The 123166-nt window shown below is 41.9% G+C and overlaps 2 protein-coding genes across 6 annotated transcripts in view; both read left to right on the top strand.

Moving 5' to 3' along the window:
• Positions 1–27040: 27040 nt before the first annotated feature.
• KDM7A (lysine demethylase 7A) lies at positions 27041–93976 on the top strand. 5 transcript variants are annotated; one of them, XM_080638731.1, is made up of 20 exons: positions 27041–27356; positions 52952–53037; positions 57060–57177; positions 58078–58238; positions 60077–60218; positions 60484–60670; positions 61323–61485; positions 64897–64984; positions 65803–65909; positions 68982–69073; positions 72780–72869; positions 73322–73531; positions 74846–74970; positions 75476–75633; positions 79188–79285; positions 81535–81683; positions 81815–82027; positions 84710–84791; positions 87924–88197; positions 88892–93976. In XM_080638731.1, exons 1-20 carry the CDS (start codon positions 27241–27243, stop codon positions 88984–88986), a joined length of 2754 nt encoding a protein of 917 aa, XP_080494857.1. In that variant the 5' UTR covers positions 27041–27240; the 3' UTR covers positions 88987–93976. The 5 variants fall into 5 exon arrangements, with proteins under 5 accessions (XP_080494857.1, XP_080494856.1, XP_080494855.1 ...); XM_080638730.1 differs by having other exon boundaries at positions 73322–73543; positions 81538–81683; XM_080638729.1 differs by having other exon boundaries at positions 73322–73543.
• A 25960-nt stretch (positions 93977–119936) lies between these two features.
• LOC308230690 (cystine/glutamate transporter-like) overlaps positions 119937–123166 on the top strand; it is a gene marked incomplete at both ends in the record, with an annotated part of 14661 nt that continues 11431 nt past the window's right edge. The window contains 2 exons of the mRNA XM_080635551.1: positions 119937–120132; positions 122901–123027. Coding sequence (XP_080491677.1) covers positions 119937–120132; positions 122901–123027 — 323 coding nt within the window. The remainder of the gene's footprint in view (positions 120133–122900; positions 123028–123166) is intronic.

Raw genomic sequence — 123166 nt, 5'->3', positions numbered from 1 at the left:
TTCTCTTTAAAGTTCTTTTCTAACTGAAAGTGCCTACAGGGATGTTTTGGGTTCTTGTATTGCAACAGTTTTCTAAGGCACAGCATGCCCACCTTACTCCATCTTTGTCAAGCCTTATCTAATCCTTTAGTAAACAGCCTACCGTTCTCCAAAGGCTGTAAATACAAGCTTTTAGACCATTTTATGTGGCTGGATTGGGGGTGTGTGTGTTTTGTACAGTCCTAGGAAAGACATCTTGGTTCTATTAAAGCCTTTCCTGAATGAGAGTCATTTAGATGAATATGCATGGTAGCGCAAAGAAGAATTCAGGTGATTGCTGTGGATGTTCCCTTTGTTTCTCCTGTGCTTTTGATGATGTCTGCATACATCTTGATCCCAGGAGGTTCTCCTGGAATGTCTCCTTTGACCACCTCTGCAACAGTGTGCGGGGATCTGTGGAAACAAATGCAGTGGGCAAATCAGAACGTACTCCTGGAGCACAGGAGCAGGTAGCAACCTTTGTGGCCCTCTTGTTAGATTTAAGGTTACTGATAGGAGAAGGAAGACTTCTGCTGAGATCACAGAAGCCCAGGTGAACTATTTGAGGACAACCTATCATCTTGTTTTGGAATAGCTGTTAAAGCAGCAGATGGCAATCAATGGACCATTAGGTGAATTGGTGAGGTCTTTGTCCACTGGTGTTTCTGCTCAGTTGTGAAGGACAAGAAATCCCTCCTCCACCATCTCTCGTCCTTGTGGGCTGCATAAGTAAAGATATAATCCACAGTGTGCCAGCGGAATGACATCAGATAAGGATGAGATTACCTAGATGCGCTATTTAAATCCTCTGTCCTTGTAACATGGTAAGTAAAGTATTGGGGATTCAGGATGGGTTGATTTCTCTGGGCTCCTGGATTCCGGCACCAGCTCAGAGAACCTGGGGACCGACATCCTCGCTCTTCCTCCCATTTGTCAGGTTGGGACCAGTTTCTCGAAACTCACTCCCCTGCTCTGGAGCGTGTGGCAGAGAAAATCATTGTTGGGCTGACAAAAGCTGGCACTTGCCTGCAGCGAGTGCCAAAGATGACGAAGCAATTGAGTAATAGCTGACTGTGCCATTCAGCTGGAAGGGTGGGAGTATCCAAGAGGCAGTTTCACTGGGACTGGCTCAGCTACCCATTCACCTCTTCCTCAGCATCCTTGCCCTCTGCTGTAACTCTTGCATCCTTCTGGGAATATTAATGTTTCATTTCTTCCAGTTAGAAGCAGGTTCATCCCAGGACTGTTTATCAAGGCATGGCAACAAGTAAGACAAATGGCAAAAGGCGGCTGCTGTGCCTCCTATTGAATGCAGAGGAGCTGTTACGTGAGGAGAGACACAAAGATGGGAGCCCCGTTGCAATAGCAGGTGTGCCTTGGCCTTGTGCCAGCACAAGTGACTTCTGAATTAGCGCACACCTCTGAAACACCAAGTGAGCATGTGTGCAGGGCTTGGAGAGTCTCTGCTGGAGGTGGCTTTTTGCTGCTTAGCTTCGTTTCTGTGCACATCTGCAATGCTGTTTGGAGCTACTGGAGCTCCCAGGCCTGTTTTAAGCACTGTCTTGGCCCTGTGTGCTCAGGCAGTGTCAGGGCTGTTTTGCCTGAGGGAGTCATAGAATGGTTTGGGTTGGAAGGGACATTAAAGACCACCTAGTTCCAAACCCCCACCAAAGCAGGGCCACCCAGAGCAGGTTACACAGGAACGTGTGCAGGTGGGTTTTGAATGTCTCCAGAGAAGGAGACTGCACAACCACCCTGGGCAGCCTGTTCCAGTGCTCTGCCACCCTCAACGTAAAGAAGTCCTTCCTCATGTTGAGGTGAAACTTCTTGTGTTTTAGTTTATGGCCATTGCTCCTTGTTCTGTCGCTGGGCACCACTGAAAATAGTTTGGCACCACCTTCCTGGCATCCGCCTTTGAGATACTGATATTCATTAATGAGATCCCCTCTCAGTCTCCTCTTCTCTAGACTAAGCAGGCCCAGCTCCTTCAGTCTCTCCTGATGAGAGAAATGCTCCAGACCCTTGATCATCCCTGTGGCCTCCAGTGGACTCTCTCCAGCAGCTCCTTGTCTTTCCTGTACGGAGGAGCCCAGAACTGGAAGCAGTACTCCAGGCATGGCCTCATCAGGGTCGAACAGAGGGGGAAGATAACCTCCCTCAACCTGCTGCCCACACTCCCCACTCTTCTGTCCCCAGTCCATTTTCTTTGCTGCAGCCTTTGTGGTAGCTTGTCTCCAGGACCAGAAAAGGAGCCAGTATTTTCCGTGCTGACAAAGTGAGCATTGTAATGCAGTTGCAGAGTGGGTGGATATGATTGCCGACAGACGTACTCCTTCTGCTAGGGTGTGGATTTAAAGCTCAAGGTGACTTTGTTCCTGCATAAATTCACTTACTTTCCCTGGGGAACTGGAGGGGCAGGGTTGGCAGGGGAGAAGTATGATAAATGGAAGTGTCGGAAGGAAACGCATTCACATAGCGCGCAATACCAAAGCACAAACGTGTGCTCTGTGATGAACTTCCAGTGTAGCGTAAGGTAGCATTCCATGGAGTAAAAAAACCCTGGGTGATGTTTAGCTGAGAAGTTGAGCGTGGCTCTCTGCGGGCTGCTATCCCAGTGTAATTGCCTGGGTAAGTGGATTAGTGAGCAGCAGCGTGACTTGTTCAGGGTTAGGCAGGCTCAGAGGGGAGCGAGAAGCACACTGTTCCTCCCAGGAGGATGAGGTGCAGGCAGTGTTTGCTATGGGAAACGCGTTGCTCTCTACCAGTCAGACCTGTTTGACACCAAAAGCTGTGGCTGACTGTTGGGCTGTCATCGTGTGGGCTAACTGGGAAGGGTCCCATGGAAACAGTTCCTTTCAGAGCTATTGATTGTCCGTATTTGACATGAGGTAGGTATGGTGACAGCAAATCACATCTTGGGACACTTCTTCGCTGCCTTTGTTGCCATGGGAATTGGTGTCTTCCGCAGCTTTGTCTTCTGTGAAAAGAGAGAAGTATTGTTACCTCCCCGGCTCACCCACCGAAAGGGGACAAGGGAGAGGGGGGGCTGTGGTCAGCCTGGAGCCAACCTTTGTTCGTGTCACAGACAGAGCCACGAGGTTGCTTGTCTTAAAATCTCATCTGGCCACACATGTCCCTCTGTGGTGGTTACAACATCCAGACGACAATGCAGCGCACAGAGCAGTGAGGCACACTGGCCTCGGTAGCCCTGCTCCCTTCACCCTGGGTGCCAGGTGCGGAGCTGTCTGACCTTTCCAGAGTAACAGTGCAGGGACCTGCCCTTGCATCCGCTTCACAGCTAGGTAGAAGAATCTGGGTCATGCAGACATCTGACATGTCAAAACATGTCATCGTTTCAAAAGGCTGGTATGGCCCAAGGGTTCAAATGCCCGTCCAGAGGTCCCCTGCCCTTGGGGGCTGCAGAAAGGCAGAGGTGCACCAGATCGCTGGGGAGACATGCCTTGTTTCATCTCCTCCCCAGGTGACTTCATCATCCCTGGCAGGGATATAGGAGCTGATCTTTCACAGCCAGGAGGCACAGGCACTGTGGAGCCTCCAAAGGGAGCCCAGCTGGGATCCTGACCCAGGATCTGCATCTCTCCTGTGCTTCAGCTCATGGCAAACCCTTTTGAACATGGTAAGGAAAGAAGGAAAACTGCGTTGAAAAAGAGAGCCGTAACTCTTAGGGGAAACAGGACAGTACCTGAATTTTCTGTGCTGTACGAGGAGCCAGAGCTTTCGCTCTGAATGTATCCTGAGGTGATACGAGAAATCAGCTTGATTCGGAGAGTTCCCCACGTTTGTACCTCACTCGTGTTTGTTCCTTCCTCCCAGCCCTCAATTGTCTCATTTCCTCTGATCGTAACTGATCTCTCTTTTAGTTACACTTCTCAAGTGGATTCCGATACCGAATGCAAAGATACCTATCTGCCCAAACCTCCTACGAAATAAAGAAGTCGTGTTATTTCCACGGTACCAATGAGGAACTGAGTCAGAGGGAGGCAAAATTACACATTCGAGGTTACCCAAGAGGGCCGGGCGCTGCTGGGAACCAAATCTGGCAGTTCCTCCCCCCGCTGCCGGAGCCCTCACCCTCCACAGCACGGGATGTGGGGCATTGCCCTGCTCTGCCCCTGGCTTTTCACCTTGGCGTGGGCCCTTGGACTCTGAAGCAAGAGATAAATGCAGTCAGCCTTTTTCAATGGGAAAGAATGATTCATCTGAGCCTTAAACTTCTGGCACTGGAATTGAAAGCAGAATTTGAACCGGTCTGTGTAAATAACCCCGCAATTACAACCCAGCGCTTTTGCTTGGACTGTGGTGTTTGTGGTGCCACCTTCTCCTGGGGAAGGGATGCCTCCAGTTGACTAAAGGTTTATATTTGTACCAAAGCTGACAAAGCTTTTGTAGCTAAAACTGCGACATGCTTTCAAACTGTGCTGCTTCGTGCCATAGAGTCCTCTTGATGTTCAGCCATTCAAACTAGATGGGTTAAATGCAGAAATATGAGAAACATGGAAGTCTGGAGCAGCAGGAAAACATGTGCCATAGCAGTCTAACCTAGGATAGAAATAAAACACACCATTCTGTCTCAAAAATGTGGGCAAGTGCTGTATTTTTAAATATATATATATATATATAAAAAGTAATAAGTTGTTTTAAATGAGTCATTAAAAACTGCAGGAAGTTTCACTTTCTCATCTGAGACGTGTGTTTCTGTGTTTACCCTTTTGCATATGTATGAGTGTATACACACGTATAAATACATGGAATGCTCATATTGTTGTAGCTCAAACAGTTTTTCCATATTCTCCTTCTTCAAGTGGTGGTGTTCAGTCTTCAAGGAGATTCATCACAAAATCCCCTTTAACTCATGCACTGCTCATTTAACAGGAAAGGGGTCAATGACAGCTTGAAGCTGTTTTCATTGACCTTTGTCTGTGAAAGGGCTGCCTTGGAAATTGTCAGGAATGTTGAAATAAAATGATGGGATAAAACCAATGAATAACGGAGGGTGGGCAACTAATGAGTCACCACGAAATGCCATCAATGGGATATGCTGAGCTCCAGCTCCACTCAGCCTGGCTGCCTATGCATCATTGCTGAGTTCTTCGAAATGTGGCACTGCACCCGTGTGCTGCAGTCAGCTAACCACAGAGAAATGGTTCAACTTCAAAGCTCTGGGAATAATAAGAGCCATGTCTGCCACTGTCTGCTTACTCACCCTCGGCACAAGCCAGTTTGAAAGCAGCAGAGAGCGATTTAGGCTCACAAACAAAATGACTCGCAGGCTGTGATGTGTTAGAAATTAGTCATGTTTCAGTCTGGGCTTCTGATTTTGATCAGCAGCCTCCTGCGGCGCCTCGGCTTCTGCTGGCTGCCCTGGAAGCTTGGCGAGACTGGAGAAGCAGGGAGTGATGGGGGTACAGATGCTCCTCCAGAAAGTAAAACTGAGCTCTCCGAGCTGCCCCACCACACGCAGGGAGCACACGGTTCAGTGCTGGCAGGGAGCCCACCGTACCAGCATGGCTGTGCCATAGCCTCTGGTCAGGGATTTGCATGATGACCTGATGCTGAGGGCTGAGATTCTCCAGCAGGCAGGAGGATGGAGGCTGGGAAGCCCATCAGACATGGTGTTTGAAGGCACAAAGGGATGCTTTATTGGCCTGAGGGGGGGGGTTCTCATTCAGTGGCTTCCCCGTCATGGACACCTCCACAGGGTCGTCTGTCCTTTGCCAGCAGAAAGAAGAAAAAAGTAGCCTCATTGTTCTCTGACTTCAAACCAGCTTCCTCTCCCCAAAACTGTGGGGCTGGGGGGGGGCTGCTTTGGTGGTGTGTTTCTTTCATGAGTCTGGGATGGGTTAGCCTGGTTTTCAGACACCTTCCTCCAGCCTTTGCCTTATTGTACAGCCATATACTTCAGCCGGCAGCAGTAAACCAGCAGTTAAAACCCAGTCCCTTTCTGGCGGGCTCTGTGAGCCCCCTGTCCTCCTCCTCACTGCTGTGGGGCTCAGCCCTGCCTCACTGCTTTTGGGAATGGGCGTACAGAGGTGCATCCACAACAGCAGCAGGGGTTGCTAGAGGTGGGAGCTTGCTGGGTGCCATGCCTGGAGCCCTGCCCCATGCAGCTTCCTTACCCCAAGGAGCTGCAGACACCATGGGCTAAAGCTAGGTCTTCTCTTCTGCTTGTTCTGTCCTGGGGGTCCACAGCGGTTGCTGGCATTTCCACTTGCTGCCCATGAGAGGGGAGCCCCCAGGCAGTGGCATGGCAGAACGCAGTGGGTGCCCACCTGCCTGGTGTGTCCCCTTGGCACATCCACCAACAGCTCTCTGCTGTTGTGGGAAGAAAACCCGTATTGGCTCCTACCTTACAAATAAGAGGTGATGCTGATAAGAGAAGTCATACGCAGAGGAGCTGTGGCTGCCCCATCCCTGGCAGTGTTCAAGGCCAGGCTTGACGGGACTTTGAGCAACCTGGTCTAGTGGAAGGTGTCCCTGCCCATGGCAGGGGGTTGGAACCAGATGAGCTTTAAGATCCCTTCCAAGCCAAACCATTTGGTGATTGTATGATAAATCTGAGCAGAAGGGCAATCACGGTGCAATGGCTGCTTTTAATCCATGAGAGGACATTTAAAAGGTGGGGCCAGCTCTCCACTATAGAGGCCTCCACAGGGACCCCTTTAAGGGGGTTGCCCATGCTGCTGGCATCGCCCCAGAGACCTGAGTTGAGTTTGGACTGCTTTAATGTTTAACAGGGGCAGGTGCACAGGCAGGAGTCAAAAGAGAAGGGGTTTTACAGCATGTGCTGCAGGCACTTTTTGAAATGTTGATATCACATCATCTTGCTTCTACTTTTGTGAAGTAACAAAGCCCAACTGGAGCAAAAATCTTCCATTGGAGCTACTGAGAATGGGACATATCAGTCTTTTCAGCAGCTAGGAATTAATACAGAATATTTTATCCTTTGAAAACGCTGGGCAAACATTAACTAATCCTCTCAACACCCTTCTGGGGTAGGTAAATATTACTCTAGCCCAGGTGCAGCAACTAAAGAGGAAAAGTTATGTGATTTGCTTAAAGCCACAGAGGGAATCAGGTGGGGGTAGAGTTGATGGGGATTGGGGGTTGGAGGGAGGATTTTATAGCTTGTGCCTGTGCTTGGGCTCACTGCAGGTGCTGCTTGTCAGCCAGTGTTGGTTTATGAACTCAGTCCTGGTGGTGGGGGAACATGCTGGTGTCTCCTTAGTGCTATAAGGAGCAGAGCATGGCTGCTGCTGTACAAACCAGCGATGCTCTAGGGGCTGTCCACAGCATGGACCAAATGAGTTAGCTTCTGGGGACAGGGTTTTCAGGGAGCACATGGCCCTGCAAAAGCCCTCTTTCTTTGAAGTCAGTAAAGTCTGAGCTGGTCAGCTTCAAGGCAGGACTTAATGCCATGAAAAGCTTGTTGCTTCCGGGCTGAGCTTGCTGAGGGTGGGGGGTGCCTCTCAGGGGGCTTAGCCCCAAGCTGCCTGCCTTTAAAGCGTGTGATAAATGTTGTCTGCAGAGCTGGACTTGTTTATCTTTGGGATTTACATTGCAGATACAGTGGCAGGATAGCCCTGTGTTTGCAGACCTGGAGGGAAAGCTTACCTCCTGCCAGCCCAGACTGAGGAGGGGGCTGCTGATACCTGGGCTCAGCCTTCCCCCTTGACCTCCTTTGGGTGGCTCTTGGGAAGCAAGCACCTTGTGCCAACTCTCGTCCTCAGGTTGGACAGGCTTTGAGCAGCCTGGTCTAGTGGCAGGTGTCCCTGCCCATGGCAGGGGGCTGGAACTCGATGAGTTTAAGGTCCCTCCAACCAAAACCAGTCTGTGATTATTCTTCATGGGTGTGATTTGCACCACACTAACCTCTCCCTGCTCCCGTTCCCATGGAGTGTTGGCTCATCTCCTTGCTTGTTTTCTCATCTCTGGCCTGGCCAGGGCTTCAGTTCACAGGCAATTAGATAAAATTCAATGGAAGTGCTCTCACCTGCAAAGGTAAGGTCACCCGCTTATGTACCTCCAAGGTAGTGCTGGGGTTTACCAAGTGTTCACCCAGCAGCTTATGTCTCTGGCTACCTCAGGGCAGTTGCCATCCATTGGAAAGCCCTTGTTTGCCATCCCCTGATCCTGTTTTGGATCAGGTCCAAGGCAGGGCCATATAGTTGGGGGCTTTTCCCACATAATGGGCTGCCGAGGAAGACTCCTGTCTCTGCTGTGTGGTGCCTGGGCTCTTTTAATTAGAGACACATGGTTTATTATTTAGAAGAATATGTTTTCCCATTCATTTGTTAGGATCTGGTGTATGAGAGTACTGCAGCTTGTGAGCCTTAAATTAAGCTGTAGGAAGGACATGGAGCATCCTGTGAAGGGGGTGCTGCAGTACCCAAGCCTATTGTTCTCGCCCTGAATTGCGGGGAATCTCTTTCCCCATGCCAGCTTTTTTACTTGTTAGCCAACTAATACACACGGCGGTTTGTTTCTGTCTCCATCTGTTCCAACTTCAGTTTATTCACGGCTCTGTAGGTATTGTACACTCTGCTGCCTGGGTTTTGTTGTTTTGTTTCTTTTTTGATGGGAGAGCCTCCCCTTTTCATGGTTCACTTATTCATTTTGTAGGTCTCCAGCTTCCTAGTCAAGTTTTCTCTTTTGTTGTACTAATTGGCCTTAAGTCTATAGTCAGGTGCTGCACGCGTGCTTCCCATGTACACCTTAGCCATCTGCTGTGTTTCATCTCCATGGCACCCAGGCCAAATTCCAGCTCTGGTAATGACATCCTGCCTCCCTGCATTTTCCTTGTGCTTTTAATTGGATTTAGTTCACTTTCCCCCCACCCCATCCTAATGTGCCCCTCCACTCAGTGGCAGGGAGAGGTGGTTTTGGGTGGTGAGGGCTCTGAGACGTCCAGCAGCAAGCAGCTCTCCTGCTGTGAGGAGCAGCCACAGCCCAGCCTGATGACTGGAGAGCAAAACAGGGAAAACTTTGCACTGGAAACAAGATGCACGTTTTCAGCACTGAAAGCGGTTGCATGACCTCAGGGAGCATGCAGTGAATTTTGCATTTCTCTGAAGCCTTTTGCAGGAGGGAGTAGGTGGCTTTCTGAAATGGTGTCATCGTTTCCTGCCTGTCCTCCTGCCCAAGCGGATCAGCTGTAGTTCCTCCTTGATATCTTCAGAGCAACACCTGACATGTCCAAGTGATCTCAGAGTGTATTGAGGCTCTGGGAGTCTCTCTGGCACTTTTGCCTGGTTTATGTGACACTTTAATAGTGCAACAGTTGTTAGCTTTACAACTGGGTTTCGGGAGGATGAGACTGGTGTCTGTGTTCGGGAATTGCCCTCTGCAGCACACATTTTCCTAGGGGAGACAGTGGGTTCTTCCAACTCTTTTTTTCCCCATCTTTTGGTTTTAAATAATGGGTTATTATTATTGTTGAAGAGATTCTCTCATGCACAAAACTCACTTAAAAGCATGGCCTGAACTTCTTACACACTTTGTCTGTTCCTTGCCAGCCCGGAAGCTTACTCTTTTCTCTGCTAATCCTGTTACTTCCAGTGACAGCCCCAGCCATGGGGTGAGCCGCTCCAGTTGTCGTGCTGAGTCCTGTACCAATGACTATGGATCGATGGACGGACGGACAGACGGATGGATGGATGGATGTACTCCTGCTGTTACTGCTTGCTGCTTATCATCTAATCTCAGTTTTACAGGAACAACTTGCGCAGTTTAATGTCAACAGACAGACCTCTGCTATCTCAGTGTGGTTAGCTGCTTGTTTATATTGTTTCATGTGGGGCAACCTGTTGCGGGGTTTCCCTCACTGGCTATCACCAGGGTGGGAGTTCAAGGCAGGGACCTGGCCCAGGGGCCTCACTGCTGCTTGTGGAGGGGTCTAGGCATTGGGCTTCCCAAAGGCATCTGTGTGTCCTGCTTTCAAGCATTGCCAAACAACAGGAGACCATGTCCTTCCTGAGGATGCTGGCCTGGAGCCCCAGGAAGGAGCTGTGCTCTTTGGGATCCCCCCTGATCCTGCCTCCCCTCCTACCCTTTCTTAGTTGCTCTGCAGGTAACTGTGTGGACTGTTGAAAGGAACTGAAATCACTGGTGTCCCCATCCTCCCCAAGTCCAGCATGCTCTTCATGTGGATTAGAGGTTCCCTGGCACTTTCTGAGGCCATGGGGGTTGTGCTTTGAATGACGTTCCCCTCCATTTCCTCAGCATCAAGTGGAAGCCAGACTGTTTCCCCCACTGCAGAGTGGGATTAAACTGGACAGCAGGATCAGGTGTTCAACGGCAGGCTGGGGCACAAGCCTCAGAGTCTGGCCAAGGCCACCACCAGACTTTGGCCAGCTCCATTATTAGATGAATTTATCCATGCTCAATTTACTTCTTTTACCTTTCATACACTCCTGTGTGCAGATTACAGGATGCGCTGGGACTCTCGTTTATTTAAATGTTGGTAAAACGTGTATAAAATGGAGTCCCCCCCTGCCTTTGCACTTGCCGGCATAGGCTACCCAACCAGTAGCACTCTTACAGCTTCCACATCAGTCTGGGTGCACAGCCCAGAGCTGTCAGTACCCACTGAGAAGGTGGGTGACTGCTGAGGATGGCAACACCACCTACCTTTTAATAAGCCTTTTGTCGCAGGTAGAATCTTCCTGGTTGAGTGCAGGACCAGTGGTGGAGGCTGGGCTGTAGACAGCTGCTCTAAAGTAGGGCAATGGTTGGCATCCCTTTTTGCCTCAGTAGGTGTCTGCAGGGCATCAAATCCCTGGTGGTGGTTTCAGGTGCTTTGGAAATGCCAAATGAAGAATTGGGATTATGAAGATATTCAAGGGAGGGTTGCCACATGGAATTATGTCACCTCCTGGACTTAAATGAACCAGTGGAAGGCATGTCAGGTCTTGTCCTTGAAGAAATCCTCTCACCCTGTTCTGCACAGACCTTCCCTTGAAGCAGCAGTAAGTTGCCTGTGCTCCTGTCATCCTAGCAGTGGAGGAAAAAGTACTTGTGCCAGTGTCTCTCCTAGCAAATCAGCCTTGAACACATAGGGAGAAAGACCAGTTCTTATCACTGAGCAGCTAGCAATAAAACCACCATCAGTGAATAACCCTGCAAGCCCCAACCCAACTAAGTCCTTGCAATATTATATACTATATGTCTTTTGAGCTTTAAGAGCTTTGCGAAGATGGTGGCCTGCTTGGCAAGGTGTTAAGCATGCACATATGTGCATGTAGGAAAGCATCTATCCTGAAGTAGGGTCCAAATGCACAAGATAGGTGGCAAGGGGCAGGAAAGATGAATCCCATTTCCCTGACAGGGAGTAGGCTGACTACAGGATAGATTTTTTTTAGTAGTATTTAGAGGCATGGAGATGTGGAGAAGAGGTTTCCCTAACAAGTTGCCTGCTGGGATGCTTCATAGCATGGCCTTTGGTGCATCTCTGAGTGATTAAGTATTTACTTCAGAGTCAGAAATTTGTTTCTGAATTCCCAAGTCTTGGAAATCAAAGACTAAATGTTCAAGGATATTTAATCACATGGTTTAACCACAGCAGTATCCTTCATTTGCTACAAGGCAAGACTTCTAGACCAGTAATGTATTGGGTCAGATTTGATTGTTTTAAATGTGTGGTTTGGTTTACTGGTGTAGTGGGTCAGTACTTTGCTTGTGTCTATGCCCCCTGCAGCTGATTTCTGCACCAATGGAGCAGTTCGTGAATGTTAATGGATTTATCACTGCTCTCTCTCCTGTGAGAAGTGGTTTTTCGCATTATGCAAGTAGATGGTGTGGCATAAAAAAAAAAAAAAAATAAGTTTTTAACTCAGAGTCAGAGAGGAAAGCATTGGCATAGCCTTAGCATTGCCTGGGGTGGGCAGCATTCTGCCTCCCCCTTGGGGATGCTTACAGCGGGGAGCAGAGGTCCTCCAGTTAACGACTCAGTGCTCCCTTCTCTTGCCTCTTTCCTCATTCCCACAGATCAGATCAGCCCCCTGTGCCACAGCCTGTCATCTGATTTATGGGAGCCATAAACTGCAAAGCAGAAAGAAATAAAAATACTAAACACTTAGTTTTTTAAAAGGCCAACAACTCATTGAAGTCTCGGTGATAATTTGCTCATAAAGAAATATTATGCTTCAGATCATAATCCCAGGCTGCAGATGGAGGCTGAGATCTGGCCTGAGTCTGTCCCACTTAAGCTGTAAAAGGAAGGGAATGGGATGAAAAAAACCTCAATGCATAGCATGTGGGGATTAGGCTTGGCTATTTTGCTGCCCATCCCCTCTGGTGCCTGGGAGGTCTTGTGGAGAAGTGCTGATCTGCTACTGAAAAAACCCTTGTTCTCTGCTGAAAGGACAGTGGGTTCAGGGAGGGATGGGAGGCAAGAAGAGAGGGAAAGATAAAAATCCACGAGCAGCAGTCACAAACTGAGATTTATAGGCTGTGTGGAAGTGCCCAAATTGTTGAGTTGAGGGCTGTTCCTCTTGGACTAAGTAGGGTTCTTGCCCACTTTAACTGTATTAATAATAATATTGTCAGTCTGGCCAGGCCAAACACTTGTTGGTGCTGCTTGTGCAGCAGCTGCCTCTAAGAACTGTTGCTGAACATTGTTTTTTTGATCAAGGCAGATGGGTGTCTCTGTTTCCACCAGTGAAAACCAGCCCCCAGCTATCGCAGCACCTGTAAGAGCAATGAAGGAGTAGGAACATGACCAGGTTAGACTTTAAGTGGTGTTGGTGTTTGATTGCTAGAGAGGTCTCTTGGCTGCCCCAGCCAGGTGCCTGCTCTAGGAGGATAAAATCCCCTTCTGGTTAAGCTTCCTGCTGCAAACACTGCCAGGGCCTATTTACATCCTGGGCTTGCACTGCTGACTGGCACCTGGCGGCGAAAAGCAATGCATTTCTCCAAAGAAGATCAAGGATTTCATGCTGGTTCCATGCAGCCGTATATTCTCCTATCTGATCTTTTCCACCTTACCCTGTCAAAAGCATATGTTAGTCCACTGCCATCTCAAACATATCTTGATATGACACTCTAGGGTTGCAGAAGGGCAGGGAGGTTGGCAGCAATTTGATTTTATTTCCCTTTCCTTACATCCTCGGACAGTGAGGCTGCCAGCAGCTCTGCCTTGTGCCCTGAACAGCACAGAGCTTGGTTCCCTTTTTCAAGTCCCCTTCCTACAAGAAACTTCTCTTTCAAAGAGCACCTTGCTTTCTCAAATGCACATCCTAAATGTGGTGATGTAGGGTCATTTATAAAGACACGGGAACTGGAGGGAAATTGTAATTTCTGTGGTTTTTTCCTTTTTTTTTTTTTTTCTCTCCCACAATAATTGAAATGACCAGATTTTGCAGGAAAACCTAAGTTTGCTCTGGGACTCATAATATTCATGAAGTCCACCGTTCCAGCTCTGTTCCAGGTGCAGCCTTAGCAGTGTCGAATTATCTCCTGCCCTTGGCCTGCTGGTCACACTGCCCCTGACGTTGCCCACTGTGCAGTTCGTGGTGTTTACAATGAAAGCATGCCACTAACTCATACACAGCTTGGCATGCCTATAACTCCCAGGTCCTTTTCAGCCAGGTGACTACTCAGGTAGTCTGTTCCCAGCCTCTGCTGATGCCTGCTATTATTCCTCCCCAGGGCAGAGCTTTACACTTCCCTCCCTGTGTGTCATGAGCTTGCTGTTGGCCCAAAAATTGAATTTCCCAGGGTTGTTTTGGATCCTCAGTTTGCTGAAAGTATGACCTTTTTCCCATGCTACATTTAAAGGGGTGTCATCGCTCCTTGATAACTACTGAGTTCAGCCTTGTTCCGTCTTGAAGGCTTGGTGGTGATCTCAGCAGACACACGTTAATGGCAACCGAAGGGGCAGGGTACTGCATTTCAACAAGGACTTTCTTAATTAAAATAAGAAGGCTTTAACAAAAACAGATCCAAAGCTTAAGTAGCTGGATGAAGAGAGAATCTGAAGTATTTAACTCCTCCCACAAAGACACCACTTGGGCAATTCCCCAGTTGCTGGGGTGGTCCCGGGCATGGCAGCTCCTGTGCTTCTGGGCAGGAGCATCTCCTCATGCAAGGAGAAGAGTTTCAAATGCTTTTCATCAACCCCAGAGAAGCAAGCGCATGAGTCTAGCTTAATTCCTTCTGGGGAAAAAGATAACTTTAACCTTGTAAATTAATCCAGCCAAGAGCATTCCCTCCTCTACAGCCCTTTAAAGGAGGCTTTAAAGTAGAAACCTCTTTGGGAGAGAGGGCTTGGGGACTATTTCTCCTCTAGTTAGAACAGGCAGTTCATTATCTCAGAGAAATCAAAAGTTTCAAAGCTTCTGACTGCCCCCATCTTTCCCTTAATGTTTCCTGAAATGTTTAACAGCATCCTCTCTGCCTGTTTCCCAGAGACTGGGTTCCTCTTTGCGGTCAAGGTTTCTCTTTCCCTCCTCCTCAGTCACTGAGAAGCAAAGACCTTGTTAGAGTGTCTTTGCAGGGACAACAAACAATTGTGATGGCCAAAATGCATCATTCTTCTGATAGTGGCTGTAAAGGTGGAACTTTTTTCCTTTCTGCAATTTTATTTGCTTCTGCAAACATGAGGGAGAAGGGATGCTTTCTCCCACCAGCGTGTGGTGAATTTTTAGTGATGACTTTTACAGAAAGGACAGAAAGAAATCAGCTCTGAACTTCATTCCCCACAGACCAGACCTTTGATTAAAAGGCTGTAGGTGATGTGTCCTTGCAGGTCTGGCAATAGACACTGGTACTATTTGAATAGCAATGAACATCTCGCCTCTAATAGGGCAAAAATAGTGGCCCTGTGTGGATCAGAGTAAGCCGTAGTTGCAGCTGGTGCCAGAAGTGGTTGATAAATCACTGATCACTCCAATAAAACGCTCAAAAATGAGGAGCTCTTCCAGTAACTTTATTTGGAAGTAACTTTACTCTCCTGACCTTCAGGGAGTGCAGATACAAAGAATAACACACAGATACTGTTCATTATAAAGTATGTAAATAAAAACACTTTAAATAGCAGAACTGTATGTTCTCCGCACATCCGCAGGCAAGCAAGCAGGCACGCTTGTGCATTGTCCTTTAAGCCAGTGAGGCTTGTCTCCTAGGTATCAGGTCCAATGCTGTTACCTATGCTGGTTTGGGCAGTAGTGGCAGAGTGAATGAAATTTGTTTGGCTCTTTCGCTTGTGAGCCTGCAGGGAAGCTGTGTGCAGCAGAGGATGCTTGGATCGTCTACTGGTAGAGAGGCAGCTATAATTGCTGTGTAACCCCTTCTCACTGGGTAACTTGATCGCTGCAGCAGGCGTATGGCCTGGGTTTGGCACTGATTGTAGTGCTGATCCCAGGCCAGCCTGGATTCAAAGCATGCCACCTGCTCAGGGGCTCCTCTGCTTTGATTTTCTTTCTGCTGTTGTCCTGCTCAGCGATACCTTTGAAAGACTGCATTCACAGCTTCATCCATCAGCCCTTCACTGCCAGGTTTGATCAGTAATGGCTCTTGCATTCCTCTCTGCTTTAGTTCTTAAGAACCTGCATTCCTCTGTGCGTTTCTTGCAGCTCCTCTGTGTGTATCCTTGCTGCCTTCAGTCGGGTAGGTTTTCTGCCCACCAGTGGGGTAACCACGCTGCAGGTCTGCCAGGGCTGCTCTCCCTTCCTCGGTGTCTGAAGGAACGGCTCCTAGGGAGCAGCAGTAAGCACACCAGTCAGTGGACAGAGTCATCCCTGGGATCTCTAAGTTTCTTTTGGAGGTGACCTGGCTTGTGTGAGCTTAGTGGCCTGACAAGAGACCGGCTGGAGGAACTGGAGCAGTCCCCTTGCACACAACTCCTGCTCCTGGGAGAAGCAGCCCCCCCCATTCCTACTTGTCCAGTGGTGAACATAGTCTATTGAACACTTCTTTAAATTAGGGCACTGGAGGCATAATTTAGATTAGGGTTAAATTCCAGCTGTAGGGGAGACACTTAAAACATACAGCATGTGTGCTGACAGACCCACTCATCTCACCAGAAAGTGAATAAATTTGTCTCCTTAGTGGAGAATTTCCTCCTAAACCCAGGGACCCTTTCAGGCTTCACTGGGGTGCAAAGCTGTTTTGTTGTGAGAGGATGAGGGAGCCATGGCCTGATGGAGATGAGTGCAGTGGCTGAGCAGAGTTGGCTCCTCAGGCACAGGCTAGTGAGTGAACATCGTCTCACAACTCAAATGCCCAGCAGTGCAGTGGAGGTCTGTGGGCAGAAAGGGCAGGGGATGCTTTCTCTAGATGTCTCTTTTATTCCTAGGAAACCTGCAATAAGTGCTTTTCAAGTCCACTGTTCCAGAACAGCAACTAAACGTGCTGAACTTTGATCGTGAGAGTGTTGGTGTTAATAAGTTACAAACTGACTCCAGCGCTCTGCTGGAGCTGAAGGCAGCCTGGGGGAAGTTCCCTGCTTTCCAGTAAGAGGCACCTTGTTACACCCTATCCCCTTCCCATCAGCTTCATTAACTCAGGCAGCCTCTCCAGCTTGGATGCCAAAAGGGCTAACATAAATGAACATAATGTAGTCACGTTAGTTCACGTTAGTTCAGCTCTGGGCTGATGCAGCTTGCCTTCCAGCTACTGAAATCTGGCTGTGCAGGAACACTGGCTCAGTGAAGGAGGAGGAGAGCTGCCATGTCCCCATTTGCCTAGGAGTTGTCAGGGAAGGGGCATGGAGGAGAGAGGCTAGGTGCTCTGCCACCAACCTGATGCCCAGCCCCAGTCCTTCCCTTTTCTCTGACTGTTTAGTCCAAGATAAAGGCTTTTTACTTTACCCTCACAAAATCTCCTCTTAGCTGGTAGCTTTGGGAACAACTCCCTTGCTTCTGCGTCTGAGGTATAACTGGGAATCTCCTATCCTCTGAGCTCAGTATGATTCCTGCTTATAAAGCATGAGTGTAACTTACAAGAGCTGAAGCTTCACTGTGAAGTGCAAAACTCAAAGAAAATGATGCTGTTTAGATATTGGGGCTTCTACTTCTCCCCCTTTTTTTAAGTAGGAATTTTACAGTTTTCTTCAGCAAAAGTTATTTCTCAACAAAGCTTGTTTGGAGACCTTCTTGTTGATGGCCATAAGAGGGTTTTTTTCAGCAACTATGTAGAATTTATTTTAAATACACCCAATATAATAAGAAATAAGAAGAGAAACCGAAGTTTGGATAGAGCCTGCCTCATCAATGTACCAGAAAGTGTCAGAAACCCTTTTCCCAGCACAAAACGGAGAAACAGGCTTTTTAGTTTTATGTATACAGCTGCCTCCTTACTGTCCCTGTCCTTTATAATAGACCCCCTTCAGGCTCCATCAGCAGCCTCTGTACAGTAAGTCTCCCGGTGCTCATTCCCAAACCCTGTTGTTCTCTGCACCTGGCAGCAGGCACATGCTGGTGTGCCTTTGTGGTCCCAGATGCCATCCCTCAAGAGCAAGCTTTTCCCTTGGGTTTGGACCTTGTAAGTCTTTGCTTAAGTCCTGTTGGCTATATTGTCTGAATGTGACCCACGCTGCGGCTGTTTCTGTGCGTGACTAAGACTGCTTGTGGAGCAGTGCCAGTGGGGAGGCACCAGGCAGCAGACAGCTGAGGGTGGCCAGGGCAGAGACTGCATGAGCCCATGTGCTGTGTCCAGATGAGTGGTATCTCTCTGTGGGTTGCTCGCCAGAGCTGGCCCACATGCTGCGTCCGCTGTGGGAAGTGACACCAGTCCCTTGAGTTCCCTGTAGTCCCTTGAGCAGTGGCACAAGCACTGTGGGGTAACTCTGCTTCCTGCAGTAGCAGGACCCGGCTTTCCCCTTCTTCTCTGCATTCTGGTCCCTGCAATGCCAGTGTGTCATGACAGTGGGAGGAGAGCTGAGCAGTGTGCTGCAGCTGGGGACTGACCCCTTGGGAGGGCTTGGCAATTATGGCTCTGCCCTGAGACGAGAGAATCTGGGTCCTGCCACCAGCTCTGCAGGACTTGGGGGGTTATAATGCTGCAGCCGCAGATGTGGCTCACACAAGGGGGGCCATGGCCCCCGCTTGACAAAGCAGCAGAGGTTTGGTAGAGGCGTCTGTGCTACTCTTGGGGCTGGGAGGGATGTGGGGGCATGGTGGGTGCTCAGTATACACCGAAGCCCGTGCTGCCAGGTCTGCTCCCTAATGCTGCCTAGCAGGGCTTGCTGACCCTGCATAAGCAGTATGAGTAGGGGACAGCCCTCCTGCTCCCCTTCAGAGCTCTTCCCAGACCATTCCCACCTCCCAAAGGTGTTGCAGAGCCAAATCCCTGGAGGGAGTAGGAGGCGTGCAGAAAAATAGCCCCCCCCGGTCCATCCATCTGCATTGCTCTGCAGCCCCCTGCTCCCTACCTGCCCTGTGGGGCAAAAGGAGCGTGGGCCTGTGTGCCAGACGGGCACGTATGGCAGGGTGAGGATAGGAGGCTTTCTGCAGGCAAATGCTTCCTTCAACAAAGCCGTTTCTGTCCTGCTCCCAATATTTCTGCCTGTGCAGTTGGGGACCCGGGGGGGTGGTGGAGCACAAAGGACCTCAGACAATAGGGCGAGTGGGAGCATTCCTCACACCCATGGCGGCCAGCGAATGAGCTTTGTCTCCAGCCGCTGCCTCCCTCCGTTTCGGGGGCAGTCGCTGCCGTCCATCCTCCCCTGCTCCTTTGTTCCCGCGCTGCCTGCCAGGGGTGAGACAGGCAGGTGAGCGGCGCTCGAGGCAGGGGGCTGGCGACGTGCTGCGGCGGGTGCATATTAATAGATTTCTCCAGCCTGTCGCTGGGTGTTTGACTTGATTCATGAGAATCCTCCGTCTTGGGGACGATGGATGCGGGCGGGAGGGAGAGCAGGGAGAGAGCTATTGTCTGCCAGGCCTGGGGCCTTGCCGGTGGCTGCGCCTGCGGCTGCCACCACCGCCCTGAACCACAAAAGCACTTTGCACCTTTGCCCCGACGTCCTTCTTATTTTGTCTATCCAGGGCGATGCGAGGTGGGACCGGCTGATATCTGTGCTCTGTTGCATGTCTCTGTGGCATGAAGCTGCAGAGGGGTGAAGGCAGGCAGGCAGCTTCCCAAACACTGCCTCGAAGAGCAATTGCGCTCCAGTCACAATGGACTGCGTCCAGGCAGGGCTGTTCGTGCAAGTGAAAAGACTTCCATTCAATGCCTTAGTGGCATCAGAAATCAAACATAGGAAAGCCTTTTGTTAATTTTTTTTTTTTTCTAATGTCCTCTGTAGATTTTGCACTAGGTTTTATGATGGGCTATAATTTTGAATAAAATAAAGTACACAGCTGGTGGACTGATACTAGCCAGGCAGCAGTGAGCTTCTGCCTGGAAAAGGCCAATTCAGGTACAGTGCTTGATAATATTCATATAGAAAGGGTGTGTATGGTAATACCAGGAAAGGAAAACAAACAGGATGGAGCGTACTCCATCATGCTGACAAAAACCCGGATCGTACATGCTGGGGTGCAAATAGGATTGTTTGCATATTCAGCCGACTCTATCTTCCCTTTTCCCTGTCACCGAGCATCAGTGGTGGCTGAGCTCCTTGGGGAGCTGTTTGAGTCAGGGGGACAAATGTGTATGGGGGAGGGGGGCAAAGGAGCACGTGGAGGAGGGATGATTGCAGAGAGGGTACTGCTGTCAGGGGCTACAATAGAAAGGAGCTAGCTGGTGGGATAAAGCTCTAGGGTAGGGTTTATCAGACTGAATGTAGGAAGCTACAGATGAGCTTGTCTGACAGCTTTCTTTTATATCCCTGACATGCAGCTCATCCTGTCCTGAACTAGACATTGAACAACACATCTAAATCATGCTCCAGAGCAAAGGTCCCAGGTTTTATGTTATTTTTTCTTTCTTCTCTCAGCTGTCAAGGAATAAAGCTAAACTGAGGGGAAAGGAGCATTTATTCCCAGTGGGTAAAGAGAGGAAGGCTGAAATGAAGGATTTTCCTCAGTGACAGCACTCCCCAGGCAGCAAACCCCACCTTGGAGTTTCCAGTGAACCTACTGGGACTACAAACCAAACAAATCAAGAAATGTCAAGGTGTATTAAGCTGCTGCCCTGCACTGGCACGTGTCAGTGGCATACAACGATGAACCCTGATGCTGTGTCCTGGTATCCTGGGATGGGGCATGGCTGCAAGCCTGGCTGGGGTGAGGTGACTGACTTGGCTCCCAGCTCCTGCTCTCTGGCTATCTCAGTGTGGAAAGAGGCTGCTGCAGGGAAACATGGGTTGGTTACAGCAGTGGTTGGGGGCTGTGCCAGCCCTTTGCAATGTCTGCTCTCAGTGAGGCAGAAAATTGGCTGTAAAGAGGAACTGACACACACCTGTTTGCAGCTGAAGCCAGAGCACCTTACGTTAGAGGTTACCTGGACTCTACTGCTGTCAAGTATCAGCTGCAAGAGAGACGGATTTCCTCAATGCCTTCTTTTATGTGGTGACGCATCCAGAAGCTCTGGGAAGAGCTTCTTCAAATAAGCTTGTCCACAAGCTTTTTGCTGGTCTCTTTTTTCTTTCTGTTTTTTTGTTGTTTGTTTTTTTAATCTTCTTCCTTCTTATAAAGAGAATTGGTCAGTCACAGCATCTTGATGAAGTTGCTCTTAGCCTCTTACTTCATAGCACATAGATTTCCTGAAGAATCAAGGAAATGATAATACATTGGGTGTAGGAGACTTGCCTGCTATTCCTTTCCCCATCCAATTTTCCTCCCTGCGCTGTCTCCAGAGCACATCCTGCCCCTAGCTGCTCTGTTAACTTGTCTCTACTTACAACATTCTGTACATAAAACACAACTGGGCTCTTTTTGCTCTGATTGAAATCATGCTGTGTAAAAGAAAATACAAATTAGCTCTGGCCTTTGGGCTCCTGACAAGTTTCCAGCGCTGCTTTCAGCACCACAGAGGTTTTGTAACTCCACTTCTCTGTGCAGTGACGTCTCCCGCTCTGTCATGAGCTGGACTGGCTGCTGCACATCCAGGTTCAGCTGTTAAGAAGCTTTTAGCATTAAAGGAGGAAGAGAGGTTGCCAGCAGCTGGGTGAAATGTGGGAACTTATTTCTTCCCAGGTAAATCCCCAAATCTTGATGTTTGTGCAAATAGCTCCCAGTCTAATGTGTGCTGAGTGACTGGGCAGCCCAGCATGGGGACAGCTAACGTTTCAGTACAGGATTAACCCTCGAAGGAAGAATACAGTGGCAATTTATACAAACTATGGCTTAAGTTTGCCAGATCTTCTATGCAATGAAGCACAGGCACTTTCCTGCCTCCTCCAGGGATTCAAGCCATGTACACTGTTACACCATTTCAGCATTGCAAACAGAATGGCTGAAGCTGCAGCTACCACATTTTCAGCAGAAAACTTCTAAGTCTCAGCGACTTCCTCCAAGGATGCTGAGCCAAATACCATCTCCAGACCGGCGAGTGAATGAGTTGCAAATGATGTCACTGGTTTGAAACGGAGCGTGGGCATGACGTGGGTGAATGTTCCTGGTGCTGGGTGTTTTCTAAAGGTTTCTGAAGCATGAGGCATGACTGAATGACTTGTGTTTTCTTTAAAAGTTGAGTGGGTGAATCTTGAATCGTTGGGCTGCTTTTATTTTTGTTAGATGTGTGTGGGCTGAGGACATGACTCAGTATTTTCTCTGCAGATGCGAAGATCATAATGCCAATTCTGAGTATACTTCGGGCTGTTTCATGCACAGAAACTGGAATGCTTTTTCAGCCCTGAGCTTTGCTATTTGGCAGCCTTAAGCCTTTTGATGTGAAAATAAATAATTAATTTTTAAAATCAGTGCTTTCCCAAAATGTACAAAGATACACTGAAGAAATGGCTGAACATGGGGAAATTACCTCTACCCCTATGTTTTCCCAATAATTTATCTGACTATTTTCATTATTCTGGAGATGTCCATTAATATGTGATTTTTCTTCCTGATTCTCCCTAGTCCAGATTGCTGCTGGGCCATTCCTTTGTCTGCTGAGTGTCATCTCTGGTATTTGTTTAACCAGCCATGCCCTGCTGGGTGAGAGCCACTGTTCTCTGACTGATGGCTGTGAGTTCTACCTCTCTGCTCAAGAGACAAGTAGGCATATTTGTGAGTATATGTATGTGGTTCAGCCAGTACCCAGAAGCGACACAGAAGCTCCAGAAAATTTTCCTCTTTCCCTTTGACAACGTCCCTGTCCTACTCCTCCTACTTTATCCTCCCTTTATGCCTGATACAAGGTATGGCATGTGCTCTGGGAGATGGACAAGGCCAGGCATGGGCTGTGGATGCTTGTATTGTGCAATGAGTGCTCTCTTCTCCCATCTCACTTTCTCTGCTGCTGAGCAGAGTGCTGGTAGTCATGTCCTTGATAAGAATGGGTTGCTTGCTAAGACTCATAGCCCAGTGTCCTGAAACCACTGATAAACATTTCTTCTCTGCTGATACCAACCTTCAGCCTACCATAAACCTTGGTAGGCTTGCTGAAGATCTGGGAAGTGCTAGACAATAACAGACTTGTGGGTGAAGGATGTTGTATGGGAAAGGCAGTCTTTTGGGTGATCAGAAGATGACATGTCTATAGGTGTATTCTGTAGGATGTGTAGGGTGAAAAGAGCTCCATACATCCTGCTTTTTTGATCTCTAACAGAGTTTAACCACAGAAAAATTCACTCTCAACCCCTAACAATGGCCTTAGCTAATGTGACCTGTACTTAGCACCATGACCCTAATCCCACTACTTTCCTGACTCTATACTGGACCATACAACAGTGAGAACACCAATATAGCTAATTATAAGTCATATGCTCAAGCATGTATTGTATTGCTGGGAGGCTGTATTATCTTCCAATCATTCTAGTTCCTCAGTCCTAAGCTCTACTCCCTATTCTTGACATATTTCCTAGCCTCCACTGCCCACCCATGGCAATAATTCACTCCAAACTTAGGGCTGAGTATATCCATTATCCCTCCAGACCTCAGAGGAAGCCACTTGATTTGGTTAGCTCAAGTGTCTTTGCAGCCCTGTCCCAAAATGACATGGACTGGGTACCAGGCCTTATCATATCATCTCTCAATCCTCACATAATTCAGGAATAATCCTACACTTTCAACCCTTTTTACCCCAAAGCCTCATTCCAGCCTTAACCATAAAGTACCAGCCAATACTCCTCTAAACATAAACTGAAAGCCTCCTGCATTGCTGAGTATCAGCACTCAGGATTACCCTGAGGATCAAAGAAGGAGAAGGTGCTCTTTAGTCCTTGATATCCCTATCCCTAACCCTGACTTCAGTGTCTACAGACTCAATGCTCTTTATGTACAGGCCCATACTTCCGAGTGCCCAAGCTGTTCATTCCTGCTAGGCACAGTTCCCATGTCTGTGTTTCTAATAATGTCTTTGCTGGAGCACGGGCATGGGGCTGGAGCAGCCAATGGGGCTTGCTGGGTATAGAGGCTGGAAGTTTTGTTTGTTTTGAAGTGTAGCATGGGAAGATTTTGTTTGGGCATGGCTTGAAGGATCAACTGTTTTGCTCTGGCTGCTGAGACGATGGTAGGCTGGGTGCAGCCTAAAGCGTGGGGCAACGGGGAGCATGATAGTGTCTGTATGTCAGTGAGAAAGCAGGGAGGCACACAATCACAGAGAAGCAGTGGGATAGTGGTAACTAGAAAGGCCTGAGAATGTCTGATGAGTTCCATTGACTCCTCTCCTTTCTTGAAACAAGCCTCATTGCTCCTGCCTGCTTACTTCTCGCTGCCCTTCCACAGTTTCTTCATCACTGCCCCCATCCCTTGTTCTCCTGCCTCTGGACCTCTAGAACTACTTGCTCCTCTAGAGCTAGTCCTTCAGCCCTCCCCAGCTCTGTGGCACTGCTGCCTTACCTGCTTTTGGTAGTAAGAGCTTATGCAGGGGCCAAGCACAGGAACCTTATTACAAGGTACTCTAACCATATTTAATGTTAGCTTGGTGGCTGGGAGCCAAGGACAGAGAGTGCTATGGCTGCAGGTCTCTTCAGGTGACAGGGTGCTGCTGTGAATAGTCAGCTTGCTTCTGAAGTTTTGGAGGGATTAAGCTTTACACTTTCTTCCTTTAGTTATTTACATTCAAGGTTGGTATTACATTTTTTGATTTATAAACTGCATTTAATAAGATTGTCACATAAAAGCTCTCCAAGTTTCTGGGAAGAATACTTATTATAAAGGGTTTTGTAATTCTTACAGTGTGTGGTCTTTGGCTTTTCTGAACTTTTGCTGTATTACTTTCAAGTATAGTTCAGCATAGCTGGAAAGCAAGCTCGGAAAGAGAAAAGCTGACAGAGAGCAGATCAGACTGAGAGGGAGATGGTTAATGTTTGAGTTTGGTTTTGTTTTCAACAGAGAAAGCCAGTATTTCCCACCTGCCTAAGGAGTGCCCACAGCAGACTGAATCACTTCAGACCTTGTTCTGAAATAAATCACAACACCAAAAGGCTGTTATCTGTGGCAGTAGACAAAGTGCTTATTAAAAGGTGAGCTTTGCTGTGCACGCTTCAGGTCACAACTTCTTTCTTTTCCAGAAAACCCAAGGCTGTTGCAGTAATCAAGGCTGGTGAAGGGAAGGTCCACACAGAGTGCTGAGACCAGCCTGCTTCCTCATTCTTTGCACACTCATTGTTGGGCAACTTTTTCAATGTCAAGTGAAAACTTCCTTCTCCAGTCCAGTAACACTGTACTCAACTTGAGCAGAACAAGGTCTCCTCCCCACGTAACACACGTTAGATCCCTTGTGGGAATGCCCAGCAGTGTGCTTTACTGAGGTGATTAAGGGTTTTGCTGTTTGCAGACACCTCCTGAAATACAGCATGTGTGTACTTTTATGGCCACTTTGGATAAAGTTACCGCTGCAGCTGGTAACTGCAACGTTGAGATAAAATTCACCACGTGACAACCTAAGGAACAGCAAGCTAAGGAGCAAGGAATTGTTCACTTTCAGACTCCAGTGTGGCTACATATGCTGCTGTTTTGTTGCACAAACACAGAATGACACCTTTAACTTGAACAGTTGTCTCTTAATAGTTGTGGAATTACCTGTAATTGTTTCTGCAAGAGCTTGCAGGCCCTACCTAGCTATGCTTCTGAATCAAGATTAAAAAACCCTACCAGTGTTTTTTACCCCTATTAAGCTTAACATCAGGGTTTTTTTAGAAGACTGATGTGTCTATGGTCATATCCTGAGCTGCTGAAATAGCAAGATGTGTTCAAAAACAGAAGAGGACCGAAACACCCACTTACAACATCCTGCAGGTCAGAATCGTGTGCGCTTTCTAAACAGGTCCAGATTTGGTCTGAGAAGCTGGGATTTCTTGAGGATATCCTTCACATTTGCTGTATTTCTCCATTTCATTCTCAATTCAGTTACACAGCCTGCATGCTGGATTTGTTTTACATTTCTTTGCTGTCCACTTTGCTGCCAAATCACCATCTCGTGTTGCCATCTTATATAAATGTTAACATTAGCATTAGCTAGCTTCACAATATCAGCCTACAAAGGAAACATCTACTTCTGAGCTTTCCTCTGCCAAAGAAACCTACAGCATATGGGATTTTTTGGGTGGCTACTGGTAATTAAGGACATTGGATGTAAAATTATAATGCAGTATGAACTCTTAGTCTGTAACAGTTATGATCATTGTAACACCCCCTTCAACAAGTTTAGCGTTTTGCTTTTAAGTTGGAACATGGAGCATGGAGGACATGACTCCCTGTTCCCTCATACAATATGATCTCCATCTAGAGATCCTGCCTGCCAGCAGGAAGGGAAGTAAAAATCTACTTAAATTCCTTTTTTAACCTTGATGACATATAACAAACGCGTCAGTGTTACTTTTGTGTCCTCAAAGATGGCATGGAATGGAACAGGGATGCAAATGTATGCAGGCAACTGGCCAACAAATAAACCAGCTGCAAACCCCAGATGAAACCCCGGCCTGTCTAGATGTTGTAAAACCCGAAGTACCTCGGCCACGAGGTCTGTTCCTGCAGGAAAAAAGCACCACCACATGCCCGTTGTACTGTTCAATGTATGGAGTTCAGTCTACACACCGATGCGCTGGGGAAAAACGTTCCTCACGCAAAGCAGTGACTGAATGTCATGTGGTTGACTGTCTGTGATCCTTCTTTGGGTCTTCAGCTACTGTTACTGGAATCACGAGAAGAGCTCAGTTAAGACCGAAAGAGGACACCTCCTCGAGCAGGCCCGGCTCAGGTTGGAGCTACCAGCGCCGGCGTTCCACGGCACCTGCTTGGGGTCCCTTCGTCAGGGCTGGCACAGCCTGCAGCAGGTCCTTGCTCACGAGGGGCTTCATAGTAGGGAGGCCGGGGCGGGCCGGGCGGAGCACCTACCCAGCAGACAGCCCCGTCCCACAGGTGCCCCTGACACAGCGCTGGGCGGGGGCAGCGGAGGCAGCGGGGGCCGGCCATGAGGCACGGCCATCGCCTGACGAAGGGCGCGCAGAAGCCCGGGCTCCTTCGCGCTCCTTCCATCGCCTCCGTCGCTGCTCGGGCCGCTTCCGCCACCGTGGTTACATAAGGGGAAGGCGGCGCGCGCGCGCGCGCCGCGACCTGCCCCCTCCTCGCCCGTGTCCTCGCGGCACCCTGCGCCTCCCCCTTCCCCGCGTGACCATCACCCGGGAAGGGAGGGAGGGAGGCGGAGGGCCAGCGCGTGCCTCCCCGCGCCCCGCCCCCTCCCGAGGGGGGCGGCACGTGCGCCCCCGCCCCCCCCCCGCACTGGAAGCCCGAATTCCCCCTCCGCCCCTAGAATTTCTTCCCCTCACCCCCCCCCCCCCCCCCCGCGCACTCTCAGTGAGACCGGGGGGGCGCCGGGCGCAGGCGCTGCGGAGACGGGCACCGTGCGGAGGGAGGGCAGGAGGGGAGGGGGTGGGGCGGTCCCGTTCCTCCCTCCCCCCCCTCTCCTCCCAATCCCTTTCCTCCTCCTCCTCCTCCCGCCTCCGCGGGGGCCGGGTGACGCACGTGCGCGCGCCCCCGCGCGCTGTTGTCCGCTCGCGCCCGCCGGTGCGTGCGTGCGTGCCTTGCCGGCGGCGGCGGGGCGCGCGCGGCGTGTGGGGCTGGCACGCGCGCTGTTGTTATTGGTGCCGCCGGCCGCGGCGCAGGGAGGAGGAGGAGGAGGAGGGGGAGCGGGCGGGCGCCTCAGTCAGTGAGTTCTTTAAAGATGGCCGGAGCGGCGGCGGCCGCCGCGACCCCCGTGTACTGCGTGTGCAGGGAGCCCTACGATGTGAATCGCTTCATGATCGAGTGCGACATCTGCAAGGACTGGTTCCACGGCAGGTAGGCGCCGGGAGCCGGGTGGCGCCGGGTGGGGGGACGAGCGAGCCGCCGAGTCGGCCACCGGGCACAGGCGGTGGCAGTGTCCCGTTCCCCCGCCGGTAACGGTCGGAGGGACAATGGCAACGCGGCGGCGGCACGGAGGGACCGGGTTTCTGTCCGCTCCGGCTCCCCCCCGCGGTGGTGGCAGCGGCCGGTGCCGGCGAGGACTGTCGTCCCTGGGCACACGCGTCCTCGCTTGCGAGGGGGCGGCCGGGCCGAGCGAGACGGCCGAGGGGGGAGGCGGTTATGAAAGAGCAACAGATGCGGGGCCGGCGCCACCCTGAAGTTGAGCCGGCTTTGGGGAGGCGTCGTGTCCCCCCTCGCCCCGCTCCCACAGTGGGTCTCTCCCGGGACAGGGCGGTCTCTTGACTGAGAAGCGTGGAGCGGGCACCGCGAGAGGTGCCGGGGCTGTCCCGCAGCCGGGCTGGATCTTCCGTTTACCGTGGGTTTTGTCTGGGGCGGGAGATGAAAGGGGGTCGCCGCGCACCTCTCGCCGCTTTGACGTTTCCAGCCCGGTCCCGAGCGGCCGCCGCCGACTCGCGTGTGTTTTGCGAGACGAGCGTGTGGATAATACAGGCCCGGCGGCAGCCTCCCGGCTGCGAGCAGGGAGAGCCGGCAGGGATTCACGGGCAGTTAAACAAAGGAGCAAGTTGGGGGCCCCACGGCCCGAGCGGCTCGGCCGGGCCGGGACTGCGGGGCTCTGAGCTGCCGTCCCCATTATGTGAGGCAGCCCCGGCGTGCTGGCCGGAGAGCTGGCTGCCGTGTAGGAAGTGCCTCGTGATTGACAGCAGGACATTTAAATACCCCCCGTGTAACAAAAACAGGCACCCGGCGAGACAGCCGACTCGCCCTCTGCCGGCGCGGGGCGGCATGGCCCGTCCGAGTCCAGCCGGGCCGAGCGGAGCCTGGTGCTGCTTGAGCCCCCTGTCCGGCGGCCCCCCCGTGCCTCGAAGTTGCCCGTAAAGTCGGGACCGCACTGGGGCTTTGCGGCCGCGGAACAAAGCGGTGCGCCGGAGAGGGGTCCCCGTTGGGAAGAGGTGCCGGTCCGACCGTGTACGCCTTTCATCTCTTGCCCTCAGCGCTTGAAGTAGAGAAACGATGGTTGGGGTGTGTGTGTCTAGTGTTTGTTGTTTTTCCTTTCTTCCCTCTCACTGGCAAAAGAAAAACGCTGTCTAAAAGTAAGTTGCGAATCTAGGTATTACTTAACAGTAATTATTACACATGGGTGTTTTCTTGTCACGTTTCGGATGAAAGGAAGGCTTTCAGTATTTCAGATGTTGACTTGTGCATGCGTTGAGATGATTTGTTCTTTGTACATGGGTTTCCCTTGACTCAAACCACACTATAATAGAACCTTTGAAAAGGGCTTTGTAAACTCGAAAAACTGCCAAAGCACAATAGTTGTACCTTTAAAAAACAATCCCTCATAAATATTTTTTACTAGATTATTATTCCCCTTGCTAGTGCTGTTGTTTTTAGCTAGACACACAACTGCTGCTTTGGATTGTAGTAGCAGGTTTGTCAAAACTTGGTCACTGCCTGTAGTAAAGGTGCAGACATTGTCTTGAAAGTCTTTGTACAGTTACAGGTTCTCTCTCTTGCAAGTAGTTTTCTGCATTTGTGTGTTGCTCTTCCAGTCTGTCTAGGCAATTGCTCAGCTTACATTCAGGCTTATCTTAAATGCCAGTCTTGTGTGCTAATATTATCAGGGTACAAATGAACTAATTTCTGCAATTGTGACAAGGAGTTAAGTGTTAACTGACTGATACAAAGGTGATGTGGACCTCTGTAGCTTTCTTAAATCTGGATCCCCATTGAGGTCCCCAGTGGCTCCTGTGCCCTGTTGTGCAGTTGCTAGAAAAACTGTGCTAGCACTGAACTGCTTTGATAGTCTGAAGCCCTAAGTGTGGGAAGTAAGCAAGCAAGCCCGCCAGCAGAAGCTGGCAACAGCCACATTGCTCTGGGATTTAGTTGCACACTCACCCAGTCTCGTGACCAAGGGACAGGATTGTGGGAGACCTGTTGTCCTCTCCCAGCTGTGGTCTCCTCTGAGAGTGCCTTTCCCCTTGCTCTAAGAGTATCTGAAGACTATTACATAGCTTGTGAATGAAAACATGTGCTCTCAGATCTTGATGTTTTTTGTGAACTTTGTGGTGTCATGCTCTCTTGATTATTATTATTTTTTTGATTTAATTTTATTTTTTTCCAGCCTATGGAGTGGGACTGGTGCGACTTCATATTCAGAAATGTGTAAGCCCATGCTTACTTTTCAGACTGTGGTACACTAGCATGATACCTAGCATGTATTATTGGATTACAGACTCTTGGCTGCCTTCCTGTGTATAGTCCGGAGGGTGCCTTAGCAGTATGCTGAAGGCAGCACGAAGTCTGGTCTGACACATTGATACTAGTCCCTTTAAATTTTATGTGTTTTCCACCCTCCCCCCCCACCCCGGGTGTTCTTGCACTCTGTGTCTTCAAATGGCTGTGTTTTGATTTCCTGTTATCAGTACTTTAATATTATCAAATATGCATTTTATTGCTTCTGCAAATATTAGTGTAAAAGCACACAGTTTTATGTGCCTTAACAAGGTTGTGAGCTTACATTCTGGGTTTTAGTTACTCTACAAGTGGGCCTAACATCCGGCCACAATCTTGTGTAATTAGCCCTTGCTGAACAAAAGAGCCTAATATGTGTCTGTGTGGTGCTGTAGGCTTCATCACTTTCTTGAATTGCTTGCAGGAGTGGAGAGACTGCAGAGACTTAGGTCTGACAAACTCGAATCTTTCAGATGGGCTAATCCATTTATATTTTAGGCAGTGTGTGTATTTTCCTGGTCTTTTTATCTTCTTTAAATGAGAATGTCACATTAAACTGCTTCCCCCTTTCTTGCTTGTCTAGGATATACTCCAGCTAGAACACTCCTTCATGCTGCTCTGAGTGTTCAACTTTTTCTTGAATCTGTTCAGTAACTCTTGACACCCCTTTAAATTCTTGGCTTCATCTTCAAATGACATGTATCACAGCATGATAATTCTCGTTCTGTCTCTGTCTCCCTTTGTTTTTTGATGCTCTCAGTTTCTAGGTTAACTACATACTGTCATCTTTCCTCCTTAGTGTTTTTCACTGTGATATATGTAACCACAGAGTGTCTTTTTTTAAACTGATCTTGCAGTCAGCTTCATTCTTGGAGTATGTTTGTGGAGTCAGCTTTGAAATTTTTGTCCTTTTTTTTATTCTGCCAATGTACTCAACTAGGCTAATGTGCATTGCATAGACGTCACTTATTCTTGTAGACTAGATTTCAAACAGGTCGGAACAAACTTTTAAGTTTAAGCATATAATTCATCTTTTGTCAGCACAACATAAAGTTGCCTGTAATGCTTCAGGAGTAAATGTAGAGTTAGCTTTTTAAGGCTGTTTGCTTTATAAAGCTGCACTGGTGCTGTACTAGCTGTAAAGGACCATATAGAAGTCAGTCAGGCAAACTAAGAATTAAAAATGCAGGTGCCCTTATGAAGTTTTCTGTGTAGCACTTTTGCAAGGGATGTTTTTTGTTTGTCAATGAACATACAGTGAACTTCTAGCATGTCCCAAAGACAAAGAGGTAAGAAGTTATCAAATGGGTGAACGTCAATTACAGTAATAGTTTTTGCCTTTTAAAATGCCTGTAACCTTTTAAATGTATTTTTTTAACATTAAAAAAAAGATTTTTTTTTTAAACAAAGGAAATGCTTTATTCTTCAAAGCCACAGAAGTCAGTAATAGAAGGGGAAACATCCTATTTTGTTCAAAATTAGTAATTTTTACTGAAATTTCATGTCGGTGTCATCTTTGGTGTATCCCCTTCAGGAAGAAGGAAGACAGTCCATCCAGCTTTGCTCAGCTCGCATCTTTGATGTGTTGTGTAAACAAAACTTGAAGCCATAAATCCCTTTTCTTTTATATACTTTGATGTTTACAAAAATCAGCATTTCATTTGAGCAGGTTAGAGGGCAATAAAGGAAATAGAGCATGAATCTGTGTGTAGTGGATGTATTTATGTACTTATGTTGCAAAGCAAAATCAAACTGATTAAATTTATACGGAATTATTTTTAAATTGATAGCTCTTGCTCTCAAGATTAATTCTGTATTCCAAGTAGCTTTCTTAAAAGAATTTGCTTTTTTCTCCCTGTTTTCCTAGACCAGTTCATTGATGGTGTAGAACTTTGCCATGAAGTGTTTGATCTTTTTACAGCTTTGTCATTATTAAAAACCATTTAGTAACATCATTTGAAAAGAAAGGCATTTTGTGTACCTTTTGAAGATGATTATTTAAATTGCGGATGCCTCGAGGCTTTTTTTTTTTTTTTTTTTTTCCAAATGGAAAAAAACCCCCAAACCCCAAACAGTGCCAGAATCACATCTGAGCTAAGTTCATGTAGAACATAGTTTTTCCGATATTGTGTAGATCCGAGCATGTCTTCATTTGGTCTCTGAAGAAACATGAAGTTTCTCAACCACTCCTTAATCTCATCTCAGTTTCATAATCAAGGTTCCCTCTTGTACCTCTGTTAGGTTACACAGCACAGGTCCCTCTTAACGCACTGGTTTGTACTCTGAACGCAGGCTTTCTCCTTGAGAAACGAAGAAAATGCACATGCTATAGTGACTACTTTCCCTGAATTGGTTCTTTGTTTCAGAGTTTTATACATGAGGTTCTGCACGATGGACTTGCCTGCTATTTGCTGCTGAAAGAGACTGTCCCTCTCCTGGCTGCATGCTGCTGTAATTTCTGTTTTGCTGGTCCAGTGCTCCTCTGATTGTTCAGTAAATCAGCTCTGCTCAGGAAACGGACAAAACCCATTCTTTTCCTGGGTTAGGGTTTTGTTGGTTTACTGAGCTAACAGGCTCAACAAGGGCTAGGATGAGTCCCAGACTGTTGCAAAACACTGGTGAGGACTGTGTTGCTGGAGGAGATGATGGTGGGAAAAGACAGAGGAGTTGCCCAGGTTTTTTTCTCACTGGCTGTTTCTGGGATCAGTGGCTCACCCAGTTTTGTGGAACTTTGTTTTTTGTTTCTGAGTCACCATATGTGATTCTGCTTTGAATCTAATGGCCTTGTCCCAAACCTGTCTGCTCATCTGGTGGGGTCCATAGCAAACAAGGCATTTCCAGTGCAGGTGCAGTATTGCAACCCCAGAGCATCACCTGTTTGTAGAGATGGGCAAAGTGCCTGTGTCTGTGTCTGTCTTAAAGGGACTTAGATGACAAGATATGGCGACGTTCATGTCAAGAAACATGGAGACTGCAAAGAGAGACTCTTGGGAATGCCTTCTGGTCCAGACCTGTTTACAGAAAATTAAGGCCTTATAATTGTAAATGTTCAGGGGCCTGACCTGAATCAACAAATCCTTGGCTGCTCACTAGAGCTTTTGGTCTGGCATCAGAGGGTCTTGAGCTGACTTTCTGGCTTTTATAATGTATAAGCCTTAAATTCTTCCTGTAGCAACTGGATGTATGTTAGTAAAGTGTTTTAGACCTCAAGGGAAAGTTACTGTGTTTGTTAACATTACTTTTCTTTGGTTTATACTTGTTTCCTCAGAAGTAAAATGGAAGCCTTGGTTTATAATCCAATGAGCTGTGTGTCTTCTGCCAAAGAATTAAGTGACTTCAGCTTTTCTAACAATACAAAAGCTGAAACTGTTTTGGTTAAACTGAGAAGAAACTAATAGTAATAAGGATGCCAGAGTAGCACTTGTGTAATTGGGTATCTGTTTCCAATCCTCTATATTCTTCACTTGAGCAAACCATTTTTTCCCCTCTCAGCGCCCATCTGTGAAGTGGGAAGACTTATTAATATATATTAAAGTAGATGCATTCTGCCATAATGAGTGCTGTAGAGCATTCAAATTTCTTCAGTGTTTGTGTAATAATGTGTAGAATTATATGTACATGGTTCTTTTTTTCTTCACCGTTTTCTTGAAAAACTGGCTTTGTTTGAAGTATGTGTACTTTGAAAGCTAACACTTGCTTCCCTTAGATGTGTGATTTTGTAATTTTTTTTTCTTTCATTTGATGTTTTGGAATAAAACACAGTAGATGTTTTAGAATATGCATGCTGACATACTAACTAGGGCAAGGAAGAAAATACTGTCCAGTAAAGATCTGTAAGAGAACTGAAGGGTACATAATTTAGCTTTTAAAATTAGAATTGCAACAAGATTCTGGTGAGTTTCGAAACAACTGTTAAACGCTAATAGTTCTAACTTCTAAAGTACAAATCAATTATTGCCTGTTCAGTCAGTTAGTTAAAAGACACAAAAGTGCAGCATTAGTCACTTAAACACTACCTTTAATTTTTTTGTAGTGTTATAGCTTATCTTGATCAATATTTTTGATGGTGGGGTTTTGTTTTTTTTTTTTGTTGGCTGTTCTTGACCATGCAGACAAAGGTGCTGTAAGACTTTGTGTAATTTAAATAGTTAATAGTGGATTTTCTTTTTATTAGCTAGTTCATTTATGGTTATTTTATAGTCCAAAATGTCATTTGTTAACGCTTACATAGCATTAAAATGTTTTCGAAAGTCTCTGGTTTGTGACTTCTGTATCTACAAAGTACAGAGGTAAGAGATGTCAGGGTGGGGGGCTGCTGCTTGGTACACCTAATTTCTGCATATATCTACAAGGTGCTACAGTGCAGAGTGTGAAATATATTCCTTTTATTTTAAACTTATGTTTATCGCTTTATAATGCTGTGTTCTCTATGGCAACACAATGGCAATAAAATGGATTAATAAAATAGATTAAGCCTTACAGTGGAGTATCACTCTATTAACTGCCAGTGGATTAAATCACATTAATTTTCATTCTTCATTTGTGGTTTCTCACTTTCTTTTGTGTATATATGTGTACTGTCCACATACTCATTAGGAGATTTCTTATGCTCAGTGCAGTTTTGTGTGCACTTTGTGTATCATCTTTAGAAAGATTGTCCTATACAGTGTCTCTATTCTGTTTGCATGGCGGTTTTCACAAGTTGAAGATGAACTCATATTCTTCATGTAGGTGTTTTTACTTCCCCTGCAGCATTCTAAAATAAAATACTATTGTCTCAAAGCAACTCTCGAGTAATCAGTAAAGACTTTCATAGGTACAATGTGCATGCTTAAAACCAGAAATGTGCTCGGGTTTTACACTTGTCTCACTACTGAAGTATAAGAATTCAATTAACAACTTTGCTGTTGCTTTGTTAGCAATGTAGGAGAGAGATTTTAGTGAAATATACAGCTTTTAAAATAGCTAAGCTATTTTTCATTTGTCAGTCCTTTCTAATGTATTGTAACATTAGCTCATGAATACACAGAACTAGCAGTCTATGGAGTATGAATAGTCTTGAGATGTCTGCTGTATGGTGGTAATGTGGATTTATGTGGCTAGTTACATCTCCTCAGGTCAATTCTGCTTTTGAATGGAATTAATATTTAATACTGTTTTCTCCATTACTTCAGCATTAACTAAAGTAGACTTTAAAACTGGTCTTTCTTTTTGAAAATATTGAGTTCATTGTTGCTCAGACAAGCATAAATGCTGATGTTTGCCACAAAAGCAAGAAAGCTTTTTTTAAAATCCCTCCCACATCATTCTGTCTTAAAAGCCAACTGGATGAGGATAACTGTTCTAGTTTTTTAATATATTGGGGTATGAAGTCTATTTATTTTCATTTGAAACTGTGAGCTGACATTGCAGCTAGCCTGGGAAACTAATTTCATAAATTTAATTGTGTTTATTCCATTTACATTAATGCTTTATTCACTTAAAAGCTCTTAAAGCAGTAGTTCATGAAAATGAGTGCAAGCAAAGGTGACTTTCTGAGAAATGAAATCTTCGATATTGAGGGTATAGGATTGATCTGATCTGTCATTCTTACCACTTATCAGGCAGTATTTTTTGAACAGACTGACATGCTCCTTTTGGGATATTGATGTTTGAAGGCCCGTAAACAAAGGCCACATTGGGTAAATGAAGAGCAATCAAAGACATTGCAGTGTCTTTATTACCCAATAGTACTTGTAAAACTTGTGGTTGGCTTGCCTGAGATACACATTTTTAGTTTTGTTTCAATAACAAAAATATTTGGACCTTTTCACTAAAGGATTACATTATGCTGTTATGCTGTCTTGCGAAATTCAGTGTCAAGAACCGGTGGAAGTGAAATGAGGCACTGTGACTTAACAAACAGCCTTCATGGGTATGGATGGGCAGATCAGTGAGCTGAGAAGTGCTGTTATGGAGCAATCTAGGAACAGTTCCAAAAAGCAAGATAGCTTTGCTAGTGTGACATTGTGCCCAGGCAAATGTTGCCAGTCTGCCTCTCAGGATACTGTTTTCCCTTTTTATTTCATGATGGTGTGCTGTATGGACACATCACAGCCTCAAGCCCAAACTGCGCTGTTCTAGGTATTTCTTATGTAAGATAAGACCAAAAGCATGTTAACAAAAATGGTGTACACCTGTATTCTCTTACATCTCAAGTTCTGACTGCAGTATTTGTCCAGAGGACACATCAGTGTCATGAAAAGATGAGCAGCAACTTGATGCCTCTGATGCCATACCCTCCTGTATGAAATGCTGAGACCTTTGGGGGCATCAGTTGGATTCTCTTAGCGCTGCAGTAAAATGTGCTGCTCTGATATAAATGAATATAGGAAAAGTAGTTTAGAATGCAGTTCTTACTCTTGCTGACAGTGAATAGGATAGCTAAAGTACTGGGTGGTTAGACTAGCATCCTTGCTGAAAAGTGTTGTCTTTAGCTCAGTGAAAGCAAATGCCTTGGCTGTAGCTTGTGCTTGGAGCATCATGAAACTCCATTCAGAAGCTTTAGCCTTTTAAGTATGATTGGATGATCAGTGAAATGATTTTGAGCAACCACCTTGTTTGTCTGGACTACACTTACATGAAATAGGTACTGGTACATCTACATTATGTAATTAAGAGTGAATTGCTATGTGTTACGTGCTGTTCTTGGTGCATGTGTGGTGAATATGGAAGTGAATGCATTTCTGCTGTATACAATGTCAGTTCCCTATGCAGACTACAAGGAAAGTCCCGAGGAGTTGCTTGTGGACTGTATCACAGCTTGAACCAGGAAACCCTCTGTGCAGTTTTTCACAGTGTTCCAAGGCAACACTAGTAAAATATGCTTTTTATAACACATTAGTAAATGTTCTGAATAGTCTATTTTTCTTTTGTGAGGTAGCAGGTAAATGTGCTTTGTGTACTGGATTCTTGATTAACACAGTGTAGTAAAATTCTTTCTTACAATGCCAATCTGAGGAAGCTGCACAGTTCTCTTTCCAGTGTGAATGTCTGCATTGCTCTGAGCTATTTGAGTAATTAATCAGCTTTCTATGAAGTTTGTGCACCATGATACTATGGAACAAGGTTTTTGTTTGTTAGGAAATGTTCTCTATCCCTTAATAAGCTTGCCAGCCTCCTGTGTACTTTCATATGTGTTTGGAAGAAAACCTGTGAATCTCTGAATGATCATTGTTGGAAATTTATTGACTATATTGGAAACTTCCTGATGATATGCTAATACACTGGGAGCAGACCAGATACTTCCTTTTTAAAACTCTGTACCAGACACAAAGTGACTGAATGGGTCTTCTGGTTTTCAGGTGTCTGAAAAATCAGGACTTAGGTTAGGACAGTTTTCTGTTCTTAGGGGTGTCTACAAAGGGAGTAAGCAGCATAATAAAGAAGAGACTGTTTTCTTGCATTTGCTGAAGGTAAATACACAGTTTGAGGTTGTCTTATGTAGCTCTATGGTTTGAATTGCTAAAAGTAAAAACTGTCTCAAAAAGAAAGCTGACATTGGGTGTATTTAAATTGATGTATTACAAGTTATATTGTAAGGTTGGGGAATTCTCACTTTTCAAGTATATTGATGATTTTTTTCTTAGTGTTTTAGTTTTACTTAGCTTCACAGCCAGTGCTGTGTAATACAAACAAAAAAATAAACTTTTCTACTGTAATTGAATGGTAAGAAAATAGATTAGTATTTCACAATCAGTGAATTACAGAACTCATTAAAGGCTCTTTAGAGACCATTGGCCTTTAAATTGTTATCTAGGAAACACTTGTGGTAAAGGATTGTTCTTATGTGAAGTATTTGCTACTTTTTGGATAATTATTAAAGAAAAATCTCTTTGGAGCTTTCAGATTATGTTGGTAGAGGTTGTAAAGGAAAGCAAAACATTACTATCCTTTTTCAAACCAGAAAAACAGCAACCGTTAATTGTTACTTGTACTCAGAAAAGTCTGGCAGGTATGAAGCAGGTTTTAGTCAGATTTAAAGTTCTCACTAATTCCTGAAATATGTCGAGTAATGGACAGTTCTGCCTTATTCTAAATAAAAACAGGCGCATTCATAGTCAGAGGATAGGTTGTTATGTTCCTGTAGAAAACACTATTAAATCAGAAGGCTATGAAAAAGTATGTATTAAGACCTGCAGAAGGTTGTGAATGTTCACCATATGTATTTATTCACTAGTGTCAAGAGCAGGGACCAGGACTGAGGGATAATCTTGTCAATATCTGAGCGCCCTAACCAGAAGATTATGTTTGGGTCATGTTACATTCTCTTCTGGGCCCATGATTCTCGAATTCTTTCTGCAGAGTAAGAGGCTGTAAGTGGGGGAGATAAAAGGGTATCTTTACATAAAAAGTAACCTGGAGGTGAACATTCCCTTGAGATGTGTGGGCTTGAACTCCCACAACCTGAATAAGCAGTGCTGCTGCCATATCACTTGGAAAAGCAAAATCACTTCTTTCTCCGTAACTATTTTTGTAGCGCCTGATGTTTTGAAAGCCTGGCATCTGTGCTTGCCTTCTGGCTTAGACACCAAGGAACAAGGTGCATGCTGTCAGAGTGTGCAGGGTGAGCAGAATAGATGGTGCTCTTGGAATTTTCAGGTCAAGTGGTGAAGTGCTAGGTGAGTGTGTAGGTACCTTGGTGATTAGCTGTCTGTCTTCTGAATTTAGGTAGGCTTTAGAGGCCAGCATCCTTATTTGGATATTGCCTTAATGCCCTTATGTAGATGTATTTCCACACCACACCCCTCCTTTCTTGCAAATTTGCCTTCATTCTTCTTTACTCAGGATTTGAAAGTAATTATTCCTTACAACTGTTCATTCTAAGTCTGCATCCTAGTGTTCTTAGTATCAGCTGATGTGGAACAGAAGACCTCTGGTAGTCTTAGTTTTGGTTTAAGCTACATATACAACAGTGTAGTGATAGACCCAAAATAACCTAGAAAACTTTTATTTAGTAAATAACTTTCATAGACTCACAGAACTGCTGAGGTTGGAAGGGATCTCTTAAGATCATGTAGTTCACCCTCCCAACCCCGCTCAAGCTGGATCAGGTAGACCAGGCTGCTCAGAGCCGTGTCCAGTTGGATTCTGAATGTCTCCATAGATGGAGACTCTGCAGCCTCTCTGGGAAGCCTCTTCCAATGTTTGCCCACAATAGCAGCTAATAAATAAATATATGTATATTTTCCACATTGATAAAATCCTCCTGCACTTAACCCTTCTCCAGGCTGAAGGGTTGCAGTGCTTTCAGCCTCTCTTCATATGAAGGAGATTTTAGTCCCTAAGTCATCTTCATGGCACTTAGCCGGACTTGTTCCAGTATGTCCATCTTTTACTGGGGATTATGGAGCTGGACTCAGCACTCAAGGTGTGGCCTCAGTAGTGCTGAGTAGAGGGGAAAGATCTCCTCTATCTACCTTTTGGCAGCACTTTTTGTGAGGCAGCCCAGGAGGCGTTTGGCTGCCTTTGCCATTGCTGGGTAATGATCAGCTGCTTGTCCACCAGGACTACAAGGTCCTTCTCTTGCAGAGCTCCATTCCAGCCAGTTGGCCTCCAGTTTGTGATGGTGCAGGTTAGACTTGCAGGCATAGCCCAAGACCTGTAATAATGTGTACTTTCATTCTTGAATTGCAAAGGCATAATTTGCTTAGCTTATATCAAAACATTTTCATATAATCACTTCCTGTAATGTTGACACCCAAACTAAAACACTTGGATGTGCTGCTCTTTGCAGACTTACTGTCTTCTCTGATAGAAACAATTAGGCAGAGTTTGAGTCAGAAATTTTTCACGAAGAATTAATTTTGTGTTTTTCACAGTAAGTGAACCGTAATGTCTCTTACCATTCTCTACAGGAATGGTAAATGTCTGTACTCATTTCCAGGGGACCTTTTGCAGTAGGTCCTCTGCTTCCAGCTTTGTACTTTTCTTGTGCATTTCTTTGGGTATTTTTGTTTGAATGTGGTTAGTGTTCTACCACGGTGAAGAAGGTACCATTATCAGAACTATCTGTGCATACATCAGAGTGATATACGGGCAACTCTTTTTTTCCCCAGTCTGAAAGCTGCGGAGCTGAGTAGCACAGACTGAAGTAAAGTTTACCTCTAAAAGTGTTTGTGTGTAAAATCTAGAATAAAAGATGAGGATTTGTGCTTTGGCAAAATTTCAGTGACTTCTAGAGAGCTTATAATAAAGCAAAATTGGCTTTGGTAACCGGGATGAGTTTGGACTTTTAGATTAAAATCAGTATGTCCGATTGTGTCCAGAGTAAAAATGTGATGCAGGTAAAATTCAGTCTTGGTTCTGATGTAACTCAACCCCCAAAGCTATTTAGCTTTGTTCTGCAGTATGTGAAGTTTCCACGTGGTCTGAAAATGACTATGCTTCATTAATTCCATCTGAAGAGAATTGAACAGTTAAGGTTTCTGTAGGAGGACTAATGTGTAAAAGTAACTTGTTGATATGTTATGGCCTGCATGGATACTGTTTTGGCTACTGTGCCCCTCTGGATCTCTATGAGCAACTGACAATCCAATAAAGATATCTAAATTATGGGCATTATCTATTTGATTGAAGGAGCATATTCTGCTTACTGCTCTGCCAGCCAGCCAATGTAACATCTGATATTTAAACTCATTATCTCTGTATCTGAAACAGTTTGCTTGTATCATAGCTTAAATAGGAGTTAATGTAATCAGCTACTCCATCTGCGTTTGAAATGAGGATAGTGAGCTAGAGAGGATTGAGCCAGTTTGCTCTCAGATTTCTTCAAAAATGAAGCATCTGTCTCTACTTGCTATTGACTGCAAGTCTATTTGCCTTATAAAAGTAAGATATGTCAAAGCTATAGGAGCCATCATGTCTTATTTTATGTCGTAGCTAGAAGATGCAGAAATTACTCAGCTTGCTTAAAAGTTCTTAGCAATGCCTGAAGAATGTTGTAGGCTGGAAGAGGAATTACACAGTTGAGAAACAGACAAGTTTATTTTTCCCCTTAAAGGAGAGCTATTTAGTGAGTTGATTTTGAAGGCAATACAAGGCTCAATTCAGGTACAGCTGCAGAAACTCTGAATGCTATTGTGAGTGTTAAGGCTACTTAGTAGGAGGCTTCAGGAGATCTTTAGCCCCTCTCTGGTTCAGAAATTTTTAAACCAGCCAGGGGATAAACTATTTGGTGTAAGGAGCCAATTAAAAGGTATGTAAAGCAGGCTGAAGCCAAGTTTGCTATTGCTGCAGTCTGTAAAAGCAGCAAATCAGCCATGCAGTAAACCAGGAGTAAGGGATTTGCAGCAATGGAGTCTTAAGGTTGTGCTAATACTGGTTACTGGTGCTAGGATGTGGGAGATGAAAAAGGGTATTGCCTAATGCTGTTAGCAGAAAGTCATATTTTTCAAATCATGCCTGACATAATTTTGCAATGAAGGGGCACAGTTTAAAAACAATCATCAGCTTTCTAAGCAATTTCCTCGGGCTAAGAAGCCATCCTGGGATTGTTACTGTTCACCTCCAAACCTTTTTTTATCACTGTGGTTGAGAACAAGACAGATCTGATGGTGCCTACTGACAGTATTACTCAGGATGTCGAAAGCTTTACAGACTGCATTGCATAAAATAACACAGTACTGATAGTACTTGTCATACTTCATAATCTTTTCAAACAGCTCATCTTTATTAGGCGTCCTGATCTTTCTAAAGAGCTCATCTTTATTAGGCAACCGGAATAACCAGCTAGTACTGTCTCTGTAGGAGGGAGGCTGCAGTCCATGCCCTTTGTTGATGAGGAACAGTCAACACTTCAAGCTGTTGAGAAGGAAATGGAACTGCTGAAGACATACCAAAAAATTTCTAAATGAATTAAAACCTGCTTTTAATATACAGTGCAGATGGCCTAAAAGAGGTGGTTGGCCTAATATCTAATAAAGGAGATTCATGTTACATAAGACTAGTACAACAAATACTTCTTTTGTGAGATTTTGATGTAGGTAATTCTGGAGTTCAGAAACTGCAACAACCACCAGTGAGTTTTTTCTATTCAATCTCTTCACATCCCCAAAATCCCAAAAACATTAAGTCTCCTTCTTTCCCTAAAAGCTGTCAAAAAGTGGCATTTGTTTTATTAAGAGTGGGTAGGTATTTTCACCTTTCAGAATGGTCGTCACATTTCTCTCAAAGTAGAAGGTGGCACTCCAGCTGAAAATTTGTCCTGACCTTGCCCTTTTTTATGGAAAGCTGTTTGTAGTTTAGAAATTTAACTTTCAAACTGTTTGGGTTACTTGTTTGGTTTTCTGATCTGTTGTAGTTACTAATGTACTTCAGTGGATTACTGAAAAGAGTGTTTTGTAGGCAAATAACATTGGTAGTGGCATAAAGTCATACATTTGTCTGGTACTTTCCTCAGCGACTTTTATAGCTGGAGCTACAGATAACTGGTCTCAAGATAAACTAAACACTATATCAAAGAAGAATTGGGATATCAAAAGGCAGCCAGACTAAGACCATCTTAAGTACTCTGGTAACTGAAAAACCTTGGATCACTTACAACATCTAGTGCCAGTATATGCATCTCTTGAACGTAGTAATGTCTTCTTCAATGTTGTGCAGAGTATATGATTAAATTCTAGGAAGTTTTTCAGATGCAGGGAGGGATGTTCCCTGCAATCTAATTGGTAAGCTACTTGGAATTACTTATTAGATTGGAGCAGTACTGAGTATTAGTGAATAATGGAGGTGAAGTTCAACACTGTGCCTGGCTAGGTGTACTGACTTCCATTGCCAAAGGGGCAGTCCTCCTTCTTGTGTCCTCTCTCCAGGTTACACAGTCCCACTCCCTCTCATGGGTTGGCTCTGACAGCTGTTCAACTGTGCCATAAGCTAACTTGGTAAAGGGGAAGAAAACTAGCTAGATTAGTTTCTGTCAGATAAGTGCGTGAAAACTGGTTGTTTTGTAACCAGGCAAGTACCAGGGCTGTTGCAGGGAAGGGAAATGGGAGTGCTTGCTTGGAAAGGAATGAGTAACCTACCTCTTCCATTGGCTGCAAGCTGTTAGATCAATGCAAGCTGTATCATGTCACTGCTTCCTAAGATGTGTTTGTCATTTCGGGTTTCTTTTTATAGGCTATTTGTGTGTTTGTGATTCAGTTATTTCTCTTTTCTTTTCTCCCCTTCCCATACCTCCTCTCTTAGAAACAGGTAACTAGTATGCCTGTTCTGCGTACAAAAGGCCCTTGCTACCTAACAGGAAATTCTGCACTGGAACAGAAGTTCATGTTGATTGTGGTCAAAGGACTTGGCATGACAGTAATTGTTAAACCACATCATGCACAATGCTTCATTAAGATGGTTGGGGACAGAGTGATGATTATCAGGAGTCTGTGTGCAAGTTGGCGCTGAGAAAGATTAAGACAATAAACTAAGAATGTAAGAGTTGAAGCAAGCAAATGTATGTAGACAATACATATATCTAAAAGCTTATTCAAGGTTTATTTTTTTATATTTTCAGTCAGGAAAAGAGGTGGCCTTCATTTGCTGTATTACAGTTGCCATAGTTGCTTTATTCCTGAATGATTGAAGGTTTAATTAACTTGTATACTGACTTCCCTTTCCCATCTTCTTGTTACCTCTGCGGTAGAGCTCAGCCTATTTCTTCTTATTTTTCTGATGGAGAAATAATGGTAGCAATTTTGGGTAGTAGTTTGTTCTCAGAATACAACCACACACAGGCACTCAGTTAAGATATCTCTTTCAAGATAGCTATGGCAGCTCTTTTAAATGAGTTGAAGATTTTGTAGTGGTGGTTGTTTTTCTTTTTGTAGAATCAAGACAGTGTGTTGGTTCTGCCTTTAAAACCTCTCTGGTTTGAAGGTATTATTTTTAAGTACCTTTTTTTGGTTGGTTGTAAGGTGGGGTTTTTTGTTTGTTTATTCCTTAGTTGTAAGCACAATTATAACAGAATGACCCTGGCTGGTAACTGAAATAAGGCAAATCATATAAATAAGATGCAGTTATTTGTCAGGGGCTGGTTCTGGAGTATCTTAGAGAAGAGGTAGGCTTCCTTTGGTTTGGAGTCTTGAGGAGGAGGTAAAAATACATCATGGAAAAATTTTGTCATCAGTGTCTAGGAAGACAGTTAATTTCTATTCTTACTTCTTCCCTATCCAGTACCCTCTCTCTTTGAACCAAATAACTAATATGTGTATTCTGTGCATGTAAGGCCCATGCTACCTAATAGGAAGACAAAGGTGTTACATGCATGATGACCAGATCTAAAATTTGTTGCCTGTGGTCAGCTAAATTGTGACTCTAGTATCCCTAGAATTACTTGAAATCCAATGTTAATACTTTTTTCTGCTTTAGTTGTGGGAAGGGCAGGATGTTCTCATTTATTTCAACATGCTTCTAGCAGTTGCAACTCCTCTAATACGTAGTGCCTGAAGTAAGATTGAGCTATTGTTTCTCCTTTTCTTTGCTGTGTCAGTCTGGCAACACTGGGAAAATGAATGGAGAAAGATAGGAGTCTGAACTGCTACAGAGAATCTTTCTGAATTCCTGAGTAGAATGGGTTACTTCACTGTGAAGGGTTACACTTGTGCTGGTTTTAAAGTGCTAAAAGAAATTTTTTCAGTTCAGATACCTTTCTTTCTTTCCTGTAAATCTTACGTTTTGATTCTCTTGCTGGTATGGTACTAGTTTCTCATCGGTTTCACACTGAAATAAAGCCATCAACAGTCACTGCAGCTTTTAAACTCTTTTTTCTTTGCTCTCACTGACATTCTGTTTAGTTTTGAGGTCTGCTGTAGTTTTCTTTAATTTTTTTTTTTTTTTTTTTTTTTTTTTTTTTTTCCTGGTCTTGAGCCGCTTATTTCGCTAAAATCTACACCAAAAGATCCAGGCTCTTTCAGACCTTCATTTCTGTAAAACAATGATTTTAAAAGGGCAGGGACAAAAATTAATTGTAAATACTCTTTTAAAGCAGCTTGATGCAGTCAGTCTGGTTGGAAAGACTGAATAGAAATCTCAGTTGGCATAGGAAGAGGGGAGAAATTTGGTACGTGCTTAATAGATGATACTAAACAGAAAGAGTACATCAGGAGTACTTTGGTAATGTTAACTTGGCCTTGCCGTGAAATTGTCATTAGGAAAAGTACTTCTCATAAAACTGCTACATGTAATCCATGATGGCCAATGCTATTAAGAATCAAGCTGTCTCTTCCTAGCAGTCTTACACTGTAATGAAAATGTTGGCTTCATTGTGTATTTTTGCATGTAAAGCTCTTTGGATTTCCTGAACATGTACTTCTTCTGACTGTAGTGTGAACAGTTGCTTTACTTTTATTTGCTTAAATTCGATTTTGCTTACATGAAACCATTGTGTAGAAAATCAGCTCTCCACACAATCTTTTCATCGGTGTAGGTGATTAAAAATAAGATTATGCTGATTATACCAAATACTCAGTTGTCAAAGTATTTTGTAAAAGTAATTGCCCTTTTCTCTCAACTTCATTCTAGCAGTTTCAATAAATTGAAATAATTGTACTTAAAAATCCAGATTCTGGAAAAAAGCATGTGTTCAGTTTCAAAACCATATCAACTCATTTTCAGACTGTATTGGAATTACAGAATGGAAGAATCAGTGTACAAATAATATACGTCACTGTTGTTTCCCTGAGATTTTAGATACCATGGTGATTATGTTGATTGAATACATGGCTACGTCCCTAAATGTAGGTAGAAGGCTTTGTTGTACTGTAACTGAACCTATATATTATGTAACTTGATAGCTTTGTTCCATTGATCGTAATTTTCCTATTAGGTTTCTGCTTTTCAGAATCCAGTATGTGGAGTTGAGCTTTCTTTGACAAGATGTCATGTACTGATTATTTTAGCCTCTGTGCTTTGAGAGAATGAAAAGTACTGTTACTTGAGAGGAATTATGTATGCTGATTTTTCATTCTCAATAGAAGAATGTGCATGAGTATTGCCATTGAAAGTGTCTTCTTTAAGAACAGTGCTGGTAGAGCTACTGGAGGTCCAGGAAGCCTGAGCCATTGGAAATCAAAATAGATCTTATACGTATCTGCATGTTTGTTTTACTGCAATACATCATTTCAAATAAATATTACATGATTTAGAAGCAATAGGGTTCAACTACATTAGGGAAGTCTAAACCTATGTAATGCACATTTACATTTTTAGTGTGCAGTGTGATGGCTAATCTAAAGTAGACTAAGATCTCTTAGGACTTTGGAAGTGTCAGAACAGATGCCTCTAAGCGATCGAAGGTCAGAGTTTTATGTGTGTGCATTGCTATGCTGGGGGTTCTAATGTGTGTTGTAGGATGATGCAATATTGAATGTTAGGGTATTTTGAGGTATTTTGAAAGTTGGTCTTGCATGTAATTTTTATGCCCTTTTTCTGTGTGTGAGTAAATATGTATTAAAAACATGTATGCTTTCGGGCCAGCACGCGTATGTTCTACGCAAATTAGTTTTAGTTGGTTTTTTTTTTTTTTTTTTTTTTTTTTTCCCTGAGGAAATTCTGTAGCTCTGAGAGGGCAGATAACCATTAATCTGATTTTCTATTTTTTAAATTGGTTTTAAAAAGTGTATTTATGCATGCTACTGGAGGTGTGTTTATACCAGTTGGTATTTTGTTTTGGAAAGTGAATATGACAAAACCAAAAGCTCTAATATTTTCATGTTGGGTAATTTATCTTAAGGCAGTATGGATCTATATCGGGTGTATAGAATTTTGTCACTTCCTTAAAATTATTTAATTGCCAAAGTAAATCATTGTAAACTTAAAATTACTAGCATTGTTGTTCCAGAATTGTTACCATGCTTACCACAGTAAGACTTACAAGATAGCTGACAGCTCCATGCACTTTCCCAATGGAAACAACTATGTGGTTTTTGATCAGTTTTATTATTTTGGTGTAACTGCATGCATTTTGAAGAGAGGAGAGGAAAAAATTATCAAGCTGGCACTAGAGGGTCAGGATTTTAAAGCTCACTAGATTTATTTTAAGTTTTAGACTCTCCCTCAAATCTCAAATGCAGGTGTTTTTTTTTTTTTTTTTTTTTTTTTTTTTTTTTTTTTTTTTGTTTTTTTTTTTTTTTTTGTGTTTTTTTTTTTGTTTTTTTTTTTTTTTTTTTGTTTTTTTTTTTCAGCTGGTTTAATGCTATGGGGTGGTATGTAGTCTGTTCAACAGTATTGTCACACTGTGACTTTGTCTTTCCATTCTTAATTAAGTACTTTAATATTGTCCCTGAATGAGTGGCAGATGTGGCTATGTGGTTGTGGCAGTGACATCTTTAGTACTTAATTGTTTTCACCTGTAAATGTTGCCTACTTGTCATCCTTTTCCCACTTGGAAACAACAGGCTTGAATTAAATGACTAACCAGAATTCCTTAAAATTTGCCAGACGAACTTCCCACCCCGTGCTTTGCCTGGCATTTTTGAGATCATAGAATCATAGAATAGTTAGGGTTGGAAAGGACCTTAAGATCATCTAGTTCCAACCCCTCTGCCATGGGCAGGGACACCCCACACTAAACCATGTCACCCAAGGCCTCATCCAACCTGGCCTTGAACACCGCCAAGGATGAAGCATTCACAACCTCCCTGGGCAACCCATTCCAGTGCCTCACCACCCTCTCAGTAAAGAATTTCTTCCTTAGATCCAATCTAAACTTCCCCTGTTTAAGTTTGAACCCGTTACCCCTTGTCCTGTCACTACAGTCCCTGATGAATAGTCCATCCCCAGTATCCTTGTAGGCCCCCTTCAGATACTGGAAGGCTGCTATGAGGTCTCCACGCAGCCTTCTGTTCTCCAGGCTGAACAGCCCCAACTTTCTCAGCCTGTCTCCATACGGAAGGTGCTCCAGAGAGTTCTTTGTATAACTTGCAAGCTTGCTAATTTATTTATTTATTTTTCCAATAAATGCAGTAGTATTTTGGGGTTTGGTACCCTCAAACAGATTAGAACTGAAAGTAGCAACTGTAGACCTTGTTAAAGGTAAACTGAAAAGTTTGCTGTGATAAGTTTGCCTGCCAGTTAAGGAGTTACTTGCTCAGTTTATCAATGGAAGCATCTGTCACCCGTGATGATGTGAACTTCAGTAATAAGGCTGACACTAAAAAGGCAAGTGTCAGTCTCTTTTTTTGTATGGTATATTGCCAGCATAAGATTGCTGAACAGACATCTCTTTCCCATGGTTCAGTAGTCATTGTTAGAAAGGCAAAATAGTGTAGAGATGAAATAATAGAATATTTTCAAATAACAATGTTGTTTTCAAGACATGACATCTGCTTGGTAAATAACAGCATATAGCTGTAACATGTATCATTGTATTTATTTTTCATTTATAGGAATCCTATTGTCAGGGTTTCTAAAGACTATCTGAGTAAGTGAGTTGAGTAGTGGCTAACTTTCTGCATTGGATCAGCTTGTAGAACTGATTTGGCATGTGACTCCCTGCTGGTTTAGATCTGGTGAGAGAAGCAGTAGATGTCCATGGTAAGGCAGTTGGAGGGAGGAGAGTGGCACCTTTTTTCACCACCAACGGCTACACTCAGCTTAATATTATATGAAACTGGTCCTGTTGTAGCCACTTCAGGTTTTGGACAACTGAGGCTGTTCTGTTACTAATGGATCTTTGTTGCCTCTAGAATTGACTTATTCCTTCCCTTATCCCTGTTAACATGCAGTAGGGACTCACCACCTATATATCTTCTCAGCTGTTCTGTGAATAATTGGTAATTGAAAAAGCCTTTTGAGGATCTGCTCTGTCAGATAATAGGAAACATCTCTATACCACTAGTAATTGTCTATAGCTCTGCGTTCCTAGTAACATGCTCTAGCTAAATGCTCCCAGTATTTTTCCACTGTTCCAGGCTTTTTGTTGATTTCTTTTTTTCTTCCCTACAGGATGTTAAGACGTGCTTTTTTCTCCTTTTACGGGTAAAGCCTGCAGTGCTCTCTGAAGCATAGCAAGAAAGGTTGTGGGTGCTGATGCAAGGGTGGACTTGAAGAAGAGGATGTGCCGTGTTCTTGTTCAGAAATAGGATCATAAAGAAAGGAAAAGACTACCCATAATGTTTCTTAATGGAGAATATGGGGGGAAAGGAGCAGAAGATGGAATACAAAACAGTTGGTGTCCTGTGTACAACCTAGCTTCCTGACAAATGAACTCATTTTTCCATGTTGAGGATGATCCATTTATTTTCGGCAGTCTTTCTATTAGATCATTGAGAATCACTTACCTCTCTCTGTTTTCAAGATTTATGTTTTCAGTATGCTTTCTGTACAGGAATTCTCAAAAATTTCCTAGCAGAAGTATCTTGCTGGCAGTTGATTATCTGGCCTGTTAGTCTTTTCAACTGTCACAATTGGTAAAATGAGCATCTAAACTTTACTCATATCTTGACTTCTGTAGTGCAATTGTGTGTAATCATTCTTATACTTGGAATGTTATATAATGGTACTTAGACTACTTGTTTTAATAAGATAAAATAGCTTTCTAAGTAGTTGTGTCCTTTTAAGGACACAGAAAATAGAGCCTTGAATCAAGAGTGCTTTGGATTTTTTTCTTAAACCAGGATTCCTGCAGTCAGACCAACAGAAGCAGTTACGCAGTCTCTAAAATGTTGTGGTGTGGTGCTTGGTAACATGAGAAGTAGGGAGGATCAAGAGCAAGCAGGCATTAAATTTGGAAGGTGCAGCAGCCTGTGTGGTGACTGGCATGAATCCAGTACTTGTTCACAGCGTCATGCTGTTGTAGGAGAGGGGTCAGGTGCCTTGGGCGGTTTACTATGTAGAACTGTGCAGTCTTCAGGATAATGCTTCCGGTAAATGTTTTGGACTTCTGCTTCTTGTACAGGCATTCCAGCGTAATTGTGAAAAAGCTGTTGAGTCTGTCATACTGAATTATGTGGATTCATCTCTTAAGTTGTACATTAGTAGTACTACTGCAGTAGAGAACAGCCTCTGCAGGATACCCTCTCCCAGACCCCTCAAAAGAAACCTTATTTCCCGTTTCCAGAAAAGTAGAGGTGCATTGGTATCTATCAGATATGTTAGTCCTTTTCTGATTGTTTTTTATTTGCACTTGTTCCTTTTACATAGCTACAAAAACACTAAGCAAATGGCAAGTTGAGACTAAATCAAAACCATTCACCTTCTAGTGAGACTTAAGTCTGGAGAATTGGTTCCTTGAACTTTGAGTAGCAAGGGCTTTCTTCACTTGCCAGGGACGGGCATGTTCTTCTATGTTGAAAAACTGGAGCACTTCCTTGATTCTTCTAGTACCTATTGCTGACCTTGCCTTGATACTGAATACCTTGGGGAAGTTATGAAAGTCTGACTCTTATTTTTAACTATTTTTTTCTACCTTGCTACTGCTTCTAGGAGCATTTCAAGTAAAACTGGGCCTGTTCAGGCCTTCCATCTTCATAAACAGATGTATTTTTGCACAGGCTCCTTCAGTGTTTTTTTTTTGGTTTTTTTTTTTTGGTAATACTGTAAACTTTTCACCATTCCTGACAATTAGTTTACAGCCTCCCTGCAGGGGATGAGCTATTCGGAAACTAGGTAATATATAATAAAGACATCTCAACCCAAATGGATAGTGAGGTGAAGGTTAATAATGATATTTCATTCAGGAAAACAGCAGTGGATTGGGAGTGATACTGTGTTTGAGTGTGTTAATGCTTTCCAGGCTCTCTGCTCCCTCTTGGTGACCTTGCTTTGATGCTTGAGGTCTGAAGTTGCACTTACCACAGTAATTGATTGCTTGCTAGTAGCCAGAATGATTAATGTCAGATTCATCTGTGTATGTTGGAGAAAGGGACTTGAGAAGTGACTTGTAATGTGCTGAACGTGATTGATGTGTTCTGTGACATCCTTGGTAATGCTTGTTCTTGCAGATGCTGCTGATACATTTGCTCGATGCAGTCAGTTGTCTGCTGCTAGATTCACTTCCAGTACCTCCCAGTTAGTGGTTTGCCTTCCCAGTTAATTCTGAGTTTAGACCATAATTAGTAGACTGAAAATGTTTGCTTTCTCTATTGAATGGCTATTCCAGCTGTTCTAATAACATTCCAGTGTCACCTGCTGTATCTGTCCACAGAGCCCCAGGTGCGTTCATGAAAGGTTATGGAATTAATCAAGTCAGAGAAAGTGTTTAGTACTTGATAGAATTTCTGCTTTATTGTCAGCAGATTCTGTACCATTCTATAAGAGACAATAAAAATAACATTCTTAAACAGAATGTGACCAACAGTTGTCAAAGAATTTTTTTCTGGACTTTGATGCAAAGTTCTTAATGTTAGTCAGCAAGATAATCGGATAGAGGTGATGATGAATGTATCGGATAGGTAAACACCAAGAAGAAGGAAAGAGTAAGTGAAATTTTCCCACAGCACACTGTTTCATTAAATAATTACACAACCTTGATCAAGATACAGTCCAACATAAATATCTTAAGCTGTTCAAAAATCAGAAATGCAGCTAAAATATTGGGGTTCTGAAGGATGTGTAAACTGAGCCTTCTCATGTGGGGCTTCTAGAGTGTACATTTTAAAATGCTTTTCTTACAATGCATAGGATTGAGTTACTCATCCATTCTATAAAAAGAGAGGGAACACAAGCAGAAGGAAATGGGACATGCATTTTTGAAGACTGTTTCTGCCTTTCTCTTTGTTTATGTGTCAAATGAATTTTCATGAAATAACAATTCCTGTAGTTGTGGTCTTAACAGATACTAAATATTGCAAGAATTGTGATGAACTGTGGCAGCTGAGTTTTGCATTTAGATTTTAAAATAGCATGTATATAAAGAAGCTGTATAATTTTGAAATTTAATGTGCTGTGTAGTGAATGGCAAAGTAGAAGAACCAGCTGTTGACAGGGAATTCAGAATGGTGAACTTCTCATTGATAGTTACGTGGGAGACGCTCTTCAGTTTCAGATTTGAATTGCTCCTTGGTGCTCTTTGAATGCTAGACTGTTTAGTGTATTGTTTTGGCAGTATGTCCTGGTGCTTAACTGGAGCGTGTCAGCAGTTTTGGCACTAGACTGCTAGGGAAAAGACTTCATGTAGCTGGATCATTTCAAAGCTTCAGTGTTTACGCAGTCATTCCACTTTTGATATGAATCGGGTTCCGTGAATGGAGTACTGTTCAAGTTTTCAAGTTCCTGGAATGCATTGAATAAAAATACCTAATTTTGGTGTAAATATTGAGTGTTGTATTCTTGCTTCTGTATTATAAAGTCAGCAATTTCTTAAGTGTTAATGAACTTTTGAGAGAAAGAAGTCTGCCAGAATTCAGATCCTACCAGCCAAGTAGGGATTATTTTTTTTTTTTCCCTTGAGAACTTTGTGCAAAAGCACACATTATCCAATTAACCTCTAATGTTTTAACTTCTAAGAAAATGGACTTCATTTTGACTTTAAATTTATATTGCTTAGATAGTGTAGCTGTGTAGATGCTTTGTCATGACTGTTACAAAGATTTTCAATTTCAATCCCACTTTGATTGTTTTATCTGGGGAAAAAATGTGCACTGGGAAAACACTACATCTCTCAAGTGCTCTTTGAAGTATTCGTTGCTGTTTAAAACAAAAACACTTCTACAGAGTGATTTGTGTGGTCACTTTTGTAGCTTACATAGCTAGTACCAGTAGTGTGAAGAATTCGGGAAGAATATGAAAATATTCTTCACTGATTTGGGGTTAGGAGTCATTGATTTGGGGTGGGGGGGAAGAGGCAAAAACGAGAAAAAATCCATGATCATTTCTATAAATTGACAGCACAGACTTCAGATTTTTTTTGAAATCATACCTTTTATAAGGAAAATTGCCCAAATGATTTTGCATAAACTGTTCCCTGTAATTAAGATCAAAGCTTTTTGGTGGGTTGAGGGTAATGGTATATATTGTGTCCATTTTTAAGAAAATCTGATTCTTGATTCTTTTTTTTTTTTTTTTATGGCATTCTCTATTCAGCACTAAACAAATTATTACTCAAAATTTATGTGGCAACTCAGTAGTTGAGATAATTTGGTATCATTATGATTTTATAGACTAAATGTATTCTGATAAGAACTTTAATGTTTTTCAAGATATATATATATATATATATATATAAAAAACCTCTTGCATGTATACTCATTAACATTTAAAAAATATTATTCCAGCTGTGTTGGGGTAGAGGAGCACCATGCTGTTGACATTGATCTATACCATTGTCCCAACTGTGCAATTCTCCATGGGCCTTCTCTAAGTAAGTATGGGTTACTCAGATTTTATTTTACTCTTTCAGTCTGTTCTCTATCCATGTACAATTGAAAAAAGACTGTTCAACAGAACAATCAAGATGGGTTTGATTATTTAGAAGTTACTTGTTCTACATGACTAACTCTGAGCTGATAAAAAGACCCCCACAAAACAGATAAACCATCCTGAAAGGTTCCTTGATCTGGAGGTGCAGAGAGAATAAAATACAAACCACTGCTATAGATTACAGAAAGCAAAGTTTACAGAGCTAGAAGAAAACAATGTGCAATTGGCAGAGAGAAAAAGAATGAAAAGTAGGGTATCATTGTTTAAAAAAAGTGTTGTTTTGGTTTCCCTTGAAGACCACGTAATGATTTATAGTCAGCAATGACTTAAGATCTAGTATCTTTTCAAAGCTGAATTTACCATTTAGAAATCAGTTTAAAACCATTGTACCCTCAGCGGTAGTCTTGTGGAGTTTGAACAAAGTGATAAAGCATCACTTATTGATGGAATTGATGTATGTTGCGTGATACATATCTTACACAGTATGTGACTTCAGGATTATTAGGTACTTTCAGGTTAGAAGCTAAAAGGTAAGTTAATTGTTTTATGTGCTTGTAGTGTTTAGTATTCCAGTGTAATTTTCAGTTAAAAATCTTCATGTCTCTCCTGTAAATCAGAATAACAAGTAACAACCCTTTCTTTCCCCACCTTTCTGCCTCTTGTTCCCTATGGTATAGAGGGACTAGGAGGAGTAGAAGGGGGATCGTATCAGACTTGCAAACTAATAAACTAGTAAATGTAAACCTGTTTTTTCTGTTCATTTGGGAGAACTATTATTTTTCACTGTGATGCCTGTGAATAATCTTTCTTACAGTGCAGAGGCTACTAGCTCTAATGTAAGCTGTGTCTCACCTGCAGCAATTTGACAGTGAGATAAAAGTGATTTTCATGTTGGAAGTCTTTTTAAAAAGACAAGAATCTGTGGTAAAAATTATCCTTATTACTTCATATTGCCTTAGGTAAGTAGATATCTAGATTTAGTCAGTGGTTCAGACATGTCACTTACAACCTAAGCATAAGGTGATACATTGAAATATGTCTTCACCTGGAATTTTATTAACTGTTCTTAGCTAAGCTGTCAGAATCAAATTATGAGAGTTTGTGGTTTGGGCTGTATTTGCTTTAGTGTTTGGAGAGACTGATAATGTGTTATGACTTCAGCTGTTGCAGCAACACTCTACAATGCTCAAATCATGTGAAATTATGTAAGTAAGTAAAAAAGAAACCAAACCCAAACATTTTTATTTACAGCTTCTAAAATCTCTTTTTTAAAGGAGTTTTGAAAGAGAAAAAATTAATCTGTTTGATTGAGGAGGTCAAGTATAGCTATGATTTCAGTAGATGCTGTACTATATAATCCCATCTAACCAAACAACATAGTGCAAAAAAGATTACTAAAAATATACAAGAAACACATACTTCATACTATTAAGTGTATGGTTACTTTTAATATTCTACAAAATTAATGATGTAAAAGTTCCAATAATGAAAAGAAAGCTACTGCGTAGTTAAGTGTAAAGGTCAAATTAACCAATCAATTTTTTCTTGTATTTCAAACAAAAAGAATTCCTCATCTTGATTTGTAAGAGCAACAATTTTACAAGACCTTTAGTAAGCAGCTATGTGTATAAAATGCTAAGCAATTAGTCCTAAATTATAATAATAAGAGCAATTTCAAAAAACAGTAATACACTGTGGAATTTTCTTAGCTTATTTGATTTAGAGTCTTCATATTCTATTTTGGTGTCAGGTCTGTCACGAGACTCTAGAATCCAGAGCTTTAAGGAAGTGCAAGGTGCAGTAAATGTTAACTAGACTGTGATTGTCAGGACGTTACGACTGTTGGACCAGCGTTTGGTCTGAGCTGACAATATGAGATGATGTACCAGGCCATAGAAGTGGTATTCTGTGGTTTTACTGTATGCAAGTGCATTGCTAAGTACTAAGTAAAAGAGTAACTTTAATGTATGATTTTTAAGTGTTAAAAAGGTAGATTTTGTAAGTTGGATCTGTGCTATAAAATCTCATAAGCAGCTGTATCATCTTACAGTTTTAATGAGCTGTTACAATGGCAGTGAATTTATGAGAAATTACTTTGTTGCAAACTAGCATTAGCCACTAATTTCTTGTATCATTATTTATGAGTGAGAAAATAGCTTTGAAAACTTAATAAACCTGGCTTCATTATTTATGATGTTTTACTGTATTTGAGTAGTTGGCTCATTAAGCAGGCTCTTCAGCACTGGTTTGCAGGTTAGCAAATAACTATGAATGTCAATTTATTCTCTTAAGTGTCTTCTAAAGGGTGCATTTTGTCACGTCTGTAGGAAACAGCTTATCAATAGGAACAATTACCTCTTCTGTTTAATGTCTATAAGATGTCAGTTATTCCTATATAATCAACTGGGGTTTTTTGGTGGTGGTTTTTTAATTTTTTTTTCTGGAGAAGCAGCATTTTATTTTTGTTTTTAGAAACTACCTTTTCTCCCTCAAGTCCTTAGCTTCCTGTTACTGTTAGCTGTGTTTTCAGTATTGCTGGTAGTCTTTTAGATTTTGGGTGCAGCATGACTTTGGTAAACTTAAGAATAAGCACTTCCGTAAAGTTACAATTCCTGTTAATACAGTTTCTTTAGCTGGGTGTGTGTTTACACTGCAAACTGTATATGCCTGTAAAACGCCATTTGTGTTGACAAGAAACAGTAGCTTTTCCTTCTCCTGTTGAATTTTTGTTTAATATTAGTGGTTAAGTCATAGATCCGGTCTCAGTAAATGTTCTTGGGACAGCCTTCCAGTAGCAGCTATCTAAAGCTGTGGAGCACTGTTTGGCTTTTTTAGGAAAAACTGAAACGCAACCTAGAACTTCGTACCAAGGCCTGTAGTGACAGGACAAGGGGGAATGGTTTTTAAACTGAAAGAAGGTAAATTTAGATTAGCTATTAGAAGTTCTTCACTATGAGGGTGTTGAGGCACTGGAACAGGTTGTCCAGAGAAGCTGTGGCTGCCTCATCCCTGGCAGTGTTCTATGATTCTATGTGCAGTATTAGTTTTCTTCTTTTCATATCTGTCATTTCTCATGGGGAAATCAACACAACTTTCATGAGAATGTCTAGGGGTCTTTTTTGTTTATTTTTTTTCTTTTTGGTTTTCCTCAGCCCTTTAAGTATAAGGAACTGTTAAAAATGTGGTTTAGTTGCTATTGAACTATCAGTTTAGACTCCCAAAATGATAATAGAACATTAATTGATTTTTCTTTATTAATATGCTGTAACACTGCATTAAAGCTTCAGACCACTTAGATGTTGATTACTTTGGGTTGCAATGCTTGTGTTATATTGTGCTGTGCATAGGGGAGATCACACCTGCCTAAAACCCTTTACTCCCAAAACTGTTATGGAGACACAAGTATGGGGAAGGTGGTTTGGTTTCAAACAGTATATGGTACTGAGTAGTAGTAACACTATTAGACCGTGGACATGGGTATGCTCATATGGCAAGATAGGTCAATGGGGTTAGGTGCTGTTAATTCTGTGGTAATACATAAAATGAAGTCTGTGAATCTTGAAGAGACAAAAAAGTCTGAAGTTTAGAAATAGAACTTTAATTTCCTAGTTTTCTTGCTGACCTTTTAGATTTGGACAGCTTTCAGACTGCTGCTGTTTACTTGTGCTACACTGGAGTCTTAAATTGTGTATAATATGCACTGAGGTTCTGACATAGAAGTATATATATATATATATATGTAAGTATGAAGGAAATCTATATATATAAGTATAAAGGATTACTGTCAGGTGTCCTGAAGACTTAATGTGTTGCAGATAGCTAGAGTGTCCCCTGCATAAACCATGAGGTTTGTTAAAATCATAGTAATGTGATTGAGGCATGTCTGGCTCACTGATGAGATGACTGCTAAGCTGAGCCATATGATTTAACTAATTAAAAGTTTAATCCTTCTGAAATTTGTAGTGAAGAAGAGGAGGAACTGGCACAGACATGACTACACAGAGTTGGATGATGGTTCCAAGCCGGTGCAGGCTGGAACGCGGACCTTCGTTAAACAGCTGCAGGCTCGCTCTTTCCCAAGGTACCAGAGCTTGCTTACATATTTCAGTGAAAAAAAGAGAGATGTGTTGTTGCTGAGCATGTCTTAGAGGAGACAGCTGACATTTTGTCTGCTTCAGAAAAGGAAGGTTGAGGATGAATGACTTCCTCCTCCTTTAGAATTTATACCCTCCCCCCCCCACCCCCCCCAGTCACTCTTTCAGGTGGATACGTTTGCCTTTTCATACGGTAGCTTCCTGTTTTGCACGGGGATATGTTGTCTGTTGGTACTGCTGTATGGTGGTTTGAGAGGATTGGAGGTTTGGGGGTTTTGATTTATTTATTTATTTATTTTTTTAATTGGGGAGTGGTGAGCGTCATAGCATGATTGGTTCCTTTTCTTTTTTGTGCCTGAACTGTCAGAATATTTTCTGTCTATTCTTCCAACTTTTGTTCCAAATAACATAGAACGTTTATGTGACCTGGTAGTCTATCTGTTCTCACTTGCTTTGAAGGAAGGTGGAGAAACATGGATGTATGTTCATCCTGAGTTGTGGTTGGCTATCTTACTGAAACACAATGACTTATAGCTCTTTAAAAGAGGTGGTGGTGGTTGTTGTTACTGAAATATACTTTAATGCTTTATCTGAGAATTCCTTTTCCCTGCCCTCTTAAACTACTGCGTCCTCTTAAACTGCTGTTCTCGGTCTTATAGAAAGACCATGAGTTCCTGGGCTTTGTGTGACAGTAAACATTTCCTTGCTGGTCTACATAGTTTTCTTTGTCTTTCAGTTATATGGTTAATATAACAGGACCACTTCTCTTGGATTCAAATGTAGCCTTTCCCATTTGTTCTCCCCCAAATTATGATATAAATTCTTTTTCTTTCATTAGTACTTGGAGGATGCTTTTTTGCTAGTGTTCCATTATTTCTTTCCACCAGTGCTGATGAAGTAATTTTGAAAATGCATGGAAGCCAGCTGACACAAAGATACTTGGAGAAACATGGGTTTGATGTTCCCATTATGGTTCCTAAATTAGATGGTCTGGGGCTCAGACTTCCTCCACCAACTTTCTCTGTTTTAGATGTGGAACACTATGTAGGTAAGAGCTACTGTGGAATACATACAGATGATTCTGTAAATTTAAAATAAATATTTGCATGATTATAAGAGCTTATTTTAAGGGCACCAAATATATATCTAAATTGAAGACTATCAGAGACTAAAGACATGTGAGTTAATTTTGCTTTTTTTGTTTCTTTGTTTTCTTTTTTCTTGTGTGGTAGATGTGAGAGTACAGTCTTTTCAGCTGTTAACCATGTTAATTTTCATGCAAGCTAAACATGGTTTTCTCCTCTGCTTCATGTTGTGAAGTATAGTGACTTTTAAGATTGTTCTCTTTGTGGGAATTGAATGAACCACTCTTGTGATAATCAATAAAGTTCAATCATTGGTTAGGATATTGCAAAACTTTGATGTTTTGGGCTCAGTACATTTCTGAATTAAATCTACCTTCCTGGAAAATTTCCTGCCTTGGCTTCGCTTAGCAGGAGAGCTAGAGCTTCCCAAGGACTATTTCTTCCTTATCAGCTCTCTTGACAGTCTGATTGTTTCAACCTCATGTAAGTGTGCAGTACAGAGAAATAGAGACTGAGCCAACTGCAGGGTGACAGTGATTTCCTGTAACATATAGTACAGTTGAGAAGTTTGTATATGGCCTTGTCTGTGTTCTTGTGATAATCTAAATTTGTGAGTTGAAAGTATGTTTTCATGTCTATCAACATTTTACAGTGACACCAGAATATAGAAAGTATGTAGTATATGGAAAGTTGTTATGTTTATGATGCTTATAAAAAGTAATGTGTTCTGCTTTAAAATGTTACTGTAGTTTTGGCACTTTGGAATACTGCCTCTTCAGATTCAGAGAAACTTGGTAGTTTCATTCTCATTATGGATATTTTGACCTGCCAGGTTCTCCAGTTTAGGGAAGAATGTTGGAATGCCACAGGTTTACCTTTCTATCACTGAAATAAAAAATAAGAAAACTGAATAAATGTTATTCCAACTGGAATTCAGTGAGTTAGTATCACCTTGCAATTTTGAAGTTATTATATTAATAATGTACATCTAGATACATTCCAGCATTCCAAAAGTAATTGTAAAATTTGACTGTTGTACAGCTAAATGGACGTAAACAATTGCTGTAATGATGTTGTTGGCTTTCTCTTGAGTAAAGTGGCTTCTTGCTTGTGTAGCTCTACAGATGTATCACTTCAAAATACATAGCACTTAAACCAGTTCTTGTCTTCAGAAATGAAGCACAGTCACGGCAATTACTTAGTGAAATTACTGTGTGCTTAAAAGTTATGCATCAGTTATAAGGATGGTGGGGGCGGGTTGTAGAATGTTTGCAAAGGAGTACCTGCATAGTTTTCAACATTAATGACATTAATCATGGCGCAAGTTTAGTTCAGTTTGCTAAGAATTACAAACTGTGAACAGAAGGATTTATTTTTGTAAATAATTCTCAATAGTCCTTGTGCTAAATATTCAAGTGCTGTGGTGATGATTAATAGGAAGAGTGAGGAATAGCTCTGCCTTGGTAACTTTCTCTACACTCGTCTTTCCAATGCAGCCACAAACCCAAGTTTTTAAAGCAGCTGCAGTCATTCTATACTGCTCTTTCTTCTAGCCGCTGGAAAGAGGACTTACTTTTAGAGTGTTTTTCGTTCTGTCCTTAGCTGATTATAGCAATTAAAGTTAGGCCTGATAAGAAGTTGGTTTATACTGATCTGCCTGTTCTAAGAGAATACTGGTAGTGGAGGTTTTGTGCAGAAATGTTTTGAAAAAGGCTGGAAAAAAAGTTGAATTTCTCTTAAACACCTTAATTGGCTGTGTTTATCGGTGATAGGTTTAAGAAAGTCATCCTATTTTTCACAGGTGGTGACAAAGTGATAGATGTAATAGATGTAGCAAGACAAGCAGACAGTAAAATGAAGCTCCATAATTATATTAAGTATTTCACAAATCCTGACCGGCCAAAAGTATTGAATGTGATCAGCCTGGAATTCTCGGACACAAAGTGAGTATCAACTTCAATTCCTTGAACACAGGAAATGGTTTTCACTAAGCTGAGCAGTATGTGTAGTAATATAATGTCTGTAGTGGGAAAGATAGGAGGCTGCATATTTTATGTAGATACCCATTATGATGTAATGTGAGAATGAAACACTTAATAAGTAATAATTTTGTAGGAAACAAATTTAAAGCTGCCATTTTAAAAGAGGTATGATTATTCTTGGTTATATTGATGGTTCTTTTTTGTTTTGTTTTGTTCTCTTTAAAAGGATGTCTGAATTAGTGGAGGTACCCGATATTGCCAGAAAGCTTTCATGGGTGGAAAATTATTGGCCAGATGATTCTGTCTTCCCTAAGCCCTTTGTTCAGAAGTATTGCCTGATGGGTGTCCAGGACAGCTATACTGATTTTCATATCGATTTTGGAGGAACATCAGTTTGGTACCATGTTCTCTGGGTATGAAAGCTTCTTGCTTTATTACTATGTGAAACAATATTCTTTAAGTGTGAAGCCTTCTGCCATGGCATTATCTCCTGTATGAAATCTTGTGCTTAAAAAGCCAGGGGAGGAGCTTTAAAGTGGATTACTAATTGTTGGTGTTGCATTTTTATGCTGCTGGTGACTTCTAGACTGTTGACTGATCATTTTAGTAGACTGGTAGGTGAATAGTGGAGCTTTGGTACAAAGAAATTAATTGGATAAAAACTGTTGCCATATTCAACTGTTCATTCTTCTTACAAACTTTCACCCCACCATCATAGAAGAGACAAAGTGGTTTCATCTCACATTTTGTCATTTGGCATGTGTGCACAGATCCAGAAATTGTTTATAAAAGCTGGAATCTTTCATGTGCCAATGAAAAGCTTTGGTTGTTTTGTTTGCAGGTTTTACATCATAAGATACCAACTGGGGGTAGTGTTTTATTGACTTGGCTTTTGGTGGGTTACAGTTCTGAAACACCAAGGCTTGAAAACCCTGATGTTCTGTGATGGAAATATGTCTTACCTATCATTTAGATCAATCTGTTACTTAATTAGGAAATACATAGAGGTTGTAGTTATGCCTTCAGGAGGACATGCATTTATTTATTTGACATTTCTGTTAATAGGGTGAGAAGATATTCTATTTGATTAAGCCCACTGATGAAAATTTGGCTCTCTATGAGTCTTGGAGTTCATCTGTCACCCAGAGTGAAGTATATTTTGGGGACAAGGTTGACAAATGTTACAAATGTGTTGTGAAGCAAGGACACACTTTATTTGTTCCAACAGGTAAGATGTTACCCTTATTTCTAGGACTTTGCATGTTTAATCACCAGGAATTGAGGGTATCCTGAAATGATTGCATTGTTAACAATTGGTTTCTCCTAAAATTTTGGATAAGAGAATAATAAAAAATTCAGGAATTCAGATTTTCAAAGCAAGTATTAGCTTTTTAGATTGCCTGACAGTAGTAACAGTTGTCAGGGAAAGAAAAAATGCTTATTACCCAATTATAAGACAACAAATGAAAGCTGAAGTTGGATATCATGAAAACAGTTCCAATTCATAGGACACACATTGTTCACCATTTGATGGGTGTCCAGACTGAAATCTTATCCTAATTTTTATTACAATTTTATTTTTACAGCTTTTGAATACTGTAAGAGCTACTAGGTGAAATTATTACTAAAACATCACATAAACTGCTGTAGGCTAGAGAATTAAAAATAAAAGATGGGTGGGTTTTTTTGGGTGGGGTTTTCTTTTCTGTCAGCAGGAAATCTAAACTGTGGTTGGAGCCTGTGAAGACTCTGAATCAAAATGGAAGTATCCCTAAATAAAACTGAAAAAATATATAATTGGATTTCATGTGTTAATTCCTTCTAGTGAAAATAAAAGGGTATTTGTAAATACAGGTTTTGAAACTGTAGTGTTCATAAATTCATTTCAGCAGCTTTCTTTAAAAATGAGGCAGAGGTATGGTCTTCTTGGATTTTATTTACCGGTTCTTATAGCCATCACCTAATAGTATCTAATAAATTACAGGACATTTTTAAGAAAAAAGAAATACCAAAACAATATAACTTTTTTATTTACAAAACCCCCACAGAACAATCCTCCAAACAAAACACATCACTTCTACCCCACCCAAACTCCCAAATACCATGAACTTAGAAGTCGAGTAAATCAAACCAGATTTTGCTAACAAACTGAGTGCCAGCTAACTTTTTATATTTTCATGTATCCAGTCTGTCCATATAAATACCTTTTAATTATTATTAAAGATTTGTACTGGGTACTACCATCCTTTTTGAGGAGAAGAAGCTTTAAATATATGGAGAAGGAAAATGATGCATGTTTCTACTTCTGTAATAAGCCTTGAAGATCATGTTCAATACCTTATTCTGTTGTGGACTTTGTAGACAGACGTTTTTCTCATAGCTCTCTACCTGTGAGGTTTAGTGTTTACTGTTCTAGCTTATGGCTTCTGCAGAATAAATACTACATGGTGAGAAGCTATATATGCACTTCACGTTCCTGAACACCAGACCTTTTTTAAAACCATATGTTTTTGGCAAGAGATGACATCGATTTTCCATTCATCTAAGTGTAAAGTTGTACGTCTGTGAACAAAGAATGCAAAATTACAGAATGAAGAACTTCACTGTGGTGTGTAGATCTTTGAAAATAGTTACTGCTTCCCAAGTAATCAGCTGAATCTGAGCTGTCACTATAATGTTGCCAAAAAGGAAAGTATCACAAAATGATAGTTTCTAATGTATACTTGAATTTGTGTGTGTATACACATAAAATGGTACTTTTAAATGTAAATGTGTGTAGACATGTGTGTATGTGTATACACACATACATATTCATATGATGGAGTACAGTATAAGAACCAAAGACTTCTAGTAGGTTTCAAGATTAGGTGTTTAAAAATGGGAAATTCTGTAAGACTGATTAAAGGCTTTAAAAAATACACCCTGATCTCTACTGAAAAATCACTTTTACTGTTCCTGCTTGCACTGATGCTAGTGGGTGTCATAATTATTTTATAATCACTGAAATATGTTTGGAGTGGTCTTATGATTTAAAATCAGTCTTGCATGTAGATGCATAGCACCTACTGTGAGGCTCTTGAGAGTTATTTAAATACTACTCAGGATACTCTGTGTAGTCTACACCGAATTTTCTTGCATTGTTACATGGAACTTGATCAAACTACAGCATAAAATAGCAAGTAGGAATGAAGAAAAATTGAATCATTTGGTTGATACAGGCATGCCATAAAAATCATTGGTGTTAATGTAACAGTGATGAGGCTTTGTTATCAGTTTTATCAGTGTCTGGGGAGATGTGTGCTTAAAGGATTGAAACACATATATTCCCTTGGAGAGTCAGAGGTATTAATCTACTGTGATGATGATGATAAGAGTGAAAAACTGAAACCATATTAGCAAATGCAAAATGCAGCTGGTAATACAAGGCAGTCTTCACTACACTGCATTTCTCAAAGAACAGAAGTAAAACCAAACAATGTATAATAGTAATTAAAAAAATCCAAACCCTCAGGTTGCACCCATCATTGTATTCTACATTCTCTCATGTGCCATTCTGTAACTCATTTCCTTCCCAGGCTTCATAGTAAACATGTTGCTTAATCAGCATAGTTGCTAGGTTTCAGGTCTTTTTACATATGGTGCCACAACAATTGCAGCTAGTTGTTCATAACTGAATTGGGGCATGGATGTAATGGTAGCTTGCAATATATAGTTGCTTGTGATTTGTGCTGATATTGACACAAGTTGAGGAGCTTCCTGTGTTTGTACATCTCGGCTACACTCAGTCAAACCATTAAGTAATCTGCAACTGTATGACCAATTTATCTTTTGTAAAAAAGATCATATGTATGTATGCATGCGAAATCAGAAAAAATCTTGAAAGAAGAAACTCTAGTTTATTTACATTAAAGCTGCACAGTATAAATTTTTAAAATAACTATTTTTAACCAGGAAGCTAATATATGTTCTTTTGTGTACTTGAAATAATCCAGTAGTAATCAGCTAGATTGGTAGCATAATGTTTGCCACACTTTGCCATGTTCAACTGTAGAGTTCATAGGGGCAGTATTTCAACTACATGACAAATTTATATAGTCTGAGTGCCTAGACTGGGTTTTAAACTGATCATAGTATCACTGGAATTAGGATGACTGTATTTAGAATAATTTATGGAACCACATCTGAATTCCTATATGAGAAACTCAGTATTGCTAGATTACTTGATGTCGAGCAAACGGCTCAGTTACTGTAAACAATGTGTAAATATTTAAAGAAATATAATTTTATAGTTTTGTGAGTGTATCTTTTGTTCAGTATAACTTAACTCTTCTGACTTGCTTATTTTTGTTGATTGGAGGGAAAACTGGGGGAGAATTTTTACTTTAAAAAAAAAATCACTGGCAACCTTGCATTCCAGTGAAAAATGTCTTAACACTTTCAGAAAACCACAGTTCTACTAGAGTTCTGAAACTTGGAATATAAATTGTATTCTGTGCTATAAGTAAATTTTAATAGAAGTTTTGCCCCTTTTTTTTTTTTTTTGTTCCCAGGTACAGTGTTTTTTACTTATATATGTATTTAAAGACAGTCTTAAAATAATTTATATGTATGCATTAAGTTTCAGAATCTCTCATTACAGGCTGGATTCATGCTGTGCTCACGTCTCAGGATTGTATGGCTTTTGGAGGAAACTTTTTGCACAACCTCAACATTGGCATGCAGCTCAGGTTAGTCTCAGCTCTTCCTATGCCTTTTTCTCAGTAAGTAAGGTACTCTTTTAATAGATATTTTTCTTCATGCTTTTAACCAGGATAAGATTGGTACAGGCTCTCAAGCAGACAATAGTGACATTTTCAGTTAGAATGTATCAAGCACATTCTCTTTTTTAACTTTTGCAAAGTTTGTTTCAAAATCAGAATGAAGGGTATGAAAGAATGTAAGCAAATAAAAGAATAAAGAAAAAAACTCTACTCTGGAAATTAATGTGAGTAAAACAAAACTGAGCAAGGCCACGTGTCTGACATTGAAGTTGAAATGAGCCTACTCAAGTCAGCATTGCTCTGGGGGCAGCTGTACATTTAGATTTTGTCCAGGATATGGAGCTATCTTCTAAACATATTGTTTTTATTTATTACAGTGGAATCCTGATAAAATTCCATCTGTTAAAAGATCACACATTGGGTTTGTATCCTAGCTTTGTGAAGTCCAAATTTATTCTTAGAAGTGCCGCAGTCAAACTTGATAAGGTCAGAGCCTGGATGAGACCAGAGTTCAATCTTGTCTGTGGTCTTGTTGAGATTTAACTACAAGTTCCTGTGTAATGTACTCTAGGTTACCCTGCTCTTGCAGGGGGGTTGGACTGGATGATCTTTTGAGGTCCCTTCCAACCCTTGGGATTCTGTGATATGGTACTTGACTTCTTTCATTTATCACAGCCATGGTTATTTTATTTTAGACATTGTGTCAGTTTGAATGATTATATAGTTGGATAATGAATTTGATAACTAGAAAATGTTCATGTTTTGTCCTATTTCTACTTATTCAGGTGTTATGAAATGGAGAAGAGGCTGAAAACCCCTGATCTTTTCAAATTTCCTTTCTTTGAAGCCATCTGTTGGTTTGTGGCCAAAAACTTACTGGAAACATTGAAAGGTAAGGTAATCTTTGTTTTATTTCAAAAGATAGACATGTATCTGCTTTGATTTTGATTTTTATTTTTTTTTTCTCTTTGCCGATAACGGTGAAGATCATACTGCTGCCATGTGAACAGAGGAAACTTTGAAACTTCTTAGGCTGGAAAACCAGACTTGATTTTTTTTTTTAAAGTCACTTATTTTAGATCCAACAGTTCTTGGTTCTAGCTAATGATCTTTCTGAAAACTACTTCGGTGATCAAAGGTTTCTAGGCTAACTTGCGCTGTGCAGAAGTCTTAGTGTGCTTGGTGATGCTTGTAACTAACACTTTGCAGCACGCTGCTGGAACCTTTGAACTATTTTATTAGTGTTTGCTGTCCGATCCTGATGATGTATCTGGTCAGTGAAAATATTCTAGGTTATCAAGACTGAGTATCTGAGATCCCAGCGCAGTGCAGTTATGCTACCAGCCAAACAGGATTAATTTGCCATTATTTGAAATGACCTCGTTAAAGAAGATAAACTCCAATGACATCAGTTTTTCACTCAGGCTGCTTCTGTAATAATTTAAGATTTTTGAGTCCCCTTTGATAGCCTCATTCTTTCAGCAGAGAACTCTCTAAATGATCCCACTAATTTATATTTGTGGGTTTCTTCTTGGTGGCTTTGCAGCTGAATGAAGAGGTTTTCTTGCACTTCTACAATTTCTTTGACCTTTTCAGTCAAACTACTTGTTGTCTTGTCCTTTGTAGTGAAGAGTATCTGTGAGGGCTTTTGTAGGAAAGGTGCATCAGTTCTTATGAGCTGTGTTAAATCATTGATATGAGTGTTTATCAATAGACATCTCAACAACCTCTTGTTCTTGACAGTTGCTGGTTCTTTCCAAACTTCCTCTTCTAGTCCTGTAACTCCTGTATCTGTACCTGTGTATGATTCAGCTTGAGAGAGTGTCTGTCTGATTTCACCTTCTTTTCATCAAATGTCTTGCCCTCTGCCTGCTCTATTTAATCTTAATAAACATCATATTCCTAATTATATAATTCAAAGGAGATAAATTAGTTCAGTGAGGAGCCTGCTAAATTCAGCTTCTGCTTTGAAAGGGAGCAGAATCTCATGTAATCTTTTTTTTAAATACGATAATAGTCACAGTTACTGAAAATTATTTATTCTCCTTTCAGCAGATGAAGGCATTGAACAATGCTTGTTTCCTAAATAAGCATTTGAAGTTTCTGGATGAGCCTAAAGCAACTTAGAAATCTTACCAAATAGAACAAACTTGCTGAAAAATCTTACTTAAAAAGAATAAAAAAAAGGAATATTTTCTTGCTTTGGTTGGTCACATTCCTATATATTTAAAATCTGCAAACTTGTCAGAAGACATGGGAGCTGTATTCCTGCTGGAAAAGCAGTGGGATAGATGTTTCTGTATCATCCAGCTAGTTATGAGTCATGTCCTGTATCCATCCCTACTTCTTCCATCTCCTCTTTTTATCCCATGACTTCTTGAGTACGTAGACTGTGAGCCTTTTGTGACTTGTGTCTTAGGAATGAAATTTATTCTCATGTTATTTTTAATCTATGGATTAGAAGGTATTTTGTTGCAGAACAATGCTGTGATCTATAAAACTACCATAAAGAACAATAATAGAGGTTTCCATGGCTAGAGTGAAGATTATGTTGGGTTTGGCATCAAGACTCCTGTGAATTAGGTGTTTGCTGGTCAGAATCCATAGTTTTATTAAAAAGGGATGATACGCGTTTGGTTGTGAAAGGTAGTGGTGGTGACCAACTTGTAAAATGTTGAGCGCGTGGTTGTTAGCAGTACTTTATGTGAAATTCAGGTCAGTAAGCAAGGTCAGTACAATGTATCTTTTTGATTCTTTTTATAAAATTATAACAGGGTCATAAACACTGTGATTTTGTCTTTCATTGGCAAAAAGTGTTTTATATTTTAAGCGTGGTAGCTTTTGCCTAAACTATTTTTCTTTATAGTTCTTGGGGCTTCAGAATAGGTAACTTCGTCCGTCTGATACTTGGTAATTTTCTTTACTCTGAAGTCATGCAGTCTCTTCTATGGCAGCTAAAAAAGTCCAGCCTGTGATGCTGCATCGTATCTTCAAAACTATCAACTGAGTAAGCTAGTGGGCAGGAAGACTTCTACTGCAGCTCAGTGCCTGACACTCTTCCTCCAGTAGGAGGCATCTCTGAGGGAAGAACAGCCGTTTAGTAACAGAACTTCCTTTTTTCTGCCAGTGGACAAATACAATACCCATCAGAATAGTGTTTTATTAGTGTATTCTTCTAAGGGAATAAAATGAGCCCAGTAGTTCTAATGTTAGTCTACTTGCTGGTGACAAGTGGAAATACTTGCTAGGAACATGGAGAGAGGTTGCTAATCTCCTTTTGACTGTCTATGGAGAATTGGTCTTTTCTCTTCTCTTTCCCCCCTGAAGGAAAAGAGAAAATTGAGAAGGAATTGTAATCACTTGGGAGCAACAGCTTTCTTAAGAGCAGCTTCTGTAGCAGGGTGGTTTCCACCCCACCATAGCCCTCCGGCTTTGATTTTGGAAGGAAAAATGATGTAAACTGTGTGAGGGAGAACTGTGATAGTTGGAAGGGTGACAAAAAATGGGGAGTGGAAGTGTGCTAGTGTGAACCATTTGCTCTACGTATGGGAATGAGCAATAGGAATTCTAATTTCGAGATACATCCCACATCCTTCTGGTCCCCTTTGACTAAAATATTTCTGAATGAAATAGAAGTGATTTCTTCAAATATGTTTTCTCTTGTTCTGTATTTCAGATCTGTTTTGTTTTAGTTGACCTTTAGTATGTTGTACACTATCCTTAATTTTAATGAAAAAATTAAAAAAGATTTTTTTTTTTATGTAGAATGACTTTAGGGTTGGGTGTCTTTTGTTGCTGTTGCTACAATATGCACACAAATACAGGATGTGATGCTTTTCTTGCATAATATTTCCTTTTTTTTTGTGCTGTTGTATAATGGGAACTTCATTGGCTGAAGGGTAGGTATCATTCTATTGTTTTAGCTGTTAATGTGTTTCTAAATAGTTATCTGTATCCTTTTTAGAACTGAGGGAAGATGGTTTCCAGCCTCCAAGCTATTTAGTGCAAGGAGTGAAGGCTTTACTTACTGCTTTAAAATTATGGATGAAGAAAGAAGTAAGTATAAGTGATTTTGTTTGTTAATTTGGTGAGCTCTCTTCTGATTTGCAAGTAAGCGAAGGTCTGTGCCCTTTCAAAGTTGAGGATTGTTTTTATCTGTTAATGAGTAATGGAGGACTCTGGAGAGCATGTACTGCTGCTCTGGGGAAGAATCATCATGATAACTTTATATTCTGTGATGCTAACAAAGTCTTTTTTTAGGCCAATTAATAAGCTTTTGTGTTGTAGCTGATAGAAGGTTGCTTCACCTCGGGATGGGAGAAGAATGCTAGATGATAAGCTGATACAGTGTGTGGCTTTTTCTTTAACAAATCGGTTTATGTAGTTGATTCATTCTAGTCAGAGGCAATGAATGCCCTGATATTTAGCATTTTCCATTCATGTCAGTGCTTTGGAGAGCACACTTCAGGTACACCTCTTTCGCTGAAGAGTCAGTTTACATTCAGATGAGTTTGACTTCAGTTGAATACTGTCGCTGGTGAACATTGGCTGACCCTAATAAAATCATTGGTATGTTCTCTCTGGTGGCTTTGCTGGTGCTCTGCTCTCCAGAAAAGCTTATTTGTTTTGACACAGCACTGGATCTGGCCTAGCCCCATGTGTTTTTCATGTGCCTGAGCTAATAAGCCCTCTTGGAGCCAGTGCTTCTGAGAAGTGCTGTACACCGACAGGCAGTTTTGTCCTGACTGAGCTTATGAGTTCTAGTTTGTTCCTGGCTACGCTGAATTGAAGTTGCTCTTGAAGATCTGTTTGGTCTTTCTGCCCACAAGTTCTCCTTGTAAGAGAACTCTTTAAACAACAGGTATGATATTTGCACAATGCTGCATTCAACATAATGAACTTTGTGGAACTGGACATGAGGTGCAAGTGCAGAGGTGGCTGCTCCATGTGTAATCCACTAGGGTTTAGCCTGTGTTGCGTTAATGATTCCAGGAGAACCTTTGCTGGCCCTCTGTAACACTTCCGAGTTGGTTCTCCAGTGTCTCTCTCCATGCCATTCTGGATCAAAGCTAGCTAGTAAGCTAAACAGGATGTTTTGCCTAAGCTGTTGAACTATGTGTGAATCCAAGCTGTCTCTGCATCCATGGCATGGATAATAAGCAAGCTGAGTAATCAGACTGCTCATAACTGAGGTCAAACATAGCCTTATAAATCCTTATTTTCATTTGGAATTGGATCGCAATTTGTCTCTTCTCGATTGCTGTTAGCATAATATTGTAGCATTTGTGTACTGTCTAGTAGCTCATTGAGTAGTTTGAGTAATGCTTCATCTAGAATGTGATGTATTTCCTACTTATATGTGGAAAAAAAGTAAGTGCACATGCTGCATTCTAAATGCTTATTAATGTGAGTATTCCCAAGCCACTGGCTGACCAGACACTTCAGCTGTGAGGGAGCTGCACTGTATTGTAGCGTTGCCTGCTGTCCGCCAGCTATCATGTTTTGTACTTGGCATTCATGTTTTCTAGCTGCTGCTTCATAAATGAGCTAATGTTTTCTTTGCAGTAGGCCATGTGCCTGATAGGATTATAGTTGTGTGCAGCTGCAGACAGAAGCTTTGTACATTGCTGCATGATCTGCTCATGCTGGAGATTTCACATTCTGAAAAAGAAATGACAAATGAATACTCCTCGAAAGAGAAGCCTACTCATGAGGTTTCACATTTGTATCATTGGGTATGTCTTTTCAAGACATACGTGAATTATTTTAATGGATGAACTTTTTGCTGGAGAATTTCAAACTCATCTTCAGCGGGGCAGTGGTATCTTCACTTAAAAACTGCCAAAAAATTACAAGATGCTGATAATAGAGGTGGAGTGCTTCTAAAATTATTCTAACTTTCATGACTTCATTTGAATTCAGTTTGTAGAAGGCTTTTACCACTATGTGTATCCTCTGACTACTCTGGTGGAGGTCATTGGTCTGCGTCTTGGTGTACACAGTAAGGATGATGACCTGTTCAGTCATCTGAGCTCTTGAATTTTAGCTCTGGCTTCCCTCCAGCTTGCATAAGCAAGAGGAGTCAGATGCAATTTTTCAGATGTTTGATTCATGTACGAGTAATATTATTTTGGGCAACTCTTGTGTGTTTTTAAAAAAGATATTAATAGCTGTTGTGAAATATTATCCTTTTTTGTAAGGAGAGAGGGCTGTGGGTTTGATTATTTTTATTTTATCTTTATTTTTGTGTGTGTTTTTGAGTACTGATATAGTCTCTGAATCTGGGTGGCTTCATTTGCCTACCAGGACTTTTAAAAGTCTGTATCTCTTGATTGAAGAGAAGTTGTGGGGTTTTTTTTTTTTTGTGTGTGTGTGGGTTTTTTTTTTGTTTGTTTTTTTTTTTTTTTTTACCTTTATATGTTTCCAACATTCACAGAACAATTTCTTGAAGCTCTTGTAGCTTTGTCCGTTGGTTTTTTGGTTTTTTTTTTCACTTGAAGTTTATATCTGACATACTTAGGCCATTTGTTGCTACTGTTCTCTGTAGTACAAGAGAATTCCGTCCCAAAGCCTTCTTGTTTCTTTTCCAAGAACCAATATGCAAAGACAACCTAAACCCAAGTTATTTAATAACGATATTTTCAGACATAGACTTTGTAGGTATCCCTGGCTTCCTGCCCATCCTTTCTTTCTGTCAGGCTGTTAGGTTATATATCATATCAGATTTGTTCAGATATTTAAGTTGCTTGGATGGATTTATTTATTTATTTATAATTACTCTGCCACAACTTGAGAAAGGTTTGATGGAAATAGACACCTTTTATAGTAGCAAACAAGTGGGCTTGCCAGTGCAACTTGTTTTGTTCAAAGTGTTACTGTAAATCATACTGGCAAAATACTGTGCTTCTGATAAAAACTCTGGTTTTAGCATTAGGAAGGCTTCAGTATTTTTAAACCAGGGAAACTTTGAAGTTGGTGTTTTGGAGGATTGCATCAGTCACTTTCTCTTGAAGCCTTCATAGACAGGAAGGCTTTTGGGAGTGTGAAGTTCTTAAGTAGAAAGTACTGAATGGTCCTAAAATAACCAGTAGCTTGCTGGGAAAGTTACACAGTTTAGCGACAGAGGTGCTGTGTTCTCAAGCATGAATGTGTAGAGGTGGTGTCTTCGAAGAATGAACAGCGGTAAATAATAGCAGCTGATTTAATCTTTCCTGTAAAATTAATGGCACTGAAATGAATCGTTGTACCATGGTTATATTTCCGTGCTGGCTTTTTTGGGGATGGGGGAGAGAGTGTTCCTTTTAATGACTGAGAGGAAGCCAGTTTCAATGAAATGCACGTACAGTATCAAATTGCTTCTAGCAATAATTCTGCTGCTGAATCTCATTTTTGAAACATGGGTAGCTGAAAGTGTTTGTGTGATGTTTGTCCATTTAAAATAGTTGATTAAAGCGGTAGCAGAATTCATGCCAGTTATCCTGTGTGAGTGCTGTTTTGTATAATTCAAACTGAAAGTGTTTTGAGGCGCACTTAAACTGTACTTACAAAATATTAAGTATTTGCTGCTTTCTAAATCTCAGACTGGAAGCTTCAGTATGTGTATGTGTACCTGGCCTGGCAGTTTGCAGTCATTACTACAGAAATTAATCAGAAATTAATCTGGCTTTTCCCTGTTTTTTCCCCTGTAGATTTGTTTATTTCTTATTCTGCTTTTATCTGAAAAAATGAATTAAATATCTTCTCTTCCTCCTTTTGCATTCAGCTTGTAACAGAACATGCCTTTGAAATTCCAGACAACATTAGGCCTGGGCATCTCATAAAAGAACTCTCAAAAGTGATCCGTTCTGTAGAGGTAAGAACAGAGGCAACCCTACATAAGCGTGTAGCAAGAAAATAATTTGAATCGGGGAATTCCATAGTACATTTCTCCTGTATACTGGTGTTTTGCTCCCTTATTCCTTAATGAATATTGATTCTTGAAATATTCTCACATTTGCATTTGGAAAGAACAGTTCTGAGAACTAAAGAGAAATGTGATCTGTTGGGTACAATGAATGTACCTTATGCTGCCTTCACAAGTAAAACCTGTTGTTTTGGTGGTAACTTTTGGTGTTAAGCACTATTATTATGGGAGATTATATGAAGCTTTGTACATCAAATCCTTAGGAAATATGTAGTACTCTTTAAAAGGTCAAACAATTTTATTTATATAATTTACATTTAAGTAGATGAACAAGAAGCATCACTTAAAAATGTGAATTTATTTCTGTGAAACCATTCTGAAATATGTGTTTTTAATTAAAGGAGGAAAACAGCAAACTAGTTAAAACTCAGGGAATTCTTGGTGTGTGTCCAACTTCACGGTCTTCGCATGAAACAACTTACCCTCACCACTCCAGACGAAGGGTGAGGAAACTGCGAGATCATGCTACCAAAACTCCTTCTAATCTGGACATCCTGGAACTCCACACTAGGGAGGTACTGAAAAGGCTGGAGATGTCACCGTGGGAGGAGGCAAGTATTAATGTAGGTGCAAGAAGAACTAAACTGGATTACAGTTTTAATCTCTGTTGAAAGGGGAAAGCTTTTAACATGCATAAGAATACATCTGAGAGATGGATAGATTTGGTTTTGGTTTCTTTTGAGTTTTCCTGATAGGGATTTCTCTCTCTTCCTTGATAAGTATGGTTTTCTTAGTTTGAGTTGGTGTGTTTGTTTTTTTGTTTGTTTGTTTGGTTTGGTTTTGGTTTGTTTTGAGGTTCCTTGAACGTTTTGATTCAGAAGGCGCCCTGAATCCACTACCTACTTCAAGTATAGTTTTTGAATCATAGAATAGTTTAGGTTGGAAGGGATCTTAAAAATCGTGTGGTTTCAACCCCTTGCCACAGGCAGGGACACCTTCCACTAGACCAGGCTGCTCAAAGCCCTGTCCAACATGGCCTCAAACACTGCCAGGTATGGGGCAGCTGCAGCTTCTCTGGGAATTAGGACTGCTGTAGTTATCAAGTGCTACTTTGAATCAGTTATGTGAAGAAAATGAGCTTGCAAATCCTTGAGGCTCTGAGCCAGCCTGCTTATCTGTGTGTTTTAAGATAGCTGCTTCTTTCAGTTCAGCTACTGTAATTTGATTAGCTTTGTTTTTCAGTCATGTTCCTACTTCCTGTATGGTTGTACTTCCCTGCCAATAAGCCTGAGGCTGCCTTTGGTCTCCACTGTGGGGCTGTGGACTTTGTAGTCATATTACAAAGGTATCTTGTAGTGAATGAGCGAAATGTAGTCTCTTGGAAAGATACTTTTTTTTCAGGTTTGATGACCTTCTTTCAAAAAACAGCAACAGAAATGGGAGAAAGAGTGAGAAAATGGAAATTGGGAGCTTCCAATATAAGAAATAAGAATAATTATAAGAATAAGAAATGCTGACAAATTTAGCTGGGACAGGATGGACTGTCATAGTGGAGAAATGTTGGTTTGGGTCCTTATATTGATCTTCTCAAGGCACGAACACGAGATATTCATTTAGCCCCAAAGATGGGAGGCTGAACTTAAAATTGATCATAAATAGTTAACCTGTGCAGTTCATTGCTAAAACCAAAATGTTTAGGAATATTAGTTATTGTAATTTAATATAGAAATATATTGTTCAATGTCAGTATAGAATTTAAAAAAAAATTTACGCATTCCTGGTTTGGCATTCACGTGTATTGTTGATTGCTTCAGAGTATATGTCAAATGTAATGGCTTTGAACTAACAAAATTCTGCTTATGGCAGTTGAAGCTCTTTTGAAGTGTAGAAAAAAATAATGGGCAACGTTGCTTTAACTTCTTTAGGATACCACAAGCTCAAAACTGAACGGGAGATTTAACAAGCCGCTTCAGCCATCATCTACAATACCTGAATGGCGAACAAAAGACAATGATCTTCGCCTTCTGCTGTCAAATGGAAGAATAATAAGGTACAAAGCATTGACTGTGGATCACTTCCTCCTAGTTATTCTGGTCTGGAGCATGCTTATTGTTAATACTATTTCTGTTTGTGGAGCTCTAAGTTCCCTTTTACCGGTAAGACTTGTGTTAGGAATACAGCGGGAATGTGTTGTCTGTTGTGTCTGCTGTCCCCTAGTGGAGCCACGGTTATGGACTGAAGAGGAGGAGATTCTTTGCATGTTCCTTTGTTACAGCATTTCATTCAAGTTGCTCTGTTGGGTTTGTACTGGAGGGAGTGCTTCAAAGTAGAAATTGTTTGTATCCATCTAATTAAGGTGATTCTCATTAACAATATTCCGTTGCAAAGCGTCACATCTGTATGGAAATGCCAATTGTACAGGGAGTAAAACAGGAGTATGTACAATTCAGAATGAGGAAATGAGCATGTATCTGGAGAACATGTTGTAAATAATGAAAGGAAAACAATTTGTTCAGTTTTGTAAGAATAACATGATTTTTTTTCTTGTGAGACAGAGATGAGAGACGCCCATTTACAGATCGAAGTCTTTACACAGCAGATAGTGAAGATGAAGATGACAGGACAAGATCAAAAAAGACGACTGTTAAGGTAGAAGACCAGCCCTCAGGATTTGAGGGAGAAGGGAATGCAGATGCCCAGAAACCACTGAACAGTAAGCTTGTCTCTAAGTCCTATCAACTGAACATTTTGATGATCTTGAGGATTGAACTATTGTGAAGTCTGACTGAAATTTTATTAAAGTATAAAGGGAGTAAACTAATAGATCAGAGAAGTGGTATTACAAGTTACAACAAAACATCTGTCAAATACTATATGTCTACTGAAGAAGGCAAGGATAGAGTTGAAAAGTAAAACTCACCTTTTTATGTCAGTGCCATCTTGAATACTCTGTACATAATTTTTCAGAGTGGAGGTTTAACTGGTGTTCTGGATGAGTGTTTGTTCCTTTTGCTCTGTTCATAATGTAAGAATGCTGATTTTTCTTGACCAAAATATACTTCAGTGTGGAAAAGTTCATCACATCATTCACTGGAGAATAAAAGATGCAGCTACTTTTAAAACTATCTTATATTTAACTTTTCTGCTCCATTTGGCGATTACATACTTGATCATACAATTTTGTATGTTTAGCTAGCGAACAGGTTTATTCCATACAGGTGATCAAACATAATTTATCATTAATATAATTTTATACTTTTAACCTTTGCAATAATCTGGAAGGTTGGGCAAGAATTTAGATTATCTGTGAAACACTTTAACCCCACTTTACAATACTTTTTAATTTTCCTTCACTAGGAGTTAATCTTTTTCGGTCTTTTCTGTAGCCTCAAGCCGTCTTGCCAAGTGTTCAGCAGAACTGATCACACAGTGAATTATCAAAGTATAACTATGGAAAGCCTGCTTTCAGTGCCTATTTTTAATAGCACTGTCTGTGGACAGTGACAAATTGGTCCTTGACATAGCTGTTCAGCTCTCTGTTTAATTGTAGAAGTCACATCCTTCCACGGTAGAGTGTGCAAGGGCTTGGAGAGTATGTATTAGGTAACAGCTCAACACTTAAGAGATAATAAGACTCCTCTAGAGACTTACAATTCTCTTAGTTTCCTCTACAATGTGTAACAACATTTGAATCCATTGTCAGCCTGGATAAAATATTTGATTATTTTCATTAACAAAGCAATTTTTAATCTTTGTTGACTGCTTCTAAAGGTCACAGAGGACAGTAATGAAAAATTTGCATGGGAAAGAGGTGTCTCTTGTGTACTCATGAACCAACAAGGCAAATGGCTTGTGGAGTGAAGGCTTAGGAATATGTGGTGTTTCTCTGCTTTCAAAATCAAACTAAGTAAACTTAAATTAAGTAAATTTAAAGTAAGTTTTACACTTGAATCAAAGATTAAATCATACAAAGAAATGGTAGATTTTTCTTGTTGCTTTTATTTGATACTGAATGAGAGAGAGAGGAAAAAAAGAAAGAAAGGAGATACCCTTCTGCAGAAAATTCCACAAAAGGAACTACCTGTTTCTATAACAGCTGTCATCTTCCATTGTTTTCACTGGGACTTAGGCCAAGAGGCAAAGTCCACAGAGAGATGCCTTTAAACAGATTAAGTTCTATATATCTTTGCATGGCATGCCAATATCCTTGTTCTCAGTGGTGACCCAGTGTTATCAGAGAGTCAAAGATAAGTGCTGTGCTTAAATAGAGCAAGATACTTTGTGTGGTTGAAGAAAAGGTGAATTTAAGATATATTTTGAATTCACAGGAGCTTAGCTTGATCTTGCAGATAACAGCTGCTTTCACTCATCCCATTTCTGGAGGATTTCTCCTAGTCCCTGAAAGCATGCAGGCCCGTAACTTTTCTGAAAGAGGCACTAGTCCAAAGGAAAAGTCATTAGAGCTATGTAACTGTATTTTCTGTATCATGCATGCTGTTGCTTATCCTAGAATCTTGTTTGCCATTTTGAACTGAGCGATCATCAGAAAACCCCTAAGGTTTTTTTGAGCTACAGTAATTCAGAATATTAATTTCATTGTCATCTGTTGAGCATGACTTTATTTAGCTTAACTTCATATACAGTGTTCTTGCTAATTTACCGTGTTCCTCACAGTTCTTTCTGATGCTATCTTAAGGTTAATTAGTCTTTAGATTTTGGTCCCAACTGTTCATTTTATTCACCTTCTGAGAACCTGTCTTATTCTTGGCTTACTTCTTACTCTACAAACAATTACCACTTATGCAGTTTTTAGTAATTAATAATATACCTTGAAATATATTTGGTGCCTATTTGTGAGCTTTGCCACAGTCTACATAAGTAACAAAATGCTACTAGAATTGCAGTGTATATACAGGGTTACAGGTACCTTTTTTATACTTGCATAATTAATGCATGATGAAGAATTGCATTCTATTTATGTTGTTTCGTATAAAACTATGCTGAAAGCAAACCAACATTTTAACTTTACTGGTCTTCATTCCAGAACTAATGTCTGATCTGTGTTGGTTTGCTTTCAGCATAGCTTTATGTGAAACTATAACTACTTCAAAAAACATGAAAAAGTTATGTTGCCTTCTTCATTCACTACTTTCATGACCCACATTCATAAATTTATTTATTTTATTTGGCTTTTCTCCAAAAATCTTTTCCTAGTTAGACTACAGCATGCAGTTTTTCACAGATTTCTACTTAAGCTTTCTGCCAGCAGCCTTGACACAGGTACACATACAGCCCATTGATCTTGAGCCTTGGAACTTGAGCTGTGGAACTACAAATGTGTTTCCCGCTCGTGGTTGTTTTGGACATATGCTGTCTTTTAAAAGTATGTGCTTCTTTAAGCTGCTCAGCTACTTCATGTTTGAGCTCTTTCAGCACTTAAAAAAGTAAACCATGTGGACTAGGTGGTTGATTTGATTGATTGCTTTGTCATATGCCAGTGTTCTTGATGTCTATTTTGACACCTCATTCTCTGAGTAGTACTTTTTCTTACTGCTATCAAAAAGCATGTCTAAGGTTAGTATTTTCTCCTCTTCAGGTCTTTCTGTGATTAAAACTTATGCGAGTATATTGTGTATTATCACAATAATATTTTAATCTTTGAAGAGGTCTGCATTTTAATCCTGATTGGCAGCTCTGTAGTAGCACGGAACAGACAGAATATGCCAGTAAATTGTAATGCAAAGTAAAACTGCAAGTAATGCAATGAGTTTTTACCTTTTAATCAGTTAATATCCTCTGAGTTCCATGTTTTAGTGTTTCTGCAGAACTGCCTTTATTTTAAACAAGGAAATTCCAGGTTCAGAGAGTCAAAGACGAAGTAATACTGGCAATTACTTCTGATTAATTTTTTCTGAGAGCCACTTGTCTGCCTCTGGCCTGTATAAAAAACCCAAGAGTTGTCCAAGGTAGAATCTATGGAGGATGTACTCTGTGGGAGAGAAAAAATACATGCTCCTGCCACACCTGATTTCTCTTCCTCTGGCTTCATCCAGTCAGTCTCTTGTGGAGTTTTTTGGTCTACAGTAGGGATCTCACTAGATTCTTAAGCAAACTTGACTTGTGAACCGAATTTGTGTGTGGAAGTTCTTTTGTTTACAGACTGTTTAAAAACTATATATATGTTTCTAGTTCTTTACTTCCAAAATAATAGTTAAATATTATATGTAATAAATGTTGGGTCTTATGTTTTAATTTTTCTCCCCACAGTGTTCTTTGAAAGTGTGAAATCAGAACTCAGGAATGGATCCTCAGAGTACTCTGATATTTCTGATTCAGAAGAATCTGAGCCTGATTGCACTACACAGGTATAGCTAGAAAAAATCACGAAAGTTAACAAAGCAATTAAATATAATGTTGCTTGCTCACTTCAAATTCATCTGGTCAAAGTTTATCTTAAAAGAGCAACAGCAAAGCATTTAATTCTGGTTAAAGATAATACCTCAAACTTCTGGCTCTGCCTCATTCTTCATTTATTCTAATGTTGAGAAAAATTACAAGATATGCTATCTTGAGTCGTATTTTGTGATCTTTGATGTTAAAGTAGGGCTGGCAGAGGATGAGCCCTGCTCTGGAACATGTAAAGTCTAGCTCTGTTCATTTCTTCCATAACAAGTCTAAATTTCATCATTAGAATTATGAGTATATACCACACAGTTTTATTTTAGACCATGATTAAATGGAAACAATCTATAGGCCTTCAGTTTTCTTAAGTAAGCTTAAGTGGGTAAATCCTATTGGGGTGTTTTAGAATACTTGAAATAAGTTGGAATCCTCCATTTGAGGGTCTAAATTCTAGTGATTTTCTTACAACTAAATGCAGTATAAATACACACGTATGTATGTGTATATATATTTGCACCATGTATTTTATTACAACTTTTAGTATTTAGAAATTTCTTACGTGTCTATACGAGTTTTTTTAATGATTTTTTTCCCTTGCAAAATTGTGCTCTGGCTTAATAGTTTCATTAGCAGTAAAGTGCTGATAGTGTGGAATGATTACTTCAGACTTTTGTTATATGCTTCTGGAAAGCTAATGCTTTGGTCTTTCTTTCAATCATCTGCCTGTTACAAGACTTTACAAGAAGTCTTCATACTTTTACCACAGTGGTCAAAATTTGTTTTTAGTATTTGTTGTCTTCTATCATTACCTTATCTATATGTTGGAATAAGTGATAGGAACCTTCGTGATGTGGCTTCTGGTTTCCTAAACTGCATTGTCAGCAACTTTGGCTCAGCAGGTTTCCTTTTTTAAGACACAGAATCAATAGTGTTCAAAATTGATATATTTCATCTTCACAGGGGAGTGCAGCCACTTTCGGTTGATGTCACCATTGAGTTAAATGTTTTATATTAATGTTATTTACTCTCTTGGTTCTTTTTATATTATTATTCTTCTTAATTTCTAATAGTATCTAATGGAATAATTCTTCTGCGTGTTTAAATTTGTCTTTTCTAATGATATATCCAAAATTAACTGTCTCGGTAGCTCCTGTAAATCCTTCTTATGTTTTTGTATTGCACCAAAGAAGGTCTTAACAAAACAAGATAACAGCTTTGTTAACATTGAGTCATAGTTATAATTTAATTGCCCATTTGTACCACTTTCTGAGTGTCAAAGATTAACAAGCTGCTCTTGTGAATGAAGCTATTGTATAAAAACATCCTTTGGTGATATGAAGCACTTCATTCATTCCAGTTCCATGTTTGGTGATAGAGATAGTGGTGTCCCTCTTGAAGGATTATGATTCCTCTGTGTTCTGATCTTCCACTTTCAACACTTTGATTTAATGTCATATATATTCCTTGGCTTGGGAAAAAAAAAAAAAAATAAAAATTGTGCCGTTCTCTGTACTTGTTAAAAATAGATTAGTCTGAATTACGAAGACTGAGCATATCCATCATAGCCCTTTCTTCATGTACAAGCATATTGAGTCACATATGGTTATTCCACTTTTGAGAAGCTCCTGCGTATACAATCTGTAATCTCAGCAGGAGCTGAGAGGCCCTTTCATTCATGAAAAGAGGCTGTGCCACTGTAAGAGAGACAACAGCTGTTGTGTCTGGTCCTGCTATGTTCTGGATTTACCTGAGAGCTTCTGTCACTCATCAGAGAGATTCTGCTGCTGCAAGTTATTTTTTTTTTGTGATAGGAGGAATCAGAAACATTTATGTGGGACAGGATGTCTCCCATTATATGTAATAGGCATCAGTTCTGGTTGCTGCTTGGAACCATAATTCCATATGTTTCCCTCTACTTTGAATATCAAAGATAACAATAATCGATGCTCTCTTTAAAGAGAATGCAGTGATTTGTGCATGCTTTAATGCGTGTGGTGGTTTCTGTATTGTTGGATCATGTACTCAGCACTGTTACAAAATTGGGATGTACAGTCCCTCAGTGCTATATTCAAGTTAACTCATTCTGAATACTGTTTATATAAAAAAAGTTGGGCCTGGAAGCTTTTGAACTTTTTACTTCGCATAAATTAAGGTAGTGTTTCTATTTAGGATGCATGGTGACCATTCTAGATACTGTTTCCTCTTGTTTCAGCAGAAGGATTCCTCCACAGAGGAGTCAGAAAGCTCAGGTGATGAAGAGAAACAGGAAGTAACATCGAATTTCAAAGAGGAATCTAAGGTCACAAGAGACCTCTGTCGAAATACCCAGAAGCCATCCAGATATGAAACTCCCAGTAAAAAGTAAGCGTACTGTGGGCATTTGTTTTTAAAATGTTAGACCATTTCACACATTCATGGTCCTGCTTTATACCAGTATAAAAAACATTCCTTCAGAGAAATTTGAACTGCTTAATACTTCTTTATTTTTCTAGGGAATGTCCTACCTCGACAAGTACAGAAGAAGAAGCTATTCAGGGCATGCTTTCTATGGCAGGATTGCACTATACTACATGTTTACCAGGTCATACTCAAAGCACAGACTGCACAGATAAAAGAACCTCTCTTCAGGAACACAGAAGCTACCCCAGGAGTCGGCATAAAGACAGACAACCATCTCAGAGCCACAAAACAATTGAATGTGGTAGGTATATGAACTAATGACACTGCTGCTCTCTGCTCTTGGAGAAATGGATCAGAATAAGGACTTAAAGTTTCATTTTTTAGATCTGTAGAGAAGTTTTTGCATAAATGGCATTTTCTTTTCACTTGGGTTTGTTTTGTTTTTTCTTTTTAATAAAAAGTAAATGTTACTTCTGAAAACTGGGACTAACTTAGTTTAAGCAGTCAGCAGAATAGGTCTTCTAAATTTTGCCATCTTAAAGCTTTGTGGCATCTGTACAAGAGTGGCAAAGTTATGGCTAAATTTAAAATGTAGTCTCCTTATTGAAAGTGTAATTCCTTCTGAAAAGATTGGCACAGCCTTCATGGTTGCAGCTTTCATGGCATGTGTGTTACTTAGATATCCATAGGAATCTGCTGGTGATTTTTCATGCCTTTTGGAAGGCATATTTGGCTTTACTCCTGAAATTCTGGTATGAATGCAGTACTTAAAGGAGATTCTAATCTTGAAGGGGAGAATTCAGACGTAAATTTTTTGACAGTGGCATTTTTGATGTCTGTGGAAAATGGACATCTGTTAAATGCATTTTGGGAATGACAGACAGTAGAACATTAATCCTAATTCCCTTGGAAGAATCAAAATCACTTCTTGGAACAGAGAGAAAAAGAGTAGTCATGTTTGAGAATTCTTTGCTGGAGAAGGAAATGGAAGAGGATTATAGCTTTGCTGATGTAAACCAAATAGAATCCCACCAACAAATAGGGTGCTAATTCAAAGAACTAGTATTATATGGGGTTTTGATAACAGGAAGGCCTAATGTGATGTCATGGACCATGTTCTGGTAATTGAAGCTGTATGTCCTTAAAACCCACCAATCAAATAAATAAATACAACTGCCACCACTAACAAGCAACCCATACAAACACATAGAGTATCCTTTCATCTTTATAACTTTATGAAAAGCATAATATCCACATTTCTAAATCGTGGTGGGTTGACTCAGGCCAGCAGCTAAGCACCCACACAGCCATTTGTTCTCCCACCACCACCCAGTGAGGGAGAGAGTAGAGCAAAAGTGAGAGGATCCATGGATTGATATAAAGACAGTTTAGTAAGTGAAAGAAGGAGGAAAGGAAAACAAGTGTTGTAAAGGCTGTCACCACCTCCTGCAAGCAGATGGATGCCCAGTCAGTCTCTGAACACTGACTACCTTGAGAGAGTGCCTTTCACCCAGGCCTCTTCGTCTGCTCCAGTTTTTATTGCCAGGCATGACATTACATTGTATGGAATATTCCTTTGGCCAGTTCAGGTCAACCGTCCTGCCTGTGTCCCTTCCTAATCTCTTGCCTGTCCTTAGGCTACTTACTGCAGGAAGTAGAGTGGGAAAAGAAAAAGTTACGACATTGTGCAAATACTGTTCAACAATGGCCAAAACTCTGGTGTGTTACCAACACTGTTTTACCCACAAATCTCAAATACAGCACCATATGGACTGTTAGGAAAAGAATTCCTTTCCAGCCAGGCCCAGTACATGTGTCAAACTCCACAGATGTAAAGAGGAAACTGTGCTGCTTAGCTGGCAGGTTTTGCAAAATCTTTCAGACTCTCTAAATTCAGATTGAATTGGTGTCTTGGGATAAGCTTAATTTTACAAGTTAGCTGTACTGTTGTCGTGGTTTAAGCCCAGGCCGTAAATTAGAACCACGCAGTCTACTTTCCCCCCTCCAGCCTTTCTTCCCCCTACTCCTGGAGGGATGGGGAGAGAATCGAAAGAATGCAACTCCCACGGGTTGAGATAAGAACAGTCCAGTAACTAAGGTATAACACAAACCACTACTGCTACCACCAATAATAGTAATGATAAAGGAAATAACAAGGGAAGAGAATGCAACACCTCACCACCTGCCGACTCATAACTCCCCCACCCTGCCGTGATCCAGCCCTTCCGGGTAACTCTCAGTTCTACATCCTGGGCATGACGTGCTGTGGTATGGAATACCTCTTTGGCTAGTTTGGGTCAGGTGTCCTGTCCCTGCTTCCTCCCAGCTTCTCCTCCTCCCTGGCAGAGCATGAGACTCACAAAGTCCTTGGTCAGGGTAAACATTCTGACCAGCAACTGAAAACATTGGCTTTATCAGTATTATTCCCAGGCCAAAAGTCAAAACCACAGCGCTGCACCAGCTACTAAGAAGGGGAAAAACTGACTGCTGCTGCTGAACCCAGGACAACTGTAAATGTGTTTTCAATGTGGACGCTTCTTTTATAGGCCTGTCAGCATAGATCTTCCCTATATTGTACCTGAATAGCAAGCACATCAAAAACAACACAGTCAATAATACCTGAGAATTAAATGTCCATCATTGCATGAACTCCTCATGATGCAAAGTCATGGCAGAAAAACACGTGTAACAAAGTGGGCAAGCTGTATTCAACATCAGTACTTTAAAATTAGAATGATTATATTTGTCTGACCTTCTTACTGTGCTGTAAGGATCTTTACTTAGGTGTATTTATTCTGCAAGGTTGTTTTCTTAGTTTAGTGTGTAGAACCAAGCAGCTCTGACAACTTATTTTGTATCTAGGAAGTATTTTCCATTGTATTTTCCTTTTTGTTTTGAGTGTAAAGTCATTCAACTGCATAATTAATTGTGCATTCCTAGTTACTGGTTTTTAAAATCTAAGCTTGTTGGAACTTCTTTTTAGGTAGGTCTGTGAAGGAAGAGGAAGGAGACTTGGGGACTTCAGCATGGGCTAGACACCTGAATGAAACTTCGAGGATTACCCCTCAGGTAAAGCAATACTTTGAACATTTTGAACCCCTTTTTATAGGAAAAGGAGATCCTGAAATTGTAAGTGCAGAAAAATTGTGGACCAGTCTTTACTGCATATCTGAAAACAGATACTTCTGGTCTGGTAACTGAGTATTATTTTTGTCATGCCTTTTTCATTGTTGCTGTGTTTAGTTTATATTTCTTATTTCTCTCGTCCTTCAACCTCTGTTCTGCCATAGAATCATAGAATAGTTAGGGTTGGAAAGGACCTTAAGATCATGTAGTTCCAACCTCCCTGCCATGGGCAGGGACACCTCACACTAAACCCTGCCACCCAAGGCCTCATCCAACCTGGCCTTGAACACTGCCAAGGATGGAGCATTCACAACCTGCCTGGGCAACCCATTCCAGTGCCTCACCACCCTCTCAGTAAAGAATTTCTTCCTTATATACAATCTAAACTTCCCCTGTTTAAGTTTGAACCCATTACCCCTTGTCCTGTCACTACAGTCCCTGATGAATAGTCCCTCCCCAGCATCCTTGTAGGCCCCCTTCAGATACTGGAAGGCTGCTATGAGGTCTCCACGCAGCCTTCTGTTCTCCAGGCTGAACAGCCCCAACTTTCTCAGCCCGTCTCCATACGGGAGGTGCTCCAGTCCCCTGATCATCCTTGTGGCCCTCCTCTGGACTTGTTCCAACAGTTCCATGTCCTTTTTATGTTGAGGACACCAGAACTGCACACAATACTTCAAGTGAGGTCTCATGAGAGCAGAGTAGAGGGGCAAGATCACCTCCTTCAACCTGCTGGTCACGCTTCTCTTGATGTAGCCCAGGATACGGTTGGCTTTCTGGGCTGCGAGCGCACACTGAAGCCGGCTCATGTTCATTTTCTCATCAAGCAACACCCCCAAGTCCTTCTCTGCAGGGCTGCTCTGAATCTCTTCTCTGCCCAACCTGTAGCTGTGCCTGGGATTGCTCCAACCCAGGTGTAGGACCTTGCACTTGGCATGGTTAAACTTCATAAGGTTGGCATCAGCCCCCCTCACAAGTGTGTCGAGGTTCCTCTGGATGGCATCCCTTCCCTCCGGCATATCAACCGAACCACACAGCTTGGTGTCATCGGCAAACTTGCTGAGGGCGCACTCAATCCCACTGTCCATGTCACCGACAAAGATGTTGAACAAGACTGGTCCCAACACTGATCCCTGAGGGACACCACTCGTTACCGGTTTCCAGCTGGACATCGAGCCATTGACCACAACTCTTTGCGTGCGGCCATCCAGCCAGTTCTTTACCCACTGAGTGGTCCACCCATCAAATTGATGTCTCTGCAATTTAGAGACAAGGATGTCATGTGGGACAGTGTCGAACGCTTTGCGCAAGTCCAGGTAGATGACGTCAACTGCTCTGCCCCTGTCCATCAGTTTCGTATCCCCATCATAGAAGGCCACCAAATTGGTCAGGCAGGATTTCCCCTTAGTGAAGCCGTGCTGGCTGTCACCAACCACCTCCTTGTTTTCCATGTGCCTTAGCATGCCTTCCAGGAGAATCTGCTCCAAGATTTTGCCAGGCACAGAGGTGAGACTGACTGGTCTGTAATCCCGTGGGTCATCCATTTTCCCCTTCTTGAAAATGGGGGTTATATTTCCCTTTTTCCAGTCATCGGGAACTTCACCTGACTGCCATGATTTTTCAAATATGATGCCCAGTGGCTTAGCAACTTCATTTGCCAGCTCCTTCAGGACCCGCGGATGGATTTCATCAGGTCCCGTGGACTTGTGTATGTTTAGGTTTTTAAGATGGTCTCGAACCAGATCCTCTCCTACAGTGGGCCTAAGGTCTTCATTCTTACAGTCCCTGCGTCCGCCTTCCAAGACTTGGGTGGTGCGATCAGAGCCTTTGCCAGTGAAGACCGAAGCAAAGAAGTCATTAAGAACCTCAGCCTTCTCCAAATCCAGGGTAGCCAGTTCTCCCGATATCTTCCAGAGGGGGCCTGTGTTGTCCCTAGTGTGTCTTTTATTCGCTACGTACCTATAGAATCCCTTCCTGTTATCCTTAACATCCCTAGCCAAGTTCAATTCTAACTGGGCCTTAGGTTTCCTAACCTGGTCCCTAGCTTCCCAGACAACATCCCTGTATTCTTCCCAGGCTGCCTGTCCCTGCTTCCACCTTCTATAAGCCTCTTTTTTCCTTTGAATTTTCCTGAGCAGCTGCTTATCCATCCAAGGAGGTCCTGGCCCTCCTGCTCAGGGCACTATTTTGGAGAAAAAAAACAGAACAACAAAACCAAAAAAAGCCCCTCTCCTTGATTAAAAAAAAAAGTGTGAATTTACCTTCAGTTTAACTAGGGAAGCACTGTATTGTTCATTCATTGTTGTTCCCAACCAGAACATCAGAACAAGTGGAACCTGTTGGTAGTATAGGTACTTGTTTAGGAAATTGGTACTGCCACACTGATACAACCTTTCAACAGCCAGCAGGTAGGAATATTTTCGCTTTCTGATGTCCAGGTGAAATCCAGCAAGAAATACATAAATGAAAGTTTGTGTGTCTTACTCTGAACTTTTTTAGTATTTCTAAAAGTTCTTATATATTAGAAGTATTAGAACAATTAAATAGAACAATTAAAGTTGCAAAATAACACTGCTACTTAACAGCTGTTTTTTAACTGTGTGCTTTGTAGTGTTTTTTGGTAAAAATATCAAACTACATGATATCCTTATGGTTTTTGATTCCCAATTTAGCTTTTTTCTCTCATCAGCTGAGTATTGAAAACAACTTTCCTGTTTGCATTGTCAGTGGTTGTGGTATGGCTTGCTGTAGTGGCCAGTTTAATCAAGAGCAATTGCATTAGTTTTGATGACTGCAAATCAAAACCAGAAAGTAGAGACTTTGAGTATACTACTATGTGTAATTAATCTATAGCATTGGGCATATGGAAAAGCACAGAGATACCCTAGATTGTATCTTATCTTTAGGAAGTATCTAAAAGTTATATAGAAGAAATGATGGAATAATCAAGTGGTCAGACACTGATATAACTAAAATACCTTTTTCAAAGATACAGTAGTATAATTAGAAAAAAAAAAATAAACTTGGAGCCAGAAGGTTTTAACTTCCACTGTTTTCTTCTCCTCATTTCCATACTAGGATACAAATAAAACTCAAAAATATATCAAGAAAGAGGGTGCATCAGAAGCTAATCATAAGGTTCAGGAAAACAGAAGTATAGTCCACAACAACAGCTTGAGTTTTCAGCATGGCAAGTATACACGAGACTCCGGTCTAATTCAAGAATATCGGCTGAGTGATGGCAGCCTTAGCCCTGACAGGCTGTATGGTGAAACATCCTTGTCTGTACCACTTCATCCAACAAAGAGGCCAGCATCAAACCCACCCCCTATCAGCAACCAGGCGACAAAAGGTAATTTTTATCTTTGTCCTGTTGCCAGACTGAAAAACAAACAGACTAGGGAAAGGAGCTTGTAGACCTCAAAAAGAGCTGTTACTAAAAAAGACAGGTTTAGACCTTGAGGAAGGACACAAAATGGGCATCCTGTGGACACTCAAATTTTGGTATAGAATGTGTAAGGCAGAATTAAGAGATTTAACTGGGTGCATGGCCAGATAAAACTTTCATAACTGCTGTTGCACCTCAGCAGGTGTAGCAGTTACATGTTTATTACAGGGAACAGAATCACAAATGTACTTTGAAACACTGGCCTCAGATTTGTTTATCGAAGTTTAAAAGATCTGACACTTCAAAAAGTAGTCTGATCTTGCTATTTAGTTTTTAGTTTCTAGATTAATTACAATAATTTACTTAAGGGAATAACTTCAGCAAAATTCAGGAAGATTTGTTTAGATTCTTCCCTATCACATCTACTGTCCTTCCCTAGACTGGAAACGTTATGAATAATATAAACACATTATGGGAATGTAATTTTAGGTAGAGTTCAAGGAAGACAGTTCCTGGTTTTTTACATTTCTGAATCCCTGTTTGTTTGCTCCTGAAAATTTTGTCTCTTTCAGCTTGAAAGCTGGGTTTCATCTTTGTTCTAAGGTGATAAAAATTTGTTCTGAAATTCCTGATTGAAGTATTTGATTTCCTTTTTCAGGCAAGCGTCCAAAGAAAGGAATGGCAACTGCTAAACAGCGCCTTGGGAAGATCTTGAAGCTGAACCGGAATGGCCATGCACGCTTCTTTGTTTAATGTAGCTGCTACTTCCACTACTGCTGTCTTTCTTACACAGACCAGTATTGAGGTCAACAGAGCCTGGAGCTGCTGTTATTCCTCTGCTTGAAGCAGACTTGCATGTACCATATAAAACACTGCCTGATGAACAAAAACAAGAAACGAAAAAAAGCAAAACACACACACAAAAAAACCAACCCAATGCTGCATTTTCACTGTGCCACACCTGCTCAGCAATAACCATACGGGAATGGGGAAATCTTCAGAGAGACATGGACTGTGAGAAATGTCTCTCATCAGGGCTTGAATATCATTTGTTGCTGGTAGTTTCTGATCTATTAATGAGGGGAAGATGATGAAGGTGGTTTATCAATAATTTATTTCTGATAGATTTTTGACAACTTTTAAATTCATTTAAGAAACTATTTATTTGGAAGACTTTTTTTTGTGGGGTTGTTAATTTAGATTTAAGAATGTGAAAGTTTTTAATTGTTTTGATAATGTATGTTTGGTGCAGTGGAGAGCCACATTAATTGTGATTAGTCTGGACTGCTAAATTTGATATTCAGGTTGTAGTCTTAAATAGGGGTGAGATTCATTATTAATTATTTTTAAATTAAGGCATATGGAATCTTTTTTTTTTTTTTTTCCTGCTTTCTGTAAGCTATTGGCTGGGCTTCTGTTGACTTGCAAGTTGCATATTCTCTGCCAGCTTGATTATTTTTTGACCTGTCCTTTTTAATACAGATTTATTTATTTGATGGACTAGAAGAGACTCCTAATGACAGAAGAATCTTCTTCTGTCAGTCCAGTAGCTAACTTGTGTTAAACTGCACCCCTTTCCTCCAAATTGGAGTGCATACTTCTCCTGATGATCTGTCTGTGATGATGGTCTTATGTAAAAAGGTTCCCTGAAATTGTATTTGTACAGGTTATTTAGGAGTTGGTACAAAGGAGGAAAAACTAATGCATCTTTTTGGAGGCATGGGGGCATCAGTTAAGATAAATGTTTCTTCAGAACATTTACTCTGAAATAACTCATAAGATACACATCCAGTCTTAAGTCTTGGCGTATTACTTAATGTAGCATGGAAGAAGCATTAAAATATTGTACTTTAAACACATTTTACTGAAGAGTCAGGAAGGCAGGGAATGTGTTCCTTTCAAAGCTGGGCGAGAGCCAATTGAAAGTCTTAACTGGTGCATATATAAGCATAAAGTAGCTTACTGGTATCAGAATGATCATTTGTGTCAGGCTTCATACAGTGTTGATAGCAAATGCCAATTCTGAATTATTGTAAATAATTTTGATTTTAAATTTGTATTTTTCTGTAACATAAAATTAAATATTTAACTTTTGGGGGATGGGGATGAAGGTGGAAAGGCAAATACTTTTACTTGATTCTGGAAATAGGGCATTTTGTGGGGTCCAGCCAAAATGTAAAGATTAATGTGCTAGTTAACAACAATATTGTTGGTTGGATTTTTTTTTTGCTTGCCAAGAGTAAAAATACTCAGGCATAGCTATCAAAATAATTGAATTGATTAACTTTTTTTACCAGTTTTTCCTTCCTCCATGTTCTATGCTGGAATAGTTTTGTCTTCTTGTAATTTAAAACCAAATTCAGTTGGAATTTCCTGAATATTTGTGCAGTTTTTAATCTAGGCTAGATTATGAATGCTTTTACAAATACATGTAAATAGTTTTAATGTCAGGTGGTTTTGTTGCAAGGCCACTGCGCTATGTTTCTAAATTGAGAAACATCAAAGCGTAATGCAACTGCAAGTGTCAGGTAGCTTTCATGGCTTTACTTCCTCTGGAACATTGCTCTGACTTTGTAGTTCTGTGTGTGTATGTATGGGTGAATTTTTTTAACCTTGTTTTGTTTGCAAATTATCAGTTCACAAAAGCATGTTTTCGGGTTTGGGTTTGATTGTTTCATTGTGGATTTTTTTTGTTGGTTGTGGTGTTTTTTGTTTGTTTTTTTTTTTTTTTTTTTTTCTTTTTTCTTTTTTCTTTTTTTTCTTAATTTAATGCAGGCTCTCAGCCTTCTTTAGCCTATGGGGAGCAGAGATAGCAAAGGATTTCTAAAAAGTAGAAGATAAGCTAAGAGGTACTCTACAGGGGCTGAAAGTGACTGTTAAGTACAAGTACTGTTCTCAGGTGCTGTTTTCCAGATGGAAATAGATAAAAGATAATATTTTAACTATCTGCTAATATGTTCTCACCAAAGCAAGTCTAAGAAATAAACTGCGTGTGTACCCTCTGTGCTTAAGCTTGAGCAAATGGGTTAATGCCTGCCAGGCTTTGGAAACTGTTTTAGCTTTAGTGTATTGAACCAAACTGTTTTGTTCTTGCTGGCTGTATAATTTTTCAGAATAGAAAATTCCAGTTTAAGCCAGCAATCAGATTCAGAGCAGAATGAAGAATGAGCTTTCTCTCTTTCAAGTCAGATTTTTGAGAACACTTAACTGAAATAGAAGTATACCAGAATAGAATCTGGAGCAAGGAATTTTAAAATGTGGAGTATGGTTTCTTGTACATGTGACTGGCTTATACAACATCTCTAACCATCCACATTATTTATCTGTATCTTACTTATTGGGACACAGATGTGGCTGGACCCATATATATTATTTCTTCTTGGGTTTATTCTTTCTTTACTTCTACCTTTTATATTTTGTTTTTGTTTTGTTTTTTTTTTTTCTTTTTTCCAAAGTGGCTCTCCACTGTCATCAGTTTTATGTAATAGCCTCTTTGCAGGCTGTCAACAGGCAGAGGTTCATTCCCATTTTCTTCAGATATCAATGCTTCCAGTAGAAGTTAATTCTGATGTTCCACCTCAGAACAAGTAATTTAAAAGAAATTGCCGTGATAAGCAGTATTAAAAAAAAAAAAAAAAAAAAAAAAAGAAAAATAAAAAGAAAAAAAAAGCTGGGGGGGGGGGGAATAAAAAGAAAAAAAAAAATGGGAGGAGGAGACAGAGGGAAGTCTCCTGGTAGCTCATGAAGAGGATGTGGTGACCTCACTCGTTTTGTGTACTTGTATGTAGGGATATTTTTATTGTGTTCTAGATGAAAACACTACTGCACCAATCTTTCTGTAGATGGACTGAACCTTGTGTTGTTGTAGTGGAGAGAAAAAGCCCTATTTTTTAACTTGCTGTCTCACTTGGGGTGGAAGAGGGAGGGAGTAGGGAACACTGACTGGACAACCAAGAGAATTAAGCCTGCTATGGTAATTAATTTGCAAGGATAATCTTTTTTGAAAAGTCAGAGAACTTGGATTTGACGTAAAACTTAATATCTTTTTTAATTTTGTAGACAGAACAGTGGGACATGAAATACCATAGGGGTTTTCCCATTCTCTTAAGTTCTCAAGTTCCTGCAATTGGATTAAAAAACAGAGTCAGGAAAATGGAAAGACCACCTAGAAAAAACTGTATCAAAGACTCTTCCAGCAACTTTCCCTTTTCTTCTCCTATTATACTTGCTAATAAACCCTGGCTACAAGGTAGCCTTTGTTGACCTCTGAGGTAGATTACCTATGCAACCTGTAATACTCCACATGAATACATTCTTAAAGACAATTTTGAAAGGGTTAGGTGTTGAGAGTTTAAATTATTGCTTTGTGATCACATGGGAGATTTGGGGCCTTTCTTTTTTCAGTAGTTGAAGTGCTTATGTTACCTTTAGTAGACATGGAAGAGAGCACAGTGTCATGATCACATTTTAGAAGCTTCAGCTTTCCCTAGGCTTTGCTATATGGCATAAGCTACCTTCATTCACAAGGCCATTAAGTTGTAAACGTTGAAGGTTTTTGCAGGGTTTCAGAGTTGGAGCTGATATGAACCTTGCTTTAGTAATTGTGGAGACCAAGAGAACTGAAGCTATAACAACCTGGTAGTACAAGCCTATAACTAGTGCCCTGTTTAGGCTCCACATGCCCACCTATCCCTTCACACCCCAACCATGACCCCCAAGTCTAGTGTCTTTCCAGAGTTTCATTCACGTAATACTTCCAGACCATTAAAAGCTGTTTGTAGCTCTGAGGTTGAGCGAGCCGAGAGCTATTCTTTTACAGAAGAAATGTAAATGGAACCAAGGGCCTTACTGTTTGTGGTTAAACAAGATTAAAAGCTGCAACATCCATTTTTCCAAAAAGAAAAAAATATACCCCAACAAAAAACACCCTAGTAACCCTCTTTGTGGGAGAGTGTCAGTGAGAACTCATGCAGTGGATGGAAAATATAAGTAGCACTGATAAGGAAATGCATGTTCTTCATAGGCTGCATTTCTGTTTGGAAAAAAAGACTTTTTCTACTTTTAATATAAATTAAGCCATAAGAGTTTCATGCTGTGGGAAGGGAATGAAAGGGATCACTTTAAGAGATTATATTGATATGTATTGTCACTTCTGCTGGGAAATGTCTATTGCTGCCAATGCTTTGGTGAATCTTTTTTTGTTTGTTTGTTTGTTTTTAAAAAAAATCCCATGGAATTTGAAAAAAAAAGAAAAAAAAAAAAGGGGGGGGGGCTAGTTCTTGGCTATATTACTAGTTTTGTAGTAAGGTTTTGCTGGCCCGTTTGTCTTTTCCTCTGCTTTTCTACTCTTGTAGCCTAATTTCTATCTTTCCTTCTAATGTCTCTGAAAATACTAGCTTGTCTGTCACTAGGGGTCGGTGTATGTGTGTCTTCCTTTTTACAGAAACGCACTACTGTGTTAAGTATTTGGCTGGGAAATGGGATGCTGCAGCTTTAAGAGCATTTTTTTCAATTCATAACAGTATTTCCCATCCTCTTTTGCCTGCAGGCAGGGAAAGTGTATGTACAGTATTTATTTTGTTTCGATTTTACTTTAAATTTGTAAGTTTCTATAAGTAGTTCACATTGATTATTCTAGAGGAGGACAAGTGGCTTTGTTTAAATTTGTATTTGATATTCATAGTTTCCACTTTCTGTACTTTAAAATAACTGAAATTAAAAAATTGTATTGCTTATGTTTTGATTTTAGCACTCTAAAGTGTTTAATTTCTTCAGGCTTCTGCTTATTTGCTTCAGTGTAAATACAGAAAACTGTACAGAATATCTTGAAGAGAAAAACGCTTTTCTAGGTCCAACCTCTGTGCCCTTTACTTGTTGCATTTCAAAGAAGAAGTTTTCTGGAGAAATGTGAGAGGGAATATTCTGATACTGTTGTTTGGATTTTTTTAAATTATTTTTTCAAAGTGCAAATCTCATTTTGATGCAAGTATATTATGTGGCAACTAAATGCGTTTTGTGAAGATGTGTATATTCTTTTTGAATCCTAATATAAAAGGGAGGTGGAAGTGTTTGTTATCTGTCATATTAGCAGATCTAGAACTGTAACAAGGGTGTCAAATTGTATTCTCATGTTCTTGCTCTTGGCTTTTGTTCAGGTTTTTCTCATGCTACTGATGACTGACTCATCTTTTGATGTGTGCAGTTACTTTACATGTGTACAGTTTCTGGAAGAAGAAATTTCTTTTTCACACTTCCATGTACTTTGTCATACTTGCTTTTATCCTGGGTGACTTCTCTGCTGGTATCTCCCAGCACGTCATCTTCTAGTTTACAGTTGTCAGTGCTCCCTGTTTCGGCTGTGTATGGCCAACACAAACTACTGTTTGCATGTGGGTACTGTACTTGGGGGTAATGGAAACATGACTGTGTTGCACTCCAGATCTGTGCAATGCATTTTCTTCTGCAAACAGTGCTCCATGCTACTGAACTGCTTCAGTGTTGTGATGGGCAGATGCTTAGATTCCAGTGCTGTTCACTTTATGAGAGCCTTAGATAAATAATGCAGCAATTGCATTGGAAGAACCAGGTGGCAGAAAGTGTTTGATTTGAGCATCCTTTGCGGCTGCTCAAGTTTACTTCTTAGCCTGGCTTTTAACTTACATAGAACATATGGTTGACTGTAATGACTAGGAAATCTTTTCATGGACCAGCACTTCATTGTGCCAGGTGCTTTACCTACAAAGAAGAGTAGTGCTGACCTCATCAAACTGCTTAAGCATAAGATTAAAATAGTCTAAAAACACCCAACAGTCTAAAATCACAGAACTTATAAACTAGTAAGTTCTGTGGCCTGAAGTTTAAAACACAGTGGTGGTGTAGATTTTGGAGGCTGAAACTTCTGTGCTGTCTCAAAAAGAAATTTCATTTGAGTGGAATAAGAAATTGTGAGGAAAACTGATGATATAAGTGCAGAGGATGAAGTTTAAATATTTGTATGTCCAGAAAGGAGTTCCTGCTGTATTTTGACATGCCTTTGCATCCTTTCAATTAATGTGTTAAAACTGATTTTGAATTTGGTTAGCCAAAGATTTGCCAAAGATCTGAAAGACTTGTTTGTCTGCCAGAGCAACCACCCATTTTGAGAAAGTCTTGATCACTGATTGAGAGCAATGCCGTAACCCATGCATTTCCATCAGACACTCATCTGGATTTGATACACTGAACTCACTGCTCATAATAATGCTTTGGTCTTAAAATAAAGTGATTTAAGAGAGTGCCTCCCTGGGACACAAATACAAGTTTCATACCCATATAAAAACCTGTGTAAGCACCTTTACTGTTCATCCTTTTGTTTTTGCCAGCTACATCCACAGCTTTTCTCTGTGACTGCTGTGGGGTGGATGATAGGCCGGATAATCCACCAGTAAATATGTGAAGTGTCTCAAAGTGCTGCTTTAAATGCTACTGCGTAGCTTTCAGCACCTGGAGCTGTATTTCCTTTATAAGTCAGAGTTTCTGTTTTTCTGCTTTTCTGTTTGGGGAGAGTGGGGGAATACTTACCTGGGTTATTTTTCCCTAATGGACAGATGGATTTTAAAGGGTTCAAGGCTACCAAATACAGCAAAAGAATTAAATTTCTGAAGTCAGGGAGTGTGGAAGATGCCCTTCTTGGTATCTGAAGGCTAATGTTGGTTTTGGTTTTCTTTTCTTTTTGATGGATAGTATTCTACTGTGTTTGAGGTAGAGTACCCCTTGTAAAGTGCCTACAAACTTGGTTTTGTGTATGTTTAGTGAAGTTCAGCTGTTTCTCCATAGGGCTTGTCATGACCTGCTTAAGCTGTGAAGCTGTTGTGGTGGTGGCTCATTAGTTAACAAGTTCAGCCAAACCTTTTCTTGTTTGCTTTGTTTAGATATAACTTTGGATTGATGGTGGAAACCTGAGTAGTAGAATGAATATGATGAAGTCAAACATGCTGAGTGTTGATTTCTGTAGGAGCATTTTTTTCATTGTATAGAACTATTTCTCCTGGGAGCCCTTGAAATTACGCTTTTACTGCTGGTAAGTAATGTCAGTTGTCTCAAGCCAAAAGTTAATGAGAACTGAAGCTGTAAAACCAGAATGTTGTTGTTACTCTGGTACAACCAGGGGCTTTAAATGCCTTTGTTTCTACAGAGGTCAATGACTGAAGTCTTTACCTGCAAAAGAAATAGCTGATGATCAACACAATAAATACAAGTCTGTCATTGCCAGAGCTCATCATACTCCACCTAGCAGCCAGCTAATAGGACAGTTTGCTTTGTCTAGGCTAAGGTCTGATTTCTCTGAAGCCAATTATATTCAGTCTTTAGAATAAGTACTGCAAGTTTTGAAGAATTGTGTTTGGCTTAATAGATCTGTTTATCTGTACTGCTCCTGCTGTATTTGCTTTGGTCTTGGAAAAAGTACTCTTCTTTGGAACATATAAGTCAACTAAAAACCAGTATGCAAAGAGTCTGCTTGTTTGTGATACTTTGCCCCAAAGCTTGTGTCTCGTAAGAAAAGTTTTATTTGCTTCAAGGAGTGTGAGTAAAGTTTCCACTTGGGTTTATCTGGAAGAAACATTTGCCAGTGAATCATACACTTTGGTGGTAAGTCATAAAGGTGCAAGTTGGCTTTCTGTTCTGGTAAAACTAGAAGCCAACAAAACTTGAGAAACTGCTACTCTGGTCTCATAAAATAGGATCTGGGCTGTGGAAATGTGGTTCAAATAGGCAGCTTTTTTCAGACTAGTATTAATTTGAAAAAGGTACTAAATCCTGTGCTTTATTCTTAAGTTGTTGATTTCTAATTGCAGAGGTTTTGCTTTTTTACAAAAGATCTTTGATGGAACCAGTACAGGTATGGCCAATAAGGATTTTCCTGTGCCTGAGCAGCACTCATAGAAATTGTTTTGAATTCCGTCATGCGATGGTTACTGAAAAGAGCTCTTCCCATGTGGTTAAAGTGCTTTTCCTCAAGAGGCAGCTGACCTCTGTGTTCCCACCGAGTTATACCTCTTAAAAAAGGAGAGCATTCAGAGAACGTATTTACCATGCCAACTGCCCTAAAAGTGATGCTGGAACAGGGTGGCTCAGATTGAGATTAGCATTGTGAGAAACCCTTTTGCTTCTAAGTGCATCCATATTCAGCCCAAGTCCACTGGGAATGGGGAGAAGGGAAGTCTGTGGGCTGTGCAGTGCATTCCCACAAGATGAGTTGATCATATTCCGGTCATTGCTGGACAGTTGTGCCTGTCACAAAACTAAGCACCACAAGTGATACTGAATTGCTGTAGTCTTGGGCGGGAGACCAAGCATTAAATGGGACATGGCATCTGCAGCAGCCTAGAGAAGAGGTGGTGGTGAGATGCTTTGGGAAAACCCACTCTATAACATACGTCTTTCGTGGCTTCTAGGCACTGGTTCTGTTGATCAATTTTCTTCAATATTAATAGGATTTCATTTGAAGGCGGAGTTCAGTTTGTACTGAAAGCAGAGATTTCATGTTCTACATCCCACAGTTACCCTGTGAGTGAGGTTTGTAAGGAGAAGTGATAGGCATTAGACCAACTGACGTATTTGGAGAGTGGGAAGTGTCATGTTTAACTCTTGTGGGTTAGATGAAAGACATTTTCTCTCCACGCAAACTTCGCCTTGCTTCTGTAGTCCCAATACAGAGCCACTGCTCTGATAGTTTACAGACTGTTTTCAGTCATGTTGCCATTAGTAACTTTCTCATTTTAAAGTGCATTTTAAATAGCACTTTACTATAGTAATTAAGAAGAAAAATTATGTCATTTGGGTGGATTAAATCTCTAATAGGAACACTCTAATAGGTGTCTAAACACTCTAATAGGTGTCTAAGAAATGTCAGCTACCAAACTCCAGTAATACTAGTATTTTTGTTGCAACTATGATTAAAGGAATGTCTTCACTAATCATTCACTAATCATTTTACTACACATGCTAATTGACAACAAAATAGTGCTGTCAACACTCTTAAAATACTATAAATTTGTTTCTGCTTGGTTTGGACATTGAGAGAGTTCTGAGTATTTTCTGCACTGATGCTAACTCACTATCTTTTACAGTTCAGGGCTTTAAGGAAAAAAATTAGTACTATTTTGTGCCAGACTGTTCTGGTTCAGTGAAAATGACTTTAAAAGACTGGGAACAACACAAAAAGAAATCCCTGATCTGTTAAACATTGTGTAGAGCCTGCATCTCCAGTCGTTAGCTGAAGCACTAAAGGACAAGTTATAGTATAACTTAAGATCTTCAAGATGCTGTGTTGACTAATCAGATCAAAATATACATAGTGGTAGAGAACAGGAGGGAAGTAGTGTACAAAATGAGGTAATTTTTCTTAATTGGCTGCAGAAAGCTAGGTTTTTCACTGTTTCACCTGCATACACTGAATGGGGTTAAAGACTGTCAGGTGACAGAAATGCCTGCAAATAATAGGGCTAAAATAGGGATGACCTCTAGTTAGAAGCACCACAGTTTTCTTTATCTAGGGAAGAATATGCTTAGATTTGCACACCTTGGCAACAATCCTACCCTTAATTTCTAACCAGTTTAGCGGCTGAATGTGCGTACACTGATTTTAATGGGGCCTAAACGCCTCAGATGATGTAGTGACGTGCCTTTATATATATAGCTGTGCTTCTAAGGGTTTTTGCTTTTCTGGGGCTCCTTGGTCAAGACTTCTGATGATTCAGAACTCCCAGTGTTCTCCTGGAAAAAAGTTGTCTTGGTGCTTCCCAGTCCAGCCTACTGCGGGAAGGGGGCAGGGTCAGCCTCTGCTGCCTGGGAGCTGCTTTCTCCCAGGCAGGAATTCAATGAAAAGGAAGGCTTTGGATTGTGCTCCTATATCTTGAACCGTTGTTTTGCTAATGTGATGAGGGCCTCTGGGTGTGCTGCTGAGGGAAGGAGCAGCAAAGGTCAGAGTAACTGGTCAGTCAGCAGAGGAACACGTGCCCTTTAGGAGACTGAAGCAGCAGTCTGCGGACAATCACCCAAGCACCTGCAACAGGCAGAAGGGATTTCTCCAGTCCACAACTCGTTCATGTGCCAGTTCCTGTGGGGCTGTTCTTTTCACCTCTTTCTTCATGGATTCAAACCGTGGCAGCCTGTGTGGTGAAGAAGATGCGAGTTGATGGAACACTAAAAGATGGGCGTCACTGCTTTCCTCTGTGTATGGGGAGAAGCAGTAGCCAGAATTAAGATCTGACTTTCATAAAGAAAGGTTCCCACATGCAGCCACTGCCCACTGGAGACTGCTTGTAGGTGGAGAAGGGTTATTCTGTGCTTCCCTGGACTGGTGGCCATATCTGTGTGAAAACAGGACAGAAAATAATACGGAGGTATATCCAGGCTTATGCCTGGAATTATGTGAACTTCCTTAAGAAAGTCCAACCCCTGGGATTAGGTTGAGTTTCAGTATTTTGGAAGTATTATTTAAATCTTACTTTCCCAAATCAGTCTTTTACTTATGCTGCTGGCATAGTACAAAGTGAACCTCTCCATATTTCTTTTTTGGAAAAGATTTTTCTAAACCATTGCCATTTTGCTATGTGTTGTTCCAGAGTTGTTACTTGGAATGGAATTGAGTGGAATGTAGCATTGTTCAGTATTTTAGTCACTTAATGATGTAGCAGCTTAACCTGCAAAGCCATGTTATCATTGCAGCACTGAATCATCTGTGTTTTGGTCACTGTAATAACAGGACAGAATGAGGTTAAACAGACACACTTCCTTTTCTATAAAAAACATCTAAGCTATGTGGCTTCTTTGGGAATCATTTAAGATCTTTGGATCTGTTTGAACTTCTTTGTCAGCTGCCAGGAAGATTAGACTATAATGGAGGCAGATTCTGGCTGGTTTTGCAGAGAATCTGAGCTGGAGAATATTTAGTGACTCTTTACTGTTTTTATTATAACTTTAGTCCATTTCACAACTCTTGTGTTTAGGCTTGTGTTCTGTGGCAGCCAAGTTTGATGCAAGTTAAAAAATAACAAGTCTGAAAAATCATAAATGGATTATTCCTATAGATTTTTAGATTTTCTTAGCTGAAGGCTACAAAATCTCACTGAGCATTTTAGGGAGCTGTATTGATTTCTATTTTTTCTCTGCTTAATTTTTTGGCTGTGATTTGCAGCATTTAATTCAATTTCAAACATTTCAGCATTGACATATTTAGTCCTTTTCACTGATGTCTTAGCTTATGTGTGAGAATTACATCTCTGGCCTTCTATTTTGACATTCTTCAAGTTCTCCAAATCTGTGAGGGCATTTCTGGCTGTAACTGTTGCTAGCTGTATTTTCCTGTCTCCTCGAATGGTACTAATATCTTAAGGTGCTAATTAATGACGCAGTGTGAGCCCAAGGGTTGCCATACCTGTGAATAGCTGATAAAATTCAACAAAGGGCTTTCAAATCAACACCATCAAGTTCATCAGTAACATCAGTAGCTAGGGAATTAAAGGATGTAACAGTAAAATTTAGAAAAATAAGCTTTTCTGTCTTTGAGATGTTACGGAAAAGGACATGCAGATCCCTTTCAGATATAGGAACCTGCATCGCTATTAGTTTGTATGGTAACTTAGAAGTGTGTGGAAGAAAAGGCAAGGATTTGTGTGGATCTGTATGCAGCTCATTTAATCCATGCTTCTTCCACAAGTGGGGATTGACTGCTGAGGTTAAGTACTGTCTACGCAGGAATGTAATCTGACACAGAGCCAGGCTGTGCCTTTGACCTCTGGTGTAATTCACTTCTGGGTGACAGTACCTGAGCAAACTAGGTTTTGTAAGCCCATGGTCTGCGCTTCTTGTGCTGAATAAGAGACAGTGTCATATAGAAGAAGAGTCATATAGAAGCAGCAAAGGAAAAAAAAAGAAGGGATGCTGAAGATAGTGGGAAAAATGGACCCTCTGCTGTTTTGTAGATCAGCTTTTATACAGTTCCATGCCAGCTCATCAGAAGGATATCCTGGACAAAACATTTCCAAAGTGAACCTTTCTAATGGAAGATACTGGGTTTAATAGTTCTGACATGAGGCATTTTGGCAATGTACTGAAAATGGGCAGGATTAACAAAGGCTTGTGCTAGCCCACCCTAAAGAAAGTTTCTGATGCCCTCTTCTGAAAATTTCCAGGTACATCAAGTCAGTTTTTGTCAGCAGGGCTTTGAACAGAGAGGCACATCCGACAGCAAGATTTTGTTTCTATCACCTGGCTGGCAGAGTGTGAATTCATATAAATGAATGCATTTATTTACATATTCAAGTATTCAAATAAGTTCATGTTATAAAGAGATCAGAAGATACCCTGCAATGCCCTAATGCCAAAAGCTAATGGCCAGCTGAAAGGCTAGTGGAGAACCACTACTAGTGACAGTATTTGCAAAAGCTATTGTACTGTTTCCCACCCTTTGTTTCGCTTTGGTGTTAGTGCTTGTTCTTTGTAGTGTAACCTCCCTGAGACAGCAGCTAGATGCTTGTGCAGTGCCAAACAAACTGATCTGGTTAATGCCTTAAAGCCAGGATTATTTATCTAATTTAGCTTCCTGTAATATTTTTAGCTATGCTATTTGAGTAGAATAGAATTTCCTGTTCTGTCCATTGCATCTCAATCTCGGAAAATGGGAATTCCTCTTTTCCCTCTTCCTGCCTTGCAGACTCGGCATGGAGAAGGCAGTCTTCAATAGACACAAATAGTTAGCAAGGATGTATTTCTTTCGCTGTGGGTCATACAAAAGCGTGGTAAGTGCAGCAAACAAAATTATTTCTTCTGCTAGAAAGGACATGAAAATCTAGATTTTTATGGTAAAAAAAGAATGTGAGGGGTAAGGATGTGCTCATTCCCTTTAGCCACATCTGCAAGCAGTGGGCAGAATGAAATCCTTTACATCACACTCAGAATATATGGTTTGTTTTCTGTTTCCATTTCAAAACGTGTTTCTAGAGTATAGAAGAGGGGGATGTCTGAAAGCCTGTTTTTAGTTTGAAGCTCTGAACACAGGTTAATGCAATATTAATGACCACCAGGAGGAGCTCATGACACAGCCTGCAGCGTTCACGTCCTGCCTCGAAGCTTGCCTGCATTTCACCAAAGAAGAAACTTCAGGTCAAAGCACGGCGCGGGCACCCATCCCTTTAAAGCTGTCAGTGCTGCCATTTGCTATAGGAGTGCTCGCAGTAAAACTACATCTGGAAAAGGCAAAGTGACCCAACGTGCCATGGGCAGATGCTGGCAGGTTAGAGGATATGGTGATCTATCATGCTGCAAATGCCCTCATTTGCACAGGGAATCACAGCCTCAAACTTCACTTCTGAAATCTCTGTTTTTTCCCTTGGTAAAGAAGTAAGCTGAGGTGGCATAAAGACCAGCTGGCAGCCAGAAGGGGGGAACATTCACAGGGTACGGCTCTTTATAGGCGGGTCAATAAATCTGCTCTGCTTGCTAATGTGAATATTCCCAGCTATCCAAGGGCAGTAGAACAAATTTGTAAGTAAAAGGCTGGTAGTTCTTATTGCGGAAGAACTGCTTCATTTCTGAAAGCACAGGTCTTCACCTTGCAGCTGCTGTTTTCTCTGCTCAGGAGCGGCAGTGAAATAGCAGAGGAAATGATTTTAACCACTTTCTGCAGAAGTGCAGGATGAGCTAGAAGGACCCACTGTCTGTCACATCTGTTCTGTTGTCTGCTTTTTGTTCTCATTTTAAAGTGCAGTATTTAACATTGCCTTAAGATTAACCAGTTCCCATTTCACTGAGGCAAGGGACTAATGTCTGTAGCCCAGTGACTGTGGGCACCTTTTTGCCAAAATAGATTAATACTGAGCAGAGTCTTTTTATCATGGATATGTTCTTATCAGACCATCTCCCTTTATATTTCTTCCTTCCCCAGCCATTGTGCAGACAGACATCCTGCCCAAGGCATCAATATTGACAATCTGCTGCTTCTTCTATGGAGCCTCTGGATTTTTGCCAATGGCCCCTTGAGGTGGTCCCAGATGCGATAGCTTTTTCTATGCTACCCTGAAAATATCCGGTGAAAACAAAGAGCTGCACTCACCACAGTTACAGCTTTGGAGGCCAGCACTTCCTCTGCAGTCAGGGATGTACAGTGGGAGATGTTAGTCATGATGTACCCCAGAGAAACCATGACTAAAATGGCAGGGTCACAGTCAAAGAAAGGGATATTCCTACAATAGAATAAAGCCCATCTTTTTATTGAATCTCTCAGCTGCTCCTCAAGTTTACCTCCAGTTCCCATGAACCCAGGAGATGTGTATGGGATATCTTTCCCACAGCATTCTTCTGAGGGGAAATGCAGATTCCTTGTACCTATGTTGCATGTGAAAGGAGATTAGGTTTTCTTCAAGGGGAAGAGGGGGAAATGCAAACAATTCTATTTTTATTTCAAAGTAACTTGGACTTAAATAGCAAACCAGCCAATGCCTTAAAATAAAACCAAAATGTTTTTTGAGTGACTCAATAGCTGTTTTGGGAGAAGGCTGGGGGAGAAAGGAGCGAAGTGGAAATACCAACTTGTGACAGATTCTGTGGCTTGGATTTGTGGGGGTTCTGTGTTACTTGGAAGGCTTGGAAGTTTTTAGTAGTCCTATTGGGAAACCAACATTGTAGTCCTGATTGTTACTGTATGTGGTTGAAGATACCCAGGAGGAACCATGGGGATGAAGGTAAAGCTAACGCACCTTGCTGCTGGGTTTCCTTGTGTAATGTCTTATAAGCTTTCTCTTTTTCTTGGTGCTTAGATCTTCCTTGCTTTGATGTAATTTGCTTAATGCCAGAGTTCCCATAGCCTAAGAGTGCACTTGTCTCTGTACGTGTTTGTGCATGCAGTAAATATTCACAAGGGTTTTAGCTCCAACAAGTTTTAGGCATTCACTCGCTGAGGGAGAACAGGTGAAAATCCAATGTGATCCTTTGTGTGAGCCTGTGCTTATTGTTTAAAGGCGCTATTTCAGTGGCACAGCAAAGAAAAACTTGGTCTCTTTGTTCGGATTAACTTGCAATCTGTCTGCCATTAAAATGAAGAGACTAGAGGAAAGTGAAAAGAAGAGATGGATCCAGTGAAAGCTACACAGGTCATGCCTCAACCACTCTAGAAAGCCATTTGTTCAGGTGCGCTGAGGAGTTGTTACCATTGAAGGCACTTTATTGCTACTTTATCTACTATTCAACTTAGGAAAAAACTCTGCTCTGCAACTTGTTTTCCCGATAGAAAGTGAGAAAGATGATGTTATACTTGTCCCTTGGAGTTTGCAGTGTCTTTTGGAAGAACGTTTGTATAGAATCGGGAATGAATGCAGCTTTTCAGGACTGCAACTGGTTAGGTTGTTCTCCCCTCTATCTCCTCACCAGTCGGCAGATAGATTCAGCCTTCAGCCATCCTTAGGGCCATGCAGTGAGTTTATGCCATGTTGGGGATATGTGTGGGCATGTTGAATACGGCCTTTGTGTTTATTTCCAGAAACAGAGGTGTATCTCTGTGGCATCTGTTCTGTTAAATATTGACTTTCTGTCAGCAGTGTAAGGAACCTCCCTGGAAAAAAACAGCTCATGGGGATTTTCATGGTATTTCTATGGCTGGAACACAAAACTTTAGGGTTATTTTTTTTGTAGTTTGTTTGTTGAAGTAAACTGGGGCAGAGACGCCTTTTGAAGTGTCTCTTCATACAAGGCAGGAACATTGCTTTGACAAAGTATGAGGCATACAAAGGACTGAGCATCATGCAAGACACAAAGCAGAGTACCTTAGTGACTGATGATCTGAGATCCATTTTAAAGGGTGTCTGCCTTTTTGTTGTTACTCTTCAGAAATATCCTGACTTTGCAGACTTAAAGACAGGCTTTTCTTAACAGTATGTGCAATGTCAGTACCAGCAAGAAATGTATTGCCTTCTGGAAGCAAATGTCCTGAAATAAAACACCAGAGGTGGCTTGTAAAGATTCAGTGAGCTTGAGTCCAAAGCATGATAAAACTTCCATAGGAGAGGAAAACACAAGAACTAAATACGATGATATCACCTGAGAAACTGGTGATAACACCAGAATGGATACGTAGCCAAGAAGGATGCAAGCAAATTCATGTCTTTTTGCAACCACAGTGGTAACAGAAAACTAGTCTACAATGCTTCCATATGGCAGGGTCTTGACTTTTTTTTTATGTCAGAAGGAAAACTGCCTAGCCTGGTGTTTTGAGTTGCATGTTGTAAAATGCTGTTAGGGAAGCCCTGTAGCTGTTCCCCTACATATTACATGAGCCTATAGCAAATCCCCTGAGGAGGCATCTTCATGTGAAGTCATTCACTGCTGAGAATGTCCCATAACAATTGGTGATCTTTCAGTGAACCATTTTCACTGATTCAGTGTTGGTGTGAGGTGTTGGGTTCGGATCTACAGGCTGGGTCTGTGTAGCTGTAAGTGTGCATAGGTGCTTACTGGTGTAAATAAGACAGGGGAAAACAACTAGAGATGGTTACAGAGATTTTCTGTGGAAAGTAGAAAAAGTCATACTGATAATTTTGGCAAATTTGAGTAATTAGACTGTAAGAAGGATAAAATTAGGGGTATTTGTTAGTTAAGTGCTTTACAGAAACTGTCTTTCCAATAGCAGGGAGAACCTTTCAAGCAGTGTATTGTAGTGCCACATCAGAGCATATATGTTTTATAAATCAAGACCCAGAGTACCTTGTCTTTAGACTTCTGCCTGCAGGTGGCTGATGCCTGCTGGTGGTAATCTGATCTATGTGCTGGTGCTTTGCTGCTTGCTCTGTTTCCAGAGTAAAAGTAGGCTCTGGTGACTTTTCTGGCTGTGACCTTAGTTTGTGTGCATGTAGAGGAGAGCCCATGGCAGCTGATGAGAAGGCTGTCACTCGACGGGCTAACGCATCACTTGGAGAATTCCTCTTTAGCCAGGCTCCTCTCATCAGCTTGTCTTCTCTGTGCAGGTCCCAGGTCTGTGATTGTTGCTGGCTGCACGAGGGGTAGCAGTACACGTTAGCTCAAAGCAGAGAGATGGCTCATGGGCCTGGTAGTCCCCACCTTCTGGGTGCAAGTATGTGTGTGTGTGACTTGATGCAAGAAAAACAAACCTTTGCATCTTGTTTTAACCAAATATTCCAAGGGGCGCTTTGCATCTCTGTGCTCTTCCTCCCTGCAAATGGTAAGAAAGAGGACATCTCCCCACACACATTAGCAATGATTGTATCTTCATAGAGCTAAACTCTGTGTGGGCCATCAGGTGCACTGTGCCTGCAGAGCTACTGATTATGCTGGATTTGGCTTTGTTCTTTTGTTTGGGAGAGTTTGATACTAAAGGCAAGTATCAGTCTGATAACTTTGAGAACTGTAATGTCATTTTCACATAGGAAAGAAAACAAATGGGCCCCCTATGCCCATTTATTCCTGAGTACTTCTGCAAAAGCCTGAATGAGAAAACCAAGCATGAAGTGGAAAGATGTGGCTCTTGCCCCATCTTTCATACACTTGCGTTGCCCAAACCAAAGCAAAGGAGAGATGTGCTATTGTCTAGTGTCTCAGGAGTAATTCTGTGCTAAAAGCTCCAAAAGCAGCTGACTGCAGAGCAGGGCCCTCTGCCTGCATCCCCAGGTCTCTAGCTTGGTAACCTGTTAGTTGGCTGTGATTGTTTCATTTCTAGGAAAGAGGCTGATGCTATTGACCTTAAGCTGTTATTTGCCTAATGAAATACAGGGAACTGAGGGGTGGGAGCTAGATGTGAGGATCTCCAGCTAGCTGTCTTTCCTCCCTTTCTTTTGTTGGAAGAGTTTTGCAAGAATGCCTCAGCACTGCCAAAACACCAGTTCTGATGGCTGGTAGCAACATCCCCGCTCCAAGTGTGTCGAATCCTGAAATGCTCTGCACTGCTGTCTGCAGCCCTTACTGACTGAAATTGCACAGCTGGAGCCTTTCTGCCTGGCAGAGGAGCCATGGTCTTAATACTCCAGGGTCCCTTATAGCAAGACAGTGTTTTGCCATATGCCCTCAGCCATCCTTTAGTTGTCCTAGGCAGCCCCTCATGTCAGGGGCACTGCCTATGATGCTGAGCCTGGCTGTCACCTCGGCTTTGTGGCCCAAGCACAGCATCCTGCCCATTTTGACAGGCCTGGGCAACACAGAGCATTGCCTTTCAGCAGGCACAAGGAAGGTCTGGCCCTATTGATGTCCTGCCTACCTTCTGCTGCCTTCTCCTGACCTCAACCTGTGCTGCCAGGCCAGGTAGGCTTTGCCAGACCTGCCTGGTTCATCAGCTATTGCTGCCGAAGGCAAAGGGAGGCAGGTCAGGTATCAAGCAGATTTCTGGATAGCATGGGGTCTTTTTCTGTCAGAAAGCCCAAATGAATTTGCAGATCACAAAGAAAACACCGTCTGCCTCATTACTGAGCTGCAATCTGTTCCTTCTCTACCCCCAAGTTATGTTCCTCACCAGGGATTTATTGTTCCTTTTCAAATTGATGTTTTAATCTCCCATTCTCCAATCTTTGTGCCTCTCATTTCCCTTTCCAGAGCTGCTGCTCTTAATTTTGCCTCTCCTTGTCAGCTTGAGTGAGACACTGCCATGGTGTTGCAGTTGCCAGAAGAGAGGAGATTCCCTGTAAACACTGCAATGAAAATGCTGACATAGTGTTGCACAGGTCCTGCCCTTTCCACAGTGCTTCTGTGCCTCTGGGTTTCCAGGTGACATGAAAACCTGGGGAGGCCATTGTGTCTGTGCTTGCCTTGAGATCTGGGCAAGACAACACACATCAAAAAGAAATAAGCAAGGAGAATGTGTATTTGTGCTGCTGCTCCATGCACGGATCTTGGTCAAGGTCCCTGCTGTCTGCATGCTCGAGAGGTTCTTGCTCTGAAGAACCTACAGCAAAGCAGGAAGAAAACAGCCCTGTCTGCTTGCTTTGCAGAGATAAATAGTTGGTTGCAGCTGAAGCCAAAGGCTTTGGTGACAAGGCCATCTTTCCCTACAGGCAGAAGCTGCCCGGGAGAAAGGACTGAGGCATACTGCATTTGAAGAGCTCCTGGAAAAGCCTGACAATTATGTACTGTGGGACATGTACCCTTATACCAATAACCTAAATACTCACGCCTAAGAAGGCCAGTGATGTGGTACAGCAGGAACATAGTGTTTGCGCTCAAGTGCCAAATCTACAGCCCTCCCTCTGTGTTCCGATGTCTTTAGCATGTGCTGTACAGCAAGTCCTTTCCCTCCCAGATAGGGATGTGTTTCCTGTGGTTTGTCTCTGGTGCCTATTTGTCAGCTTTTCCCACTGAGGGTTCACAAGCCTTCAGTGATGCCTGCCATCAGCTGGAATGGAGCAGCTGCTGTGAGCCTGCACCTTCCCAAGCTTGTCCATGTTGGCCTGGTGGCCATGACGGCGTGTGCCATGCGTCTTGCAGCTGCAGGGCTCTGCGCCAGTGGTGAGGCCTCTGCCTGTGCCACACAATGCCTGATTCAGTAGCAAGATCCCTGAGCTGCCTCCAAGCCCTCCTGGAAAAACCATCCGGGCATCCTGCTTGGGTGGGAACATCCAGTGCCAGATGCACCTGCCACCCTGCCCTGCCTGTTCCATGGCGTGCTGCCCCCCATGGATGGGCAGCCTCCAAAGGCTTCAGCTTGAGCATCCTGGGCTCCTTTCTGCTTGACAGCATGAACAAAGTGCAAGGCTTTGTGCTGCTCTTTCCTTCTTTACCCTGAAGGTCTAACCTGAAGCCTGCTGAAACCTGTGGAAAGACTTGCGTTCTTTCCTGTGTCTTGGGACTGAAATTGTTGCTTACTTCTCCATCAGCTGCACATCTGTGGTGTTCTGCTAGTGCCTTTTAAAATTAGATTTCCTAGGATAAAACAAAAAATATAGGGGAGGAGTGTATGTGTGGGGAAAAACCCCACAACAACCCTTTTCATTCATCTAAACCAGCAGTAGTTGGCTGAGGAGGGATAGTTACAGGAACTGCCTGAATGCAGTGGTCTGCTAACCTCTACCTGCTGCTGAGCAGCCACATGTCAAGTAGAACCAGTTAAATACATTTGAGATAAACTCTTAATACTGCTCCTATTGTCTTCTCTGTTGATATACAGGATATCAGTATGCAAGGTCCTGCATCCACATTGGGGCAATCCCAAGCACAAATACAGGCTGGACGGAGACTGGATCCAGAGGATTCCTGTGGAGAAGGACTTGTGAGTGTTGGTTGATGAGAAGCTCAACATGACCTTGCAGTGTGCTCTTGCAGACAGAAAGCCAACTGTGTCCTGGGCTGCATCAAAGGAGGCATGTCCAGCAGGTCTCTCCACTCTTGTGAGGCTCCACCTGCAGTCCTGTATTCAGGTCTGGGGCATCCAACATAAGAGAGATGTGGATTGGCTCGAGCAAGTTCAGAGGCCACTAAGATGATTTGAGGGCTGGAGCACCTCTCCTATGGAGACAGGCTGAGACAGCTGGCTTGTTCAGCCTGGAGAAGAGAAGAGAAGGCTCTAAAAAGACGTTAAAGCAGCTTCCAGTACCTAAGGGGGGGGCCTACAAGAAATCTGGACAGGGGCTTTTTACAAGGGGAGGTAGTAACAGCACAAGGGGGAATGGCTTTAAAGTGAAAGAGGGGAGATTTAGATTAGGCATTAGGAAGAAGTTCTTTGCTGTGAGGGTGGTGAGACACTGGCACAGGTTGCCCAGAGAAGCTGTGGCTGCCCCATCCCTGGCAGCGTTCAAGGACAGGCTGGATGGGGATTGGAGCAACCTGGTCTAGTGGAAGGTGTCCCTTCCCATGGTTGGAACTGAATAAGCCTTAAGGTCCGTTCTAACCCAAACCATTCTATGATATGTTTCATCTTCTTTCTCAATATGCTTTATGGATGTACAGCAAAAGGCCAGATGCATTTCGCGTATCTGCACAGCCACACAATGGATAGCTCATAGTTGGGGGCTGAATGGCATGTTCTATTTGATCTGGAATGGAAACTTTCCCAGCTTTTTGCACCAAACTTGTGGTAGGATGCCTGGCAGGTGTTGGCCAAAGTGACACCAGGAAAGGAGAGGGTATTTGACAACCTTGGTCATGATGGGTGAGTCCAGTGAGCAACACTGGCCATCACCTCCCTCCTTGTTTGTCTCTATGCCTCTCCAGGGCTCAGCAGTGATGGGCCAGGTAAGCTGTAAGCAGGGACCATGCCTGGGTGGTGTCTGGCTGGGACTGGCAGCTTGTGCTGGTGAGATCTAGCGCTTGTGGTGGCACAGAGGTCCAGTTCTGAACAGAGCTGAGGAGTATTCCTGACACCTAGTTCATGAAATCATAAGATCATAGAACCAGTTAACTCATCCCAGCAGACCATGCTTCAGTCCCAAGCTTTGACAAGCATAGAAGCCCAGGCTGTGGCAGAGGCCTTGTGTCCTGGAAAACCCATCTTTGCATGACAGGGGTGGCCTGCAGGGCTCACTGGCACTGTGACAGGGAACAAGGCTTGGCCTTGGCTGTGCAGTTGCTCCCTTTGGAAGTGTTTTTCCACGTCTGGAAGTAGTGCCTCAGCTGGTGCAGATTGTGCTGGTCCCAGTGACATGTGGAGACTGTTACATACAGATCGAGCACAGCATGCCAAATTCTTTTCTGTCTCCTTAGCTGTTTTACAATGACTTCCCAATTCAATTGTTAACATTTTTCATAACTATATTTGAGCAGCTGCATCAGTCTGGAATTCGTACACATGTCCTGGATTTTGCAATGTTCTCACTCACAAGGGACATCTCTCACAAACCGTTTCCTCCATGGAGAGAATCCTTGCAGCCAGCTAGCACTGCTGATGGTACTGCAGCCCTTGCCAGAGTGATGATGTTCCTCAGGTAACCAGCTCCTCCTCCAGCCTCTGCTGGGTGAGTGGTACCTGCCCTGCACAGCCTCCTCATTCTCTTTGTCTTATGTGGCAAGTCTGGGGACAGAAATAAGTATAGGTTTGAATTGCTGGTGCCTGCCCAGCAAGTACCCTCAAGACAGGGCTGTGTGGAGAGGATGAGGGCTTGGGATATTCTGGCCGGCATCATTTAAAGCACCCAGGAGGGAATCTGAGTTCAGGTCTTTCATGCTCAGGATGGTGGCTTCTTGGTGCTGGCCACAGTGACTTCTAATCCCAGTGTCTCACATAGCTACAGCCTCATCCTGCAATAGCAGGTCCTCCTTTTCTCTCTCCATGTGTGTGCTGTGTCCTTGCTGAGCCACAATGACAAAGAAATAAAACACATGGTGGTTTTGAGCAAGTGGCAGCAGAGCCTTGCTGGGCTGCCCTGGCACAAAGGAAACCTCCCTCTGAGACACCCTGCAGTGCTCAAATTTGCCTCGGAAGCAGGAGACGCAGTGACCTCTATTTCAACATGAATAATCACAATTGTAGTTCCTGCCCCTCCAGTGATGCAGGTCTTTATTAGACCTGACTGGGGTCTGTAACCTTGGCTGGCTGCAGGTTCACCCATCTGCTGGCGTGCTGTGTGAAGTGATGTACGTATTTCCTTCCATTCGTGCTAACTTTACTTGCCATTGTCCTGGGTTCAGCAGCAGCAGTCAGTTTTTCTCCTTCTTAGTAGCTGGTGCAGCGCTGTGGTTTTGACTTTCGGCCTGGGAATAATACTGATAAAGCCGATGTTTTCAGTTGCTGGTCAGAATGTTTACCCTGACCAAGGACTTTGTGAGTCTCATGCTCTGCCAGGGAGGAGGGGAAGCCGGGAGGAAGCAGGGACAGGACACCTGACCCAAAACTAGCCAAAGAGGTATTCCATAGCACAGCACGTCATGCCCAGGGATGTAACTGGGAGTTACCTGGAAGGGCACTCTGTGCTCAGTCGGGCTTGTTTTTCATTGGGTGGTATAGTATTCTCTTCCCTTGTTATTTCCCTTATCATTATTATCATTGGTGGTAGCAGTAGTGGTTTGTGTTGTACCTTAGTTACTGGACTGTTCTTATCTCAACCCATGGGAGTTACATTCTTTCGATTCTCCTCCCCATCCCTCGGGCGGGGGGGGAGTAAAAACTGCGTGGCTGCCTTGCTGACTGGCTTAAACCACAGCAGCCATGAATGATGCAATCATGTGGACCAGAAGAAACCACAGGGAGGTTCAAAGTTCAAGATGGGGAAAAGGAGGGAGGGAGAGAAATTACAGAAAAAAAACAAACCAAAAAAACCAAGCCCAAACCTGAGTTTCTGAGGTTGGAGGTCATTTGGGTGTGGGGCTGAGGGGGCATCACAGACATGCTGGAGCCTTCAGGTTCGAGGGGAATATCCACGTGGTGCCTTTCACTTCTCAGTAGCTATCTGTGCTTAAGGCACTACAACCCACAGCTGTGCTGAGTCCACTGACTTCAGGGAAACCTGAAGTGAAATGAGTTTTGAGGCTTGGTGGAGCCCCAGTTGCTGGAGAGGGAGGTGTGGCAGGGGCCATCCCCAAAGACAAGTACAAGCTTATCAGTGCAGGGAGGCATGAGGTGGGTCTCAGGAGTGGTAGATGACATGGCTGTGGGTGACAGCCATCAGCTGTGGACTGGGACATTCAGGGGAGAAGCTTCTGGAACGGGTTACCTGGACAGGCCAGGGATTCTGGCCTTGAGGTGTCTTAAGACTCTGCTAGGCGAAGCCATGGTTGACCTGAGCTAGTGTTGGCAACAGTCCTGCTTGTTATGGGAGGCAGGACCAGAGGCGTGCAGAAGTCCTTCCCAGCAGATATCTCTAGGACTGCACTTACATTAAAATTAAATAAACATGCCCTTGTGTTGACTTAACCTTCCCGGTGAGTGTGTTGATCTGGTTTTGTTGACATGCTTGTTCCTAGAATCTGATTCTCACTAAAAACAGGAGGTGGCCTGGTATGTTACCTGAAAAAACATGTGAGTTGTGGTTTTGGTTAGTTTCTGATGCCACCCTTCAGGTTCTGGGAAAGCCGGCAAGGGCTGCACCCTCATCCTTGTGATGACATGGTGCCAAATGCCACCCCACAGCAAGCTCTATAGAGGCATTTATTGGAATAAGACTCCTTGTTTATGATCAGGAGCCTAATGGCCTTTCAGCGTGCATTTCTGCTATGTCTTTGCACTTGAGCTTCTCCTGCAGCTGTTGAGGGCTCGGGGAGTCCAGTGCCAGATGTTCATTCCCTCACCTCTTCTGAGCCATGAGATGTAACAATGTGTTTGTGCTTTACCACAGGCACCAATCAGCACCTCTGAGGGATCTGCATGCACAAGGGGAGATACTCCTTTCAGACCAGGGGTTAAAGCCGTGTCCAAGCTTCCCCCAGCATGGAACATGCTCTGCTCTGATAAGGGCACCCTTAACTAAACCTTTTCCACTTCTGTGCCCCACAAAGGCTCCTGTTTGGCAGCTGCCAGCACAGCCCATACCCACAGATGGGCTAGAGAGAGGCCCTGTATGTGTGTCGGGGCTGAGCATGGTCCTGTTTTCCTTCTGGCTGGAGGGTTTGCTGTCTCTTTACGAGGTACTGCTCCCTGTTACCTGTGCATTGTCTTACGGGGTATGATGTAGTGGTTTTGGTCACAGAAAATCCTCCTTGTCCCCCTTCCTTCCACCAGAATATTGCATACTAAAATATAAATCCCCATGGCTTAAGAAACTCTGGGTAGGAGCCAGGAGGAGTTAACAAGGAAATGTGTTCCCTCCAGCATAATTGTATGTTTGGCTTGTGTTTTAATAAATGGGTAACAGCTGAGCAGAGAGGCCCAAAGGAGAGAGTCCCCCACCCTGAGGTAGTTTAGAGGCAAAGTTCAGGCCCTGTGCAAGTCAGGTACTGGAGTGGGTGATTTAGCACAGAACACTGAGGATTAGCTATGGGGTGGACAGGGAGCAGCAGTCGGAGTGAGTGGCTAATGCAGCAATGAAGGTTTGTTGGGTTTGAATGTTTCAAGACAGGAAGAGAAGGAGCAAAACCAGGCACTGTGGTCGAGGGAGCTGAGGGGAGCTGTAGGCCTGGGGTGATAAATCAGCAGCACAGCAGCGACACTAAGGCGGAAATCAGTGTAATATATGAGGTAATATGGAAATAGGGGGTTTATGACTGCAGTCAGCTCCGAAAGGTTTCATTTCCAGGTGGGTAAACCAGGGGTATATCAGGAACCCCCACTGGATGGGGCCCAACATCTGACAGTAGCAGAAGCAGAGGAGGGCTGCCTGTGCACGGAGAGCTGCCTCCATGGCAGGATAAAACAGCTTGCATTTGTGGGGAATTTGCTCTCTGTGAGGAAAGCTGGTGATGAGCATGGCCATTTTGGCATTTCCCCCATTTAGGATGTGTAAGTTGTTCTTGCAGACCATTTTAGGGAAAGCTTTGGAATCAGTCTGCCACTCAAAAGGGCTGGGTGGTTCTGGATGATGGTGCTGTTGGCCTACCACTGATGGGAATATTGGTGTTGGTAAAGCCTCCCACCATAGCAGCTCCTCACACCAGCAGCCCCAGGGTTGGGCTCCTCAGGGAGCAGCCTGAAGCCGTTAAGCTTGCTCTTGGTAAATCACCAAGCAGTGCCTAGGAAGCAATATTGTTTGCAGCTCTCAGCCAGGGCAAGAGGTAAACCAAGGACCTGGTTCATGGAGGACTTTCTGCTGCAAGGGTGAGTGAGGGCTGTCAGGTGTTGGCACTGCCCAGCTCCACATCAAAAGCACACTAACCCTCAGACCACAGGACTGATTCAGTGTGACAAATTGCTGGGAGGAGGGGGGATGTTGCTGTACTACAGGATTACTGTTATAATTTTTTTATTTGAAATGGTTAAGAAGAATTCTCATTTGGGGAAATTTTGGCTGTACTCTGCTACAGCATTAGGCTTCTCTGTTGGGTTTCTTCTGCTAGAGATGTTTAGATTTATTTTTGTTTGTGTTCTGTCTTACGCAGCTAAGAAAACAGTTTCAAATAGGACAAATTGTCTTGTTCTAGGGAGGAGGTCTGGTCTGGAGAGTGAAAACAGCTTTGCTACTTGGAGAGACATCCACAAAAGAGCAAAACTCTAAGGACAGTTCCCTACACTGTGCCCCACAAGAGGTATTACAGAGCCAAGATGTTGGCCTAAGAAGCCCTTCTATGTGAGACAGTCTCCTTGTTAAATGGCTTTTTTTTCCCCCTAAGATTTATGTGCCGCAGTGTCTGTCTTATGGGTGCTTCTTCTTTGGGTCCAATGGGCAGAGAGGCAAGTGCCTGGGGTATTCCCTTCTCCTGCTTGTAAGAAAGTGAAATCATGTTAGTTCCTTTCACAGGATGCTGGTGCACTTTTCTCATAGTCTTTTATAGCTGGTGCTATAGAAGAAGAGTTGAATTTGTCTTAATAAGGTGTGTCTGTCTCCCATATTTGGGTTTTTCACCATGAAAGTAAAATGCTCATGAAAAAGCCAATATTCCTGCACAACATTCGTGGAAAATGAGTTCTGGATACAAATAAGTGTGAGTTTCTTGTGGCAGTCGGAGAGTGAGATGATGTCATATGATCTGCATCTTGTGGAAATGAATCAGTGCTACGATTGTTAAAACATCTCCATTTGTAGTGCCTGCTTTGGCAGAGTGGTGATAGAAAAGCATTTGTAAACTTGGTGTAGGATATAAAGCCTGGTAGGAAGGAACTGTAAAAGCAACAGGAATTTTGCTGCTTGTAAACTAGGCTCAGTTTAGTCTAATTCCTAGCCAAAGAACCAGAGCGTGGATTCAACACCTTTTAAGTTTTCAATTAAAAGGTCACCATCACATCATCAAGAGGTCCAGGCTCATCACATCATCAGTCTGTTTTCCAGAAAAAGTGACTCTTGTCCAAAGGACATCTGGAAATGCTAAAGTGAAATGATAAGTGGTGTGACCTGAGCCAAGAACCATTTTACTGTCAGGGCTTAAAAATATTTTCATTAAGAAAGAAACATTAGGAAATGGCAGTCTTTTGATAGACAACTCATGAGACTAAATTTGTGAAACTGTAAAAAGAGGAGCTGATGGAAATGATTCTTCCATTCACACCTAAGGCAATCACCCTGGATTTATTACTGCAGCTTGAGCTGCAAGCCTGAGTCTGATTTATTAACCACTGTTCCTTTCAGTTCCTTAACGGGAGTGGTAAACCAGCTGTAGAAAACTGAAAAGAAGTTGAGCTGCATGTCTTGTCTTTTCAGCCTGTTTCTTGTGTTCATTTTGGTGTATAAACAAACATCTCTCAGCTCTCCTAACTAGATTTTCTGATTGGGTTCCCAGAACAGACCACCACCAGTATCATTAAAACTTATTTATGCTGCTTTCATGCATGAATGAAAAAAGGTTCTGTTCACTGCTGACTTTATTTAGTTAGATCCTGCGCCTTGTGGTGGACATTGAATCAAAGTGACATTTTTGGCACCAAAACAATAAATAAATAAATAGTGGGACTGAGGAGAACAGTTTGATACCTGCATCTTTTGCTGTAGGAAAAGGAAGGGGTTAACCTGTTCTTGGCTGTATGGCATTGATTGAGGCCCATACAAAGAAAATACAGCTGTAAACAGTTAGGAGTATTCCGTAGTAGCTGGGTGGGTTTTTTTTCGGGGGGTATGAGCCATTGAACTGGGATTCTGAAGGTATGATCTGTTTCTCAGGGATGCCACACACTTCCCATGTGATAGGAGGAAGGTCACTAGTTGCTCTAGGTCTCAGCTGCCCAGCTGAGAATGATGCTTTCTTCCTCCTCTGCTTTTTCTAACTTGCTTGTTTATATCTCTAGCTTTTCAGCAGTTTAACATCGACTCTGCCTGAGTACTGATCACGGTGGGTTCTGCTCTGTGGTGGGGCCTCTTGATGCTACCACGAATAACAAATGCGATTTTCCCTTTACGCTTGTCTCCTTCATCTCCAACCATGCTGCAGTGCCTGTGAGGTAAGATTAACAGCTGAAAATAAAAATAAAGAAATTGGTAAAGATAAAGAATAAGGGAGTAAAGATCCAGCAGGTGTGAGAAGTTGTGAAATGGGTTTTTTTTTCTCCAGTCCTGCTGAACTGGATGATGAGCTCATGCAAAGGTGCTGCATTTTGGAATGGAGAAGGATTTGAGCCTGTCCTTTAAGTCAAGAGGGTGAACAAAAAGCAGCTTTGTGTATTTCCTTTGTGCTAAGCACATTGTGAATATTCTTAAGCACTGCCACAGGATTAGCATCTCTGCATTTTAATGTGCCTGCTGCTGGAATGTAGCTGGAAAGTGGAGCAAGCAGGAATGGTCTCTCCAGGCAGTGGGCTCTGATAGGTGTTTCTTTGAAGTGCTATTCAATAGGTTTCTTTTGCTCTTTCCCTCCTTCCTTCAAGAGCTTCTGGAACAAGTCCTGACAGATTACTGGACTGGACTGTTTAATCTCCAAATGCTTTTGCATGGCAGGAGTATTAAAAAAAAAAAAAAAAAAAAAAAAAAAGGCATGTGGACAGAAGTGTGGAGTTTGGTATTTACTTTGGATCATTAACCTGGTCTGTAAATTTGATTTGATCTCTCCATTTTTTGTACCTCCCCGCCCTCCTTTTTCTTTAATTTCAGAGCCTGCCAAGAGGAGCTGTCTTTTGCTGCTTTGTGATCCCAGCAAGAATTGGGGGCCTGATGGATTTTAAATGCACCTGCTTTATTTAAAACCCAGCCAAACAGATAAGTGCCCTTTTAATTATCTCACAACAGCATTTTAGACATAGCTGTGCACAACACCTCTTTTCAGTTGGGTTCAATTCGATAAGCCCTCTGTTTCACCATTGCAAATGAATGCTCTGCGGTTCTCCTTTCGGCTGAGAAATACCAGATGATACCGGCACTTCACATGAGGTAATTAATTAGTGTCTTAGGGAACTGGAGCTGACGGCTTGGGAAGCTCCCAGGGGTCTTTCCCTGCCCCTCTGGAGCTGCTGTCTCCACCAGCCCTGTGAAGTTTTGGGACTCTGAGGAGCAGCTCTGTGGGACCAGAGGAGGCTGATGTGACCCATCTGAGCCTTGAGGAGTCCTCTGGGACTCATTAGAGGTTTAATAACTAAACTTGGCTGCTTTGATTGAGAAGATGCTTGTGCAGGCTTGGCGCAATCTCAGAGAAACCAGCTAACACTGCTGGCAGGAGAGAGGTCTTTCTGCATGTGCTGGTCATATGTGTGCGGAGAAAGTGCTTCTTCCTGACAGTTTCCAGGTGGGAAAATAGCTGGGAGTGGGGGAGAGAAGTCCTTAGTTTTATTGAGTTTATACAGGGCATACAAAGAGGTATCGTGGATGAGTGATAACAAGAACTGTCCCCTCAATGTTATGGGGGCATTTATATCTAAGGGTGGAAAACACCAACTATTGAGAAAGTTATTTCTGTTTGCTTAGATCTGCTTCTATAGGTGACTGCTGCTTGCTTTTGGGCACACCACTGCAAATATTAAATAACTGAAGAGATCATCAAAATATGATCTCTTGTACAGTGTAACTGCAGTAGCATACAGCCACAAGGCAGGGGCAAATATTCATGATACTGAAATTTAATGGGTTAGAGTAATGAAAATAACCTACTAAAGTTGAGTGTGTGAGCATTGGAGTGGCTGTGTGGCTGGAATGGGAGCCAAATTATCTGCTCCAGACCTGTCTGCTCTACCATGAGCTCTGCTGTTAATTAGCAGTGTAAAATGTCTACCTTGGTTTTAGGAATACTACAAACAGGTTTGCTACTGCAAATTAGACTATAGTAACTGATGTGAATTCATCCTACCTGCCTAAGCAGAAGGTGAGTTTCTTGGTGAAGGTGCAAGGCTAGGACTGAGAAAAAGACTTGGAGAGACAAGACAGTGAAGTAGAAGGTTACTGTGCCATGAGAGAACTAGGTCTGGATCAACTAGTGTGATCCCTGGAATGTCTGTAGTTCCCTCTTTCCTAGGGAAAGCTTCACTCCTGCTGTTATTATGAAGAAAGTTTATATTAATAGAAGAAATGACATGTCTGATATTGATGACTGTCCTCTGCCTTACAATTGTAAACAGTACTTATTCCTGACTCTTCAATAATCTGAAAGTGAAAAGGTTTGACAATATGTTGACAAACACTGATAAAATGAAGCCCTAGTGAGAAAATCAGGGCTTGTTCATTCAAGCAAGGATGGATAAGAAGTTTAAAAAACCCAAACATCTGTATGCCCCAACTAACAGAGCAATTTGCACCTCAAAAAAGCCCCTAGACAAGCAAATTTAAACTCGGAGGTCCTCAAGGTTTTGACTGTTAGGTTTGCAACTTGAAATCTGCTTTCTGACAGTGTGCTGGTATCAGTGTTCCCCCAGATCAGTTTCCATTAAATTAGCCCTAACCTGGCCAATTCCAGTCTGGGTGTCAGAGCTGAATTTGGCAATCATACCCTGAAGTATGGCATGCAACTTGCAATGCTTTCTGCTCCTTGGCATAAGAGGCAGAAAACAGTCCCTCTTAGGAGCTGTACCGATGTGAGGTGGTGCTGTGTGTTATAAGCACCTATGGCTTGGTTGGTGTATCCAGCAGCTGAGAAGAACAGATTCAACAGATCTTGACAGGTTTCTGTGAAAAATCTTGTCTGGAAAAGACAACCCCTGAATCCCTAACTCTCTCCTCATTTTACAGGTGATCTTTGAGGACACTTGGGAGTCTGTAGCTTCTGAATGCATGACCTTCACCTGGGATTAGAAAAAAGCCATGGGGAAAGACAAGAAGGAACAGGAGCCTGTCTTTCTGAGGAAAAAGATAACTTTGCTGCGGGCTTTCTCACTCCTCATCGGCAGTATGATTGGCAGTGGCATCTTCATCTCCCCAAAAGGAGTGCTGAAAAACTCTGGCAGCGTGGGTTTGTCCCTGGTTGTCTGGTTTGCCTGTGGGGTCCTCTCAATGTTTGGTGAGTGGTAAGCTTTGTCAGCCTTTGCTTAAGCAACTGGAAGGTGAGGGGATGTGGCACATTTTTATGTATAAAAACTTGGGAGAAAAATAATTCAGAAGTTCCCTGTTCCTGGTGCAACAGAAAGAAACATAACAAGCTGGGATGTCACCAGGGGTCTTCATTTGAATCGTTTCACTGGGGTGACAGAGAAAATCACAGCACTTATGGTTGTGAATATGAAATAATGTTCATGTCCAGGGCAGAGGGGTGACAAAGACTGCAGATGGAGATAGCATGGTCTCTGCCAGGAAAGCTGGGAGAAAATAAAAGGACTTCTATCTGATGGGAGATTTAGGCACCCAAAGATACTTGTAAGTCTGAAGGCTGTGCAGTGCTTTTCATAGACACTGTGAAAAGGGCAAGAAGTGACAGTCTTAATATGCCAGAAGGGATCCCCTTTCTGTGAGTGAGGATAGAGAAGCAGATTGCTTGAGGAGCTGTAGAGTGTCCACGAGCCAGGGATGGGTGTTTGGGTGTCTGTCAGAAATGGTTTGGAAGTGTCTGATGCTGCCTTGGAGCAGGAGATAGAGCAGATCAGTTCAGCCCTGCTTTCTGTGCATTACCTGTGGCTTGGTTTCTGGCATCATTTAGTACCAGTCTTTTATCACAAAGGGTTAACTTTTGATGACAGTTTCATTCTAGTTCTTCTGAAATACTGTAGCTCTTAAAGTTGTGATGGCTAAAATCAGTGGCTTTTAGTTTCCTTCATTAACTATATAAAATCACCATCTCAGAAATTCTCTAAAGGTGCTGTTAGGAGAACTGCAAGATCTGTCAGCTCTGGGGAGAAATCTGGTGTTTATTTCAGTCGGTGATTTTATAGTTCTTCTGTCATTTCAGTCGGTGATTTTATAGTTCTTCTGTCATAACCTGGGAGGAGTGGTGGGAGAACCCCAAACAACCCAAAACAAAAAAAACAAGAAGGGAGAAATACTCCATGTGGAAGAAAACACTTTGGCACTGTGGCATGTACACACAAGTTTAGAAACTGAGATGTTTCAATTGTCAGTATGGCGACGAGTGTGGTTCTTGCTCTTAGCATATGTGTACCAATATTTCATGCTGCAGCCTATATGTATTTTTTTGGCAAATTATACACTTTTGCATAAAGAAAATCTTAAAAAACTGTGCTCACATTATATTTCTTTTAACTGAGGAGAGCAAAAAATGATAATGTGTGTGCTGATCACATAACTTGTGCTCTGCGCTTGGAAAGGTTTCCTCTCTTCCTTGCATCCCTTGATAGACTCTGCTGGGAGGGCTTTGGGAGCCTTTTTATCAAGTGATTGTATTTCGTAGCCAAATCCAAAATTTGGCTATTTTTTCCTTTTATCAGCTTGATTACTTCTCCTGATTATTTCTCTGACATGTCTTTTGCTGTAAATTAAAAAGACCTGCTTTCTTTCAGGCTTTTTTTCCTTTCAAGTACAGCATTTATACAAGTCTCATAGCGTAAGTTCAGCAAATCACTTAACTGCACACTTGAATCATGTAAAGAGACTCACTGAAATAAATAAGATAGGTGTCTTTCTATATTTGACACTTTGAACAGTGATTCTGCACAGATTTACCAACAGAGAGGTGGGGAAAAAATTGAGGTCCTCATCATTGGCATGGCCTGCACATGGTGCAATCACCACTGGACATGGAAGCATGCCCATATCACACTGGGTTCCTCTGTGCTCTCCCTCCACTCCTAGCTGCTGAGCTGGGCAAAGAAGTATATAGCACAGCTACAGACGGACTCACCCCACAGGGTCAAATCCCACTTACAGGCGGAGTTGTGCTCATTGAAGTGAGGTGAGATTTGCAGTGGACAGAGGATGTTTAACCTCACAAATGAATCCAGTGTAGGCAGGGCTTAAAATTTGTACCTGGATATGTTCAAATGGCACAGTGAATTGCTCTATAGAGAAAACACAGATGGGATTTTTTTTTTTTTTTGGCACAGACAGAGACATGAAGGTTTCTGTCCATTTGCCTGAAAGCTTTAAGCTGTCTTCTATGGCTTACCTCTCTCATGGTTTCTTGTTGGGCTCCGGAGCGGGGGCCAGAGCACTTGCTAAGGCAGGAGCAGGCAGTTCTCAGGTCTGTCAGTACACTCATACATGGACATGTGAGAAGAGACTGACTGAGCCTCTTATGTGGACACTTCTCTTGCTCTCCACCACTGGGGCTATGTTTTCCTCCAGTGCCAGGTCTTCCCTTTTCACTTGGAAGAAAGATGCCCTTCTATGTCCCCTCTCTTGCGTCTTTGAAGGTAGGGATTTATGTGAAGATATGAGATAAGGACATAGGAATATGGTCTGTTGTCAAAAACATGATTGAAATTACCAGTTCAGCCACGGCCTGTCAGCTGAGCTGCTGTAACAGCCTGGGAAGCACCATTTCACCAGTCTGTGAGAAGTGAGAATCCAAACTTCCAGGATGTTTTTCAAAGAAAACCTCTTATAGCTTAGTGCACTGTCTCCATCGTATGTGTTTCCACATAACTTCTATGGAAAAGTCACATCATTAACTAGAAAATAGAGAATTTATTTCCTTCTGACAGAAAAGTTGATTACTTCAAAACACTGTAGCACACAAAAATAGGGAAGAGTATTTCTGCTATTCCAAATTTTCTTCCTCTAATTCCCTACTCATTTTAAACAGATTCGTTCAATCCCTGAAAAGTCATACAGAAAGGAGATGATTTACTCAGTGCATTCCTACCTGAACTTTTACAGGTGCCTTGTGTTATGCAGAGCTTGGAACAAGAATCACTAAGTCTGGAGGACATTATATCTACATTTTGGAGACACTAGGGAGTCTGCCAAGTTTCTTATTTCTATGGGCAGAGTTTTTTGCTATTAGGTAAGAGGGTTTGTTTGTTTGCCTTTTGCTGGATGCTGTGATGATTTAAAAATACCCCAAAGTTACTGTGCCAGGTAACAGTCTAGGCAGTTTTTAAAGGAAAGAGTAGAAACAATCTGAACAACTTTTAAAGGTTTTC

This window comes from Psittacula echo (assembly GCF_963264785.1).
Source record: "Psittacula echo genome assembly, chromosome: 1".
In the NCBI taxonomy this organism is placed as follows: domain Eukaryota; kingdom Metazoa; phylum Chordata; class Aves; order Psittaciformes; family Psittacidae; genus Psittacula; species Psittacula echo.
The sequence above is the reverse complement of the archived record's forward strand: the minus strand, read 5'-3'. Positions and strand labels throughout refer to the sequence as shown.

Bases quoted from the DNA above. Each gene is read 5' to 3' on its own strand.
- KDM7A (XM_080638729.1), top strand. From the start codon at position 27,241: ATGGCCGGAGCGGCGGCGGCCGCCGCGACCCCCGTGTACTGCGTGTGC. The intron at 53,038-57,059 runs GTAAGTATGGGT...TGAAATTTGTAG, and splicing joins TCTCCATGGGCCTTCTCTAA to TGAAGAAGAGGAGGAACTGG. The intron at 72,870-73,321 runs GTAAGAACAGAG...TTTTAATTAAAG, and splicing joins AAGTGATCCGTTCTGTAGAG to GAGGAAAACAGCAAACTAGT.